Source organism: Chelonia mydas, chromosome 1 (assembly GCF_015237465.2).
Source record: "Chelonia mydas isolate rCheMyd1 chromosome 1, rCheMyd1.pri.v2, whole genome shotgun sequence".
NCBI lineage: Eukaryota > Metazoa > Chordata > Testudines > Cheloniidae > Chelonia > Chelonia mydas.
In genome coordinates, this window is record NC_057849.1 from 214,812,994 (window position 1) to 214,934,889 (window position 121,896).

Genomic DNA, 121,896 nt, shown 5'->3' on the forward strand with positions numbered 1-121,896 from the left:
CGTCTTGAATACTGTGTGTAGATGTGGTTGTCCCATCTCAAAAAAGATATATCGGAGCTGAAAAAGGTTCAGAAAAGGGCAACAAAAATTATTAGGGATATTGAACGGCTGCCATATGAGGAGATATTAAGAAGACTGGGACTTTTCAGCTTGGAAAAGAGATGACTAAGGGGGGATATGATAGAGGTCTATAAAATCATGACTGGTGTGGAGAAAGTAAATCAGAAACTGTTGTTTATTCCTTCTCATAACACAAGAACTAGGGGTCACCAAATGAAATTAATAGGCAGCAGGTTTAAACAAACAAAAGGAAGTATTTTTTTCATACAACGCACAGTCAACTAGTAGAACTCCTTGCCAGAGGATGTTGTGAAGGCCAAGACTATAACATGATTCAATAAATAACTAGCTAAGTTCATGGAGGATAGGTCCATCAATGGTTATTAGCCAGGATGGGCAGGGATGGTGTCTCCAACCTCTGTTTGCCAGAAGCTGGGAATAGGCGACAGGGGATGGATCACTTGATGATTACCTGTTCTGTTCATTCCCTCTGGGGCACCTAGCATTGATCACTGTCAGAAGACAGGATACTGGGCTAGTTAGACCTTTGATCTGACCCAGTATGGCCGTTCTTATGAAAGCTAATCACAGGTAGGGCCTTTCTCTCTTATAGAAACTATGCAGTGGCGATACCAGCTCAACTCTTCTACCCCTCCTCAGAGACAGTCTGCATCCAGGTCAGCAGAGGTCAAGGGGTCCCAGTCCAAGTGACTGTAACTCTACAAACCAAAACGGGAATCAGACACTGATCACACGATCTGTCTACCAGCCCAGCTTCTTTGACTGCACCAGCTTCCAGGTGAGCAACAGAGAGACCATGTACTGGAGCTGCAAACACAGTAACATGGGGTTGGGAGAACACCTACTAGGTTCTCCTATTGCTGGAGGAGGTAGGCAAGGATTGTGTATGCAGACACCTCAGCCTTCCCCATGCACTCCTGCTTTTCCTCTTGACAGCTGTACAAATGCACATCAGTCCTGCACTGCAGTCCCCTGCTATTACAGTCCTGAGCTCCCAACCCACCACTGCCAACACCCCTTGATCCTGCTCTGAAGAGCTCTAGTGGTGTAGCGGTCATCCCTCCTCCCCAGGTCGGAGGGAGGCCACACCGCCTCACGAGGTCGCTGGGATCACTGCCTCGTATAAGGGAAATTAGAACACCAGGTGTTAGTATCCCACCCCAACCATCCTAATGGGGTGAAACCCCAAACAGTCTATGGGCTCTGGCCCTCAGGCAGGGCAGAGTTAAGGAGCAGTCTAGGGGCTCTGGCCCTCAGGCAGGGCAGAGTTAAGGAGCAGGCTAGAGGCTCAGGCCCTCAGGCAGGGCAGAGCACCACATAGTCTGTCATCATAGCTTTGGTGGACAGCAGATCAAGGCAGGCCTTTGGCCTTTTGTGGGGAGGCTGCCACCCCAGGGGTGGGGTTGGCAGCAGCAGCAGCGTAGGGGGACCTGGGCCCCCCCGACTCCACCGGGTCCCAGCCCAGGGCCCTAACAGTGGAGGCGTGTTCTACCACTGGGTCAGCAGGGAATTTAGCCACAACATGCTAACTTGGATTCAGGCAGCAATGCAGCCAGACTAGAGTCAGCTGTCCCCGGGCTACTTCCTACTACCCCGGCATTTGGTACTCAGCTCCGTGGATGTCCTCGGCCGCCTCAGGGTAGGTAGGCAATGGCAGTCCTAGCAGCTCACCTGGGAATGCAGGCTCCTTTGGGGCAGGGTGTCCCTTGGCTCAGCAATGAAGTCAGCAGCAAGCAGGATGCATCTGTCTCCCTCACTGTCTCGGCCCCAACTGAGACGGAGACTTCACCTTTTATACTGTCAGTCCTCCCAGCCCACTTCCAGTAGAAGGGGCGAGTCTGGTCTGGCTCCGGCCATCTGTGCACAAGGGGCAGCCCCTCCTCCTCTGGGTTGGAGGGATGCTACCTACAAGCACTTCCTTATTTTTCTTCACTTCTTAATAAAAGACTTTGTAAATGTAAGTGGGGGAATAGTCCCACTCTTGTGGGGAACTTTCCTGGGTTCTGCACTACCCCGGTGAAGTGGGCTAGTGAAAGGATCTGAGTCCTCGCTCCCACTTCCTTTACCCAGTGGCCTCCCTGCCCTTGAGGACTCCCCTTCCACTCTCCTATCTGGCAGAGTCCTCGTAACACCAACAAGGCTGGGCCCAGGATTCCTGGGGGGCTCGACCCCCAACCCTGCTGTGGTCACCTAGGACAGGGGCTAGGGTGTCCCCACTCCGGGGTACTCTCTCTGCACTGGGCACTTCTCTGACCCACTGACCATTACATACATGTTAAAGCAAATGCAAGTTATTTAATCAACAATTAATTTTAAAAAGAATAAGGAAAAATGGGAAAGGTGAAAGGAAACACACCACCCCGCTCTGTGGCAGGGAACATCACAAACAGTGTCTCTGGAATGTCAGGGCAGTTCACAATCTGTTCCTTGTAAGTCCCAGGCCTTCTTCTCAGGCCCTGGCTGTGCTGCAGGGATGCTGTGGGTTGGACACTTGCTCTGGTGGTGGCCACACACTCTCAGGCTCTAAGTGGTAGGACCCTTCTTCCCAGTGTCGCCCCCGCCCTGTCGGGGTTACGATCCAAGCCTGGCCTGCAGAGCCCCTTGGCTGAGGCGTCTCCCTGTGCTGGGCCCACTGCCCAGGGTCCCCCTCGCTCTCCCCAGCTGCTCACTGCACCCAGCTCCGGACTGCTCCAGGCCCAGCTCCACCACTCTGTCTCTGCTGCTCTGCCTCCAGCTCCCTGGGCTGCTTCTTTGGCCCCTCTGCCTCTGCCTCCTGCAGCTCTGCTCCCAGGACAGGTCTGCTCTGCAGGCTGCTTCTGTGACTCTGCTCCCAGCACTGACCTGCTTCCTGGGCTGCTTTTCTGGCCCCTCTGGCTCTATGGTTGCTGCAGCTCTGCTCCCAGGGCAAGTCTGCTCTCTCTGGGCTGTGCCTCTGGCTTTGGGGCTGCAGATCTGCTCTCAGGACAGGGTCTGCTCTCTCTGGATCTGGCACAGCTCTGCTCCCCAGCTCAGCTTGGGCCCCTGCTTTCTCCTTAGCTCAGCCCCACTCTGTCAGACCCAGGCAAATCCAGCTCACAGGGAGGATGGGACCTCCCTGGCCTCCTGACTCCCTGATTAGCCTGCCCGCCCTGTCATTCAGGCTGACCTGGAGCATTGGCCTCTCCCCATTGTTCCTGGGGGCTGTCAGTCTCAGGGTCCTGATTTCCCTTTGACCCTTCCCCCTTTTTAGTATTGGGAGCTAGCAACTAAAACACCCCCACTGAATGTTAGTAAGGGGGCAACAGTCCCCTTACATAAAAAGTGTTGAGACCAGGATGAGACCAGCTGGAGCAAAAAAAGTCCTCCTCCTCATTATTATTATTATGTTTATTACCGAAACCCCTAGAGCTCTGCCCATTAGCTATGATTGGTTTGTGACTCTGTCTGCAGGTCCCTTCTCCTGTGGGTAGCTCAGAGGAAGTGGCCTTTGTTGAGGTCACAGGCTTCAGGGCTGGCTCAGAGTTTCAGGAGAGACAGAATGTCCTGATCAAGCCTGTGATGAAGAGGACCTTTGTACAGATGGACAAACCTGTGTACAAACCTGGACAGATAGGTAAGGACAGGTGTGGCCAGGGGCCTGGGAGAGAAAGCAGGAAATTCACCCTACCATCATGGCATATCCACCATCTCCCTTGACATGCAGCTAAGCAGGGCCTGGGTCACAGGCCAGGCTGATGTGCTGTCAGCACAGGCCACAACAGAGATGTCTCCCTCAGGTCCTCCAATGCCATATCTGCTTTGAGGATATTTGGGAACCCCCTCTGCTCCCCACCCCCCCTGTTGCTGTAGCACTTGTTCAGCTCCATCAGTGCTAGCAATGATAAGAGTGCTAGTGTGGACAGGGCTTGGGTGTCTCTACTGATGTGTCAGGACAGATGACATGGTGATAGCAATGTAAGTGGTCTGTCTATACTCGAGCTGCATAATTGCTAGCACTGGCAGAACTGCACCAGGGCTCGAGCCACAGCGCAAGGTTTCCCTAAGGCCCTCAGTGGAGGCAAGATCCAAATGACTCTCTCTTCAACAAAGAATTATGGCATTACAACCCCCACTATCGCAGCTCTCAGCACATCTCTAACCCATTCCGCAGTCCTACCCGCAACTGCTGTCAATGGGGCAAAGTCGGTCACCCCAATATTGGGATTGCCTTTTGTCATAAATATAAAGGGAAGGGTAAAACCCCTTTAAAATCCCTCCTGGCCAGAGGAAAAAATCCTCTCACCTGTAAAGCTTTAAGAAGTTAAAGGTAACCTTGCTGGCACCTGACCAAAATGACCAATGAGGAGACAAGATACTTTCAAAAGCTGGGAGGAGGGAAAAAAACAAAGGGTCTGTGTCTGTCTGTGTGATGCTTTTGCTGGAGACAGAACAGGAATGGAGTCTTAGAACTTAGTCAGTAATCTAGCTAGGTATGTGTTACATTATGATTTCTTTAAATGGCTGAGAAAATAGCTGTGCTGAATAGAATGAATGTTCCTGTCTGTGTGTCTTTTTTGTAACTTAAGGTTTTGCCTAGAGGGATTCTCTATGTTTTGAATCTAATTACCCTGTAAGGTATTCACCATCCTGATTTTACAGAGGTGATTCTTTTCTTTTTTTTACTTCCATTAAAAGTCTTCTTGTAAGGAAACTGAATGCTTTTTCATTGTTCTAAGATCCAAGGGTTTGGGCCTGTGGTCACCTATGCAAATTGGTGAGGATTTTTACCAAACCTTCCCCAGGAAGTGGGGTGCAAGGGGTGGGAGGATTTTGGGGGGAAAAACGTGTCCAAACTCCGTTTTTTCAGGAACCCAGATAAAGTTTGGTGGTGGCAGTGGAAATCCAAGGGCAAAGGGTAAAATAATTTGTACCTTGGGGAAGTTTTAACCTAAGCTGGTAAAAGTAAGCTTAGGAGGTTTTCATGCAGGTCCCCACATCTGTACCCTAGAGTTCAGCTTTGCTCTGAGCAAGCTAACTATTGTGTTACTCTGCACCATTGCAGTGCCAGCATGAACAGCAAGTGGTGGCCTAGCAGATGCAATTAGTCCTGCCAGAGCAGCTTGGACAGCTCAGAGCACTGGCTCTGTCACCTGTCAGGTTACCTGCATGCAGGCCGGAGAGCAGGTGAGGTGGGCCTTGGCTCTGCCACTCCCTCCTCGATAAGCCAGGCATGCATCTTGATGTTCAGGATCCTTCTTTATTAGTCATTAATAACTATTATTAATAATTTGCGTGATTAAATTTCACCCAGTCCCTCTTTTTTTCCTTTGATTTGCAGTCAAGGCGCGAATTGTAACCTTGGATCAGAACTTTATTGCCAGCAATGAATCGGTAAGACTGGGAGGAAAGAACCTTTAGAAGCATGAAACTGACCGGAGGCCAGGTCCAGGACCCCAGGGGTTAGTGTTCTGCACTGCCAGGAGAGCTCAGTAGCTCCAGTCCCTTGCTCGTAGTTCCAACCCCTCATCAGGCATGCCCAGCTCAGCCATGAAGCTGAGTCATTCAGAACCCGAAAGATTTCAAGGGAGACTTCTGGATGTTCAGTAGATCTGAAAATTTGGGGATGGGAATTTATTTCAGAAGCATCTAATCGATTGCTTTGTTGTTTCCTTTCCATAGCACCACCTGGTAGAGCTGCAGGTAAGCTGTGTTATTCTGAAAGATTTTAATGATCACGTTTTACCTTGAGGAAACAGGTGTTTTGGTGAGGAGGGAAGGAAGGAGCTACATGGGGACAGCCACATATGCCAAGATGCACAGTGACAGCCCCTGATTTCTTTCAGCTCCTCCCCTTGTCACCCACAACTTTGCAGGGAGGGTCTGGTATCCATTCAGGCATCTCTTCTTTGATCTCTGTCATTCAGGCATCTCTTCTTGAACCATGTCAATGACTGGTGAGTCTCACTGCACGCAGCCAATTGGTTGGCAAACATTTCAAGAGTACCATGTACATTTTATCCTTGAGTATGTTGTGAAGTGGGTAATCATGAACCCCTCCTGCACTTGAGTTTCCTTAAGAAAATGGTGAACTTTATTTAACACAGAAACAGTGAAAGAGTTTGAGAGACTAATACTTCAGTAAGACAAACAATAGAAGCTCCCTTTAGCAGCTCCCTTTAGCAGCTCCCAGCTCTTCTCCTTATATTATCTTTTTTTTTCATAGTATGGACAAAGTATGGGGCCTGACCACTTGAGCTAAAGAAGAATCGCTGTTAGCAACAAAAGGCTCATGATACCAGTTTAGAGCAGTTCTAACTCCAGTCAGTTGAGGGTCGTAGAGTGTGTGCATTTTGCATATTACACCCATATCAGCACCCACTAGACAGTTTATTACGCTACAGAAACAGTTTCTTCTGAAACCTGTTTGAACATTTTAGAGCAATTTCTACAGATGTGGAGTTGTAACTAACTTTGCCCTTTCAGTAAGCATGGGAATGTCCCAGCATCTGGAACACAGCTGCTTCCAGTTTAGTCCATGTGCTTCCAAACCAGAACCTGGTAGCCCCTTAGTTGCTGGACTACGTTATTGCACGAAGCATGTAATACAGAGAACAATGGTGTAATAAACTGGCTCTATGTATGTGTGTGGGAGTGAGCTGAAGAGAGAGAATCCTACCTTCTGTTGGATGGAACCAGAACTCATTTGTGTCATAGGCCCTGCACTGCTAGCAACTAATGGAGATTTTCCTTTAGCTTATATTGGAGCAGGAGAATATGATTTCTATCCCTGATGCTTCTGTGAAGTTCCAAGGGCCCTGGTGTACATCATAATGATGACTGTTATTGGCAATAACCATCCCTTATTCCCATCTCTGCAGGACCCCAAAGGAAATTGCATTGGTCAGTGGTTGAACGTGACCCCATATCGAGGCATTGTGGATCTATCCTTCCCATTGGCTGCAGAAGCACCTTTAGGAGAATACACCATCAATATGCCTGGCCTCAAGAACACCTTCAATGTAGAGGAATATGGTAAGGGCCATTGTGGCAGGTATTTGAAGGGAGTAGGGAATGAGTGTGTTTCTTACAGACTCCTCCACCCTCAGAGACTGGTACCCAATGTCTGGCTAGTGGCATCTCAGTGAACATGTAAGACATGAGCTAAGCATGTGGGATTGTGTTTCCCACTAGTGACTGGACCAGATAGAGCATGTGGACAAGGGGGATCCAGTGGAGATAGTGTATTTCAGAAAGCCTTTGACAATGTCCCTCACAAAAGGCTCTTAAGCAAAGTAAGCTGTCATGGGATAAGAGGGAAGGTCCTCTCACAGATAGGAAACACAGGGTAGGAATAAATGGTCAGTTTTCAGAATGGAGTGAGGCAAATAGTGGTGTCCCCCAGGGGTCTATACTGGGCCCAGTCCTATTCGACATATTCATAAATGATCTGGAAAAGGGGGTAAACAGTGTGGTGGCAAAATTTGCAGATGATACAAAACTGCTCAAGATAGTGTGATGGGGCAAGGCCAGATGGCTATAGAAAAGTAGTGGGAGATAAATATATTAGCTCCAGGCTAAACAAATCCCTGGTACCAGGTTAAGTGAAATGGAAGCTGCTCCAGGTCAATTAAGACACCTGGGGCCAATTAAGAACTTTCCAGAAGGCAGGGAGAATGCTAGGTTGATTGGGCCACCTGAAGCCAATCAGGGGCTGGCTGAAACTAGTTAAAAGCCTCCCAGCCAGTCAGGTGGGTGTGCATGTCAGGAGCTGTGGAAGGAAGTTGTGCTATTGGAGAGGCTGAGTAGTACACACCATATCAGGCACAAGGAAGGAGCCCCTGAGGTAAGGGTGAAGTGGAGCTTGAGGAAGTGAGGGCTGCTGTGGGGGAAGTAGCCCAGGGAATTGTACATGTCATGTTTCTAAAAGGTCAGCTATCATAGCTGATACAATTAGGGTCCCTGGGCTGGAGCCCGGAGTAGAGGGTGGGCCCGGGCTCCCCCCGCTCCTCCCCACCTTTGCCCCTGATTAATCACAGAGACTGGGAGACAACAGAGACTGTGCAAGGAAGGATAACTTCTCCTCACCTCCCTTGCTGGCTTATGATGAAAATGGCTCAGTAGACTGTGACCCTTGTCTCTAGGGAAAGAAGGGTTACATGGAGGGTCACAGTGAGCCTCTGAGGCTAGCGAAATCTGCCAGGAAATGCGGGACCCATGGAGGCAAGGACAGAGCTTTGTCACAATAGTTAAGTCCCAGGCAGACTGCAAAGAGCTATAAAAGGATCTCTCAAAACTGGGTGACTGGGCAACAAAATGGCACATGAAATTCAGTGTTGATAAATGCAAAGTAATGCACATTGGAAAACATAATCCCAACTGTACGTATAAAATGATGGGGTGTAAATTAGCCGTTATCACTCAAGAAAGAGATCTTGGAGTCATTGTGGATAGTTCTCTGAAAACATCCACTCAATATGCAGCGGCAGTCAAGAAAACGAACAGAATGTTGGGAATCATTAAGAAAGGGATAGATAATAAGACAGAAAATATCACGTTGCCTCTATTATAAATCCATGGTTCGCCCACATCTTGAATACTGTGAGAAGATGTGATCGCCCCATCTCAAAAAAGATATATTGGAAAAGGTTCAGAAAAGGGCAACAAAAATGATTAGGGGAATGGAGCATCTGCCATATTAGGAGATATTAAGAAGACTGGGACTTTTCAGCTAGGAAAAAAGATGACAAAGGGGGGGGGATATGATAGAGGTCTATAAAATCATGACTGGTGTGGAAGTGAAGTAAATAAGAAAGTGTTATTTACTTCTTCTCATAACACAGAACTAGGGGTCCCCCAATGAAATTAATAGGCAGCAGGTTTAGAACAAACAAAAGGAAGTATTTTTTCACACAATGCACAGTCAACTGGTGGAACTCCTTGCCAGAGGATGTTGTGAAGGCCAAGACTATAACAGGGTTAAAAAAAGAACTAGATACATTCATGGAGGATAGGCCCATCAATGGCTATTAGCCAGGATGGGCAGGGATAGTGTCACTAGCCTCTGTTTGCCAGAAGCTGGGAATGGGTGACTGGGTGGATCACTTGATGATTACCTGTTCTGTTCATTCCCTCTGGGGCACCTGGCATTGGCCGCTGTTGGAAGACAGGATACTGGGCTAGATGGACCTTTGGTCTGACCCAGTATGGCCATTTTTATTGTCTTATAAAAGTGTGTTAGTTTCAAAAAATGAAAGTGTCTCTGCAATAACTCAAGTGGTTGGGGCTAGGGCTTGGGCTTTTGGTACTCTAGCCCCTGGATTCAATCACAGCTGGTGAGCCATGCTGGGATTGTTGCACTCGTGGCTGGTTCATTAGGGCACTCTCCTGTCTCCCAGATGAACAGGGATGGCTGCCTCGCTGCAGTGGTGGACACTGAAGTCTATAACCTGACTCTTCAGAACAGTTACCAGTTCAGTCTAGATGCTGTGGCTTCCCTGGAAGAAAGTGGAACAGGTATGAGAAGGATTCCAGACTCGGAGGAAGGGCTCTGATTCTCCACTGATGGTCTCTTCACCTAATGTTTTTCCTTGCCCTGCATATTCTCCCACAAGGCTCCCCAGGGAACCAAGCTTGTTCCCATTAAAGCCAATGTGAGTTTTGCCATTGACTCCCTGGTGAGTCAGACTGGATCAAAGCCTGCAAAATGGAGAGGATGTTTCTGCTTGGACAGAGGTGTTGGTTCTTTTACTTTGGGTGCACTAGAAATGTGCAGGAAGCTAGGTCACACCTGGCTGGATTCTTTTGTTCTTTACTGTAATCTGGGAAAGGTCATTCGGCATGGGAGAGGGAGGGAATGGGTCAGGAGACCCATGATATTTTCAGCAGTCCCACAAACTCCTCAGGCATTGGCTGTGCGTTATTTGGGAGCTTGCATTTTGTCTATCCCTCCCTCCCCTCCCCCAACACAAACAATGCAGGATTGTTCCATACCGGCTGTTCTCCGGGGCTTTGTGTGCTAGTTCTACATGTCCCTAGCAATGCGGTGTCCACCCCTTCCCTTGGGGAGGCTCTTTTTCCACCTCATAGACTCCCTCACTGATCGAAAATGTTTCCTGATTATCCAGCCTAGAATCTTCCCTATTTGCTCAATTTCATCCCATTCCATCTAACTCCCCTGCTTTGAGCCCCACTGATGAACTCCCCCTCCTCCTCGAGGCTTACACCCTACAGATCCATGTCACTATCCCAGCTCTACATAGAGCAGGCTCTAGCTCTGCTGCCTTGTGAAAATGGCTCTCAGGTGTGAACGGAGAAGCCCACAGACCATCTCATAAACCATGAGACCGTGTGCATCTAATCTGACTGCCTTCTCTCAGTCACACGATGCACACCCCCACATTCTCTGTTCTCAGGGTTGGAGTTCAATGCCACTCAGAGCTGCAGGGTAACTTCATCCGTCACTACGCTCCAGTTTTTGGATAATAACATCTACTACCTGCCAGGAGTGCCATACCATGGGAGGGTAAGTGAGCTGGGAAGATACTAGGAAAGAAAGGGGAAAGTCCAACCTCAGGGGCTAAGGGAATGCAGTTGTCGTGAGGCCCTTAAAGGGGGTGACCTTGCTCTGAGCTGCCACAGCCGCCTTGTGTGTAGCTTCTCTCTTTATATCTTACTCTGTCCCTCTGTGAGGATGTTAAGGCTGGTCACGCTGTTCAGAACTGGTGGGGGTGGGTTAGGGGATTTGTTCATGGAGTAGCACATGGGGTTGTCAGCCTGGTGGGGGATATGGAGGGAAAGATCAGTTGTTGGGGAGGGTTATGGGGCTTGTTGCAGGGTGTTTTGTTAGCTGGGAGGGGATGGCTGGTCAAATCTATGCATTTATATGTCCTGCCTCCTTTCTCTCTTCTTGCAGCTGAAGCTCAGCAGTGCCACTGGGATGCCGTTGAAGAACGCAGAGGTTTTTCTCACTATATACCACAGGAGCAAAATGCAGACTGAGACCTACGTCACGGATGACACAGGGGTGGCCTCTTTCACCTTGGACACTTCACTGTGGAAAGACAGCGACAAGGTCTCACTACAGGTGAAGCCCAACTTTTGAAGAATAATGTTTTGCATTTATATTGGGCTGTGCAAGCATTAACCAGTGATCCCCACAGTGAGGCAGGCCAGTGTCATTAGCCCCTTTATAAAGAGGAGGAAACTGCGGGGCAGAGCGGTGAAGTGACTTGCTGGAGGCTACAGAGGCAGTCCATGACAGAGCCAGCATTAGCACTGAGTAATTCCTGGTCTCTAGTTCAATGTGCAGTGCCGTAGGCCAAGCTGTCTCTAAATGGGACGGCATCACTAAAACTAGGGTTTGGGGTAATGTGTCATGGGCGGGAGGGGAAGACACCACACCTCTCTCCTGCAAGTCAGTGATTTGGGGGCATCCAGGTGGTGACTTCTCCTGGGCTGGCATGGAAGGGCTCTGTGGGTTTGGCCAGCTAGCGAGATTAGAGGGAGCCGGACTATCTTGCATGGGACGGGGAGACAGGGTAGCTGATGACAGAACAAGGAGTAATGGTCTCAAGTTGCAGTGGTGGAGGTCTAGGTTGGATATTAGGAAAAACGTTTTCACTCGGAGGGTGGTGAAACACTGGAATGCGTTACCTAGGGAGGTGGTGGAATCTCCATCCTTAGATATTTTTAAGGTCAGGCTTGACAAAGCCCTGGCTGGGACGATTTAGTTAGGGATTGGTCCTGCTTTGAGCAGGGGGTGGGACTAGATGACCTCCTCAGGGCTCTTCCAAGCCTGATATTCTATGGTTCTATGATTCTAAGTGTGTGAAATGATGAACGGGGTAGAGGAGGCCCATGGGGCGGTACAGCCTATGCTGTCCTTGTAACAGCAGAACAAGGAGGCCCTTGGGATGTAAGAAGCAGAAGGTGTAGAACACAGCAGAGACAATGCTTTTCTTGGAATGTCTGGTCAGACTGGGGAACCTGCTGCTGCAGAGTAGACTTGAGGTAAAGAGCTCCGAAGCCATCAGTGAAGGAGAGGGAAGGTGGCCCTGTGGGTACAGTTCTGTTTCAGGATTCAGGAGACGGGTGCAGTTCCTGACTCTGCTGCAGACTCCTTCTGTGGCTTTGGGGAAGGCACTAAGGCATCTAAATACTTTCAAGGTTCTGAGCCTAAGTATCTTCAAGGCATCTGGTCCTTAACCACTCTGTGCCTTGCTTCCCCATCTGTAAAAGGTGGTAATAATACTTCCTTTCTCCAATCTTTTGGCTGTTTCGATGGTAGGCTCTCAAAGGCAGGGACTGTCTCTTATTCTCTGCATGCTCAGTGCCCAGCACAATGGGGCCCTAATCTTGGTTTGGGGCCCTGCTAGGTGCTATTGTAATACAAATATTTATAATCTCCAGCAGGTAAGAACATTGGAAGAGCTGCCACTAGGACAAAGGCTACCAGGGCTGTCACTCATAAGAACATAAGAGCAGCCATACGGGGTCAGACGAAAGGTCCACAAGCCCAGTATCTTGTCCTCTGACAGTGGCCAATGGCAGGTACCCCAAAGGGAATGAACAGACAAGTTATCATCAAGTGATCCATGCCCTCCAACCAATCAAAGCTTCTGGCAAACAGAGGCTAGGGACACCCTTCCTGCCCATCCTGGCTAATAACCATTGATGGACCTATCTTCCATGAATCTATCTAGCTCCCTTTTGAACCCCGTTATAGTACTGGCCTTCACAACACCCTCTGGCAAGTTCCAGAGGTTGACATGCCATTGCGTGAAAAATTACTTTCTTGTGTTTGTTTTAAACCTGCTACCTCCTCCCTGTTAAGGTAGGTAAGGTATTACCTACGCTCCTCATGCTTTAGTTTGTAAAGTGATCCCCAGCTGATTCTGCTGGAGTGATGAGGTCAGCGTTTGTCCAGGTGAAAGAGCATTGCACAGAGACATGCATTATGGGTGGCTTATACCTTCCCCATAAGCATCTAGCCTTGGCCTCTATACACAAGACAGGAGTAGAAGGACAAGAGGTCTTATCTAGTAACTCAGGAGGCAGGATACCAGTCCAGTGGTCTGATCTGTTCCAGTGGGAGGAGGGACACTGCCATGGTGCAACCCACTGTGGCAGTAGGCTAGATACCAGCCAGATGTGGATCAGCTCATGTCTTGTTGAACAGTGTTGTGTGGGAAATGCCAGCTCTATGCAGAAGGGCGGCGATAGACCCACAGCTCTCCTTCCAGCCTTGTCAGGTGGACATCTAGCCCCAATACTTGAGACAGTGCAGAGTCCACCCTGTGGACAGCATCAGGCCGGGCTGGGCAAGAACTGGGAGGTACCTTCAAAGCACACCGCTGCCCTTTCTCTGTCCCAGTCGAAGTCCACGCTGGAGATCCAAGGTACAGCTTTACGAAGGTGGTCCCATCTTATAGCACGGCCTTCTGCTCACTGAGGCCCTTCTAGTCGTCCAGCAACAGCGCAGTGAAGATCCACCCTGCACAGGGCATGCCGCCTTGCGGAGGCACGCAGCAGCTCACCGGTCACTATCCTGTCCTGGCAAAGGAGCTGGAAGAGGGGGCTGCCCTGGTGAAATTCTACCACCTGGTGAGCCCACAGAGAGTGGCAGTGAGCACAGGGGGCGACACATCCCTCCCCTGGGGATTTCCGAGTTACTGCCTCAGCAAAACATGGAGACGTGAAACCCTCAGCCCACTTCTGTGTATGTGTCTTCTCAGGTCTTGGCCAGAGGCTCCCTTGTTCTTCACGGCCAGAGTACAGTCCCTCTTGATGTCCAGTTAGGTAAGGTCCCAGCTACTTTCTGGGTAACAGAATAGGGAGCTTATAGAAAATAACTCTCCATCTGTGCCTTCTTAGTTATTTGTAAGGAGAGGGCAGAGATCAGAGAGCCTGAGAGGAACAGAAGAGAGCAGGGAGGGCATAGAAGTACAGGAGTGAACAGCAAGTTACAGGTGCATGCAGTGCCCCAGGGCAGCAGAAATATTCTGTCTTTCTTGTTTCCTTTTGTTCTCTTCTCCCCCCCGCCCCGACCAACTTGTGGGACTCTGATCCTGTTAGATTGCACATTCAAAGCAACCGTGGCCTGGGTCAGTTCTTGGTTGGTAGACCTCCAAGGGGAAAGCCAGGGTGATGTAGAAACTAGTGAGGGTGATTCCTTAGGGAGCACTCTCCTATCAAGTCTGTGCTGACCCCCGTGCCTCAGTGTGGCGCTAGGGGGCGCGGTGCTGCAGGCTGGGGGGACTCAATATGGGGAGCTCTCCCCTCTGAGTCAGTATTGACTCCAGTTCCTAAATGTGGTTTGCCATTGGGCATAGCGATAGCCCTTCAAGGAGCAGTGCACAGCCTTGTACAGGAGGAAACTGAATTAGGTTTGGCTGGATCATTAGCATGTGGAAAATGTGTATTATACATGCACAGCAGATGCTTTTGCTAACCTAGTTGGGTTCACACTTAAGGAAGACCCCAGTGTGCATTTGCATGCAGCAATCTGAGCTGCGTAGTGAACAGCCTACTCCCTGAATTGCCCCAACTTGGCAGGACAACAGGGATTCTCCTCCTGCGAGTTTCTCCATCTAAAGACACTCCCTTTGCCCTGGGGAAATGTGCCTGTAGCTGGTAGCTAGGAGGGCCAGCCCGTATGTTCCTAATCTCCTCAGGAGCAGAGTTCGTCTGCAGCTCCACAGCAGTTCGGTCAGTCAGGAGCACTGCATGTTAGGAGATCCCTACTGAGACCCTAAGCTCTGCAGGAGCAATGCTAACCTGCAACTTTGTGTGACGAAGTGGGAATTTTCTATAATATTTTTTATGAAGCTTATGTGTGCTTCAGTTTCCCCTATGTGCTGCAGTTACCTACTGGGTGAAAAGAGACTGTTTGTTCTCAAGACAGGCTAAGACCAGGTGTAAATGGTGCCTACGGTTCCATATCAGTGGAGCTCTTGAGAAGACAATGGCAAATCCAATTGCCTGGACATGGACACCTAACAAGCAACACCATGGAGGGATACGGATTCCCCACCTCTCTGCCAGGAGGCTGAGCCGCATCTCCCAGCTCAGGATCAAAGGACTGTGGGGGTATAAGGAGGAAGTTAAGTGTTGGCGGTGGGAAGCAGTCCTGGCACAACTGAACTGGGACAAAGAGAGGTCACAGGGACAGGGCTTTGGGCTCAGTGCTGACCAGGATGGACTGTGCTGTAACTTTCTTGCTTGCAGGGACATTCACTTGTGTTTTTTTTAATTAATTAGTTTCAGCTGTTCACATGCTCCATGTTCACGTCCCATGAATGTCCCAGCAAGCGAGTTTCAAAAGCAAATTTTAAACAAATTGAGCAAAATTTGTCATTTCAAGCATTTGCGCCCCAGCAGAGTTACACTCATGCAGTCAAGCGACAGAAACATACCATGTAACTTATGTGTCCAATCAAAATAGCTCCGATTTCGAATGTCTAACATTTCCAGTGGGTTGTCACAAATGCCCTGCAGGCCAATAGTTATTCCCAAGAAGCTATTTGGAGTAAAAATAAATTCAAGAAAATTTTTATCTCTCTGTGGACAGGAAAAGGTGACACTTGTTGAATAAATTATTATTTATGAATTCCTTGCTCAGCTCTAATTATGGCAAGTAAATCAGAGTAAGCATACATGAGCTAAAACAATTCATACAAGATTCTACATGTATCTATGTTTATAATAAAAATGGTGCGATGGTATATTGTATTGGAAATCATGCATGATTCTGTTAGTAAAGACTGCATTAACATATATGTGGAATGAGGCAGATCTCCAGCTTCAGCCAGTCACCTGGAGGGAGGGGGTCAGGAAGGGAACTTTTCAACCCCATGGATTCTGCGGGAGGGGGATTTTCCTTCCTCTGAAGAATCAGAAATGGCCTAGCTGGAGGTGGGACACTGGATGGGGTGGGCTGGTGCTTGGAGTGGCACTGAGCATTCTCTCTCATAGGTGCTTGGCTGGTTCTTGCTCACCTGCTGAGGGTCATACTGATGGCCATATGTGGGGTTGGGAAGGAATTGTCCCCCAGCTCAGATTGGCAGTCACCCTCAGGGTTTTTGCCTTCCTCTGCAGTGTGTGGGTACAGGTCACTCGCCAGGATCATCTGGGTATATTACTCTAAATCATTTCTCCACTATTTCTGGGGCCCTGGTGCACCTAGGCCCCTCGTATTCTCTGCCTGTCACACAATAGTTAGTCTCCTGAGGGCTGTGGTACTTTGGTTTAATTGCGGTTGTTGAGCTTGGTGTGTGGGTGCTGGCTGGCATTTAGTGGCCTGTGGTATACAGAAGGTCAGACTGGATGGTCTCATTGTCCCTTCTGGGACCTTGAACTCTCTGCATACAACTGTAGTGCTGGCATTTCCTGACTTTTGCACACTCGTGTCAACTTAATGGTCCCTCAACCTAGTTTTCTGCCTGTGTATTCAAGTAAGCAGCATATAAGGCTGAAGATTCCATGTGCAGCATCTGTGCCGTGGACCAGAGTGTCCTTCTGATGAGGCCAGAGGCAGAGCTGTCCAGGGCCAGTGTGAGTCACTCCAATGCTGGGAAGGCTGAACTGCGCCAATGTTAGAAATATTTCAGTGTCGCCTCTGGCTGCAGGCACTGGGGATTCTGGGGCAATATACGTTACTAGGGACGTGGTACCGCCTGATCAGACTGAAAAAAACGCTACCCCCAATCTTCAACCCAAATCCAACCCCCCAGCCTACTCCTGTGGAGAGCTCTTATAAAAGAACCATCCTATGGGATTTACTTAGCATTCTGCAGAGAGGCTGTCACCCTCTGTTACATTCTGTAGGTCTTTAGCAGAAGGACTGAACCCTATTTTGTTTCACCCTTATTAAATGCTGTAGGACCTGGCCATTAGAGCACAGTCAGAGTAGGACCCTAAAGGTGGAAAACTCTGTATCCTGTTCCATTCAGGTGCCCCCAGCCTGGGCTGGATTGGAAACAATGCCTTAAACAGAAAAGGCCTCATACACCAATCTCCAGCTCTCCTGAGCCTGGATTGCAACCAGGGCCCTGCCGAATTTGAGACTGGGTTGGATCTAGTGGTGACAGCTATGTATCCTATTCCCTGATCTCCCGGAGCCAGGCCATCCCCTGGCCTTGGCTTTGGGGATTCTGGATGAGTTGTCAGTTAAATTTGAATGCCTTCTATGGAGTCCGAGCTCGTGCATTGGCCATAGGAAAGATCAGCTTCTCTTGGTTTGCATTAGGGTCTTGGCTTTGACCTATGAACTCGATGTGATCATTGTTACCATAGCCTGGTCCCAGATGGACTCTCCCACCCTATTCTGCCTCTCCACCCTAATATTCTCTGTTTCCACCTGCCTGTGTGTGTGTCCATCCCTGTCTCCAGGTATACAGTATGTTCAGCTATCCCAAGGAGTTCCCCTACATCATCAGAGACACTTACAATGACCCCTGTGATGGCCACAGGCGTCGCAGGGGGAGTCTTGAGGCTTCTGCATCTCCAGGGACCTCTAGTTCTCCTTATCAGATGACTGAGACTCCTACAACTACTACTCCACCCTTCATGCATGAATATTATCACACCTATTCCTATGCTGTATCGCTACCTGATCTATATGAACTTTTGAAGGTAAAGTCTCTTCCCAACCCTCAACCGGTGTCCTAGGACCCCAGAATCTCAGACTCCAGACTCCCAGCTTGTGGCCCTTCCTGACCCCCAGACATCCAGTCTCAAATTCCTAGATCACTTGCCTCCCAAGTACTTAGAACTTCAGATTCCCAAATCTGTACCCTGGATCCCAAGCTTCTGGACTAAGATCGCTGGAGCCCCACACTCTCAGCTCCCTAATACCCCAGACCTCTTGAACCTTAGATCCCCAGTTCCCCTTTACCTCAGTCTCCTAGGCCACCAGAACTCAAAATGCCAGACCTTCAGACTTCTGGACAGGAGGGAGGGAAGCCTAGGGGAAAGAAGGATATGAGAGAGAGAGAGAGAAAGAAGAAGGTTGGGGAAAGGAGGGAGAGAAGCAGAGGAGAAGAAGAGAGGTGAGAGGTAGTAATGGAAAGAAGGGATGGAGGTAAGTGAAACAGATAAGGGAGAGTAATAACAATTGAAGGATTGGTCAAGTGAGAGACCACAAGTCTGTAAGGTCATATGAGAAACAGATTACAAAGGTCAGGCTAGTGCGATGAACATGTATGAGTTTGTGTGAGCCACTGCACTCTGTTGACTGCAATGAGAACTATTCATCTGTGTATCATAGGCACTATACAGCTGACAACTGATGGGGATTCTCCTTCATTTTGAATGGTCAGGGCCTGGGCTTTTGGTGCAGAAGGATCTGAGTTCTACCCTAGATGTTTCTGTAAAGCTCTGAGTGGCCCTGGGGTGCAGCAGAGGGCCAGCCATGACATCCTAAGAGGTCATTGTCACTGACTGGGATGTGGGCAGTCACATCTAGTGGTTAGAGCAGGAGTCAGTAGCCAGGACTCAGATCCCAGAGTCAAGGTCAGGGCCAAAATCAGAGATCAAGAATCAGAGCCAAGGGGTCAGACCCGGGTTACCTGGAGTGAGGCAGAGTAGGCGCAAGGCTGGGGAAAAGGCTAGAAACAAGCAGGCACCATCACAACCATGGGCAATTGGCTTGAGCTACTGCTGAGCAGCTGTTGCTGCTGGGCTCAAGAGCCGGTCTGCTGATTGCTGACCCTTCCCACCCATCGGGCAGCCTGCTCTGAGCCAGCTGTGCTTGTTTGGTTGCCTAGGCACTGGCTCTGATGCAGGCCCTGCTTCCAGACAGTCGTTACAACACAAACCAAGCAGGTTTGTGCCCCAGTGATACTGGCCACCCACCCCTACAGTTCCTTTCTCTTCCTTTACACCCAGAACGCAGGGCTGAAACTTTTAACCAACCTTAAAATCAAGTCTCCCATTGAGTGCCGCACTGGGACCACTTACCATGGAGTCTTCATGAGTACGTCTTGTTTTATCCCTATTGCTGTCAAGGTTCCTTCTCCACTCTGAACTCTAGGGTACAGATGTGGGGACCTGCATGAAAACCCCCTAAGCTTACTTTTACCAGCTTAGGTTAAAACTTCCCCAAGGCACAAACTATTTTACCCTTGGACTTCCACTGCCACCACCAAACTTTATCTGGGTTCCTGAGAAAACATAGTTTGGAAACATCTTTCCCCCCCAAAATCCTCCCAACCCTTGCACCCCACTTCCTGGGGAAGGTTTGGTAAAAATCCTCACCAATTTGCATAGGTGACCACAGACCCAAACCCTTGGATCTTAGAACAATGAAAAAGCATTCAGTTTCCTTACAAGAAGACTTTTAATAGAAGTAAAAAAAGAATCACCTCTGTAAAATCAGGATGGTGAATACCTTACAGGATAATTAGATTCAAAACATAGAGAATCCCTCTAGGCAAAACCTTAAGTTACAAAAAAGACACGCAGAGAGGAATATTCATTTTATTCAGCACAGCTATTTTCTCAGCCATTTAAAGAAATCATAATGTAACACATACCTAGCTAGATTACTTACTAAGTTCTAAGACTCCATTCCTGCTCTCTCCCCGGCAAAAGCATCACACAGACAGACCCAGACCCTTTGTTTTTCTCCCTCCTCCCAGCTTTTGAAAGTATCTTGTCTCCTCCTTGGTCATTTTGGTCAGGTGCCAGCGAGGTTACCTTTAGCTTCTTAACCCTTTACAGGTGATAGGATTTTTCCTCTGGCCAGGAGGGATTTTAAAGGGGTTTACCCTTCCCTTTATATTTATGACAGTTGTCTTTGATAATAATGAGCTGCTGGGTAGCCCAAGGAAAGGGAGAGTAGGAAAGAGGCTTAGGATGTTGGTCATGTGGGACCATGTCCAGGGTATTGGAGAGGGCTTCCAGAAATGGAGAGGTGGGATTCATGGGATGCATGCAGCTGGGGAGGGGCGGGGTAAGTTTCTGGTGATGTGGAAGTGGATGGCATGGGATACACATGTCTGGGGAACTGGGGCAGGGCTCCAGCAGCAGGGAGGAGGATCACCTGGTGAGTGCGTGGCCAAGGGAGGAGAGTCTGAGAGAAGTGGCAGAAGAGGGAAGGGTCTGGTTAAACGACTGGGAGGTGGGAGGGGTCAGGATCCTCTGTCTAGAAAAGAGAGAATAAGGAAAGATCAGCACTTGGTGGGAGTCTGGGGTCCTTTGGGGGAGGCAGAACACAAAGCAGCGGTAAGGAGGCTGGGTCCCTCAGAAGGGAGTATAGGCATGTGTTTGGGTGCTGTGAGAGGTCCCAGAAGCTGGGTTAGGGTCAGGTGTCTTGTTGAGGGAGACAAGGTTCGAGGGGGTGCGGAGTGCTTTCAGGGGTTTCTTGCTCAAGAGGGAAGGGCCTATGAAGAGATCAGAGTGGGAAGAGGGAGAGAGGGGGAGCTGACTACAGGTCACTAGCACCTCAAAGGTTAGGGTGTGGCATGCCCAGTGCATGTGATGTGGGACGTGGGACAGCACCATTGGCCCTAGAAAGAGCAGTGACTTTATTTTCCCCATCTGATGTGCCCTTGGCCCTAGTGATGCCTTCCAGCACTGACTAGTTTATGTACCTCACCTTAGCTATGGTGGTACTTGTGAGCCACGCTTTTGGCACTGAGGAGGATGTGGTTAAGAACAGTAACGAGCCAGAAGGCAACGAGGCCGTGCAGGCATGTGCCGGGTTCCCGGAGACCTTCCTGTGGAGTCTGGTCCCCATCAAGTAAGTAGCTGTACTTCCACAGACCTCTCAACCCCACCCCACCCCCACTGGGCGAGGGCTAATAGGGCTTGGATGGGAGCAGAGGCAGGGGAATGCTGCTGCTATGTCTCTTGAGAGGAAGGGTGGCCTTGTGGTTTAGGGAGTAGCTGGGGCTCAGGAGGTCTGGGCTCAGTTCCTGTCTGCACAAGGGGGCTAACAGCACTTCTCTGCTGGATCTGTTTAGATTGTGAGCACTTCAGGACAGGTGCTGTCTCCCGCTCTGTGTGCTCCAGTGCCCAGCACCGCAGGCCGGGCTGAGGTTGCACTTGTTGTCTGCACGTATCCCAGGGAGCGAGCCTGAGTGGGGAGACTGCTCCCAGCCAGGATTTTCAGCTGGGGCCTTGGCTGGAAGCAAATTTCTATTTGCAAAACGTTTGCATGCGTCTCCCATTCAATGTCCCTCCCAGTCCTTTCCCCTACCTCTGTGCCCCCCATGCACAGTCCCGGATTCCTAGCCCTCCGCGTTTCTCTCAGCCTCCTATCCCCCTCCTCCAGAGCTCCGCCTCTGCTCAGGCCAGCAGCCTGGGCTGAGCATCAGCTCAGTTTCTTTGTGTAACTGTTAAATATTGCTCTATGTACATGGGATAGCAGGTCTGCGGGCATAGAATCATAGAATCATAGAATATCAGGGTTGGAAGGGACCCCAGAAGGTCATCTAGTCCAACCCCCTGCTCAAAGCAGGACCAAGTCCCAGTTAAATCATCCCAGCCAGGGCTTTGTCAAGCCTGACCTTAAAAACCTCTAAGGAAGGAGATTCTACCACCTCCCTAGGTAACGCATTCCAGTGTTTCACCACCCTCTTAGTGAAAAAGTTTTTCCTAATATCCAATCTAAACCTCCCCCATTGCAACTTGAGACCATTACTCCTCGTTCTGTCATCTGCTACCACTGAGAACAGTCTAGAGCCATCCTCTTTGGAACCCCCTTTCAGGTAGTTGAAAGCAGCTATCAAATCCCCCCTCATTCTTCTCTTCTGCAGACTAAACAATCCCAGCTCCCTCAGCCTCTCCTCATAAGTCATGTGCTCTAGACCCCTAATCATTTTTGTTGCCCTTCGCTGGACTCTTTCCAATTTATCCACATCCTTCTTGTAGTGTGGGGCCCAAAACTGGACACAGTACTCCAGATGAGGCCTCACCAGTGTCGAATAGAGGGGAACGATCACGTCCCTCGATCTGCTCGCTATGCCCCTACTTATACATCCCAAAATGCCATTGGCCTTCTTGGCAACAAGGGCACACTGCTGACTCATATCCAGCTTCTCGTCCACTGTCACCCCTAGGTCCTTTTCCGCAGAACTGCTGCCTAGCCATTCGGTCCCTAGTCTGTAACGGTGCATTGGATTCTTCCATCCTAAGTGCAGGACCCTGCACTTATCCTTATTGAACCTCATCAGATTTCTTTTGGCCCAATCCTCCAATTTGTCTAGGTCCTTCTGTATCCTATCCCTCCCCTCCAGCGTATCTACCACTCCTCCCAGTTTAGTATCATCCGCAAATTTGCTGAGAGTGCAATCCACACCATCCTCCAGATCATTTATGAAGATATTGAACAAAACGGGCCCCAGGACCGACCCCTGGGGCACTCCACTTGACACCGGCTGCCAACTAGACATGGAGCCATTGATCACTACCCGTTGAGCCCGACAATCTAGCCAGCTTTCTACCCACCTTATAGTGCATTCATCCAGCCCATACTTCCTTAACTTGCTGACAAGAATACTGTGGGAGACCGTGTCAAAAGCTTTGCTAAAGTCAAGAAACAATACATCCACTGCTTTCCCTTCATCCACAGAACCAGTAATCTCATCATAAAAGGCGATTAGATTAGTCAGGCATGACCTTCCCTTGGTGAATCCATGCTGACTGTTCCTGATCACTTTCCTCTCCTCTAAGTGCTTCAGGATTGATTCTTTGAGGACCTGCTCCATGATTTTTCCAGGGACTGAGGTGAGGCTGACTGGCCTGTAGTTCCCAGGATCCTCCTTCTTCCCTTTTTTAAAGATGGGCACTACATTAGCCTTTTTCCAGTCATCCGGGACTTCCCCCGTTCGCCACGAGTTTTCAAAGATAATGGCCAAGGGCTCTGCAATCACAGCCGCCAATTCCTTCAGCACTCTCGGATGCAATTCGTCCGGCCCCATGGACTTGTGCACGTCCAGCTTTTCTAAATAGTCCCTAACCACCTCTATCTCTACAGAGGGCTGGCCATCTCTTCCCCATTTTGTGATGCCCAGCACAGCAGTCTGGGAGCTGACCTTGTTAGTGAAAACAGAGGCAAAAAAAGCATTGAGTACATTAGCTTTTTCCACATCCTCTGTCACTAGGTTGCCTCCCTCATTCAGTAAGGGGCCCACACTTTCCTTGGCTTTCTTCTTGTTGCCAACATACCTGAAGAAACCCTTCTTGTTACTCTTGACATCTCTTGCTAGCTGCAGCTCCAGGTGCGATTTGGCCCTCCTGATATCTTTCCTACATGCCCGAGCAATATTTTTATACTCTTCCCTGGTCATATGTCCAACCTTCCACTCCTTGTAAGCTTCTTTTTTATGTTTAAGATCCGCTAGGATTTCACCATTAAGCCAAGCTGGTCGCCTGCCATATTTACTATTCTTTCGACTCATCGGGATGGTTTGTCCCTGTAACCTCAACAGGGATTCCTTGAAATACAGCCAGCTCTCCTGGACTCCCTTCCCCTTCATGTTAGTCCCCCAGGGGATCCTGGCCATCTGTTCCCTGAGGGAGTCAAAGTCTGCTTTCCTGAAGTCCAGGGTCCGTATCCTGCTGCTTACCTTTCTTCCCTGCGTCAGGATCCTGAACTCAACCAACTCATGGTCACTGCCTCCCAGATTCCCATCCACTTTTGCTTCCCCCACTAATTCTACCTGGTTTGTGAGCAGCAGGTCAAGAAAAGCGCCCCCCCTAGTTGGCTCCCCTAGCACTTGCACCAGGAAATTGTCCCCTACGCTTTCCAAAAACTTCCTGGATTGTCTATGCACCGCTGTATTGCTCTCTCAGCAGATATCAGGAAAATTAAAGTCACCCATGAGAATCAGGGCATGCGATCTAGTAGCTTCCGTGAGTTGCCGGAAGAAAGCCTCATCCACCTCATCCCCCTGGTCCGGTGGTCTATAGCAGACTCCCACCACTACATCACTCTTGTTGCTCACACTTCTAAACTTAATCCAGAGACACTCAGGTTTTTCCACAGTTTCGTACCGGAGCTCTGAGCAGTCATACTGCTCCCTTACATACAGTGCTACTCCCCCACCTTTTCTGCCCTGCCTGTCCTTCCTGAACAGTTTATAACCATCCATGACTGTACTCCAGTCATGTGAGTTATCCCACCAAGTCTCTGTTATTCCAATCACGTCATAGTTCCTTGACATCACCAGGACCTCCAGTTCTCCCTGCTTGTTTCCAAGGCTTTGTGCATTTGTATATAAGCACTTGAGATAACCTGTTGATCGCCCCTCATTCCCAGTATGAGGCAGGAGCCCTCCCCTCACAGACATTCCTGCCTGTGCTTCCTCCCGGTATCCCGCTTTCCCACTTACCTCAGGGCTTTCGTCTCCTTCCCCCGGTGAACCTAGTTTAAAGCCCTCCTCACTAGGTTAGCCAGCCTGCTGGCAAAGATGCTCTTCCCTCTCTTCGTAAGATGGAGCCCGTCTCTCCCCAGCACTCCTCCTTCATGGAACACCATCCCATGGTCAAAGAATCCAAAGCCTTCTCTCCGACACCACCTGCGTAGCCATTCGTTGACTTCCACGATTCGACGGTCCCTACCCAGGCCTTTTCCTTCCACGGGGAGGATGGACGAGAACACCACTTGCGCCTCCAACTCCTTTATCCTTCTTCCCAGAGCCACGTAGTCCGCAGTGATCCGCTCAAGGTCATTCTTGGCAGTATCATTGGTGCCCACGTGGAGAAGCAGGAAGGGGTAGCGATCCGAGGGCTTGATGAGTCTCGGCAGTCTCTCCGTCACATCGCGAATCTTAGCCCCTGGCAAGCAGCAGACTTCTCGGTTTTCCCGGTCAGGGCGGCAGATAGATGACTCAGTCCCCCGGAGGAGAGAGTCCCCGACCACCACCACCCGCCTTCTCCTCTTGGGAGTGGTGGTCGTGGAACCCCCAGCCTCAGGACATCGCATCTCATGCCTTCCAACCAGCGGAGTCTCCTTCTGCTTTCTCCCCCCAGACATATCATCTGGTCCACTCTCCGCAATGGTACCTGTGGAGAGAACATGAAAGCGGTTAGTTACCTGTGTCTGTGTTACTGGAACCCGGACATCTGGCCCAGGCCACAGTCTCAGCGATACGGTCCTTGCTGTGTGGGCCCTCCTTGCTGAGAGCCTTCCCACTCCCAATCTGCCGGTGGGGATGCCTGCACTGGAGCTGGAGGTATAATTCCCCACTCGAGGAGACATACCCACGCTAGCTCTGATGGAGCTACTGTGATAAAATGGGCAGCACCAGAAGGGGCTAGCCGACATGAGTACATACCTAGGGCTCAAGGGGCTGGCTGCTCCTGCTGCTTGCTCTGTGACAGCCATGCTGTTTTAGTGCACTGGTTTGATCAGAGCTAGCATGGGTACGTCTCCTCAAGCTCCAACTCCAGTGTAGACAGACCCTCTGGCTTCTCTTTACACCCCTGCTCTGTGTTAGTGTGGAGTATGTACACTCCATCACAAGCTCCTTACTCTGTCATTTCCCCACTGAAAAAACAACGAGCCCAGAATACTTAAATGCACCTCTTCTCAGTGAGGCCAACAAAACAAACGTGGACTTTGTAGGCCAGGCCATTTTGGAGATATCATGAGCCAGTAAAAGTCAGGGATATTTTCCAAAAAGTCAACTCCAGGGGTGTGTTTTTTTTTGTTGTTTTTTTGTTTTTTGAAACACCATCACTTCCTTTCTGAGTCCCCTCCAGCCCCTATCAGATCACCCAGAAAACCCTAGGATGAGATATAGCATGTGAAATTTCAGGGTAGCTGGTTCTTTCGGGTGAAGTGAAGGAGGTGTTGAAAATCAAGCATATAATGGAGCACTAGCCTCAGTCTTAATTATCCAGTGGCAACTCATAACCTTACATTCCCCCCCTCCCCCACCGCCCACTGTAGTGTGTTGGCAACAGTGGGGTGCTGATGGGACCCAGGGTTGCACAGTCCCATTCTGAAACAGCACCTCTCCCTGTCTCCCCAGTGACTCAGGGGCTGCCGAGCTGCCACTCACAGTCCCTGACACAATCACCGACTGGAAGGCCATGACTTTCTATACCTCAGAGCACAGTGGTTTGGGAATCTCTGAGACTGTCAGCCTGCGGACCTTCAAGCCCTTCTTTGTGGAACCGGCCTTGCCCTACTCTGTGATTCGGGGGGAGTCATTCCCCCTAAAGGTCAAAGTCTTCAGCTACCTAACACAGTGCATGGGGGTAAGTGGCTTATCTGGGGAGAAGGGCCCTCTAATAGTCTTTCCCCATTAACAAAGATCCAGACAAGGTGTTACCTCAGTGAAGGGTAGACCTCATCAATCACCTTGGAACAGGATCTCTGGGGATCCAGCCAGCTCTTCACAACCCCATCCCCCACCCCAGTCTCCCACATTGCCCCATTCCAGCAGGGCTGAACCCCACAAGAATTTTGGTGTCAGCTGAGGATTGATTGCTCCCAGGTTATTTGCCATACTAGGTGCCAATGACCCCTGACCTGGGACTAGGGGCCTGACTAAAATCTGGATCAGAAGTTTGAGGGGAAGAGGCAGAAGCAAATCTCACCCCAGTTCCCCTTTTATCTTACCCCAGATCCAGCTTAGCCTAAAGGAAGCTGGGGATTTTGAGTTTGTGCAATCGAATGTCGAGTTCACTGCCTGCCTCTGCCCTGATTTGGCAAAAACCTTCTCCTGGGACGTGAAGGCTACAAAACTGGGTAAGGAGGGGTGAGTGACTGGAACTGCAGGGCAGGGCTGAGGGGCATTGGCAGAGCTGTGTGGGGAGCCCAGGGCTGGGATAGCAGGGGGGCTTCAGGGCACGACTGAGGGGCATTGGTAGAGCTGTGTGGGGAGCCCAGGGCTGGGATAGCAGGGGGGCTGCAGGGCAGGACTGAGGGGCCTGGGTGAACTGGAGGAAAGGATCCAGCTGACCAAATTCCAGGGCGGGTTTTCGATGGTCTAGTCAATATATTTACAATTGGTTTTACAGGGGAGGTGAATTTCACCATCACTGCTGGGGCAATTGAACGTGAGGACGTTTGCACAGAGAACATGACTGTTGTGCTAGAGACAGGAGGGAAAGATACAGTGAATAAACCCCTGCTGGTCAAGGTCAGGTCCTGCTGTGGGGCCCTCTGAGGATGGGGTTTGAAAAACTTTGTGTCAGTCACAGCCTTACACTGAGCCATTGACTTATGTGGGGGAGTGGAGATAACCCCTGGTTAGCCCCTGCAGGGGCAGTCCAGGCCTGCCCAATGCCTCGTGGTGAGGCTGACTAGGGTTTCTTGATGAGCACAGATTGGTCTAAAACAGATACCTGGCCACTCTGAGAGGCATTTTGGGGGTCCCAGGAGGGTTACTGGGTAAGGCGCTCCAGGGACCTGGTGGTGCTTATGTTGCCTTATGATCTGTCAATGTTTCCCCTTCTGAGCCTGTTTGCACTCTCCCGCCAGGCAGAGGGACTGCCAGAGGAGAACACCCACACCTCCCTCCTGTGCCTGAAAGGTAGGAGGGGCGCTCCTGGGCACTGGGGAATATGGGGGAGGTGGCTGATGTTCTACTGGACACCTATGTGTGCATGGAGGTGGGAGGTGAAACAGAAATAATGTCATCTACCAGCAACCCCCATGATATCGGGCTGGGCAAGAGGAGCCCTGGTGAGAGGGGACAGATAGGAGCTGTGGGACCTTTGCAGGAAGGGGGCTGCTGTCAGACAAGAAGGTCTTTCATGGCAGCACAAGCTCCTGGTACCACTGAACAATTGAATAACCATGTCACAGAGCCACTATGCCACCCTGACACTGACAGCTTGGGCTACCCTGCCTCAAAGGGTATGTCCACACTGCAGGGTAAGCCCAGGATTAGTTGAACTCGAGTTAGCAGACCCTGGGTTCGTTAACCTAGGGCTTGAGCATCTACACTCTCTTGTAATCCCAGGTTAGGAATTGTTGAATCCTGGGTCCCAACCTGGGGCTCCAGCATCTACACTGTATTATGAGGGCCCAAGTCCAACCATCCCTATCCCGGACTTCCTAGCACCATCCCAAAATATGCCCTCTCTAGCCTCTTGTTCTTGAGCAGAGTGGGAAAAGTTGATTGTCCAGAACACAAAGAAAGTCAGCCTATAGGACTGTGCAATACTTTTGGCAGACTCCCAGAGCATGATTCCAATGGGGCCGTCTCTACACTGCAAAGCCGCAGGGCTTGAACCCTGAGTCCCAGCTTGACGCAGGCTTGGACCCTCCACCTTGGGGCGGGGGTGGGGGGTCCTGGGACCCTGGATCCAAGCCCTGGGTTAATGCGATTTGTGTGTAGATGGAGGGTGGTTAGGCTTGAGCCTCAGTTCAGACCTTGGACTTACATTGCAGTGTAGACATGTCTGGCCATATCATTCTGCCAGTAAGCCCCAGCACAACCGTATCCACTCTATCAGGCCATCATGATACCATGTTACGAGGCCCCAGCAACACTATGCAGCTCTGCTATTGATCCACTGCACTTACCCACATGAGCATAACAGACAAACCCCCACCCCCCATTCCATGGCCTGGAAGAAGACAAACCCTCCACCTTCGTCCCCCCATCAATATGGCTTCAGGGAAGGTGCGAGGAGTTCCCATGCGGGCCTGTCAGTGTAACTTGCTGTAATGTTCACCGTTCCTTTCATGTCCCAGGAGATCATCGGTGTCCAGGGAATCTTTTGAATCCTGATGTCAATTATTGGCACATTCAGATCCAGAGGATCCCACATCTCATTCGCCCCTTGAGGAGGCTGGTCTCATGGGGATGCTTAGTGCAGGCTGGGCTTCCATGTCACTCCACCATGCTCACAGGCTAGTGCTTTTGTCGTTTGCAGGGAACACCACTTCAGAGACCATCACTCTGGCTGTGCCGGGGGATGTGGTGCCAGGGTCAGAGAGAGCGCACATTTCCACTCTAGGTGAGGAGCGTCTGTCTATCTGTCTGTCTGTCTCAGCCAGGGCTTCCTTGGAAAACAGGATTCTCCATGTAGGAGACTTTCTCCTTCGAATGCCCTCTTCTCACAGAAGATCAAATTCACCCCTGGTGGAACTCCACTTACTGTGATGATCAGTTTGTATAGAATTGTATGAGCTAAAGGTGGAAGATTTCTGTTACCACAGCCCCCTTCTTGTCTATCCGCCTGCCCTGAATCCCCTTAGCCAATGCAAGATTGTTCCCTGCAGGATCACTGCCCAGTCAGTGCGCCTCTTTCTCACACACTCTTTGTATATTTAAAATATACACATGTCCTTTGGAGGCATCTGAATGGGAGAAGCCCCATTATGAAGCTACTCCTAAAAGAGCAGGATAAAATGGACAACACGCTGCTCAAATACTTTTTTCATACAAAGCATAATTAACCTGTGCAACTCCCTGCTGCAGGATTTAGAGGAAAATGGCTTTGGGGGGTTAAAAAGGAGACCTATGAATGAGAACGACCTCTGCAGTGCCATTAGCTAGCATAATAATGACCAGGGCTCTGAAACCTCATGCTCTAGTGAATAAAGTGATCTCCACCTGGGAATCAATTGAAAATTCCCCCCAACCAGTCCCTCCAAGAGGAAGTATTGCACACTGATATGCATTATGGGGAATTTTTGCCTTCCTGTGACTCATCCTGCACTGGCCCCTCTGTTACAGAACTAGTAGGATTTGTGGTCTGGTTCAGCACAGTAGGAGGTAGGGTGACCAGACAGCAAGTGTGAAAAATCAGGATGGGAGTGGGGAGGTAATAGGAGCCTATATAAGAAAAAGACCCTAAAATTGGGACTGTCCCTGTAAAATCGGGACATCTGGTCACCCTAGTAGGAGGTGTGACATTGGACTTCTGGATGGGTCCTTAATCTGGACCAGTAATGATACCTCCTATGTCCCGGGTTCGCCTGTCACACCAACTTTACCCTGCCGTAACTCCATTGGCTTGACTCCTGATTCACACCAGAGTAGGGGAGAGGTGAATCAGGCCCTTTGTTTCTAGGTTATTTCACAGGCTATGTCAGCAAAAAGGATTTTTATGTACATCAATCTATAAAGCCCTCTATGGCGTGGTTTGGTCCCACAGGAGACATCATGGGAACAGCACTGCAGAACATCGACGGCCTCCCGCAGATGTCTGCTGGATTCAGAGAGCAGAACATATGGTGCGTTTCGCCCCCAATGTCTTCATCACACGGTACCTGGAGGAGACAGGCCAGAGATCAAACAGAAAGCTGCTGGCTTCCTGGAAAGCGGATCTGAATTTAGGTTGTGCTGCTAGCTGTGAGAGGTCACTGCGGGCTTGTCTACACCAGAAATTCTGCAGCGGTGCGGCTGTAGTGCTTCAGTGTAGATGCTACCTATGCTGCTGGGAGAGGCTCTCCCATTGGCAGAGGTAATCCACCTCCCCGAAAGGCGGCAGCTAGGCCAATGGACGAATTCTTCTGTCGACCTAGTGCTGTCTACACAGGGGCCTTAGATCGGCTTAACTACGTTGATCTTTTACACTGACTTTTCACACCTCAGAGCAACATAAACTGGGTCAAGCTACTAAGCTGATCACATGATGAAGCTGTAAGGAGAGTTCTGCTCCTGGATTCCTAGCTGGGTGAATCCAGCATAACTCTACTGATGTCACGAGTTACTCCAGATTGACGTTGGTGTAAATGAGTGCAGAATCCTCTTTTATCCCATATCTGTACAAGGGGGACAATAATGCTTACATACCTCTGCCAATCCCTTTGGTGGAGCTGCTCAGGTGCAAAACTCTGAACATTGTTATTATAAAGACGAACTGGGAGGGAGATCTGTGGGACCCCAGCTTGCGGACTTGGTGTTTTCAAACTAAGTGTCCGTGCTGCATTGCACACCTGGGTTTGCAGATAGGTCCCTCAGTCATGCTGACACATCCTTACTGCACTACATAGAGCTTCTGACTCAGGTCTGTAGCTGGGATTTCAGCCCTGCTGGCCCCACCCGCACTTGGGGAATGAGGTGAGAATAGCAGGGACCAGAGGGGAGAAACAACACTGAATTATCAGAAGCTCCAAAATGCGCTGGTGGGAGGGGGTGAGTCTGAGCTCAGGGCTGAAAGCTTCAGATCTTTTTTATTTGGTGTGTTGCTTCTGTTTGCTCCCTCCTACTCTCCTAATACTACATCGGGAGGCAGCCCGTTTGTTTCACCCCACGCGCAAAATACAATGGGAGATACCATGATGTTTGTGTCCTTTTAGAAACCGTTCTTCTGGGACTAGCAACCCTCGCGTTCTCTGTCCCCCGACCCATCTCTTCCCTGGCCGCAGGCTGACCGCTCTTGTCCTCAAGACATTTTGCCAAGCCCAGCACTCCATCCACATATGTAAGCAGTGTCAGGATGAACTCCACCCTGATATCTGGTGGTCAGGTGTGGCAAGTTGTGGAAAAGAACTTCAGGGGCTGATCTCATTTGCATAGGCACACCCACCCCGCCTAGCATGAGGCCATAGCTGCCCAAATGGTCACTTTGGCTGCTGTGGGATCCCCAGTGTCTCTGTTATTGGGGCAGGAAGAATAAATTGTTATTACCCTGATTATGGGAACTGTGCTTGGAACTGTACTTGGTCTTTTGTTATGATGGAGGGACTCACCATCAACTAAGTAGCACTCGCTAGGCAAGGGTCATGGGTTCCAAAACTCTGTGAATTGACAGAGGCTGGGGACAAGTATTAATACTTGGTGGCATGGGCCCCTGGGTGAGGGCCTTACATGCTAATTGCACTTCCTCCTCTCTCCACTGTGGAATATCAGAGCTAATTTTGATTCCATTAGGAGTCTAGTTACAGGCTGCTGAGCTCACTTTGGGGCTAATAGTGCACCAGCACTGAGGCTCCCCTACTACAAGCTGAATTCATCAAAGAGCTGACCTGACTAAGAGCTGAAATCACTGAGCGTTGTGTTAAGTAGTGGGGGAGCCTGAAGATATATTGTGGAGCAGTTTGTGGGATGGCTGGAGTGCCTTGTGGACAGGTTGGTGGAGCAGTTCATAGGATGGTGGGAGCTGCTTGTGGGACGTGGAGCGGAGCCAAGCAAAGCAGCTTGTGGGGCGGCTGGCGGAGCGAAGGCCTATGGAGCTGTGGGACGGTCAGCTTCAGATCATGTAAGGTGCCCCTTACCTCTCTCTCTCTACCTCCCAACCTGGGTGGAGATGGGGGTGGGGGAAGCTCTGCAGATAAACTTTCGAACTCTGGGGCTGCCCTGACCAGGGACAGAGACTTTTGGGTCATTGGACTTTTGGGACTTTGGGTGATTTGGGGTTGCTGGACTCAAGAACCAAAGGGAAAGGACACACCCCAATTTGCTTGGGGTGGTTTTTTTTTTGCTCATGGGTTGTGTTACGAATCCTGTTGGTGGTGTTTCCCCAACATAATGCCACATTGTTTCTCTCCGTTATTAAAAGGCTTTTGCTACACTCAGACTCCGTGCTTGCTAGAGGGGAAGTACTGCCTCTTGGAGGCGCCCAGCGGGGGTTGTATATATTTGTCCCAGGTCACTGGGTGGGGGCTCGAGCCGGTTTTGCATTGTTATTGGAACGGAACCACTAGATACTGAACCTGGCCCTTGTTGCTGCCGACTCTGACGGGCAGAAGGGTTACACTTATATCTGTACCAATTCCATTTCCATTTCCAGCCCACCTTGATTTTCATACACATTGTAGGGAGAGTGGTCACTTTGGATAAGCTATTACCAGCAGGAGAGTGAGTTTGTGTGTGTGGTTTTTGGAAAAAAAAAAAAGGGGGGGGGTGAGAAAACCTGGATTTGTGCTGGAAATGGCCCAACTTGATTATCATACACACTGTAAGGAGAGTGATCACTTTAGATAAGCTATTACCAGCAGGAGAGTGGGGTGGGAGGAGGTATTGTTTCATGGTCTCTGTGTATATAATGTCTTCTGCAGTTTCCACAGTATGCATCCGATGAAGTGAGCTGTAGCTCACGAAAGCTTATGCTCAAATAAATTGGTTAGTCTCTAAGGTGCCACAAGTACTCCTTTTCTTTTTGTGAATACAGACTAACACGGCTGTTACTCTGAAACCTTTCTGGACTTGGGTGCGCTGGTTGTCCGGTTAGCCTGGACAGATGGTTAATGGAGGGTCAGATAAACGGGGTTCAACTGTAGTTAAGGGGAATGCTTCTGCCAGTATTTAAATTGGGGTGATGAGAGAATCTGTATTGCTGATCCCCCTGAACTATCCAGTTACGCAGCTTGGGGCTGGCTGGAAATGGGGCTGGAATGACAAAAGGCTGCAGAGCTGTCCTCCAGGGTCCCTGAGTGCTCAAGCCCTGCGGCGTCTGTTAGTCAGGCCAGTAGGAGTCATACACCTCCTGTTGTCATAACAGTGGCTCTACTCTGTGGCTGAACAGAACTCAGTAGCAAGTTAACTTACTGGTTAGGGGCCCATGTCATTATTGCAAGGATTTTACTGAGCCCCAGAATGGATCCTGATCACTCTGTATTTAGACAGAGATCAACGTCTGTTTCAATAGAGCTACGGGATCCTCCTCGTGAGGCAGGGCTGTGTATGAGCAGAGCACTAGACTTGGATTTTGGACATCTAGACTCTGTTCTTGGCTCCACTGGATGACCCTGGACAAATAATTTGATCTGTGCACTTTCCTTTCCCCTTATCTGTACAAGGGGTATGGGAGGGGGAAGATACCTGTCTCCAAAGGGTGCGGTGATGCTCAGCTTATTCATGTGTGCAAAGCGCTTTAACATTCCCAGAAATGTTATTGTAATGAACAGGCTGGTGTGCATCTGCAATACTGCCTTCTGCTGGATGGAATCAGCACTACCCGAAACTTGCTGTCACAGACCCTACACTGTCAGTGGAGTGAGATTCTCCTCTGGCTTTAGCTCAAGTGGCTGCAGCCTGGGATGTTGAAGCAGCAGGCGGGGATTGCTATCCTTGCTGTTGCTGTGAAGTTCCATGTGGCCAAAGTGTCCTAAATCTCCATCGGCTGCTTGTATTGTTTTTTCTCAGGGTTGTGTGTGTCTTTCTTTTCCCCTCCTCTCCTCAGTCAGGGACACTTTAAGTCCTTTTCTTTCCTTTTCACAGGATTGGGACAGTCAGCTGCTGACAGCTTTCCAACAGGCCTTTGTCAATCGTGCCCCGCTGATGTCCGATACCATAGTGAGAGATTACGGGTGACGGGACTAATCAATTGCCAGAACCAGGGAACTCACATCTGCTGGTGATGCACCAACATCATCCCTGCGGGATCCCATCATTCTGCAATGACCATCAAACCAACCTTGCATGCAATTGTTTTAATTCTTTTCCTTGGGCAGTTCCCCAGATTAAATTGACTTGAAGCCAAAGACACCCTCCCACTGGAAAGGAAAGTCAGACAGGAACTGCGAGCAGGGAAGGAAGCCATAATCCAGTCTCCCCAGCCAGAAGCTCCTCCGTGAATCCCTCACAGGTTCCCCACACTGTAGCACAGCCATTGCCTTCCCCACTTCCCAGCAGGAGGCTGCAGGAATCTCATTGAGGTGTGGTGGGAGTCACTGCTGGATGCCTCGCTTCCATCCAGCCTCCTCCCCCTGCGCTGAAAGACAGGGCAGAGCCATTACCCAGCGGACAGGGGGCAGCAGTTGGCGATTCTGTCCCCCCTGGTATCATCTGGGAAAGCAGCTGGGCTGCTGTGTTAGAGCCAGGAGAGACAGGCAGGATGGGTGTGATCCAGCCTGACCACTCCCCTTGGCCTCAGTGGGCTTTGGGGCAGGCCCTGCCTTGGCCAGCCGTAAGTGGGCTCCTGAGCTCCTTGGTCAGAGTTCTGTCTTAGATCCAGCCCCAGTGAAGTGCTTCCTGGAGTGAGGCTCCATTTTATTCCTTCAGAGGCAGCTTGCACAGAGCCAGCTACAGCTGCCTGGCGTGGGCACTGCTTGCAGGAACCACCAGGAGGCAGGGACAAATACCTCAGCCCCACTCTAAAGGCCCGATCCCTCCTTCTCCCCCTAGACAAGGTGGCACCATCCCAGCTGCTGCTCCCTATTTGCCCCATGACAAGCAGGGCTCCTGCCTCCCCACAACTCCTCCCTCCCACCACAAGGGTTTCAACTCCAAGCACAACAGAGAGGTGCTTCCAACCCTCACTTGGCCCCTCTTCCCCAGTCCCCTGCAGTGGCTTCCTCACTGTGTCCTGACCAGTGCTCCCCACTACCTAGCAGCTACCCCACTGTCTCCTGGGGCACCTCCTGCCCTCTGGATTCCCATCATACCCCACCCCAGACATCCACTCTCACCCACCCTGCCCCAGCTGTCAGCTCCCGAGCCGCTGGTTAGCCTCACTGTGGGCCGGAGCTCACACCTACCTCAGCTGCAGACAGCATTATAGTCAGCCAGGGCTTGCTCCTCTGCAATGGGAAACAAGAAAGCCAGAATTACACCCAGGGGAGAGGGTGCAGAGTCTCACACCAGCTCCCTTCAGCCACAGCCTGGAGGCCAGGAAGAGCCTCAGCTCCCTGCCTGTATACACCGCAGCCACCACCACCCACCTGGCTGGTAGTAGTCATAGACTTTGATGTTGGCTGGTTTCAGGCCCTTCACCTCGATCTCTTGTTCCAATTGCAGGACGAAGGTCTGTGACTCATCGCTCAGCTTGTGGAGGTAGGAGGGAGACCAGCAGGGAAAGGGAGGGATAGAGAGAAAGAAGTTACACAGATGCTTTGGTCAGGGCTTGATGTGACTTTCTCCACTTGCAGCGCTCCAGGCTGTTAGAGGGTCAGGACTTTAGAAAAGGAGCAACTACTAGGATTGGCAAACACCAGACAGAGTGACAGGGCTATACAAGCTTCCCCACTGCACAGCTCTCCCAATGCCCCTCAGTCCTGCCCTGCAGCCCCCCTGCCATTCCAGTGCTGGGCTCCCCACACCGCTCTGCCAGTGCCCCTCAGTCCTGCCCTGCGGCTCAGCCACCCCCACTTCTTGTCCAAACCAAAAGCTCTTGCTCAAATTTACCTTCTCTAGATAAATGAAGATTGCATCAATTTTCACCTCCGTTTTCCTAACGAGGGGTCTCTGCTGCAGCTGAGACAGGAGATAAGAGAATTTCTGAGCTCCTCGTCCTCACCCCAGGGAAGAGAGTGTGACCGGGTCTATAGGTTCGGAGGAATGGTGTGAGAAGTGCCCCGCCCCTGCCCTTATGTCAGGTTTCATTTCCTCAGGCGTCCCCTCATGGAGAGTTTATTCATAGATTCTGAGGCCGGAAGGTACCACTGTGACCTCAACACAGACCATAGAACATGCCCAAAATAATTCCTAGAGCAGATTTTGATTTAAACATTGTCAGTGATGGAGACCCCATCATGACTGCCGGTAACTTGTTCCAGTGGTTCATTATTGTCACTGTTAAAAACGTGTGCTTTACTCATGATAATTCTTGCAGGCCTAGGGAAGAGCAGGGTCCTGTCTCCAAATGTCTCCAAATGAGCTGGGACAATCTCCCCATCCCAGCAGCGAAGGGCATGGATATGCTGTACGTGACTGACCCCGTCTTGGGTGTCCGTCTGTAAATCCTCTCAGCAGCAGCTGGAGCAGTTCTGGGTCTGCCTGCTGGACTTGAGCTCTGATTCACAATCAGACCAGCTACTGTTTGGTCTGACTCCTCGCCCAGCTCATGAATGCTAGTACTGCTCCAGACACAGGGGAGGGGAGGCTCTAGATTCCCGGGAGTAGTGTGTAGAGAGAGATCAGTGGTGGCCCAAGGTGGTTCAAAGGCTCCAAGTCTTACAGGGGGTTGCAGGGGCAGCTGAGTGAGGGTCCTCACAGCTGTCTAAGAGCCTCTGTCTGTGGAAGCTCCCTCCCCTCTCAGCAAGGACAGATCCCACCAGTGATTCACCACCTCACCCTTTGCCATGGCCCGCATTCTGATGCCAAGATTCCTTACCGATGTGTGGGAGCCTGAAGCCAGACTGAATCCAGACAGCAGGGAGACCTCCAGAATCACCATGTTGGAAGTGACTCTGCTCCCGATGTAGCTGGGAGTGGGGAGATGGTCAGACTGTGAGCCGGGGCTAAATGAGGCTGTAACATTTCCTCCCCATCAGTCCTCACCAGCACTAGCCCTCCTGTGGACAGGGACTGGTGCCCAGCGTCCTGGCAGGGAGATGAGGCCTTGGCATTCGAAGATCTGGGGGCTAATGGGATCACCCTGCTCTGAGCTGCCCCAGCCTCTTGGGTATCCCTCAGAGATTCCCTTTTCTGTACCTATCAGGCTCCTCCCCCAGCTGGATAAAGCTACATGACCCTCCCACTGTCCCACCCCATTGCCAGGCACCTGGTCCTGACCTTCCTCCCCATCCCTCCCTGCTGTCCTTTCCCCACACGGATGAGCACCCCAGCCCTTTGGCTTGCCTTGTTCCCAGCTGCCAAAGCTCTCTGTATCCCCCCCGCCCCCCCAGGTGGCCTGAACCCCTGCCCAGCTCTGACATTCCCTGCTCTGCTCCAGGCAGGGGCTGCATCCCAGGTGAGTGATGTATACATGGGGACAATCGCAGGGCCACCTGACGTGGATGCGGACGGTGAGGAAGCGCGCATTGCCCTGGGCGCAGTCCATCAGCTGCGTGGTGACGCGCAGAGAGAAGGTCACGGAAACCCGTGGAGGAGGCTCGTTGTATCTCAGCACCGTCTGCAGAGGAGCGAGAGAAGGGGAAGTGACAGATCCGAAATTCCATGCAGAGGGAAGCGGCAGAATTCCCACACCCCACCAGTAACACTTCCCCCTTGTCTCAGACACACTTCCCTGTGACTCACCTGGGCGTAGACGCAGCCGCTGCCCTGGGCCTGCACTGAGAACTCCCCGGGGATTTCCGTCAGCACCGCATGCTGCAGTAGCAGCCGGTTCTTGTGGGTGACCTGGAACTTCCTCTCAAAGCTCCTCTGAGACTTCACCGTCACCGTCACCTGTGCCAATGTGCTGAACGTCCGGGCTGCGTACTTAGCCAGGGCCTGCAGCGCGACCACCGTGTCCTGGCGAGGGAGAGACAGCTACCTCACTGTTTGTGTCAAACCCTGCGGGCACAGGGAGGGATCTGTGCACCTGGGGAATCCCCCCTCCAGCCCCCAAGTGCAGTGGGATCTGCACCCCTGGGTACGAGCGCTAGGCTTCTCCTCCCTCTGCCTGAGTACAGGAGCGCTCCCCAAAGGATTCTCTGTTCCTGAGTGCAGCAGGGGCCACAGCCTGCCCAATGCCCGGGAGGGAGGGGGGCTCTGTCTCTGATGGGAGCCAGTCATCACCTGTGTGGAAGCAAACCCTCCGCGGGCGTTCTGCTTCCGGGCCAGCCAGGCCACGATGCCGGCAGCAGTGGCCATGTCCCTCGCGTTTATGCGTGGTTTGGAGAGGTAAGCCAGGAGCACGTAGGCTGTCAGCTCAACATCCACTGACTGAGTCCTAGGCCAGAAATCTGTGGCAGCCGGGGAGCTGGGCTTGGGGCTCCAGTGGATTTGGCCTCCTAGGGAAGGAAAAAATAACACACGAGTTACGTGGGGGAAAACACATCTCCAGAGATGGGGAAAGCCGTAAAGGAATCATCCCAGTCGTCCGCAGGGGCCCAACCCAGGATTGCTCCCTACAGTCTTTGCTCTGGGGATTTGTCCAGTCCTAGATCTCAGTGTTCCACCCCTTCCCTTGAAGAAAGTTGCTCATTCTCACAGACTCCTCTGTGTTAGGAAGTGTTTCCTGAATGTCCAACCTGGAATGCCCCCCGTTGCTCTATGGCAGCCCGTGAGATCCACCCCCACAATCCACTTCCTCTTCCTTCTCCGTGATCACACCCTTCACGTACGGTAGCCTGTTACCATATTCACTGTGACTGTATAGCCAGCCAGCAGGAGACCAGCTCCTGGAAGTGCTCCAATGGCCCTAAATATCCTACTAAATCAAAGCGTTTGTAATCAGGGGGGTTCAAAAGCACTCGGCCCTGGCTTACCTCTGCTCCCATGGAAGTCGGTGAGAGTTTTGCCATTTGCGTGTGCATGTTAGGTTTTAGTGCTGAGTATGTCTGACCCGGTCTAACTCCTTGATCCTGCAGTGCAGTTACTGCCCCTGTATAAAGGCCATGAAAGCAGCCTTCTAAGCCCCTGTTCAGTCCCTCACAAAGCAGCCTGCCCGGCTTTACAGACTTCAAACCCCACAGAGCTTGACCAGAGCTGCTGCTGCCGAATGACCACACCGTGCTGGGCAGGTGTATGCGGCTTTTGCTCCCAGCAAATCAGACAACAATCCCTGCCCTAAAGAGCTGCCAGTTGAACCCAGTACCTGATTTGATGGCCTGTTCATCCAGCTTGTACAGCAGCTCCTGGGTCACCTCATAGTCCCCAGCCAGGGCGAAGGCGTAGGCCAACACAGCTTCCGTGTAAACGTTGGTGACATTGTGAACGGCGTGAATGAGGCAACGTAAGGCGGCCTGCACCATGCTGCCCTGTGCGTGAGAAGTTGCCCACACAGAGGTCACATCTCAGACAGCTGGTATGCCTTTATCTACAGGCTAGCTAGGACCATGTACGAATGTGGGGACAATTGCACCAACTTCAGTGGGCTTACACCGGGGATGAATGAGACCCCTTGAGACTGCACTGACGCAGTAACACTATGAGCCAGACTCTGAGCCCTGGGAAACGGGTGTAACTCCACGAATGCCAGTAGAGTTACTCCAGATACACTTGTGTAACAGAGCAGAATCTGCCCCACTGACCAGACTTTAACTCTACACTGCAACAGCTCTACAATGCGCCTGCCCTGGAGATGCACCAGGACGCCTGTGTTACTAGCCCCCACTGCTCTGTCATGCCATGCCAATTATGCTGCGTGTGAGCTTCCTCCAGGCCGTGCCTTATCAACACCTGGCCTGGCAGATGCCAGCAGGGGAACACCCTCAGAGCCCTGCCCTCTTGGTGCCCAGCCACGGAAACGGTTGCAGCAGTGCGAGCTTCTCGAAAGCAGTGCCCCGCCAGTGCCTGCCCAGTGGGATTCCAGCCTGCTCAGCTTTCTCACAGCAGCGCCCAGCTGGGGCCCTAGAGGAGGAAAGTGAGAGATGGGGGATGAGGCTGACGGGCTCACCTTCAATGGCTGCCCCAGCTCCAGCAATGCTGCAGTGATGTAGGCCCCCAGAGAGATCTCATCATTCACTCCGCCCTGCGGGAAGTACCAGCACACAGAGAGATGGGAGAGTGGACACACAGCACAGTTAGCAATCAAATGTCATTCTAATGGCGTGCCCAGGGGCTTAGCCAAAACCCATTTTCCTCTTTAAAGGGATTTCTAGGGTTGGGGAGGTGACTCCTTGGGGTGTGTTCCCTGTAAGAATCCTAAGGGATCTACCCCAGACTCTGTTCACTATAGTGCTGGTGAGAGGAATCCCAGGGCTGATCTCCCAGGATTCTCCTTGGCCCCCACACTCCTTTGCTATCACAGCGTCTGCCCATGTGTGCTCAGTTCCCCAGCTCTCCTGTCTGGCTTGGCTGCTATTTACCTTCATGGAAGAGTGGAAGAACCTCCCTTTGTTGGTAAAGCAGCCGCTGGGGAGCTGGTGAAGCTCCAGCCATTTCAGGGCATCTTGAATGTTCTTGTCATCTATGAAGATGGATTTTTTGGCTTGTCCAAAACTCTTAACCACAAATGCCGTCAGCCTAGGAAGGTGAGGAGGGGGGGGCATGGGGAGAGACAGACAGACACAGACGCAAATGCTTAAATTCCTCCCCAGCAGAATTTAACTCAGCACCATTATACCAAGAATGACTTTGGCCCATATGATTCATACAGTATTGAAAGTGAGAGGTAGAAGTTCCCCATTTGGGCCTATCCAGCCCTTCTCTGTAGGACCAACTCAGCATGGCCTCCCTATAGCACATGTTCTAGGGCTTTGTCCAGTCTAGTTTGAAAAGTCCGATGTGATGGGACCTTGCTTTCCTCTCCTGGGAATCAGTTCCCCCCTCTCACTACCAGGAAGAGTTCCTAATCTTCAATCTATATTCCCCCTTTCTTAATTCCATCCCATGATCCCCAGGTAGCCTGTCATGCCTCCAACCACTAATCCCTCTCTCTCCTTCTTGTTTATGTCTTGCAGATACCTGTGGGCAGTTGTCTAAGGGGGCTGGGGCCGGGGGGTGATTATGGCATCACAGAGCCAAGCCAGGCAGATTCAGCAATTTCCATTTCTCCTCCACCCACCTGATCATTCTGGTTTCTCTTCTCTGAGCTCTCTCAAGTCCGTCAATGGCTTCCAGCCCCTGGGATGCCCAGAGCTATAGAGAGGGGCACTAGCTTTCCCTACGCCCGCCCTGCTCCATGGGGTGATGCCTCTGTTGTGCCACCCAAAACCACACTGGCCATCTAGCAGCCATATCACATTGCCAACTCCTATCTAATCTGCTCTCACTAGGTCTTTCTCAGCGTCACTGCTCCCAGTGAAGGCATGTGTGTATCAGAGGATTTTTCCCCAGCGGTAGTAGCTCGCATCTGTTCAGGCTGAGCATCGGAAGCAAGGGAAGGCACCAGCTCTTACCACGTGTTCCCCTCTCTATCGCGCTCCCCGAAGGCGCTGTATGCACCATGGCTGTGCTTGTACAGGAGCTGCCTCTGGTACCCTGGGGAGAGGGGAAAGAAAACTCATATACTGCACAGCTGTGCCAGGGTGAAGGCCGGTAGTTCCAGGGGAGGTGCAGGAGAGGGGCTATTGGCGTGGCCGGTGCCAGATTGGACACTAGTGGAGCTGGGCTCAGGATACTTGCCACTGTGCAGGAATCCCGTCGCCCTCTCCCTGATCTCTGGGGTCAGCTGCCCCGTCTTCTCCAGATACTGCAGCACGTAGATGATGGGGGCGAACAGCACCATGTTCTGCTCCCCGCAGCCACTGGGCATCTGCACCAGCCGGTCCAGGTTCTGCAGCGCTGTCCCCATGATGTCCCCTGCCGGGGGGGAGGCAAAAAAAGAGCCTTCAGTGCAATCTTAAATGCTTTCTTGCAGCTGATCATTCAAAACAACCTGGGGTGCCCAGTCCAGATCTGACAGCTCAATCTTTAATTACCAGGATGAGCGCTATGGCTGCGGAGATGCATGAGGGGGACTCAGTCACGGGACGTTATGGGTGTTTGGCAAATGCCTAACCTGGGGAGAACAACACAGGTTGGATAGAGTGCGAACCGACTAGAAACCTTTGCCTCAATCCTCCAGTTAAAAAAGCTGAGCTGAACTCTAATTACAATGAGCCCTGCTTGTAAAAAGGACACCAGTGGGGCTGTTTCTCTGGCTGTGCTGACAAGTGACCATGTTACACAGGGAGAGTAACCCAGAAGCATTCTTGCAGGGCCTGAGATTTTCCTGGCCTTTGAGGCAAGCAGATAGTGTTAGTAGGTCAGTGGCAGCTCGGGTGTCATTCTGTTTCATCACTGCAGTTGCCTCAATCTTATCTGGCCAGATCAGAAGACTGAAATCCAAATAGGACGGTAGCTGTTCTCACCTCACTGGAAGTGGAAAATGCTGTAAATATGAGGCGGAAAAGCCTTGTTTTCTGTTATATCTCAGGGGCTTTCTTAAGTTAAGTCTCTTCTAGTGCAGTCAGGAGCCTGGGCCATGACTGCCTTGTCCAGGCGAGGCCCTGTAGTAGTCCTACTACGCTAGGCAGCATAGTCTATGAATGAATCCACAAGTCAGAGCCAGAGAGAACCTCAGGGTCTGGCTGTGTCCAGCAGCCTCAGTAAAGAATCCCCTTTTTCTTCATTCCAGCCGAGGCCAGTCTGTTCTCCACCGCAAGGCTGCACTGTAGCTGTGAAAGTCAGCAGTGTGCTACACGGCTGTGAGCATTATTGAATATATCCCAGCCAGGCTCCCAAAGTTCTGTTCCAGCCGGCACTGGGCTAAGTGTAGGCCTTGGCCTGGATTCTCTAGGGGCAGCCTCTTTGTTCCAAAGTCCTGCTCAGGAAGGTGCAGGGGATCTTCCCCCAGGACACTCCCTTCCCCTTTAAAGCTGGGGTGCCAATCTAGAACTTCTGAAACAAGATGGTTGGAAAATCTTGCAGAGATTCACTAATGAACAAGCATCAAATCTTTTGAGGCTTCCCCTGTCACTAATGGGACATGGCTGCCCAGCTCAGCACCTGTTTGTCTGTAACAGGAGTCAGTGAGCTCACACCCTGGGGCAACTTACCCAGGACAGAGATGGTAGCCCTGGCTGATCCTTTCACGACATTAGCAGGGAGGGTGAGGGACACAGGGTCTTTGACTGTATTTCCTGATGATCACACATTAAAGAAACAGTGTTAGAAATCAAGCTGTATGACTCCAACCAAGGAGACAAGGTGGTAAGCAATACATCGATCTCCCCCATCATGCTGGCCAGTGCAGTCCACTCTCCAGGGCTCTGGCTAGTCCCAGTTTTAAAAATTCCCCAGTGATGGAGCTCCCAACATTCCTCTAAGGGAGACTCTCCCAGCTTTGTTATCACCCTGTCTATCTTAGAATCATAGAATATCAGGGTTGGAAGGGACCTCAGGATTGCATCTAGTCCAACCCCCTGCTCACAGCAGGACCAATCCCCAACTAAATCACCCCAGCCAGGGCTTTGTCAAGACTGACCTTAAAAACCTCTAAAAACTTACCTCCCTTTGCTCATTTTCACCTGGCTAGCCCCACCTATTCCATCAGATCCCTCACCAACAGCCCTTAGTTACTTGTGATCCCCTTTACAGCAGTAGATCCTGTACTAACTCTTCACAAGGCACTGGCAGAGTGACTACGGAGATAAAATGGCATCCGACTACGAAAGCCATTACCCCAAACTCCAAGCATATAGATTCAAGTTTGGTCACCACTTGGCTGGGCATCTTCCTGGGAAAAACCTAGAATGCTGCAGGGAGGGATGTGGGGGACTCGAGGGGTGGGGGGTTCTTCCCTCTGAGTCCGTGTGGTGCTAGAGGGTGCTGTGCTAGAGGGAACCGGGTGGGTGGCTCAGCAGAGGGTGCTCTCTCCCAGGCTGCGTGGTAGACACAGTGGGATGCCAATGAGAGGGATTATTTTTTGTCTTTTCCTGTCCTGATACATCACGCCGAATAAGAAATACATTTTTACATATTCCTTTATCTGCCATCTCTGCACTCCAGTCCCATTCCCTGCCACCAATCAAAGCAGGGACAAGGCTCCTGAGACCCCTCCGGTGCAGCTCTCCTACCTCCTCTAGGGCACAGCCGGCAGCTGTGAGCCTTCTCCACGAGCACTCCCTCTGGCTGTTGGAGCAGAGACAGGGGCATTGGAGGGGACAAACAGGGTTACAAACAAGATTTCCAAACAGCTGCAAAATCCATGTGATTTCAGGTCTCAAGGGGTTGTGCCCGAGCTGTCAGGAGCTTTACCCCCATTAGCCTCGGGCTGGGGTCTCTCTCCTTTTATCCCCATAGGGCTGGGCTGGAGCCCCCCTCCACAAGGAGCCCAGTGTTCCAGTCACAGTCCGGTCAAGGGAGCAGGAGGAACAAATCTAGAAGGAGGCACCACCCTGGTCTGTGATCACATGCCGGAGCTGGCGTCTGATGGAGAATGGCACAGATGGGAGTGTGGGTATGGCGTGCAGGGTGGCATGGGAAATGGTGCAGCAGGGAGGGTATAAGCAGGAGCGTTAGAGGAGCACGGGCGACAGCAGTGACTGGTGCAAAGGCTTTGGGATGCTGGCTCCAGCTAATGGCACAGAATGAGAACTTTGTTCCCCAAACTCTCCCCCCTCCCTTCAACGAGGGAGATGGGGTGACCCACGATCCTAAATCGTAAGGGACAGAGGGAAGCCTGGCCTCATACTGACCTGGACTAACAGAGGCTTGATCAGTGTATCCTTCCGTGGCATTGCTGGGGGGAAGGTTCTCCTGCCTCCACACTGTGGCGTGTTGTCCATCACTACTGTGCTGACCTTAATATTTGCCGTCCCTGTCAATCAAATTGAACAGTGTGTTTCTTACAACCAGTGCCAGGCTGAGGCCATGTGCTCCAGCTGACATTTTGCTGACGCTGATCAGGCGGGGGCTAGAAGGTCTTACTCTAGCTGGTCCTGATAGTCTGAATGGTCCCTTTGGCCTGGATCGGCCAGCTGGTCTAGCTGACTAGTCAGCGTCACTGACCCCTGGTGTAAGTGACTCAGTGATGTTACACCAGGAGTGATTTTGGCCCATTAAGAATATCACTATAAAGGGTAAGTGCACTTTAATGCAGGTGGAGAGGGAAGACTCAGCAGATCCTTGGAAACTGGAGACCCTCTTTATTGACAGGCTTTGTCCAGAATGGCAGCAACAATGCGAGCTTGCCCTGCATGTACCTGTGCGCCTCTCCCTACCCCAGACCAATAAGAGTCTGCCTCGCCTTCGAGGGGCATGAGAGGGACTCCAAACCCCATCCATCCTGTCAACAGATGGAAGAGGCAATTAGTGTCAAGGTGGTTTTGTGTCTTGTCCCACTAGGGACTGGACTGAGAGCCAAGTGGGGACCTATATAAAGGCTCCATATAACACTCCCCAATCTCCTTGTGCCACCCAGGCCCTCTTCGTCACAGTCCAGTGGTCATGGACTTACCCGCCCCTCCACCACTGTCCCTGCCTTACCCAGTGTTGTGGCTGTCACGCTCCATGAGAAGGTTCTGGATTCTTCTACACACAGGCAGTGGACATACCTGCAGCTCCTGCACAAGTCCACCCGGAAGTCTGGGGATTTAGCCAGGGACACTTGGATCTGAGCGAGTGACAGAGGTAGGCAAGTGATTAGCGCAGCCTTGGAAAGCCCGGCTTCTGGATGCAGAGTTCCCGGGCACGGCACGGACTGCTACATCGGGCATGCTGCCACGTGGCGTGGCGGGGCACTCACCTGGATGCACTGCCTCAGGTAGTTGAAGACGGTGGCCTTTAGGGTGAAGGTCTCTCCCCAGACCACAGAGTATGGCAGCGTCACATCCACGAAGAAGGGCTGGAATGTCACAAGGCTTGTGGTTGAGGCGAGTCCAAAGCCCAGCCTGGCCATGCAGAACATCCCGGCTTTCCACTCAGTGATGGTGTCAGGCACCGTGACTGGGATGTCCCTGTTTCCAGTGGGACTGAGAGGGGGAGAGCCATCACATAAAGCAATTTAACCCACCACCCTACAATGGGGGCAAAGCAGGGTCCCAGGCTCAGTGTGTGCAGTTGCAATCCTGATGTTATGAAGCAGCCAGTGACCCTAATCTCTAGTCCATTGGCTCTAGTCCATTGATATTAGCCCTCCCTAGGAATGAAAAAGAGATGGAAAGAGACTTCGTACTGGGCCATATTTGGGCCATCCCCCAGGCCAGGATGGTTCCCTACAGTCTGTTCTCCAAGACTTTGTCCAGGGCTCGTTTTAAATGTCCTCAGTGACGGAGCTTCCATCACCTCCCTTGGGGAGACTCTGCTATAGTCCAGCAGACCCTCATTGTTAGAAAGGTTTCCTGGCACACTCCAGATTTGTGGGTTCCAACCCAAAGATACTGGGAGTGGGAGCCACACTTTGAATTCAGCTGGGAGTGTCTACCGAGTTGAGAACTTGGTGTTGAACCAAGTAGAGGATGCGCACTGAGTGGGGATGCTTGGTCTTGAACCAAAAGCAGTGTTTTTCTGTGCTAAGCGCGGTAAGAGCTGAACCCTGCTCCCCAAGTTCTGAGCTGGATTTTGGTTTGGCACATTGCAAATATAGGGTTCAGCTACAAAATTCAGACCCAAGTGGGGGGAATTCAGGCCCCTCTCCACAAAGATCTTTGGGGAATCTTTGGATTTGGGCTTTTGCTTCCTCTGCAGTGAGTCTAATCATGTGATCCATGCTCAGCAAACCCTTCTGTTTCAAAGAGAAAGACCAAAGGAGACAACCCCTTGCTCTGGTACAAAAATAGGTGTTTCGTATCAGTATAAATACATTTGATCTACTCTCAAGAGTCAACAGTGACTCCTTTGCTACATCTATTATATGGATAGAAGGGACCTGCCATGAGAGTTATGAGCAAAGATAAATGAATTCAATGTGTCTTGCTTGACTAAGGACAACAAAGGGGTGATAACTGTCTGTGATCATGGAGGTGTGTAAAGACCAGATAGGTTCAGGAGGCTACAGAGAGATTATGTAGGAGGAAATGTGATAGAAACTGAGCAAAGCAAGAGATTCTGGATGTAGATCAGGAAATATTCCCTAACACTTAGGATCTACTGACTAGGAGAAAACTTCCCCAAATGGAGCAGTGGAAACTCCATTGCTTGAATCACCATCAACCAGGACTAGACAATGCCCTGGAGAATGTGTTGTGAGAACTAACCTGTACTGCCTCGGACAATGGAGGGGCTGGTAAATCTTTTCCATTTGGGGTTTTTAGAATTCTTAGGTCTGGCTTTTAATACAAACACTAGGGAGAAATCACCCAGACTCAACAAGAAAGGGCACAGTTTCCCTTCAGCCCCCATGACATTCATCCAGCTGCCAATACCTACCCGACAGAGATCAAATCCCAGAGCCAAGTTTCAGGGAAATACTGGCGAACTCTCCCTGGGATAGTGGATTCTGGAGGAGCCTCTGAAACAAAGAATACAGATTCCCCGTCAGGATTTGGGCAGGTTAGCCCCCTCAGCTACAGACTGTCCAGCACTGGGACGGCCGGTTCAGCTGGCTGAGGGAGGGTGCCAGAGCTGATAGTCTGTGAGTGAGGGGTTAGACTGACACTGGAAATGGAAGATTCAGGACAAAGCCACACTTGGTCCTGGGGACTGGCCCTCCATTAGTCTCTACGCAATGCCCCCAAAAGGATTATATGGCCTGTTACTGGGAGCTGCTTCTGACTCTTTAAGTGCCAAAGCTGAGAAGGAGCCCTGCCCCTCACTGACAAGTGGGTGGGTGCTGCACCCATTAGGGGCAGTGGGTGTTGCCAGCATGGGGCACATGGTGAGAGATAGCTGGCAGCTAGACTGTGCCAGGGACCTGGAAAGAAGAGCCTGGCAGAGGGATGCACTTGGGATTGGGCTGGGGTGATGGAAACTCCTATGGGAAAGGAGGGGAAATGGGGAAAGGAAAGCAGCATTGTCCTAGGGAGGCTAGGGCCTTGGGGAAAGGGGAGAAGGGGAGGCCTCCGTAGGGTGGCCTTAGCGGTGGTTGCTTATGCTGTGCCTACCCAACAGCACCAGGGCACTGTCGGTGCGGCTAGGCTTTCCTCCCTTCATGCTGGGGGAACTGCAAGTGCCACGGTGATCCTCTGGTGGGCCCCGCTGCCTCAATGCACAGCCGGTCACATCACTGCTCTCCTGCCATTGGCAGCCTACTGTGTTTGAACTGTGGGCCTGATCCAAAGGCCACTGAAGTGTCACCGTGGCCTTAACGCAGTGTCCCAGATGCACTAGGGAGGGAACATGGAGACAAATCCACCCGACCCTAATCTCCACCTCTTGGCATCACGCTTCTCCACAGTGCTCCCCCCACAATGGATCTGTGGTTTAAGTTTGTCCCAGGTCAACGGGATCTGTACTCAATCTGTCTTGGTTCTGGATGGCTCTTTTGCTGGGAGTTGACTGCTGGGATGTCCCCCCCCCCCTCCATCCCAGACTGCTGAAGGAGCAGAAAGAAAAAAAAGCAAAAGAGAAAGGAAAAAGGGAGAGTGAAGGATCTGTTCAGCAGCTTGGGGAAGAGGAAGGAAATACTGAAAAGAAAGAGCAGAGACAGACAGTCATGAAATATTTGAAGAAGCCAGAAGATTTAGAGAGTGCAAAGTGAATAGCTACAAAGGAAATCACTGTTACCTTGGCCAGAGGGGGCAAAGTTTTGAGAATAGTTCGATAGCAACTCAGAAGATCAGGTAAACTTAATTATAATTATAAATTATAACACTTTGTATTGCTCAGCACCAAGGGGCTCAAAGCACTTTGCAACAATAATGATTTAAGCCTCTGTGAGGCAGCGCAGTATCATTATCCCCTTTTTACAGATGGGGAAACTGAGGCACACAGAGGGAGTGACTTGCTCAGGGCAACACAGCAGGCCAGTGGCACAGATGCGAAGAGAACCCAGGTCTCAGAACTCCCTGTGCTGAGGACTAAGCACTGGGCAACTCCCCCTTCTGGATTTTGGCCTCAGCCCTGGTTTTCTCTCAGTATCCATTGGCCAGGCAGAGGCAGGGATACCCATCCAGCAGCTGGAGGGAGGGAATAAATAAAGCTTACCCAGGATGCTAATGGGCCTTAGTGGGGGTGCTGTTGGCCTGTTGTCCACTGGATAATAGCACTGAGTCCGTTTCTTTATCATGAGGTTGGAAAAGATTTTCAGGCCTATGCTCTGTTACGAAGAAAAAGAGAGCAGCAGCTGTGAGATGGCAAGGCTAGATTAATTAATAACAGTGATCTAATCTGAGCTGATGGGATCAGCCCTGCGTCCAGGGACGTACGGGGCTGCTCTGCCCCAGGAGGGGATATGCCTCAGACTCCTGTTCCCTCCTTGCGCTGGGAGGGCGGCACATCACTGCATCTCTTTTTGGGGTGCAGTTTACTTCCCCGTAGGTCCTTTGGGGCTGTTCAGAGGTCTGAGCCTCATTGCCCGTGACTCCCCTGCATGGCCTCGTAGGATCACGGCACAGCCCTGCCCGCTGTGACAAATCTATGAGCACCAGGGGCTGCATTGCACATAGTGGGAGAGTGCCCAGTCTTGAGTCACCCAGACAATCCCCTGAAGGTCCCATTTGATTCTCAACCCCAAGCACTGACTGACGCCTCCAGCCCTCTCCCCTCATCAAAAGGGGAGTCTCAGAGACTCGGATGGGCCATTTAATGTCCAGTGACCCCAGTCACCTGCCCAAGGTGGTGGCACTGCCAAGGAGTGCTGTATTCTACTGCCACCACTCAGAGGTGCCCACCTCGCCTGCCCTGCCCCAGCCAGCGAGCGTTACTGCCTCGCTATTGGTTGGGAAGGAGTAAAGGGGATAACACTCATCCCTGGAGGAAAATGATCTAGAAATCGGGAGAGTCTTGTAATGATGAATTCTAGGAGCTTGTGGCACAGTCTCCCCAAGGGATGAGGTGGAAGCCACACACCGCTTGGGACACTAAAGCTAAGGCTGGGCAAAGCACAGGGGAATAAACTGCAGAGAGTCAACCTGTTGGGGGAGGGCACTTTCCCACTGGCTTGTGTTTTCCCGGGTGCCATTTCCATGCAGATTCCAGGAAAGGATCAGAGACAATTACCCTGAAGAGGTTAAAGACATCCGGCTGATAGGGATACCAAGGCCTCCGTGACACCACTGGTAATAAAGGTGGAAGTCGCACACATAGATCTGGGTATTCCTCAACTTGGTAGGGGTACCCATGGCGGTGTATGAAAGGGAATAACTCATAGACCTAGGGAAACCAACAGAATGGAAAGAACCAGGCAGGGAGGATCAGGTATCTATCACCCTCACACCATCCCAGAGACAAATGTCCCACACTTGCCCCTCCCTAGCACAGAAACCCCCTTCACCCCACAGCCCCAGCTTTCACCTCCAGCCCCTTCCCCTGCAGACCTGCTGGTTCACAAGTCACTCCCCCTTTGTGTCTCCTCAATCCATCCCTGGTCCTTGGTGAGCATGACTCTGAGGGACAGACAGTCACTCACTGTGTGGTTGGTGAGCTCTTTCTCTGGCCTCATGAGGAGCACGCTCTTGTCCACTGCCCGGACTGCACACACCGAGCCGGAAGCTGCCTGAAGCTGGAGCTGGACTGTCGATCCTGGGAGAGTTTCTTTAGCTGAGAAGCCCATCTTCACCTTGATCAGCACATGGGGAAAGCAAGCAACAGTGGAAGAGAAAAAGAGATGTTACCTTTATGGGCCTTCCCACCCCTCCATCTCCACCCCTCCTTTTTCTCATCCCCACTTGCCGACGGCAAACACCCTCTCCAGCTCTTTCCTCTGTTCACTCACTCTCTGTGCCTCTGCCCTGTCTGGCAGTGGGGCCAGTGGATCTTTCCTTTCAGCCCTACCCAGTGTTCTGGTTGGGAAGACATGGTGGCTGGGTCTTTTTAGTGGAGCTCACCCAGACCTTTGGTCTTCTAACTCTGCCCCAAGGCTAGGCACAGCTAGCAGAGCACTGCTCAGTGCGTGGAGACAGCAGCTGATCCCCACTTCACACTCTGAACTGTCCCACAGAGGCCTCCTCCTGCCAGGATTCACTGACTCCCTTCGACGCAGATTCTGTGGGCCCCAAAGGCCATCTCTGACAGCAAGAGATCGCTGGGACTGGCAAAGCAGTGATAAGTCCAGGGGTAAATGGCATTACAGCACTGCACAACTGACCACATGCATCCTGGTGCCTCACTTTCCTCTGTGACAGCAGGTAGTGGCCATAGCTGGATGAAGGAAACCAGACTTGATGATCCAGCGCAGTGGAAGGTGGGATACTGCATTAGGCAGACTTATGGTCTGATCTGGTATAGGAAAAGGATTGAGCCCAGACTAGATGAAGCTGGTGCCTTGCCCACTCTGGATACTCTCATGCAGACTAGTCACTGTGGAAGCTCTGTGCCCCTGGGACCTGCACTTTCACACAATGCTTGCACCCATTTTCTCCTCTCTGAAGACTCTGGGGCTCCGGTTTACCCAAGGTGCACCAATCCCTCCCGGCTCTTCCTCCTCAGCACCACCCCCAGTTTTCCCCTCAGTTGCGAGCCTCACCTGGTTTTTGAAGCACATGGCAACATCAAACTGGATGCTGTCGGCTGCCACTCCTTTGCTGGGGAAGATGGCGTACACCACTAATGAAGGGGTGGGCGTGAAGTCGGCGGTGAAGGTCAGAGGGATGGAGAAGGAGCCTTTCAGTGCTTGATGGAAAGAGAAAAAGTGTTTCCATCACAACTTCACCAAGATCTCCTCCTATCCCCTCTGCCTCCCTGAATGTCTAATGCACCCATCACTGTGGTATTGAAGCATGTCCCACTATCCTTCCACTTTCTTTTCCATGTCCTCCTCTCTGCTCTATCCTTCCCTCAATCCTTTTCAGTCTCTCCTCCCTTCTCTCCCTCCCCACTCCATCATTCCATCCTCAGTTTCCTTTGTCCCAGCGGCTATGATTTCTTCCCACAAGCCTCTCATCTATTGCCCATGTGTTATAACTCAGCCATGGAACCAGGTCACTCAGAACCAAGGGAGATTTCAAGGGAAACCTATGACCATTGGCCCCCAGGAGCGCTTTAGGAACTCCACCCTCTAAATCAGCCCTGGGACCAGGTGTCAGAACTCACTGCTCAGTTTCCCAATCCGTATGTTCTTCTGGCCCCTGACGACAATCCCGACTTTCCCAGTGACCTGAGAGAGGAGAAAAACTAGATGAACCTGCATGCTGTTATCCTCAGAATGCAATCAACCCCACCCCATGCACCCAAGTAGAGCACACAGGTTGTACCCTTGATGGAACTGAGGCTCTAAGATAAGGGTCTTTTCACCTCTAGGATACTGGCTGATTCAGGGAGACCAGGGAATGGGATGAGGAGTCTTCCCCCCAAAGGGAATCAGTTATGAGTTGACCCCAGGTCAGGGGCAACGGATGGATAGTGAGTGCGTCAAGGGATCAGGGTGCGGGAGATGGGGTCTTTCACCTCCAGAGAACAGACTCTAATCAAGCCTGGATGAACAGTGACCAGAAGTCATTCCCACTGGGTGGCTTTTTGGCAGCCTGTCTAAAAGGAATGAGGGGTTCTCAGTCCAGTTCCTAGTGAGAGAAGCGTGTGCATCAGAAAAACCCACCATCCCTATTGATGCTGAGTGGCCTGCTCTCAGCAGCCTCAGCAGAGGCCAAGGATGGAATAAGCCACACAGACTGAACTCCTCTCTCACCCATGGAGATGTCCCTAGGGCCCAGCTGAGGGTCATGTTGTGGAGAAGTTTGAACTGCCACTCCACATACAGCACCCAGAGGTCTCTGAGTGCCTGCCCATCTGGCACTTTCCCTCAGTGTGAAATTAAGCGACAGCTACAGTGTTTCTCTGTAGGCTTCAGCTCAGCATCCCACCCCAATGTGGGCTGCTCTCCCCTTCCCCATTCATGATTATCCCTCCACTGTGACTCACATAGTAGGCGAAATCCATGTGGCTGGCTCCTTCTCCCAGGTCCTTCCGGCTGAGGGCAAATGTAACCTGGACATTCTGCTTCAGCCCGCAGGGCAGCATTCCCGGCAGTGGGTGTATCTTCAGGAAGCTCTTGGTTGTGACATGGAACGGCTGCAGGTACTGGTAAGCATTCACATAACCAACGTTGATCTTCCCAGGTTCCTGCACCAGATCCTCCAGTTTGAATCTTCCCTAGGATAAGGTCACAGACACACAGAAATTAGGGACGAAGACCTGTACAGTCACATTTTATCTCCTCCTTCTCCCCAACCCACACCAAGGCAGTCTATGCTCTAGGCCATTGTTCATGACCAGCTATAAATATCTCAAGAGATAGGGCTTCCACCACTTCCCTTGGGAAAGGCTATTCCTAATAAGCGCACTGCCAGAGCCATGTAGGGAGCCCAGGACTGGAACAGCAGAGGGGCTGCAGGGGCAAGACTTGGGCATGTTGGTTGGGCTGTTTGGTTCCAGGTCTTCATGTTCACGAATCATAGAATCATAGAATATCAGGGTTGGAAGGGACCTCAGGAGGTCATCTAGTCCAACCCCCTGCTCAACGCAGGACCAATCCCCAATTAAATCATCCCAGCCAGGGCTTTGTCAAGCCTGACCTTAAAAACTTCGAAGGAAGGAGATTCTACCACCTCCCTAGGTAACGCATTCCAGGGGTTTCACCACCCTCCTAGTGAAAAAGTTTTTCCTAATATCCAACCTAAACCTCCCCCACTGCAACTTGAGACCATTACTCCTTGTCCTGTCATCTTCTACCACTGAGAATAGTCTAGAACCATCCTCTTTGGAACCACCCCTCAGGTAGTTGAAAGCAGCTATCAAATCCCCCCTCATTCTTCTCTTCTGCAGACTAAACAATCCCAGTTCCCTCAGCCTCTCCTCATAAGTCATATGTTCCAGACCCCTAATCATTTTTGTTGCCCTTCGCTGGACTCTCTCCAATTTTTCCACATCCTTCTTGTAGTGTGGGGCCCAAAACTGGATACGGCACTCCAGATGAGGCCTCACCAATGTTGAATAGAGGGGAACGATCACGTCCCTCGATCTGCTGGCTATGCCCCTACTTATACATCCCAAAATGCCATTGGCCTTCTTGGCAACAAGGGCACACTGTTGACTCATATCCAGCTTCTCGTCCACTGTCACCCCAGGTCCTTTTCCACAGAACTGCTGCCTAGCCATTTGGTCCCTAGTCTGTAGCGGTGCATTGGATTCTTCCGTCCTAAGTGCAGGACCCTGCACTTATCCTTGTTGAACCTCATCAGATTTCTTTTGGCCCAATCCTCCAATTTGTCTAGGTCCCTCTGTATCCTATCCCTACCTGCCACCGTATCTATCACTCCTCCTAGTTTAGTATCATCCGCAAATTTGCTGAGAGTGCAATCCACACCATCCTCCAGATCATTTATGAAGATACTGAACAAAACCGGCCCCAGAACCGACCCTTGGGGCACTCCACTTGATACCGGCTGCCATCTAGACATGGAGCCATTGATCACTACCCATTGAGCCCGACATTCTAGCCAACTTTCTACCCACCTTATAGTGCATTCATCCAGCCCATACTTCTTTAACTTGCTGACAAGAATACTGTGGGAGACCGTGTCAAAAGCTTTGCTAAAGTCAAGAAACAATACATCCACTGCTTTCCCTTCATCCACAGAACCAGTAATCTCATCATAGAAGGCGATTAGATTAGTCAGGCATGACCTTCCCTTGGTGAATCCATGCTGACTGTTCCTGATCACTTTCCTCTCATGTAAGCGCTTCAGGATTGATTCCTTGAGGACCTACTCCATGATTTTTCCAGGGACTGAGGTGAGCTGACTGGCCTGTAGTTCCCAGGATCCTCCTTCTTCCCTTTTTTAAAGATGGGCACTACATTAGCCTTTTTCCAGTCATCCGGGACTTCCCCCGATCGCCATGAGTTTTCAAAGATAATGGCCAATGGCTCTGCAATCACAGCCGCCAACTCTCTTAGCACTCTCGGATGCAGTGCATCCGGCCCCATGGACTTGTGCACGTCCAGCTTTTCTAAATAGTCCTGAACCACTTCTTTCTCCACAGAGGGCTGGTCACCTCCTCTCCATGCTGTGTTGCCCAGCGCAGCAGTCTGGGAGCTGACCTTGTTCATGAAGACAGAGGCAAAAAAAGCATTGAGTACATTAGCTTTTTCCACATCCTCTGTCACTAGGTTGCCTCCCTCATTCAGTAAGGGGCCCACACTTTCCTTGGCTTTCTTCTTGTTGCCAACATACCTGAAGAAACCCTTCTTGTTACTCTTAACATCTCTTGCTAGCTGCAGCTCCAGGTGTGATTTGGCCCTCCTGATTTCATTCCTACATGCCCGAGCAACATTTTTATATTCTTCCCTGGTCATTTGTCCAATCTTCCACTTCTTGTAAGCTTCTTTTTTATGTTTAAGATCCGCAAGGATTTCACTGTTAAGCCAAGCTGGTCGCCTGCCATATTTACTATTCTTTCGACACATCGGGATGGTTTGTCCCTGTAACCTCAATAGGGATTCTTTGAAATACAGCCAGCTCTCCTGGACTCCTTTCCCCCTCATGTTATTCCCCCAGGGGATCCTGCCCATCAGTTCCCTGAGGGAGTCGAAGTCTGCTTTCCTGAAGTCCAGGGTCCATATTCTGCTGCTTACCTTTCTTCCCTGTGTCAGGATCCTGAACTCGACCAACTCATGGTCACTGCCTCCCAAATTCCCATCCACTTTTGCTTCCCCTACTAATTCTTCCTGGTTTGTGAGCAGCAGGTCAAGAAAAGCTCTCCCCCTAGTTGGCTCCTCCAGCACTTGCACCAGGAAATTGTCCCCTACATTTTCCAAAAACTTCCTGGATTGTCTGTGCAATAGTGTGTAGAGAGTGTAGTGCTCTCCCAGCAGATATCAGGATGATTAAAGTCGCCCATGAGAACCAGGGCGTGCGATCTAGTAGCTTCTGCGAGTTGCCGGAAGAAAGCCTCATCCACCTCATCCCCCTGGTCTGGTGGTCTATAGCAGACTCCCACCACTACATCACTCTTGTTGCTCACACTTCTAAACTTAATCCAGAGACACTCAGGTTTTTCTGCAGTTTCGTACCGGAGCTCTGAGCAGTCATACTGCTCCCTTACATAACAATGCTACTCCCCCACCACAAGTGTTGAATCTTCTGGACTTACCTCCAAAGAGACCGACGAGCTATTCCAGGCAGTTGTGTCCATGTTGAATGAAGCTCTCCCAGTGCCATCTGTGATGTATGTTTTGTTAAACCGTCGCCCCATGTAGCTTATCACGAGGTAAACTTTTGTGCTTTTCATAATATCCCCAAGATGATCCTGTAGTTTAATCTGGTTGCACCACAGAGGGACATAAAAACTAAGATCACTTTTCTCCTTTAGTGTCCTACTCATCCGGCCCATGATTAATGCACCTCCAGAGCACTGATTGCAAACTAGCCCTAGAGCAGGGGCACTGGCTGTCTCAGGGGAATTGGAGCTGGCTCTTTTCACCTCTAGGGCACTGGTTCCAGTCTGGAGCCACATCAGGCAAAAGGGATATTAAGCTTTCCTACCTCTAAAGCCAAGTATTCAGTATCAGCCAAGTTGAGAGTGGTTGAAAATTGTCCACCCTCAGCTATATGGTGTCCTGTGTGAAAAGAGTTGGTGGGGGTCAGTCCAGTTCCTATTGGACAGGGGTCCAATTACATCCGCTAATGGCATTAATTAACCCCTTTGTTTGACTCTCAGCAGACATCAGAGGTGAAACTACCTAAGAAAACTGGGGAAGGAGGGTGGATGTAGTGTGAAAATGCCCAACTCTTGCAGAGTGCAGAGAGCAAAGAGAGCACAGGAAAACCTTGGGGTGAGGGGACATGTCCCCCACAGGTGGCTGTACCTCTGGAACAGATGCTGAATGAACTTCTCTGCCAGCCTAGTGGGAGTACATCTAAAGCAAGACTAAGGCCCATTGACATGGGGGAGAGGGAGGGAAGCTGTATACATAGTGGGGACAAAGATCTTGTCAGCTCTCCACCAGGTGTTGGTTCAGCACAATTTATCAGCCACTAAATTCACTTGCTAACTAGGAGAAGGAAAGAGATGGGGAGAATCACCTTCCCTCTGTAGGGGACTCCAGGGATGTAGTAATCATCCAGCTTCTCAAATGTGGCAGTCACAGCTGTCCTGGAGATGAGGAATTGGCCAGAGGCATTGATTTGCACCCCTAAGTGAAAGGGAGAGAGGGTGGGGTGAGGGATGTAAGCTAGTGAAGCTGGCACCAGGGAATGACTCCACCTAGAGAATGGCCCCTGGTTATCCAGCCTTTGTTTGATTTCATTTCATTATTCCTGTAACCCCCAGTGGGAACCTGCTAAACAGTTCCTGCTTGGCATCTGTACCCTTCAGAGACACGGAGACTGTTAGCATGGCGTGTTTCCCCAGAGTTGTCAAACGCACCTCTGTAAAATCACTCCCTACATTCACAGCTACTCCCAACCCCATTGTGAAGCAACACTGCCTCAGAGCAGAGATCTCTGCAGGACACACGCAGCCCAGAAAGCTCTCTGGCTCTCCTGATGCCCTGACGCAGCGCTCTGAAAGGAATGGACAAAAAGAGGGATGAAGAGCTCCTGATCCCCTCCCACGCCATTGGTGTGACCAGTCTGGAAATACCTTCCATCTCGGCACCTTCCCTGTACCATGTGGTTCCACGCGTCTCATGCATCTGTGCTCACCTGTGCCATGTTCCACCAGAGAGGCGTCTGCACTGAGCCTGCTGCCATACTCGTAGGAGGTGAGGTTAAAGACTGCCATGCTCACAGAAGTGGAGAAGCAGCCCCTGCTGCTGGTCTGGAAGTGGAAAGGGCGCATGCATTAGCTGTGCCTGGGTGGAGGGACAGTGGAGACAGGAAGGAGTTACTGGGCCACACAGGCTTTGTGCAACTATTTCCCATGCTACCGAATGGGCAGTGCTGCTGCCCTCTCCTGTCCCTCCCTTTCCCTGACACCTCTGCCTCCATAGTGCTCCCTTCCTACCCTCCTACCCTCTCCGGTCTGGCTAACCAGCTCACCTGGCCACTGTACTCCTCACAGATATCTGTGCCAAAGTGTCTTGGGGGCCGCTTGGATCGCCAAGCTTTCTGACACAGGGTCACCCGCACGGTGCCCTGCACTGCTCTCCCATAGGTGTACCTGTGAGGGGCAGGGCAGAGGAGAAAGAAAACCAGGAGAGAAACACTAGGGAAAGAGAAATATCGTAGAGTGTGTGGTGGCATGCGCACTGTGCTCCTCTATGGGTGCCTCCCTCCTGAGGATCTCAAACACTCACAAATGAAACCTCCACTGTGAGGGAGGTCAGTACCAGTATCCCCATGTGACAGTCTCTTCTTCAGAGCTTTGCCCAGTTTGATTTCAAATAACCTAAGCTGGGGCTTCCACACTTCTGAGTGAGGGGATGATGTCACAGTCTAGCAAATCAGTGATAGGAATGTTTCCTCATAGCGCAGCCTGAAATGTATCCCTTCGCTCCTGGCTCTCCCCATTCAGTGCCTTCTTGAACATTTTCTCCCGCTCTGTGGAGTTTACACCATCCAAGTAGCAGTAGAGCATTCGCTCATCCTCCTTCCCCACCCTCCCCCACCCCCGCATTAGCCACTGCTAACAGTTATGGCTCCAATGAAATCCACCCACTCCACCTATGAAGCAAATACGGTCAGCAGAGTTTAAGCAATGAGAAGCGGTGTGTTCTTCCCAAAAGTGATGGTGCGTGTTCCTTCGCGTCAGGAAGGGTCTCTCCAGCCTGGTATGTGTACCTCACCCTACCCCAGCTCTTTTCAGGTGGGCATGTGTTTCTTCTGAGGAGACAGTCTCTCCAGCCTAGCACAGGGCTCCCCTCTCTGAGCGAGAGCCACTCTCTAGCTGGATTCATGTAGATCTTCCGCAGGGAAAGACAATGGCTTGCATCTTGCATTACCCAGTGAATCTCTTGGTATCTGAAGAGGAACCCAATGTTTGCCGCTTCTCCTTTCCCATTTCTTTCCTTTGATGGATTCAGGGGAAGGGCGGGGGCTTGAGGAAGGGGTGTGTGACCACTGATTAGCAGCTCCCTCCCCGCAAAGCAGCCTCCTCACCTGCCACACACGTGGAGCGGGAAGGTTTTATCCAATGCGTAAATCTGAGTTGGCCCCTCAAAGAAAACCTCAAATTTTGGCAGCACTAGAAGGAAAAGCCAGAGAGAGCAGGTGAAGAGCAGGCTGCCAGGACATAGGCTCAGGGAGGGGTCTCACAAGAGGACAGGGTGTGTGGGTGTATAGGGGGTGTAGGCCAGGAGTGAATGAACAAGGGGAGGAGTGTATCCTATAGGTCACTGCTGGGATCCCTCAATGAAATGGTGTTGGAGGAATTTCCAGCACTGCTGTCATACTATTCCAGCCCAAGTATTAACTAGGCATCTTGGTGAAGTGACATTTCAACTTGTCCTGACTGTGATTCCCGCATCACCCCATCAGGTGCGATCCTCCCCAGGTGTGACTCCTCCACTGGCATGTGATTAATCTTGGCTCTCAGATGGTATATGATCATTAACCCACTACTCAGACGAAAATGTTTTGCTGTCACATTTTTTTGGACCATTAGAAACCCAATCGATCGATAGGAGTTTCCTCTCCTCAGATCTCTCCCCTCCACGTTTCATCATACCATACTCCTCAACACTAAAGGTACTGGAAGCTTTTGTGCTGGCCACGTTGATGGTGTAAGTCCCCAGGGAAGGTTCATCAGCTAACTGGAAGGAGAGATCCACAATGCCCTGCCTCGGTCGCACATCCAGCCATTGACCAATCCGGTTACGGTTGGGGTCCTGCTCTCAGAGAGAAAAAAAGGCAGCCACCATTAGCACTGGCCCTACTTGCTTATTTAGAAAGGCTGCGGCCAGAACCGTCTAACAATTCTAGCTGCTTTTGCTCCTTAAGTTCTAAAATGGTCCGAGTTGTCAAACTCATAAAGTTTTAAGTCTACTAGCTTCTCTTTCTCGTCAAGGGCTATCCAACCGCAGGTCATAACCCAAAAATCTCTTCAGATTCCACGTTTCTAGATCCCAGAACCCACAAAGTTATAAAGGTTTTAGTTTCTTTGCCCATTAAGCCCTAAAGAGGCCGAAAATAAAGTTCTACCTTATTGTTGCCCTCAAATTTTAAAGAGCCTGGACCTTATAGTATATGAAGTTTTAAATGCTGGAGTCTTCAAAGTTTCAGAACTCTGTTCCATAGTATAGCTTAAAAGGAGACTATAAAGGGTCCTGATTTCTAGAACCTCCCCCTTTATCTAGGAATGAAATTCAAGAATCAACATAGGTTGCTTGAAGCTCTAGAACCTGCCCATTCATAAAAGATTGATCATGAGGTTTTGGGATGTCTGCTGTGAAAAGTGACTGGACAAAACACACACACACAACCCTGTCCAAAGGGAATATCTTTAACATAATGCTCAAATTATCTCTGTATGTATCCTGGAGCATCCATCACCATAGCATCTAGGTGTAATGAGATACCCACCTGGAGTTCTATCACAGAGTACTGAAAAATAAACAGACAGCAGTATTAGAAAATGTAATGACCCAGCAGACAGATATGTAAAAAATGCCATTGTCACCTAGCTAGTTACACATGCTGCAGCAGCACTGCCACCCCCAAAAGTTAAAAAATTAGGCCAGCCCTCCCCCCCAAAAATCACGAGATCAACTTTAAAATTCATGAGATATTAAAAAATAATAATAAATGTTGGGTTCTTTTTCTTTGGCTTCTGGTTTCTGAGCCTTTGGTGTGCACATGCTTCACATTTTCAAGCTTTTCCCTGCAACGAGGAGGGCTAGAAACTTACTTTTTTAAAACAAAATGAAAGCTGATGTTCTCCTACAATATCATTCCAGCAACTGAGGCTTTGAGAGAAGCACTCAGAGACCACGAGACTCACAATAAAATCATGAGTGTTGGCAACACAGCATCAGTAACGGGAGAGAACACCTGGCTCTGAAATCACTGGCTTCACAGGGAAGGGTTATAGTGCGTCTTTACTCTTCCAGCCACTAGTGAAGGGAAGCAGTTACAGGATTAAAAACACAGGAGCAGGTGCGAATTACTGGTTTTGGATCCGATTTCTCACTGCCTTGCGCCATCATTTACACCTGTGAAAAATGCGTATTCATGTGGAAATGACTACAAAGGATGCAAAGGACTACACAATGTGCAAGGCACAGGAGATTCAGGCTCTATCTGTATGTATGAGTGAGCATGTGATAGCAGCCTTGTGCGGGTGGCTCAAAAAGGAAATTTACTCCTCTTCGGATCTGTATTTGTACAGAACCTAGCACAATGGGCTCCTGCCCCATGACAATAGTACAAATAAATATTAGTAATGTCGTTAGCAGAAACAGAAGGAACTCTCCTTGAGTTCAGGTAATAGAAGCCAGAGCTGCAAGGCAAGAGTTCTAGTCCCAGCTTGCTGTGCATGTGATTTGTGGCTGTAGTCTGCAGATGCTTACACAGGCTGGCATGTCCTCTTTGGTAGGGGATTGCGGTGCAGATCTCTGGACTATCCCTCAACCAGCCAGAAAAGGAAGCTGGGATATACTTAATAGAGAATTGGTATTTCTGAGCCACTTGCTGGGGAGTGGCCATGTGGTGATTCAGACAGCATTAGGCCTCAGCATTAGCAATAGGATACCAGCTCCCATCCAATTTTAATAACAGTTTAGCAACTGTTACCTTGAGGGGTAGGGCCTCTTAGACCTTGTCTACATTCATGGGGAAAGAGACAGACATGACTTGGAATTGCCAGGGACCAGGTGACTGGAGGGGGGTGAGGGATGTGGAGTCAGGAAACTTCCCTTTGTCCACTTGAATATGCCTTACCTTGCTGTTAAGGGGAACAAACTTCTCATTCAGAGTCAAAATCCGAAACTTCACTGAGGGGAGAAAAGAATATTGAAAGAAAAGTTATGAAGGTGGAACACATTCAGAAATGGACTTCAGTCCTGCCCTGCAGCCCCCCTGCTATTCCAGTGCTGGGCTCCACACCCAGCCCTGCCAATGCCCCTCAGTCCTGCCCTGCAGCCCCCTGCTATTCCAGCCCTGGGCTCCCCACCCAGCCCTGCCAGACCCCGGAAATTCTACCGTTTGAACCCCACACCCAACATTTTTGTCCCACTTCCTCTGACAGGTTGTGAGGCTTATGGGTCGCAGGCTGTTTCTGTTATATTTTCTCCTCAGCGAAGCCTATAAACAGCTATGAACTAAGCTCATGTGGAGGCCTCCAAGCTCCGCCGTTTGAGAGGTGAATAAGACTGGGTTTTCCCCAATCCTTAGGCCCTTTCATGTCCTCATCTCCCAGTTAATTCCTGCCTAGACCCTAGTGTTCCCCATCGCTCACTGTATGTATCTCCAGACTTTGTTCCCTCACCCCCAGGCACCAGTGTGTTCCCTGGTGGTCCTGAGGCCCTGCACTGTGTCCTCCATCCTTGTGTGCCTGTCTCCCCACACTGTATGTCCTCCAGTGTGGTCTGTCCTCCCTCCCACCCATGTGCTCCTATCACATGCATGAGCCCCCAAAAAATCCCCCGGCCCCCACTGCCAATCACAGGGTTTGACCACACAGCTCATGCTTTGTGGCCAGAGTCCCCAGCAGAGGGTGGAGCAGCTCAGGCATGGATTGAGGGAGGACCAGCAAGCTCAAGCCTCCTGCCCACCTGCTCCCCACCTTTGCTTCTTCCAGCAAGCAATACATACAGCAGCTGCCTCAGGCCTGTTGGGACAAATGCGGGGCAGCCCTGACCAAGCCTGGAGAGCTGGCAGGTGAGATACGCTCACAGCTCTCACCTTTCTGCCCTGGCGTGTAAATGGGTTTGTCCGTCTGGACGAAGGTGCTGCTGTCACCCCTGCGGATCAGGACCTTCTTCTCCTCCTTCACATTGAAGTAGCGGCCGTTGGAGATGGTCAGCTGGACGGTGCAAACCTCCTCCCGGCCCCCAGCTGGAGATGGGACCTGCACACGGAGAGAGGGAGCCATCGTTTGCTCGCTGGGGAGAACTTGGGGATGGGAAAGGAGCGCAGCGCATTCTCCCCTGTCCCAATGGCATCAAAGCAGACACTCTTCTCCCCTGCTCCCTGGCATCTTGAGTCCAACTAATTCCCTCCCTGCCGGGAAGGACACCTGCCACCGATGCAATCTGTTCTCTCAGCGGCCAGGCAGCTCCGTCTGCTGGAACAATGAATGGTGCCTTTGTTCTGCTCTTGGGTTTGGGCTGTGGAGCCCTGGCAGGTATGTGAACAGCAGAGATGTTAGCAAGAGGGGGGAAGGTGTTTGCCCTAGTGCAGGAGCAGCTTGTATGGTGGCCTGTGCACTGCCTGGTCTCACCAGTGTAATGAGTTGGGCAGGGCTCACTCCAATCCTTAGCAGGGCATTACAAATCAGCACTAACTGGTGCCCCTCACTGGCCATCTCTGTGTGGAGGTCAGTGACTGAGTGGCTCATGGGGGCTGAAATCCCCCCTCACTCATAGAGATGGTTTAGGACAGAGGCACATGGGTGGTGTACATGATATGTAGGAAGCACCATGCTGTGCCTACTCGGGGTAACCAGAGGACACCACTCCTCAGGGCTGCCGATTCAGCACCTTTTAAGGCCAATAAATTCCATCAAGGGAGAAATCAGGGAGAGACAAGAACATAAGGCAAGACATTTGGAGAGGGAAATGAAGAAACACAGTGGGGAAAAGCCAAGATGGCCAGAGCTTCCCTAACAGGCAGCATGCCAGGGGAATGCTGCTGTTTCCAGGTCATGTATCTGGTACTTAGGGCAGCATGTCAGACACATTTTACCTCACCAGACAGGAGCTTTACGATGAAGCCACGCAGATAAATGCGGAAAAAGAGAAGAGACTATGCAGGCTGCCATTTACCTGGCTTTTTTCTGTCTCACTTTCCCTCCTCCTCCTTTCTCACCCTCCCGAATCAGTCTCATTTTTCTCATTCTCTATATCTTTTCCTTTCTCTCTCTCTGGTGAGTGAACCTACGATGTGACACAGCAGCCTGGGAGCCGTCAGCAATGGGAGCCTGGCTCGTCCCCGGGAGAGCTGCTCACCCAAAACTTGGAGCATTCCAAGATCCTGTTGTTCCGGATGACCCTTCGGAAGAGGACAAGGCTCCTGGACGCATGCACAAGAGTCAAGGCCACTCGAATGGGCTTCTCCACCCCTCTCAGGTCCAAGCACACCCTCTGGACAGATGGGAAGGTCAGTTCGGCTGGGATGACAATCAGGTATCTCCTGCAGGGGGCACAAAGAACAGAAGAACAATGCAGTTCACATTGGGAGGCTCACCCTCATGGGAACAAATGGGACTAATGCTATAGAATCCATGTGACAACTTTTATAGGGATGGGGGAATAGGGGTGACAACATCTATCAGATTGGCTGGGAGAGAGTGTAACAATGTCTATAGGATCAGGGAGTGGATTTGACAAATTCTGTAGGATCGTGAGGGGAACATGTGATAAATTCAATAATTTCAATGGGGAGCAAAAGCTGCCAATGGAAAGGAAACAGGATCTCGCCCTGATCGCTGCACCCACAGGTGCCGTTTTTATGAATTTCCGGGGGGTACTCAACCCCTATTCTGCCCCAGGCCCTACTCCCACTCCACCCCTTCCCCTAAGCTCCCAACCCCGCCCCGTCTCTTCCCACCCGCCCCTGCTCTGATCCACCCCCAAGTGTGCCCCACCCTCACTCCTCCCCCTCCCCCCAGTGCTTCCTGAATGCGGATGAACAGCTGATCCACAGCAGGCAGGAGCGCTGGGAGGGAGGGGGAGGTGCTGATCACCAGCTCGCTCCAGACTCCCAGGCTATGTGTTAACCACAAACCCACAGGCTGAAGTCCTGTGTTTATCCCTCAGGAAAGGCAGCTCCACCACCCTGGGACTTGATTCTGCCCTGGGGGCAGAGGGGAGTCTCCAGGCCCCATGCAGTCCAGGGCCTCTCTGCTGAGGCTGCCACCCAGGGCACCAATCAGTGCCAGCGGTATTGCAGGGTTTACAATGTAGATATCTCCCCTGCTCAGAGCAAGACTGAGAGCCACCAGCGCATGTCACACAGGGCTACTGCTGTATCCCTTTGGGGCACAGTACAGTAGCACAGGTGAGGGGCCTGCATAGCTCTCCTGGCATAGAGAAAAATCACCTCCACCTGGGACAAGGGAACCATCGCCAGTGGGGCCCCCTCCCTGGTGGACTCCTAGAAATCAGAGCTGGGGACAGCCCTGCTGGGCTTGACTGCAATGTTCAGGTCTACATCTAGATCCAAACCAGCCAAAGTTCAGGGGACACTTAGACCTGGGGCCTTGGCTCTGCCCTAATAGAGATAAGGACCAGCTGTGTACTTCCAATCCAAACCAGTCCCAGAGCTCTGGGTCATTCCAATGTCAGGTCTGATTAGGACCCATCTCTAACATCTGGACCATTCTCCCAGGAGCCAGCTTGGGATTGTTCGGTCTATTCTGCAGGGCTTTGTCCAGTCCTAGTTTCCAATGTCCCAAGTTGCAATGAAGCTCCCATCCCTTCCCTGGAGAGATTCTTTCACAGTCTCACAGGCCCTGCTGTTGGGAAGTATCTTCTGGTCATCCAGACCCAAATCCTCCATCCCCCTTCCTTTGTTCAATCCCCCTTTACTCCTTGGTCCTCCCCCCTCAAGCTGCCAACCCCTCACTCCTTGGTGTTGCAACTTACCATATACCCAGATGATCATCACATTTCTCAGATATATTTTAGTGGGACTTTCTCAGGTTGGTAGGATTTGGTCCTATAAGATGGGGCTTGTAGGATTTTGCAAACCACCCCCAAGTCTGACAGGCATAGTTGCTGCCTCCCTCCTGTGATATCCTGGTCCCATTGAACCCCTCAATGTTACCTCTACTGATCAAGTATTTCAACATCTCTTACGGTTGTGCCACTGTCATCATGGTGTAGAACACGCAGCTAAGGATGATGGGAGCCCACATCTTCATGGGAGACCCGCGGGGAGCACAGGGAGGTGGAGTGTCTCAGGATGGAGGCCAGGAGAGAAGGGAGGCTGGTGATGAAGCTTGTTCTCTCACTCGGAGAACTCCAACCCTCCCGTGTTCTGCTGTTTCTCCCTGGGGACGGGCAAGCGGAACAAGAGTCCAAGGGATCACCTGTCTCTCACTCGCTCCAGTGTTTATAGTCCCCCAGATCCAGGGGTGTATCATACAGGATGCTCCCCAGCCAATCCAAGCCTTCCTGGACTCTATCCATTAGTCACTGGCCCCATCTGCTTCCCATGCCCTCCCCCACATCAATTAGTGTCAGTCAGACAAATTGGCTTTTCACCCCATTGAGCAGCTGCAGACTTCACGTTTGCTAAGCTGACCCCACTCGCTGTTCCGCTTGCAACTTCTGTCCCATTGTTTTGCCTTGAGATGGATCATCATGAGTCCCCTCTTGCATGCACACTTGGCTGGATTTCATAGTGAATGCTTCTGACCATATCACCCTCAAATCCTGTGATCCCATCAGCTCTCACGTGCCTGCTCAGGATTTGTATGGGCGACAAGGTGTTGCAGAAAATGGGCAGCCAAGTCCCTAGGTGCTCCCTGAGTCCTGGAGCAGGGAGTTACCCGTTTTCCCAATTTTGCACCAGTCTGGGGGATGAGACTGGAAGACAGAGCAGAGCCCTCCCTTGCAGATCACCCTATTTTCTAAGGGCACAGTGCAGAGTCCATGAGCTCACCTTTCACCTTGTCTACTGAGCGCTTCTAACACTTCTGCACACATCAGACTTGATTATTGAGCAAGGCTCCATCTCTCTCCCAAGAAACAGGCCTTCAATGGATAAAGTAACTCCTAGCAGAGTTGGGTACAGAATCCTGGGCTCTAATACAACAAAGCTCAGCCATGCTGCCTTTTCCAAAGAAACAGCCAAATCCACCACTTGTGCTTTTCTAGTCTGTCTAGCATCACTACTCAACACTCCCCTCTGAGAGCTACGAACAGAACCCAAGAACCCTGATCCCTAACATTCCCCTGCTGTGTAACAAGGCATCTAACCCACTGGCAAAATGGGTCACCCTCTTCTCTAGTGGCTGGTTACCATAGAGGCATCTATTTGGGGACTGAAGCCCAAGTCCTCAAAGGTATTTAGACACCTAACTTCCATTCCATAGATGCCTAAATACGCATGGGGCCTGAATGTTTCAGGACGTCACTAATGGCCTTTCAGCTATAAGTCACCAGTTTGAATCCAGCCCAACAACTGACGGGTGTTCCCATGGATGTTTAATGGCCACTTGATGAGATGAGTTTGGTGGGTCTCAGTTCCAGTTCCCACACTGCACACTCAGCACCACGTGGCACTGATTGTCTGACTCAGCAGAGAGACTGACCTACCTGTTACCCGTTGGGCAGACTCTGGCTGTCAGGACTGAGGAGAGCTGGCAGGGTGGTGTGCGTGGGAAGCTTGCCTTGTAGACACTCAGAGGGCTTTCTTCGCCAAGGCTGCCCATTTGCTGCCTCCGTCGGTATTTAACCTACATAATTTTTAAATGGAGATTACTACGTGCAATTTATGTCCCTGTATGCAAATTAGCTTATTACATACTTTTTCACTCAATAACAGCATCCTGAATTTTTTCCCCATAAGGTGGCAACACTGTTTGGTATCCTTCAGCATGAAAATTTGGTGATAGAGCTGGACCAGGTCCAAATTCCCAGCCCAACCACTCCCAAATTTTCAGATGCCAGAAATTCCAACCCCAGCAGTAGGATTTGGGGCCATCTCTGCTTTATGTGTCTGACTTGCCTTCTGAGCAGCTTTCAAAATACTCTTGTTATATAAATTCCTAAGCATCAGGCAAAACTCTTACAGTGTGCAGGGATTAGAATACCTAAGGGTCACAAAATCTTCATCCATAAACTTCTCCACTGGGCAGCTATTGAATCTAATCTTGTATATTAGCCTAACATGTTTGAAATGTATCACAAAACTATCCCAAGCCACCAACTGAGCTCTTGAGTGAATTAGCCACTGGGAACATTTTTTTTTCTTTTAAATATAGGATAGGGGAGACTGCCACATGACACAGGAAATTGGCACATTTTTGTCCTGCTGCCTAATTTGGTCATAAAAGCAAGATAGACAGGAGTCAAGTCCTGTCTAGCTGCATATCACTTTGCCCAGCTGAAACTCTGGCTCTGATAACTGAGGAAAAGGAGGGAAAATGCACCTGGATAAACAAAAAATCAGAAACAGGAGCAGGAACAGAATCTTTCTCCCTGGCACTGACCCAAACTTAAGGTACTATACATGGTCCTCACCCAGCACCGGCAGTTCCTGCCGAGCATCCCCAGCTGGCATTTGGGGTGGTTTTTTTGCAACAGATCCACACCAACAGTTTCCATGGGAAAAGCCTGAATCGCTCACAAAGATACTAGCTACAATGATACTAGATGCCCTAGAAATATTGTGGAGAGAGAGAGATGTTCTCAAGAGCCGACCAGATAACGTGCATTCTGAGATCACTACCCACCATGCTGACCAATATTGTCTCATTGTTTCCTTGTGCTCCCCATTGGCCTGTCAGCCTGTACCCATCTGTTGGCAGCACAGAGCATATATTTGAGCAGCTCTGGTTTCATCCATTTGAGGCCAGGGAGAATATATAAATTACAATACTGCATTGTCACAGACAGAAGCAATGTTAGCTGAGTGGTTTTGCAGGAAAAGCTGTGAAATATTTTTTAAGTGTAAGCAAAAAGCAGAAGAAGAAAATCCCAGAGTGCTGGATTTGCCTCTGCATTGCTCAGAGACTGGCTCTGGGGCTGAGTCAAGAAGGGAGAACACACCTGGGTAAACAAAGAAGCAGGAACAGGATCAGGAAGAGAGCTCCCTCTGGACCTGAGCCAACCTTCTACCTTTCCCTTCCTGGGCTTTATGGGGCACTTACCCAAGGACTAGCAGCCCCTAGCTGTTGTTTATTTGCATGCAGGGTGGAATCCTGGGCTTAGTGGCTTGTGTCTGAAAGAATAGGAAGATTTTCAATAGTTGCTCCAACAGCATATCCTGCCAATGGATCTCTCCACTACATTACAAACAGCAAAGCTAAAACTTACCTCTGACTACAGGATTTAGCAATCCCTCTTCATTCGCTTCATGATGGGGAAAGTAGGAACTGGAATTTGACTCTGAAACTTTCCACCCAAAACTGGATTTTAACGCAGAACTGGAATCCTAACCCAAAACTCCAGCCCAGGACCATTAGCTCAAAACTAGACCTTGGAGCCCCAGATTTTTAATTCAAGACTGGACCCCAGAACTTTCAACACAAAATTCAAATCCCAACTCTGAGCCTTTGAACCAACCCTCCAATCCAAAGCCTGATCCCGGACTTCACACCCTTTCAACCAGCACTCATGTTTGGGGGCAGGTGGTTGGGGAAAGGGAAACAGAGAAGCTCTGAGGTGCAGGGACTGTGTCTTCACAGCCAGCACAGTGGGCCCCCAATCCTGACTGGGTCTGTGGATGTTACTGCAATACACATAATTGGCTGAGAGAAGGGAAGCCCAACACTCAACTCAGTGGCATTTCTCAGTCTGTCTGTAACCTGATTTCCACTAAAATCACCCTTTAGCCACTCTGGATACAGGGGTGAGCAGTGACTGCAGGGTTAGGATTCTGGAAGAGGGTTAGGCTAGTGTTAGTAGGCTGCTGCATGGCTTGTTAGTTCTGTCATAAAAAACAGAGTGTCCCTTCCACCCCACCGCCCCATGTGCAAGTGCCCCAGCCAGCCCGTGTCACCGTTCCTGACAGATCAGTCATCCCTTATTCCACCCCTCCAATCTACCCCACCCACCCAAATAACAAAATTTAAAAAGGAAGTGAAAAGAGACGGTTACTGCCCTGGACTGTAGCTGTTGTTCTTTGAGATGTGGGTACAGACATGTGTATCACTCAGGTGTGTGCATGCCCACTACACCAAAGCAAGAAAATTTTGGTGGGCAGTACTTTGCTCGTGCCCTGTGGCCCTTAGCCCCTCTCCGGGCTATTGAAAGGCAGCGCCGCTGTGACTGAACATCAAGAGTAGAGACTCTGATGCAGAGGGTGGGTCGTGGAATGCACATCTGCACCCACGTCTTAAAGGACAACAGTTACAATACAGGGAAGTGTGACCCTAAGAGCAACCCAGTGCCAGATGGCAAGGGACTCCCTGGGTAGGTACCAGTGAGTTTCAGCTGGCCTGACAAGCCCAGTGTACCCCCACTCACTCTTGTCATAATCTGTGTCTAAAATGAGTTATGTAAGGTGCCATATGTGAACTGGTGACACACTGGTGATTATCATTGTGAAATGTCTTTATTAACACTATATGTCACATTATGGATACTCAGTGTTACGCGTTAAAGTCAGTGAACAAACAAAAGGAGAGAAATCGGTTTTCTCCCAGACTAGAGGGAAGGCAGCTATCTACCTGCCTCCCATGTAAATTAAGCATGGTGGAATCAAAACAACGGAAGCCTCATTTGCATAGAAATCAGCAGTGGGATGGAAAGGCCACAGGAGGGGAAGCACATCATGACGTCACCCTGCCTCTTGCAAGAGCTACAGTGAACTTTGAGAGATAAAAGCAGAGACAGAAAGCCATCTTGGCATCTTTCACCTAAGATGACAAAGGAATTGAGCACCCAAAGGGGTGGTCAGCCATTTTGCTGGGAGGAAGTGTGATAAGAATCTAGTCTTGAAGCAAAACTGTAATTCTGTTAAGTCTTAGTCCCAATGCACAGGGGTCCACTCATCACTAGGGCACCACCTCCTGGCTGTACAGGGGATTAGCTCTGCCCAGTTCTGACCCCACCCCTTCCATTGTTTGCTCTTCTGGGATTTAGTGTTGCTAACTGTCCAATCACACAAACCCAAACACCATTGCCCCGCCCCTTCCCCAAGGCCCCACCCCTTCTCTGAGGCCCCGCCCTGCTCAGTCAATCCCCCCTCCCTCCATCACTCGCTCTCCCCCACCCTCACTCACTTTCCTCAGGCTGGGGCTGGGGGTAGGGGTGGGGAGGTGACAGATGCGGGCTCTGGCCAAGCGGCACTTATCTCAGGTGGCTCCCGGTCAGCAGTGCAGTGGTGCTAAGGCAGGCTCGCTGCCTGCCCTGACCCTGCGCCTCTCCTGGAAGTGACCAGCACATCCCTTTAGCCTCTGGGGAGGGGGCCCAGATGTCTCTGCACGCTGCCCGCACCCCGAGAGCTGACTCTGCAGCTCCAATTGGCCGGGAATTGTGGCCAGTGGGAGCTACAGGGGCGGAGCCTGCCTTCGACCTGCTGCACCACAGACTGGGAGCTTCCCGAGGTACACGATGCAAGGGGGATCCGTACGCTGCCCCCTCCACACACCGCTCCCAGAAGCGGCTAGCACGTCTCTGCGGCCCAGGGGGGGGGCAGGTGGCTCCGCGTGCTGCCCCTGCCTGCAGGAACCACCCCCTGCATTTCCCATTGGCTGCAGTTCCTGGACAATGGGAGTTGCGGAGTCAGCAAGGTGGAGTGGCCTCCCTCTGATGCTGACATGGAGAATCCACCCCCTAACCCCTGGTGGGCAGTGCCAAGCTGGGCCTGCCCCTCACCCCAGAAGCAGAGGGGCAGAACAGGAAGTATAAGAGGCAGGGCCTCCAGCTCAGTTGAGAGGGAATCAGGGAAGAAGTTGGATGCTGCTGACCCCTGAACAAGTGACCGAGCTGTATCAAACCCTACCGCTGGAGGAATACTCTGAGATGCTGCTGGAACTTCCGGCTGCCGAGTACCCTGGGGGCCCGTGAGTGACAAAGCCCTATGAACAGGTAGGGGTAGAAAGCAGCAGAAGGAAACCAGACATTAGTCTGGTTGTGGTTGCTGAAGCTATGGTCAGCGTGTTTCGGCAGGATCCATGATGACCCAATGGTAGCATTCTCTGCCATTGGGACTTGGTGGAGTAATGTGGGCCAGGTCCCCCTACCCCCTGTTGCCAACCCCACCCCTGGGGTGGCAGCCTCCCCACCTTACGCTGGATGGCCTGCATTTTCCTGCTTCTGCTCTGCTCCACCCAGAGGGCTTTAACCTGTCTGTTTGTTGTCTGCCCAGCCAGGGACCTGGGCCACAGCCTGCTTTTGCTCTGCTCCACCCTGAGGGCTGAGCCTGACCATGCTAATTCCTTGTTGATCGGCTCCCAGCTGTTAGGTGGCATAGCAAGATGGAGTGGCTCCCTTCTGATGCTGACAGGAAGGAACGACTCCAAGCCACTACTGTCACTATATGTGTTTCCCCTTCCAGGCATATCCAGGTCTCTCCGGATTGACTGTCCAGTTGCCTTTCCAGGCCATTCTCTAATTCAAGACTATGCCACTTTCCTCAGTGGTGGCTAGGAGAACCCAGGCCCGCCCACTACTCCGAGTTCCAGCACAGGGACCCTCTGTTGAGCAACCACAATCTGCTTACTCCTAGACCCCGTTGCTCTTTCCCTATGCTCCAGCCTACTTTTCTCCTCTACGTCCCTCCCCAGGTTACCAGTCAGGCACCCTCTGCTCCCTGTGGCTATTTCACCCTTTTTTTCAGGTTCTTGCCAGAGTCTTTATTGCAAATACACCTCCTGTCTCCCAGGCAGTGATTGCAGATTACTTCCTCTGCAGCCCTTTTCTGCTGCCAACTTCCTGGCTTTATACCAACCCTGCCTGTTCCTTCTCAGGTGAGCTCCGTTTTCAATCAACCATTCAATCCCTAGCTCTCCAGTAGGTGAGCCTATCCAGTTAATTAACCTAATTTAACCTGCTCTGCGTTGTGTGGGGCGAACACCCCACCACACACTAGAAACGTTTTTCACTTTTATTTGCTTGTAACTGTTTGTCTTTATCCCTTATACATGAACTCTCTTAAAACCTCCCTTTTTGGTTAAACTTGTTTTACTTTTATTTTAAATCCACCTAGTGCTGTGTTTGACTTGAAGTAATTATTAACACTAGTTAAAGCAACAAACTGCTCTGCTTTTGTCTCTTTATAGGAGCAACGGACCTTATTACTCCTCTGAATGTTCCAGACATTTCAGGGCAGATGGCGTTGGGAACGTTTGGGACTGGGAGCGTGCTGGGATCACTTGGCTAGTAGTAACGAAGGCTGGTGGATACCAGAGTGTGACTTTGGTGTAAAAAGTAGGCTGTGGGAGTCAGAGTTGCTGAATCAGAGCTGTGCAACAAAGAGACACCCCGTGCATGCTTGTCTGCTAGCGGCGAGTGTCCATACAAGGAGCTACAACAGCAGAACATTTTAAAGCACTCAGGGTTACAGGACAAGCAGGGACACAACCTCTCACTGGTCTGAATTGCATCCCAGAATATGACAGTAAGTAACCATCTTTTCTTCTTCGAATGGTTACAGATCTGTTTTCCATTCAGATGACTGACAAACGGTATCAGAAGGAGGTGGGACTAGAGCAACTGCAAGACTGCCTTCCCAAAATTCGCATCTGAGCTGGACACAGACGTAATAGCAGAGTTTTGGGTAAAAGTATGTGGGGAAAACCAAGCAGCAGCCTTGCAAATGTCCACTGTCGTACTCTATTAAGGGCTTGATCCTGTGGGGGACTAAGGGCTTTGCTGTTGGGTGCAAGAGACAGGCAAAGTCACCACAGGCAATGGGCCTCGGACTCCAGGAAATACCATCACGTCATCAGGATCATCACTGAGCCCAGCTGGGTGGTCTCATTCTACTATTTTATAGCTTCTCAATACCTGAGCTCTGATTGACTCAGTTCTCAAATTACGACCATTTATGGCTCCGCTTACAATGGAAACTTACCCTCCAGCTCATGGAAGAACACAGATCTGCCCAGTAACTACCAGCACTTGCTTCTGGATGGTTCTGGGCACTTCAGGTAAATGGCTTTGCCTAGTCTCCTTGCATGAGAGATACAAACAGAAATCCAATACCTTCTCATGTCTCTCTCTCTCTCTAAAAAAATCAAATACTGCAGTGCAAAAGCATGTGGGTTACATGAGCAGAAGTCTTGGATTGTTAGTTCTTTTGTTTTTCTGGGGGTAGGCATCGGGGGTTATGGAACGAGGGAGAAGGAGCAGAGTGTGCAACCAGAAAGGAATAACCCTGGTGTCAAAGCAGGCCCCTGTGGGCAGAAGAGCCAACATCCTTCAAAGAGCAGCCACTAGTGTTGCTTTTAACACCTGGGAACTGGAGGGAAAAAACTGTGATGGCTGCAGGTCATAAAAAAGAACCTATTTGGGAACACTTTCAGGAAATTCCTGTACCTCTGAGCAAACAAGGAACATGTGCCAAATGTAAACAGTTCGACAAAGAGATGCAAGGCCTGGGTGTCAGCATGAAACATCATGAAAAATGCTTCTCAGAAGGCAATGACTTTGAAGATGATGATGTGGACATGTCTGAGCAATCTGGATCAACTGATTAGCAAACTTGTTTCTGCACCGTTCTTGTGGATGGTCTGCAATGTCTTACTATGTTAGTAAATAATAGATTTGTTTTGGGTGGATTACTTATGAATTTGAAATGTTTGTGTTCAAAATATAATGGGTATGTGTAACATTACGCAGGGTGTCCCCTCAGTTCTCCAACCTGGGGTGCCTTTTACACTGCTTTGCTGTGAGAGCAACCACGCCTCACCAGTTCACACACAGCCTCGAGCATGTAAATAACCCCAAGTTATACTGCAAGAGTGCTCCAGCCAGCCACCCTTGAATTACACTGTAGAGCAACTCCAGCAAACTCCCAGTCCCAGACTTTCCCCCAGAAACGTGTATCTTGTACGGTCCAGCCCCTCCTGGATAACACAAGCTCATATAAAGTCTGGCATTTTATTAATAGAAAATGATATGCACAAATCCCGTTATCCCAAATGGAGTATCCCAAACACTTCAATCCAAACACACACTGGTTAAGATAAAAAAATAAAACAAGTTTATTAACTACTAAAGATAGATTTGAAGTGATTACAAGTAATGAGGCATAAATGTCAGAACTGGTTACAAAGAAATAGGTAAAATAGGGAAGAATAGCAGCCTTCCCTCTCCACTATGTCCAGGCCAAGGGCTCAAGAGGGAAGAGGTGAGGAGAGTCACAGTCCCTTCTAGCTGGTACAACAGACCAGCCTCCCCTGGGCCACTTCCTACCTTCCCTGTTCTCGCCTCAGTTTGGGGCATGGTCATGGCACTCTGCCTCCCTTCCCATGGAGGGTTGCTCAAGCAGTCTCAACTATTCAGATAATCAGTCGGGACTTCCCTGCTCCCTTCTCACTGTCCAGTGATTTCTCCTTGTCAGGGAGAAGGGGAAAGAAAAAGAGGTCAAACCCCTGGCAGCCCAGTCAGGCCTTGCCCACAGTCCAGGCCTTTCCTCTGTGGATTTCTCTGTCTCAGATTATACTAACTGGCTTCCTTTCTGCAGAGAGCCTCTCCTTCACTCTCCCACTGCTTGATTGCCAATGTCCCATTTTAAGCAGGCCCTCCATTGGAGCATGCTCTGCAGCTCCTGAGGGATGCAGCCTTCTTGGCCCAAGTTTGCTCCATCCTCCGACCCCTTTAGTCTTAATGAGGAGATCAGTTAACCCCAGCACCTAGTATTTATCAGCTACATTTTTACTGTTACTGCTGGACTTCTGAAATGACTTTTTATTGCTCAATATAACCAAACATCCCAGGTGAAGATTTTCAGTTTTGTTTTATAAGCCATTTATGAATGTTAACATTTAATAAAATGTCAGGCTATCTGGTATGTTGCTAGAGATAAGGGTTTAATTACATTTAGGCAATCTTTATGATTTATTAATTATTTCCCCATAAAACAGGGGCTAGAATAAATTATATCATTTGAATAGTGGTACAAACAGCAGCAGCAGGAGGAATCTTTCAGTTACAATCTCTCTTTTTTTTTTAAAGCAGTGCACTGAGTAATAAGCAGTGAAAGAGAGTGACTTTTTTACCATTTTGTTTCAGGGTCCATCTTAGACATAAGGGATTATGAATGTCCCTCATCAGCAATGCCTACAACTTCAGAGCCACCTGCTGGTACCAACAGGAGTGCTGCAACTTAATATATGTCAAACAGTAAATTACCTGTATCAAAATAAAAAGATTTTCTTCATCATCTAGTAAAACCGTAGACGAGTTCATAGTCAGGACCAGCAAATTCCAGCAAGACTCCATAAATGAAGAGATTGCTCAGATCATTTATGCAACAAATTCTCTCTTTCATCTCATCCAGAACAAATATTACATTGACATGGTTCAACCATTGTGACCTGACTACACTCCATCTGGCACAGCAGACATTGCTGGGAGGTTGCTGGATACAGTGTACGAGAATGAAATTGAACAGTGTGCAAAACACATTGATGGGAAATTTGTTAATCTGAGTCTTGCGTGGTGGAGCAATATACACAATGATCCAGTAATATATGCTTGTGTGATAACAAAAGATGGGGAAACAACTGATACATCAGGAAATGCCCATACTGCAGAATACCTAAAAGTAATAGTAGCAAAAGCTATAACAAACTGTCAACAAAAATTCAAGTGTCAAGTGCTTAGCTTTGTCACAGACAATGCTGCAAATGTAGCAAAGATGAGAAGAAATGTAGAAACAGCAGTCTGACGTGTTCCAGCTCCGTGTCCAACCTGGGAGATCCCAGCACTATACAAATGGGGCAGGGCCAGTGTTACTAAACCCACTTCACTGGGGGGAAAACCAAAGCCGCACAGTGAGTCAGCAAGAGAGCGAGCAGAACCAGTACCGCCAACCTCAAGGGTACTGATACAAAAAATCATGAGCCAGATCCCCCCAGAATCGTGAGATTGGCCCAAAAATGAATGGGATTTTTAAAAAAATCTATACTGTGCTTTCTGGTCTGTCTCTTGATTTGCTGAACTCCTCCTCCCAGTGTGTGTGTGACAATTAGTGTTACCCACTACACTAAATGCATCAGATGAAGTGCTTTTGGCTCCTGCTGCAGGTGCTCTCACCCCCACATCTGCCCAGCAATTAATTATCCCACCCATCCACCCCTCAGTTCACGCCCCCAGCCCCCAACCCATTAGTTCGGCCCTCACCCCCACAACGCAGTCCCCCCAGCCCCACCTCAGCTCCTCCTAGGGTTCTTTAGTCCGCTGTCCTTAGCCTGGGGGCTGCAGCAGGATTCCATCTCCCCCGTCCAGGCTGTGGGAGTCAATAGCTCTTCACCCTCCCTCTGCCCCTTTCTAGGCTGGTGCTGCAGAGAGGGGAGGTGCAAATGCACCATCCTGTCCGCATTGTTCACAGGAGGGAGGGGAAGGAGGGAGTGGGGCTTTCCTGAGTTGCTAGGCTCTTTAGCTCCCTCCCGTGAGAGGGTGTGGCCACACGGGGTCTTAGTGCCTGGGCCAGCCAGAGCGTGTGAACATACACTGGGCTAGTCTGCCGCACACTAACCTGTGTTTCAGACAGCAGCAGGTCAGAGCCCACTCCGGAACTTTTAGAGTGTGGTAGCAGGGTCCATGCGGCAACAGTAGGCAGCAGGCGAGTGTGCTGTTGATTCACGCCCTGGCTTGCCACTCAGTAAGTCTCCGTGTAGGCAAACCCAGAATGGCTTCTCTTTGCTGTATTGGGGGCGGAGGGGAGCTCCGCCTGCAGCAGCTTTCACTGGTTGTTCTGCCCCATGAGGTGGGCAAATGAGGCAGGCAGCCAATCAGAGGGCTCAAATTAGCTAACGGACTGAAGCTTCTGCATCATTGCCAGACTGGCTCCAGCCCAGCCAAAATCCTGCCAGTCATGAAAAAATCGCAAGACTTGGCAATACTGCAGTAGAACCCAGGAGTCCTGTTTCCCAGCCGCTGCTCGAACCTTCAGATAGGCCTGCGCCCCTTATTGGGCTCGCAAAGCACAGCGCCCACAGCATTTCTGTTTGGAACACAATAACTTCTGAAGGCCGCCTCCGTCAATCCCAATATTTCAGGGAATGTTCTAGGTATCAGTGGGCAAAACCCTGTTGATTTTGGTGAAGATCAGAAGTCCAGAAAACCCGAATTGCCACTAAACTCACCATTTGGTCACTATGGATCCAGGAGTGAAGCAGTGACCCCAGGGTTCGGATGTGGGTTAGTTTGGCGTTAGGTCAGCTTCCTCTTCTTGCAGCCATAGGTGCCGACTTCTACTGGTGCCGATGGGTGCTCGACCCCACTCTGCCCCTGGCCCCACCCCAACTCCACCCCTGCTGCCCCCATTCCAACCCCTTCCCCAAAGTTTCTGGCACAACTCTACCCCCTCCCTGCCCCTATTCTGACTCCTTCCCCAAATTCCCACCCTGGCCCCTCCTCTTCCCTGCCTCCTCCCCTGAGTGTGCCACGTTCCCGCTCCTCCCCCCTCCCTCCTGGAGTTGGCTACAGCTGTTTGGGGGCAGCAAGCACTGGGAGGTAGGCAGAGGAGTGGGATCGCCCGGTGCACTCAGGGGAGGAGGAGGTGAGGTGGGGTGGGGCGCTTGGCTGCTGGTGGGTGCAGAGCACCCACTAATTTTTCCCCATGGGTGCTCCAGCCCCAGAGCACCCACGGAGTCGGCGCCTATGCTTGCAGCAGCAAATGGGCACTCTGAGGGCCTAATTTTAGTGGAAATCAGGCAGCTGAAAGCTGCTCCAGCCAGCCCACTCCTTCAACCATGTCCTCACCCACCCACTCCAGCTCCCCCCCATGTAGGCCCTTCACTCCCAGTCTGGCCAGGTCCCCACACCTGGCCCTCCCCCCTGCCAGGCAACCACCTCAGCCAGGCCCCTCTCCCCTTAACTCCAGCCACACCCCCAGCCAGGTTTTTTGCCCCCAATCAATCCAGGTACTCCCCCAGTCAAGCCCCTGGTCCCCCCACTCTGGTCAAAGCTCTACGGATTTTGGTTTGACCCATCTCTTCCCTTAGCCTCATGCTGGGGCCAGAGCACTGACTCAGAGAGGAGCGCACCTTTTCTGAATAACTCATGTTACTCCCTGCAGCACTGTGGCTTTTCCGCTCATGTTTTTTACCTGAACTCTGCTTATCTTGTGAAGTGATGAGACCTCAGCCATCTGAGGATGGCACAGTGACAGACATTTACTCCAAGGGATGGCCAAAAGGTGTCCCATTCAGGTAAAGGATATGACACATAGACACCGACTCTGTGGGTGCTCCGGGGCTCAAACACCCATGGAAGAAAAATAGGGAGTGCTCCGCACCCACGAGCCATAGTGATTCCTCCCCTGATTTTCATACCTGAGTTCTGCTCACAGCACACGCCCTCGCCCCAGACGGAGCTTGAGTGGGGAATGTGATAAGTTCTGTGCTGCTCCCAGCTTCTGCCCTTGGGCAGGGAGTTTGTTTGTAAACAGAGGCAGAGTGATTCTGCTAACAAAAGACTTGTCATTAAATTAGAAAAGGATTGTTAGATGACCTTGAAAGCATTGCCAGGCACTCCAGTTAAAAGATAAGAAACAAAGAGGTTTAGCCCACAGTCCAAACTCTGGGATCCATATCCTGCAAAAGCCTGCCATACCCAGAAATGCCCTGAGCCACTTACGATTACTTGGGGTAGGAACTTGACAGATAGCTTCCTTTCTTTTTTTTTTTTTCCGCTTGAAAGCTGACGCTCCCCTTGCCTTAGCTGTAACCTGATTCTGCTCCACCTCAGACAACAGGGTTCTCAGGAGGATATTACAGTCATCTCAGTCTGGCTTGTGACTACTGAGGCACCCCTCAAAGACTGAAATAAACCTGCTTGGGTTCTTTGAGAATTCCCCAGCCTGTGTTTTAAAAGCTGCTAGGTCTATTGGATTGAATGGCACATGGGTGTAAACTTGCATAGTGGTAGCCTGACGTCCGTCTGCCCCTGGGCAAGCCACAACAGTCTCGGTAATCAAAGGATAGAGTCCCACCGAGGGGGCAATCTCTGTAACCTGAGGCATCCTACCTTTATAAGGTGGGGGTATGGGGGCCGAAGGGGACACCGGCTCTGCCATTACAGTGGGGGTGGGGGTCTGGGGACTAACATTAGCTACTACCGAACCAGTCGGAGTCAAATTACAGCTCTGCAGAATTACAGCTCTGTTCTATTTTTTAAAGCCATAAACGCTTGTGCATACAAATGTTTATTTCATTTACGCATTTACTGACAAAACAAAACTAAATGGAGGATCATGTTGTAATTAATTGACCCTCCTGGTGGCCACCACTCCTGGTCCTCTAGTTGATATTGAGGCCAGTCAACTGTACAGAATCGTTTTAACTGACTTTTAGTTATTGGATTCGCACCAAATACCTTCCAGTTTGCTAGAATGCATTCTAGGGGCATACACTGTGCCCTAACCCCCGAGCTCTGTCCCTGTCCCATACCTACAGGGTAACTCTGGGTGTGCCCAGGTTCCAACAGAGCATACAATCCGGATTTCAAAAGGTTTCTACCTTATTCAAGGGACCGGTTCCTCACTGTCGTCCACAGCTGCTCCTCCCCTATGTCCAAAAGACCGGTTCCTCACCGTCATCCACAGCTGCTTCTCCACTATATGAGTGCGTTGCACCGTTGTGCCTTCTGGGGTCGATCAAATCGCTTCTCCTCCAAGGCCCCCGATGAACTCACCGGTGCGCGCTGGGCGTCGGTTCTCGCCACAATCCTCAACCTCCAGGAGGGGTCCGGGCAAGGCTAAATAGCAGCCTCGTCGCCCACCCAGGGACACCATAAGCTGTTGCCGACACCCAGTGCCGAGAGGCAAAACAACAGCAGGGGTTGGTTCGCTACCCGGTGTGCTTCACCCAATAATTACAACGGGGTGGAGAAGCAGACAAGTTTATTTGAAGCTTCAAAAAGGTACAGGGAGAATAGAATTTCAAATCCTGCACACAGAGCAGGAAGTTACACAGGCTTTTATACATTTTTTTTAGCATACTTATTTAATAGCAAGCTGCCCTGAGTATCCATATAGCCAGCCAATCCAGTTACCAGCTAGTTCCCTTGTTTTTTGTATTATTTGTTAAACTATACATAAAGCTGCTTTATTTAGCATTTTTTTTTATATTTGCTCTGTTTGGCCTTGTTTAGTTTTAGGCAGTCTGACTCTGCAACATATTGTTGCAGATCCTCAGCATAACTGCTGTGTGTGCCTCCAGGCGGGGGGGCCAAGGACACTTGGGCCTAGTACGCAGAGCTGCTGCGAGTGCCTCCAGGCGGGAAAAAGGGGGGGCCAAGGACACTTGGGCCTAGTGCAAGGGGGCTTCATCGACACTCGTGGTCTTCCATCCCCTCGAGTTACCTAGTGGCCATGCCCCAGTGTCCCCAACAAAAGGGTAGGAATAAATGCTCCATTTTCAGGATGGAGAGAAGTAAATAGTGGTGTCCCCCAGGGGTCTGTACTGGGACCGGTGCTGTTCAACATATTCATCAATGATCTGGAAAAAGGGGTAAACAGTGAGGTGGCAAAATTTGCAGATGCTACAAAACTCCTCAAGATAGTTAAGTCCAAAGCTGACTGCAAAGAGTTACAAAGGGATCTCACAAAACTGGGTGACTGGGCAACACAATGGCAGATGAAATTCAATGTTAAATGCAAAGAAATGCACATGGCAAAATATAATCCCAACTATACATACAAAATGATGGTGCTTGAATTAGCTGTTACCCCTCAAGAAAGAGATCGTGGAGTCATTTGCAGTACTCTGGAAGCACTATTCTTCAAATTTATAAGAATCCTTCTCACGGTGCCTGTATCATCCTGAACTGCGGAACACTCATTCTCCAGCTCCTGAAGATTTAAAAATTATCTCCAGTCATCAATGGGACAGACCCAAGTGAATAACGTAGCTGTGCTTAACGTGCATCAAGACTCTACCAGGGAGCTAGACATAAATAACATTGCTGACAGTTCATCCAGGAAGCTACAGTGAGATGTAATGTCTGTAAACTGGGATGTTCGTGAAGACAGCTTGTAAGTGGATTGCAATGATTTTACTATACTGTAATTCATGATAATGTAATTATGTAGTTCATAACAATTTCATCATTATTAAAATGGTAAAGATACCACTATAGACACCATATTCAATAACTAGAATATGAAAGAAGTGTATAAATATGCTGAAAATAGCCTCCCCCCAAAACTGTCAGAGCTGCCTCCCCACAATACACACACCTCTTCAAAAGTCAGCGCCTATGATATGGAGTGTGAAACAAGGAAGGACAGACGGCAAGCTCCCCCCCACACTGAGCTCTCATCTCTGTGCTCATGCAGCCTATGGGAGTTTTGGAAACCAGAATGATGCCCCTCTTATACTCACCTACCCCCTGAAACATTCCCCGTCACTCTAGCTTTCTGTGTTATGCTGGAATGAGAGCAGCTGGACCATAGGAGACACCACAGGTCAGATTCAGCTTTGCACTGATGCAGGAATGCAAAATCAGCAGGGCACTATAGCTCAGCTGGAGGATCTAACTGGATAAAAGGTTTTAACAGTCGTTTGAGGTAGATGATATTTTTATGGGATTTGCCTCAGAGCAGGGTTGGGGATCTCAGAATAACAGAAACAGGGGACTGGGCACCCAGAAGCTATATACAGTAGAACCTCAGAGTTACGGACACCTCAGGAATGGAGGTTGTCCGTAACTCTCAAATGTTCATCTCTCCAAACAAAGCACAGTTCGGGCTTCAGATGCAACAGCTGACACTCCAGGCCAGGTTTCAGCAGCAGCTGAAATCCCTACTCAACACCAGCATGCTTGCAAGCTTATCCCCTTCCCGGTGGGTGGGTGTGAAAATGAAGTGTCCCCCTGGCGGGCGGGAGGGGTGAAAGCAGCACACACCCCAGCGCTGCTCCTGCTCTTCTGGCTCCGGCTGCCTTGGGCTGGCAGCCCCGGCGTCTTGCTGTAAGTGGCTGCCCAGTGCGTGAGGGTTGTGGGGGGAATAGGCAGGACAGATGTGCCTATCTTTAAGATGCAGTACAGGCACAGTACAGTGTTTGCTCTTTTTTTTTTTTTTTTAATGTTTTTTGGTCTCTGCTTGTGCCTGATTGGTTACTTCCGGTTTCACATGGTGTCCGGTTGACTGGTCAGTCCGTAACTCTGGTGTTCGTATCTTTGAGATTCTACTGTACTCCCAATTGCAATCTATACTGAGCAGGATCCTGAGGGCATAGATACAAATGATCATGACTTGATCACACTTATGCTGTGCAAACAGAATAAAGTCCAGACCAGTAATAAATATACTTGATGCTTTAATGGGGCCAATTTCATAAAGCTGAAAACAATTATTAGGCAAATCAGTTGGGAGGAAGAATTTAATTAGAAAAATGTGAATGATAATTGCGAATCATTTAAGAACACTTTATTAGATGCCCAAAAACCTGCAATCCCACAATTGAGGAAGAAGGCCATGCTGGTTAAAAACCCACCTGGTTTAGAGAGGAAGTGAAGGCAACTATTAAAAAAAAAAAGTAATATTTAACAAATGAAAGAAAGGGAAGCTGATCATAATGAATATAAATCAGAAACTAAGAATTGTAGAAAATTGATAAATGAAGCAAAGGGACACAAGGAGAAATCTATGGGCAGTAGAGTTAATGACAGTAAGGCGTTTTTAAAATATATTAGGAACAAAAAGAATTCTGAAAATGGTATTAGTCCATTACTAGATGGAAATGGTAGAATTAATTATTCATAATAAATCAGAAAAGGCACAAGTATTCAGTAAATATTCTATTCTGTATTTGGGGAAAAACAGATGATATAGTCTTATCATAAAGTGATAACACTCTTTCCATTCCACTAGCATCTCTGAAAGATATTAAACAGAAGTTACAAGAGTTAGACATTTTAAATTAGCAGGTCTAGATCACTTGTAGCCAAGAGTTTTAAAAGAGCTGGCCAAGGAGCTTCCTGGACCATTCATGTTCATTTTAAATAAGTCTTGGAGCACTGGGGAAGTTACAGAGGACTGGAAAAAATCTAATGTTGTGCTAATTTTTAAAAAGGGTAAATGGGATGACCCGGGTAATTACAGGCCTGACAGCCTGACATCAATCGCTGGCAAGATAATGAAGCAACTTATATAGGACTCAATGAATAAACAATTAAAGGAGGGTAATATAATTAATGCAAATCAACATGGGTTTATGGAAAATAAATCCTGTCCTACTAACTTGATATCTTTTTTTTGTTGAGGTTACAAGTGTGTCAGATACATGTAATAGTGTTGACATAATATATTTTGACTTCTATAAGGCATTTGACTTGGTACTGCATGATATTTTGATTAAAATACTAGAACAATATAAAATTAACATGGCAAACGTTAAATGGATTAAAAACTGGCTAACGGATAGTCTCAAAATGTGATTGTAAACAGGAAATAATCATCAAGCAGGTGTGTTTCTAGTGGGGTCCTGCATGGACTGGTTCTTGGCCCTATGCTATTTAGCCTTTTTTTATCAATGATCTGGAAAAAAACAAAATCATCACTGATAAAGTTGGCAGATGACATAAATTGGGGGAGTGGTTAATAATGAGAAGGCAAGGTCACTGGCTCAGAGCTGTCTGGATTGCTTGGTAAACTGGATGCAAGCAAATAATATGTGTTTTAGCACAGCTAAATGTAAATGTGTACATATAGGAACAAAGAATGTAGGCCCTATTTACAGGATGGGGGACTCCATCCTGGGAAACAGCGACTGAAAAAGATCTGGGGGTTGTGATGGATAATCAACTGAACATGCACTCCAAGTGTGATGGCAAAAAAAGCTCACGTGATCCTGGAATGCATAAACAGGGGAATCTCGAGTAGGAGTAAAAAGGTTATTTTACCTCCATATTTGGGGCTGGTGAGATCGCTGCTGGAATACTGTGTCCAGTTCTGGTGCCCAAAATTCAAGATGGTTGTTGATAAATTGAAGGGGGTTCAGAGAAGAGCTATAAGAATGACTAAAGGATCAGAAAATAGACTCAAAAAGCTCAATCTATTAAAACTTAAAGAGAAAATTAAGGGATAACTCAATTACAGCCTATAAATATCGACACGGGGAACAAATATTTAATAATGGACTCTTCAGCCTAGCACAGAAAGGTATAACATGCTCCAATGGCTATAAATTGAAGCTAGACAAATTCAAACTGGAAATAAGGCGTACATTTTTAACAGTGCGATTAATGAACCATTGGAACAATTTACCGAGGATTGTGGTGGATTCTCCATCACTGACAATTGTTAAATCAAGATTGAATGTTTTTTCTAAAAGATCTGCTCTAGGAATTATTTCTGGGAAGTTCTATGGCTTGAGTTATACACTAGGTCAGACTAGATGATCACAATGGTTCCCTTCTGGCCTATGAATCTATGAAATTATCACTGGGAGAACAGAAGTGAATGTCAGGGACACACCAGTAGTGTCAGCCTCACAAATTACCCACAAATTTCTTCTGGGATGACTGTTGTTATGGAGTCCAATCAAATACCGCAGTGTCTGGGGTATGTGATTTCCATTTTATTTTTATTCTTTTCAGACTCAAGAAAATTCCCAAATTCAAATGATCAAAAATAATCAGACACATAAAAAAATTCACCAGGAAATGGCTACTGGGGCGAGGAACGTTAGCCTGAGCCTAGTCCTGCAATCCAATATGAAGCCCATGGAGATCCCCCACCCATCCAGTGCCAATGTCCCAGCCCCTTGCAGGTGGGGCTGTCAGGGCATCCCTTGTCCCCTCGACCCAGCAAGGACAGCTCAGGAATCCTGCTGAACGGGGGCAGGGCCTGCTGCTGGGAGCCCGACTTCCATCTGACATCTTCCTCCCTGTGTGCTGGAACAGAGAGGGGGAGATCACCCAGGAGACAATTAGGAAGGGGAGTGGATCAGAGATAAAATGAGAGTAAAGGAGACTGAGATGGTGAGACCGAAGAGATGATACTGAGCATAGAGAGAGAGACAGAGAGCAAGGAATTATAATACCACCCAAATCACCATCCACTCTCTTCCATCTCCATGTAGGAACCCTCTATGAGCTGGTACGAAAAAGGGGCCTGGGCTTTGCAGTGTGTCTGGAAGGTGAACTTAGCTGTTCAGACTCGGGGGTGGGAAGTGAATTCCAGAGCTGTGGGCTCGCAATGAGAATACCCCTCTCATTTAATCGGAAGGAGTTCCAGCTCCAATGACTCTGCTCTCTCAGCTGCAGCAGAATGGCCCAGAAAATGAAATGGGGCTCTCTGGGAGCCAGGTACCAAACCATTTAGTGCTTTCTTCACCATGATCTAGCACAGGGGTGGGCAAACTTTTTGGCCTGAGGGCCACATCAGGTTTCGGAAATTGTATGGAGGGCCAGTTAGGGGAGGCTGTGCCAGGCTGTGCCCCCGCCCCCATCCACCCCCCCTTACTTCTTGCCCCCCGACGGCCCCCCCCGGGACTCCTGCCCCATCCAACCCCCCTGTTCCCTGACAGCCCCCCCAGGATCCCTGCCCCCATCCACCCCCACCCCCCACCCCCGCTCCCTGTCCCCTGACTGCCCCCGGAATGCCTTCCCCTGACTGCCCCCTACCACCTCATATAACCCCCCCTCCTTCCTGACTGCCCCCCAGGACCTCTGCCCCCATTCAGCCCCCCCATTCCCCGCCCTAACCCCATCGACCCCCCCCCCGACCACCACCCTGACTCCCCTGCTCTCTATTCAACCCCCCCCCCCCGCTCTCTGCCCCCTTACCATGCAGCACAGAGCACCGGTGGCTGGCAGCGCTACAGCTGCGCCACCCAGAGTGTTGCCCGGCCACCCAGAGCGTTGCACTGGCGCAGAGTAGTAAATTGCTCTCCGTAACTGCGACCGGTAGCACATTCCTACGCGGAGCAGTTTAATACACTACACTGGTAGCATGGCGCGCTGAGGCTGCGGGGGAGGGGCCGAGGGCTAGCCTCCCGGGCCAGGAGCTCAGGGGCTGGGCTGGCGGGTACCGCGGGCCGGATGTGGCCCGCAGGCCATAGTTTGCCCACCTCTGATCTAGCACCATGAACTCCACATGGGCACACTACTTGGAGCCAGGGTGATCATGGAGTATTGATGTCAGACATGACACACCACGCAACGCATGGGCAGCCATGCTCCGCACCAGCTGAAGCTCCCAGACGTCCCCCATGCACAGCCCCATGAGGAGCACATTACAAAGGTCTAACGTTTGGTAGCAAGGTCCCACTGCTGTCATTGGTGTGGTGCCTGCCCCAGGAACATGCCCTGTCGCGTGGGGAGTATACTAAAGACTCCACTGCAAAGCTCAGTACGACAGGGGAGAGGGAGCCCCTGAGAGCTGGGAAGGCAGACATTTCCAGCGCAGAGACACTGGGGGCTGTTCCTGGCAGCAGGAGGGGCCATCGTGCCAACCTGGGGGGGGGGGCGCATTGTGTGAGGGGCACAGAGGCTAGTGCCAGATGCACAGAGGGGGAAGGGAGGGGAGCAGAGAGTCACGTCCATGGACTTCACACCTACCTCAGCTGCAGATGGCACTGTAATTAGCCAGGGCCTGCTCCTCTGCACAGGGAGACAAGGAATCCAAGTTATACCTGCACAGAGACACCCCCTCCTCGCCAGCCCAGATGCCCCAGAGGCTCAGCAACCCACCTGGCTGGTAGTAGTCGTAGACTCTGATGTGTCCTGGCTTCAGGTTGATCACCTCGATCTCCTGTTCCAGTTGCAGGGCATATGTCTGAGTCGTATTGCTCAGCTGGGGGTGGGGGGTTGGAGGGAGAGGAGATGCTTCACTGGTGAGCTGTTTATTTCATTACTTCCCTAAATTTGGCTCCAGAGACTGACTGTGCTAGTTCTGCTGGAGTCTGGGCAGGAATTTAATGAGAATCAGGAACTCAGGTGCTGTGATAGGGCTACCCATGGAAAGCCTTGTCTAATGCCCATCAGCCCTGCCCTGCAGCCCCCCTGCTATTCCATTCCAGGGCTCCCCACACAGCTCTGCCAATACCTCCCAGCCCTGCCCTGCAGCCCCCCTGCTATTCCATTCCAGGGCTCCCCACACCGCTCTGCCAATGCCCCCCAGCCCTGCCCTGCAGCCCCCCTGCTATTCCATTCCAGGGCTCCCCACACAGCTCTGCCAGTCCCCCTCAGTCCTGCCCTGCAGCTCCCCTGCTATTCCAGTCCTGATCTCAATCAGACCTACCTGGTCCAAGTAGATGGATACACCGCCCTGGCTCACCTCCGTTTTCCTCACCAGGGGACTGCTCTGCAACTGGAACAGGAGAGAAGAGGAAAGGTAATGGTTGAGTGGGGTCTCTCAGGGGGCGAGGGTGAGAATTCCTTTTGAAATGTCCCCCCCACTAGGCCATGAGCAGCCTCCCTGTTGGCAACCCCTATAGCCAGAAAGTAGATGGACTCTTATTACCCCTCCCCTAGCCGGGCCCTCATCAGAGCTCTCACCCCTCATTAGGGCTGATCTCTCCACATGGTCGCTCAGCTCCTGTGAGATGAGGGACAGGGATCTGCTTGGGTCATTGGGACTGGGCTCCTTCTCAAGGCATGTGTCTGGGGTTCTACACCCAGCTTTGGGGTTTAAATGTCCGAGGGAGTCAGGGGGTGACATCATCCTGCCTCCTCCCCCTGGCTAAGCATAGATCCCACCAGCACTGACCGGATGGGACCCTTTCGCCATGCCCCCATTCTGCTCCCCAGGTGCCTTACTGATGTGCGGGAGCCTGAAGCAAGGCTGAATCCGGACAATAGGGAAACCTCCACGATCACCATGTTGGAAGTGACTCTGCTCCCGATGTAGCTGGGGCAGGGGGAAGAGAGGAAGGATGCAGATGGTCAAAGACCCCGTGAGCAGGGGCTAAATGAGGCTATAAATCTTCCTCCACCGCCTCCATACCCCATCTTTCCTCCTCATGCAGGCACCAGGCCCTGGATGGTCCCTTGGCATACACTGCTTGCTGTAGGAGGATGTTTAAGATGATTTCCCTGCTTTGAACAGACACAGGTCCCGTCCCCCCCCTCCCCGTTTCTCCCCCAGCAACTCCCCTCTCTGTATCTCCCCACAGCTTTCTCTCTCTAGGAGGATGTTAAAGGGGCACCTTTCCTTCCTCCTCCCACCACCAACAAGCAAGTCAACTCTAACCACAATTCATGGTTACAGCCTCTCCCAGAAGCACCTGGTCCCTTCCTTCCCCTTCCCTCACAGCTGCCAAATTCGTCCTCCACCCCTTCCTCTTCAAAACACGCAGTCCCTCCCTCCCAGCCACTAAACCCAACCAGCTCTCTGACACTCCCTCATCTGCTCGAGACAGGGGCTGCGTCCCAGGGCAGCGGTGCATACACAGGGGAAATCTTGGGGTCACCTGACATGGATGCGGACGGTGACGACGCGCATGTCACCCTTGGCGCAGTCGATCAGCTGCGTGGTGACGCGCAGAGAGAAGGTCACAGAGACCTGTGGGGGAGGCTCGTTGTACCTCAGCACGGTCTGCAGAGGAGAGAGACAGGCTGCTACAGAGAATTTTAGTTGGATCATCATTTGGCGATAAAGATTTAGTAGTTTCCTAGATTTTAGGGCCAGAAAGGGCCACTATGACCATCTCATCTTACATCCTGCATGACACAGGCCATAGAACCTCACCCAGTAATTGCTACAGCAAGCCCATGACTGCTGTTTGAGCTACAGCATGTCTCTGAGAAAGATAGCCAGTCTGGATTGAAAGACTGCCAGTGATGGAGAATCCATCCCATCCCTTCATAAATTGTTCCAATGTTTAATCACCCTCACTGGTAAAAATTTGCACCTGGTTTCTAAAGTGAATTTGACTAGCTTCAGCTTCTAGCCATTGCATCTTGTTATACCTTTGTCTGCTAGATAGAAGAGCCCTCTACTATCAGAAGTCTGCTGCCCACATGGGTACTTGTGGACTGTGATCAAGTCACCTCTTAGCCTCCTCTTGGATAAACTAAATAGATTGAGCTTCTTTAGTCTTTCATGGCAAAGGAAGGCTTTCTAGGCCACAGGTCATTCTTGTAGCTCTTTTTTGAACCTGCTCCAATTTGTCAACATCCTTTTTAAAACTGACAAGATTTGGACCATTTTTACTAAGACCTGCCCATATCCTCACCAGTAAGTCCTCATGGATCAGAGTGAACCCAACTCATCGCTTGGGTTCCCTGATCACATTTCATGCTCTTCCACTGGCTCTAGTTACTGCTCAGATCCTTAAACCCCAGACACAACAACTACATAAACCACACATGGGGAGCTGGGCTAAACCCTGATGTTTCAGTCCCAGGAACACAGGCCTCTAGCACAAGAGCTATAGGAGATCTCACCTCGTACAGCTGGGACTTGGGTTCTTCTCCTTTAGGGGCAAACATCACACCTACACACAATCTCCAGTTCCCCTAGCACCCTGGGAGCAGTGTGAGACCAGCCATCCTCATGTTTACCCACATTTTGTCACAGGATCACCCTTGGGGTGCAGGGGTACAGCAGTGGGGATGGGGATGGTAAGGAAAGCTGCTGTTAGTCAGCCCTCCATGTGCCTGAGCATCCCCCGGGACCTGGCTGCTGAGTAAGCAAGGGAAATGGCTCTCTTTGACCATGACAATGTGTTTTGTGGATCAGGCCCTGCAAGAGGGGCACCCATGGGGGCTACATCCCTCCCCATGGAAGGGGCGTCTCACCTGGGCATAGACGCAGCCGCTGCCCTGGGCCTGCACTGAGAACTCCCCGGGGATTTCTGTTAGCAGCGCTTGCTGCAGGAGCAGCCGGTTCTTGTGGGTGACCTGGAACTTCCTCTCAAAGCTCCCCCTGGACTTCACTATCACCTCCAAGTCTCCCTTCTCGCTGTACGTCAGGGCCGCGTATTTGGCCAAAGCCTGCAGGGCAACCACCGTGTCCTGGGGAGAGAGAGACAGTCATCTCACTGTTTGTATGTGAGACAGAAAGGGGTGCTCTTTGGAGCCAGAAGTGTGAAACACTCAGAACAGTGGGATCTCAGCAATTGAGGGCACTGAAATCAGGATTCACCACTTCAGTGTACCCCTACACTCCAGGGCACTAGCTCCAGGATTCATCTTCCCAGTCCCTGCACCCAGAGGTATGCACACCCCAGAGCACTGATAACTGTCATATTCCCACAGCCGCAACGCAGAGACTCCATCTCCAGTGGGATCACGGCTCATCACCTCCCTCAGCCGTCAGGCCTGTGTTACCTGCGTGGAGGCGAAGCCACCATAGGCGTTCTGCTGCTTGGTGAGCCAGGCCACAATGCCCGAGGCTGTGCCAACGTCAGCCCCAGTGACGTTCAGCTTGGAGAGCAGGGCCAGGAGCACGTAGGACGTCAGCTCCACGTCCACCGACTGGGGCTGGGACCACACACCAGCACTAGGTGGCAGGGAGGGGGCCTGGCTCCAGTGAATCTGCCCTCCTGGGAAAGGGGGAATAAAACAGGAGGCTGTTGAGAGAGAAATCCTCAGGCCTTGGATGAGGTAAGAGTTGCTATGGGGTAAATGTGACCCAATCAGCCAAACCCTTCACTCTAGTTCCCATAGAGGGGGAGGGTCCCACTGCCTGGGGTGGCACAGAACACTGGGAAAATACCTCTCAACTACCTGGGTTGCTGTGTGACAAACCCATCACTGCATATTACACCAGAAGGACCCAAGTTCCTAGGTAAATACCTTGCACATCAAATACCTGCAGTTACACACATTGCTAGGTAAATACACCAAAACTACCTACACAAGAGGCTACCCAGATTGCTGGGGAAATGGCCACTACCCAGAGTGCAAGGTGGACAGCCACCCAGGCCGCCAGATAAATGCCCCCCACGCAGCCACACAGATGAGTAACGAATATGATTCTTGTAGCTTGTTCCCTACCCAGTTCCTCTGCCTGGCATATCACAGCCCCGCACACGCTGGACCAGATTTTCAAAGAACTCAACTTCCATTTAGGCACCTAAATAAGGGTTTACTCCCAAAAGAGCCCAGCACTTCACTCTGATAAATTGGGAATATGTCTGTACAACTTACGAATTCTGCTTGATATTGTGAAGTTGTATTATGAAATACTGCTGCATCATGAACACCTATACGTATGTGGATCTACCACTGCTGACAGGACCTGTTCAGGTATGCAGCAGACAGGGACAGTGGGGAATACTTAGATCGCACACAGGTTAAGCTTAAAAGCAGCTGCATCCTTAGAAAACCAGTTTTAGCTTTCCCTTCTGAATGCAGGTAGGAAGGCAGGAGCAGTAGAAAGTTACCCAAAAGACAGAACAAAGGGTGGGATTTACATAGTGGGACACACAGGAACAGAGGGAGCCAGACTGGAAGTGTGTGGCAAGAGAGGGCAAGGTCACCCAGAAGCTGACTCCATGAGGGAGAGAGGTCACCCACCATGTAACAGCCTGCCTGACTCAGGTGACAGCCTGCCTTCCTCCCTGGCCACTGATGGTCCCTAAGGACAGCGAAGGGAAGGGTGAGACATTACAGAAAGCGATGGCCATTATTACAGTTCCAGATGTTTATTGTTTTTTATGATCTGTACTTTACTGTTCAGGCTCTGTAAGCTTAAAATGCCCTGGGGACCCAGGAAACCCGAGGCTTGGATTCCCCTCACAGCAGTTCGGTAGGTGGCTCAGAAGGGCACATCCAGCCAGATCCATGAGGCTCCCATTGTGATGCTTGCGGCCAGATTTTCAAAGAGCTCAGCTCCCAACAGACTAGATGCTTTTGAAAATTTGGTCAAATGCTTTGTTGCATAAATGGAAGCTGGGCTCTTTCAAAAGATCTGAACAATAATGTCCAGTCACCGCCCAGGTTGGGGGGCCCAGACACAGGCCAGGGGTGGGAGGAGTTGGGGTGCAAGACACATGCTCTGATCTGTCGCATTATCCCTGGCATGCCCCATCTCTGTGTGTCAGTCAATGCTGTGCAGTCCTGGTACCTGTTCTGATGGCTTTTTGGTCTAGTTTAGTGAGCAGCTCTTGTGTGCGCTGGTTGTCCTGGGCCAGAGCAAAGGCGTAGGCCAGCAGTGCCTGCGTGTAGGTGCTAGTAACGTTGGGGAGGGCACTAATGAGGCAGCTCAAGGCCTTGTTCACCACGGTGCTCTGTGGGGGGAGAAAGTACACACTGGCAATGGCTGCACAGTCATACAATCATGCACACGTGTGGGAGTACGTACACACAGGCAGGCTGACACACAGAGGTACAAGTGCACACGGGTTGATATGCAAAGGCATATGCTGGCACCTGGGACAATCCTCACGCTGCTTTACCTGGGTACACATTGGTACCCCTCCACAAATAGCCACCAAATTCCAGGTCAATGCCTTGTACCTCCGCTGGGACTCTACTGGGATGTTAGTGTGATTAAAAGCAACAGGACTCCATCCACATGAGCTCCCTCCCAGTGATGTGCTCCCCATAGGGCACTGCGAGCTTTTCCCAGCAGTGCCCTCCCTGTGGAGTGGTTGGACTTCTCTCCCTACCCCAGCAGTGCCCTCCTCTTGACTGCAGGTGCTAACTCCTCCCCCGAGGAGTGCCTTGCCCATGCCCACCCCAGCAAGGCATGCAGGTGAGTGAAGTGCCAGCACTGAGCTCTCAGCTCTGCAGGACTCAGGGTGTCCAGAGAGCAGGAGTGGCACATGGAAGGGCCCTAATACTCACATTCAGTGCCTCCCCTATCTCCAGATGTGCTGCAGTGATGTAGGCAGCCAGCGGCACCTCCCCATCCACGCCGCCCTGCAAGAAGCACAAACACCCAGAGCTAGGAGAGGGGCTCAAGCAGGATGGGGACCAGTGTCCTCCCCTCCAGCCCTATAAAGGCCCCTGAATCCCCTCCCTCCCCTGAACTGAAAACCCCCCAAGGCAGAGAGGGACGAAGTGTCAAGGAAGCCCAGCTGAGTCAAGCCCCATGACTGCCAGTGGAGTTCTGCGCGGGGCCGGCAGGCGCCACATCATTACCTTCATGGCTGTGTGGAAGAGCTTCCCCACGCTCCTGAAGCAGCCACTGGGCAACTGGTAAATCTGCAGCCAGCTCAGTGCATCCCGGATGTTCCTGTCATCTAAGAAGATGTATGGCCTGGCCTGGCCAAAGCACTTGGCCACAAACGCTGTCAGCCTAGGGGTGGGGGGAGAGAGCGTGGAAGAGGGGGACGAGGAGAGGGAGAGGACGGAGACAGAGTGAATGAGAAATGTGGATAAAAGAGAGGGAGAGAGGAAGGAAGAAAGAGAATGCAAGAGGCAAAGGAGTGAGTGAGGAAGAGGGAGCAGCAGGAGGAGGAGGTCAGTCCTTGGTCAGAGCACCCCTCCCCCATTGTTGTGTCATGTGCTCAGTCCCATTTCTCTGCCCAGTTACTGTCCTCTATCACAGAGGCGGCTGCATTCCCATGGCTTGTCTGAGGCACTATGGGCCTATCATGAAGTAGGGGGGCATGTACAATTCACAGCATGACATATAATCTTATATAATCTTCCCCATGCAGCGCTGGGAAGAATCCTGAGGGGTCAGTGACTACCCAATTCCCCCAGTTCATAGGCTCCCGGCTCCCAGACTTCAGGGAATGAGAGAGCTACCCCAGAACTTACCAGGTGTTACCTTCCTGGTCTATGGTACCAAATGCGCTGTAGGAGCCATCATGGTGTTTATAGAGCAGCTGCCTCTGGTACCCTGGAGAGCAGTGCAGAAAATTATACTGTCACCCACCAGTGCCAGGGAGAGGACATTTACAGAGTGGTCACTGAGTGGGGGTAATGAAGTGTTTATAAGATCATTGTTACAGGTATTTACATGGGTGCCAGACAGAGGAATGGATTTGAACAGGGTAGGTGCAGGAGAGGGGCTATGGGCATGGCCGGTGCCAGATTGGACACTAGTGGAGCTGGGCTCAGGATACTTGCCACTGCGCAGGAATCCCGTCGCCCTCTCCCTGATCTCCGGGGTCAGCTGCCCCGTCTTCTCCAGATACTGCAGCACGTAGATGATGGGGGCGAACAGCACCATGTTCTGCTCCCCGCAGCCACTGGGCATCTGCACCAGCCGGTCCAGGTTCTGCAGCGCCGTCCCCATGATGTCACCTGCCGGGGTGGGACAAAGCAGAGAGAAACCCAGATGGTGCTACAGGGATAAATCCTGATTGGCTGAGAGGCAGGGAGGTTAGTTCTCCTGTTGGAATGTTCCATTATAGCATGGAAGGGTGACTGGACAGCAAGTGTGAAAAGTCAGGACAGGGGGTGGGGGTGGAGGGTAATAGGAGCTTAAATAAGAAAAAGACCCCAAAATTGGGACTGTCCCTATAAAATCGGGACATCTGGTCACCCTACCCTATAGCATGGTGATGGTAGCCCCATCCCCTGGTGGAGTTGCAGCCTGAAGTATGGGGGTGGAGATGTTGTTCTGACCCTGGTGAAACCTTCCGTTAAGGGGTATTTTCCTTTCCTTGGGAGGACTCCATTGCTGCACGGGGTCTTTCCACCCCATAGAATATTCTATTACAGTGAAGGTTTATTTTTACCCTGGGAAAGGGAATGCTCCATTGCACTGGGGGTTATTTTCTCCTCCCACTGCAAATACTCTCAGAGGGCGGGTTGTTTCACATTCCTGATAGAACATTCCATTGTGTGCATGCGTGCGGGGGGTTATTTTACCATTAAAGCAATTTAGGGGCGGGGCGGTATTTTCCCTCTCAGGTAGAGCATTCTTTTATAAGGAGGGTCTTTTCCCACCTCCCTGTTGGACTATTCCATTATAACAAGAGGTGGGTCCTCTCACTGGTGGAATGGTCCATTAGATGGGGGGAGGGCAAGGTTCCCTTCCCAGCATTCAGCGCCTGGGGTGGGATCAGAACGCGGAAGCTCAGTGTCTGTAATTCGGACTTTACTGGAACCTGTCAGGGCTGACACACCAGGGAGAGGAGATGGGGGGGGAGGGGGGATCCAGGCCTTTCCTCCTGCAATCCTCTGCGGGCAGCGGCTGCTGTTTTTGGTCACTGCCAGAGGCTCCCACAAGCAGAACAGCCTCTCTCCTGCTGGGTATTTTGGTGCATCCAGTCCCAGCTGGAACCTGGAAACGCCGCCATGGAAATGGGAGGAAAATGGCCTGGACTTTGTCAAACATCAGTGGAAGTTTTGGTGGTTCACGGTTTGGGCTTCCCCAGGGCCATACTCAGAGACGTAGGGTTTGGATCAGAGTCAGTTCAGAGTCCCCTGCCCACGGCGCCCAGGGCCAAATTCCTTACCCATGACAGAGATGGTGGCTCTCGCTGAACCTTCGACCACGTCCGGGGGCAGCTCCAGGGACACAGAATCCTGCGCTGGAGTTACTGAGACCCAGGTGTCAAACAGGAAGAGAATCAGAAAAATTGGCCTCCAGAATCCCCAGAAAACTCTCCCACTAGAGGCAGCTGTGCTCCCGCATCTCACGTACCCCGTCTCGGAACTTCCAGCCGACCCCACAGACCCCCTCTCTGCTCTCCTCCCTGCCCCTTCCACTCACCTAGCCCTCACTTCTCTCTTCCTCCACTTTATTTCCCCCACTGTGGGTGCAAGAGCCTTCTCCCCTGCCGCCCACACTGTCCAGAGCAACCTCCCTGATTCTTCCTGCTTCAGTTACTCCATCACAGTTCAAACCTCAGAGGTAAAGGCATGTTTAGTCTATTTACCTGGACCTCTAGATCTCTCTAACTCTGCTAATGGCCTTGTCATAAACCATGGAAAACATGGAGATGGGAACCGAGCTCTGAAATCCCCTCCTGTCCATCCTCTAGGGGCCAATGCAGGACTGTTCCCTATAGACTGGATCAGTCCAGAGCTGTATCTATGCTATATTTAGTTGCCTAAGGGAAGGAGCTTTCTCCCTTACGCTAGCAGAAAGGACATTTATATTATAGGCTCAGTCCTGCTGTACTTATTCAGAGGGAGCTCCCATTGCCTTTCAAATTGGAATCAACTTATATAGCTTGGCCAAGATGACAAAGCAGCAGACATGATCTCTGTCTATGAAAACCCAGGAATTGGTTAGCAAGGGGCCTCAGAAGGGGTAAGTCTGGTGAAAGGGAGACATTTGAGTCTGGATATGAGGAAGCATTCCTTGCAGTGAGACAGTGGAAATGTGACCCCCATGGGTGACTGCCCCATTACTTCAATCATTTAAAGCTACGACTGTACAAAACCCTGAAGAACAAGGAACAATCCTGCACTGGGCCCTGCACAGACAAGGTGTGATCTTACCTACCTCCTTCAGATAAAACACAAAGGCTGCTCCTGAGCCAACTTTCCCAGGGCAACAGAGCCCCCCTACCCACCTGCACCTGCTTATGTCCCTTTTTCCCATCTGAGCAGCCCACCTACCTCCTTTAGGGCAAAGCAAGGAGCTGTGAGCCTTCTCCACAAGAACTCCCTCTGGCTATTGGGGAGGAGACAGCAGCATTGGGGACCAGAGAGGAGGTGGAAGGAGGAGAGACATAGGGTTACAAATAGGTTATGAACCACATGTGTTTTCATGGCAGGCTTATGTGAGAAGCCCTCCTTTTCAGACATCTGTCTGGTTTCTTGCTCCATGCAATTCAAGGACCTCAGAGCTCCTGACAAGGCTGATTCCCAGGCGAGGGGCCTCTGCAGTAGGGCCTACGTGAGGGGCTGCATTCCGTTATCCCAGCATCTCAGATGGGGCATAGAGGAGGCAGAATCAATGGACACAAGGCAAGCCCTGATGCCAGGGCATGAGGGGGATAAGGTTGCCCGCAGAAGTGGGCACAAAGGGATCGAGGTTGGCATAAAGTAGAGGTAACCTCCTTCAGAAGCATGAAGCATGTCCTTTGATCCTTATTGGAGGGACCCAGCTAGACCCCGGCTCAGGCCTACAGATGCCAGTTAGTTCCCCTAAATAAGAGGGGGCAATTTCAGACCCCAAACTTCACCCCACTGAGTATGGGGGCTGAGCAAAACATGATTTCAGATGTCCTCCCCTTTAGCTCTGAGAAAAGAGCTTAGTCCAGTCCCAAACTGACCTGGACTAGAAGGGGTTTGATCAGTGTATCTGTCCGTCCTCTCTCTGGTACAACTGGTACCTCCCCTCCACAGAGATCTTTGGTGGCCAGGGCCTCTGTGCTAAGGGTGATGTTCACCGACCCTAAAAACAATAGAAGACAGATTGTCCAGCAGCCATCCCCTGTGGAAAACACCCTCCATTACTTCTATAGATGTCACCTACCAGAGACAATGAATGGAACCAGTGGCCTAGAGATGAATGGCGCTTTGTCCCATTCCTGATCTTGCCAGTGCCCCTGACCTGAGGCTAGGTGGCAACTGATGCCCTAAAGCGAAAGGCTACATACTCCATTCTTCTATCCAGTGCAATCTGCACTGAAGTCCAGTAATTGGCACAATTGCCCCCTCATCCCGCCATGCTCCTCACCTAGTTGTTTAGCTGTGACTCTCCAATGAAATGTCCTGGCTTCATTGGCACACAAGCAGCTGGTGTAGACGCAACCCTCACATGGCTCCAACTGGAAGTTTGGGGACTCAGCCAGGGCCACTTTGATCTAAGGGACAGCAGTGGGTGCAAACAGTCCAGGAGATGATGAGCAACATGCTATCCCCACCTGCTCCCAGAGTGAGTCAGGGACCAAGGTGACTTCTCACCCACCCTGACCCCTCACTCCTTACAGAGCCACCAGCAGGACTCACCTTGATGCACTGCAGCAGGTAGTTGTAGACAGTAGCTTTCAGGGTGAAAGTCTCTCCCCGGATCACAGAGTATGGCAGTGTGGGCTCTACAAAGAAAGGCTTGAAAGCCAGGAGGCTCGTGGTTGGGGCAAGTCCAAAGCCCACCTCTGATGTGCAGAATGCCCCCGCTTTCCACTCAGTGATGGTGTCAGGCACCGTGACTGGGACATCCCTGTTTCCAGTGGGACTGAGAGAAAAACCATGCAGAAATAAAATCCTTTACTAGAAGGCACCAGCTGGTCATGTCTCAAGAAGGCATAGAGACCTTATTCCCAAAGCACCCAATCCAATGACTGCAATCAGAACAACCTGAACTATTGGGCCTTTGAAATCTGGATCCAAACCCACATCCCCAGTTTTGTGGCTTGAGCCCATCTCTGTTCTTCACTCATACCATAGACAGAATTTTCAAAAACTCACTGTTCAATTGTGTTAGACACATCAGTAAATAATCCAATCCTGCAAAATACTAAATACCCTCAACTTCCATTGAAGTCAACTTGGAGTCAATTGTAGATGACCTTTGAATCTCTAAATTCCCCACCTAGCCTTGTAGAGCTCCGAGCTGGAACTTTCACTGTTAAAATTTCTGACAGGAATAATTCTGGCCCCTGATTATTAATGAGTCAGACTGGCTTTAGTTAGGGCGAGGGTACCCTGCCTCAGGTGCTCACAGCAACAGAACAAGATTCTGCCACTAGCCAGAGAGATTTCATTAATAATGATGCCTGGCACTTTTCACAGACAGCATTCACCACCTGTGGATCTAAAAGCCTTTTTACAAACATAGGTGAATATTATTACTCCTACTTCACAGGTGAGGAAACCGAGGAACAGAGAGGTGAAGTGACTTGCCCAAGGGCAGGGAGAGTTAGTGGAAGAGCCAAGCAATAGAATCAAAGTCTCGTGACTCCCACTCCTGTGTGCTAGGAAGACAGTTAAAATGTGAGGGCACGTTAGAGGCCTATCCTGTCCTGTCCTGTCGAGTTTATGTAGGGTTACCAGGTGTCCGGTTTTTGACCCAAATGCCCTGTTGAAAAGGGACCCTGGCGGCTCCTGTCAGCACTGCAGCGGGGCTAAGGCAGGCTCCCTGCCTGCCATGGCTCCGCGCAGCTCCCGGAAGCGGCCAGCAAGTCCAGCTCCTAGGTGGCTTGCCACCCAGTCACTCATCCTCCAGCTGAACCGCCACTTATGGCTTCTAGCCCCAGCCAGGCCACTACTTCTGGCTGTGAAGAATGAAGGGCGAGCACCGCGTCCAAGAGGAACTCGGAGGGAGGCAGCCAGTGCTGCACAGCCCCCCTTGTGGCCAGTCCACCCTGGCAGTGAGGATCCTGCGGAGACCCAGCACTGCAAGCCACAGTGACACCGCCCATGAGCAGCACTAGGCATGGGGTGGGGAGGCAAAGCATTTGTGCCCTCCCAGCTGGATATTTACCAGCCTGAGCCTTCCTGCGCTGGAGGCTGGTGTTGGACTCCCCTCAGGCCATGCACAGGAATCCCTGCTCTGGCTGAGCCTCTCCATGCAGCCAGCCGGAGCACACCACAGCACTGGAGCAGTGCGCCAGCATTTGTGTCAGCAGACTGCAAGTCAGAACTCAGAGTCGGTGCTAGCCCATTGGGGGCCCACCGGAGCCGCCTGAGATAAGCACCATCCGGCCAGAGCCCACACCCACTACCCCAGCCCTGAGCCCCCTCCCAGAGCCCGCACCTCCTCCTACACACCAACCCCCTGCCCCAGCCCTGAGCCCCTCCTCCCCACACTCCAAACCCCTCAACTCCAGCCCAGAGCCCCCTCCTTCACCTCAAACCCCTCATCTCTGACCCCACACCAGAGCCCGCACCCCCAGCCAAAGACCTCACCCTCTCCCGCACCCCAGCCCCCTGCCCCAGCCCAGTGAAAGTGAATAAGGGTGGGGGAGAGCGAGCCATGGAGGAAGGGGGAATTGAGTGAGCAGGGGTGGGACCTCAGAGAAGGGACGGGGCAGTGGGTGGGGTCCTGGAGAAGGAACAGGGCTGAGGTGTTCAGTTTTGTGCTATTAGAAAGTTGGCAGCCCTAAATCTATGCCAAGTTTACAACACATAGTAGTAGTGATTCTGCACTGAATGAGTGTAGCTGAGTTAGTGGATGACATCACAGTGACTATTAAGACAATAACCCTATGCTTCATCACAGAAGAGAAAATCACCTGCCAATAGATAACTAGATTTACATCTCCAGCAGTAGGAAATGAGAAGCAAGAGAAAGACCAAGAATCATGCCAAATCAACCTGATCTCCTTCTTTGAGAAAGTAACAGATTTTTTAGACAAAGGAAATGCAGTGGATCTAATTTACCTAGATTTTAGTAAGGCTTTTGATACCGTGCCACATGGGGAATTATTAGTTAAATTGGATAAGATGGGGATCAATAGGAAAATTGAAAGGTGGATAAGGAATTGGTTAAAGGGGAGACTACAACGGATCCTACTGAAAGGTGAACTGTCAGGCTGGAGGGAGGTTACCAGTGGAGTTCCTCAAGGATCGGTTTTGGGACCAATCTTATTTAATCTTTTTATTACTGACCTTGGCACAAAAAGTGGGAGTCTGCTAATAAAGTTTGCGGATGATACAAAGCTGGGAGGTATTGCCAATTTAGAGAAGGACAGGGATATCCTACAGGAGGATCTGGATGACCTAGTAAACTGGAGTAATAGTAATAGGATGAAATTTAATAGTGAGAAGTGTAAGGTCATGCATTTAGGGATTAATAACAAGAATTTTAGTTATAAGCTAGGGACGCATCAATTAGAAGTAACGGAGGAGGAAAAGGACCTTGGAGTATTGGTTGATCATAGGATGACTATGAGCTGCCAATGTGATATGGCCGTGAAAAAAGCTAATGCGGTCTTGGGATTCATCAGGAGAGGTATTTCCAGTAGGGATAAGGAGGTTTTAGTACCGTTATACAAGGCACTGGTGAGACCTCACCTGGAATACTGTGTGCAGTTCTGGTTTCCCATGTTTAAGAAGGATGAATTCAAACTGGAACAGGTACAGAGAAGGGCTACTAGGATGATCCGAGGAATGGAAAACCTGTCTTATGAAAGGAGACTCAAGGAGCTTGGCTTGTTTAGCCTAACTAAAAGAAGGTTGAGGGGAGATATGATTGCTCCATATAAATATATCAGAGGGATAAATATCGGAGAGGGAGAGGAATTATTTAAGCTCAGTACCAATGTGGACACAAGAACAAATGAATATAAACTGGCCACCAGGAAATTTAGACTAGAAATTAGACGAAGGTTTCTAACCATCAGAGGAGTGAAGTTTTGGAATAGCCTTCCAAGGGAAGCAGTGGGGGCAAAAGATCTATCTGGCTTTAAGATTAAACTCGATAAGTTTATGGAGGAGATGGTATGATGGGATAACATGGTTTTGGTAATTAAATATTCATGGTAAATAGGCCCAATGGCCTGTGATGGGATATTAGATGGGGTGGGATCCGAGTTACCCAGGAAAGAATTTTCTGTAGTATCTGGCTGATGAATCTTGCCCATATGCTCAGGGTTTAGCTGATCGCCATATTTGGGGTCGGGAAGGAATTTTCCTCCAGGGCAGATTGGAAGAGGCCCTGGAGGTTTTTCGCCTTCCTCTGTAGCATGGGGCACGGGTCACTTGCTGGAGGATTCTCTGCTCCTTGAAGTCTTTAAACTATGATTTGAGGACTTCAATAGCACAGATATAGGTGTGAGGTTTTTTGCAGGAGTGGTGGGTGAAATTCTGTGGCCTGCGTTGTGCAGGAGGTCAGACTAGACGATCATAATGGTCCCTTCTGACCTAAATATCTATGAATCTATGACAGGGTAGACCCGTTGAGTTGACCCTAGAGAATCAATTTTTGCCAGAGATGTGTATAATGAGAATGTTATATGGACTAAGTAAATAACAGGGATGTCTTCTATGAGGACAATGGGTGGACAGGATGGATTTAGAGGCAGCTGCCCCAGAGCAGGCAGGGTAAGCAGAACCTGGGCCCTATTTCTCAGTGATCTGAACAGAACCCAGACTGAGACACAAAGGAAAACAAAAAAGAATTGTACAAGTTATACAGAATAGCTCTGTTAGCTCATCCTGTCCATCTGTGGGGGCTAATGCAGGACAGATCCTAGAGGGCTAAAACAGGCTGCTCTCAGCAGTGGGATAGTATAATATTGTACTCTTATACCAAACAAACATCATAATGCTACAACAGGTTTGTTTCTCTGCATTCATACATCACTAGCCTCCAGTGAATGGATTCAAGCTCTTATGATCATTGACATCTAACAAAAGAAAACTGACTGAAATTTCAGCCACCAAACCCTATTTCTGTCAGTCTGGTAGTTAAAGGACCTACAGCATATTCATCTGAACATTTTCTTAGGTGTGCGACTCAGCAATTTCCCCCACTTTTGTAAAACACTAGAATCCGACTGGATCTTTGGTTATCCAGGATCATGCTAACATGATCAAATTTGGCACTGCTCTACTTACCCAACCGAAAACAAATCCCACATCCAGGTTTCTGGGAAATACTTGCGAACTTTCTCCTCAACTGGAGGTGCAGGTGGAGAAATGATGGTCCTAGGTGCTGTTGTTGTGAGACTCACAAGGAACGCTAGAGGTTACAAAAGAGAGGTTACTTACTCTGTGTAGTAACTAGTTCTTTAATAGGTGCGGCCTTAGGACTCAACTTTGGGTTGTGCGTTCGCCTCATGTTCCTTCGACTGGAGATTTTCGTTAGCAGTGTTTGTTCACTACCTCGTGCCCCATACCAAGGCTATATAGAGCTGCGCAGGTGAACCATCCTCACTTCCTTCTCTACCAAAAAGTCTCAAAGAGGAAACTCCAAAGCAGAGGGGCAGGAGGGCAGGTATTGGAGCACCCACAGGGACACATGTTTCAAAGAACTAAATTTATTGCACAGGGTGAGTCATCTCTCCTCTTTCTTTGAGTAGTGCCTCAATCAGTGCTCCCCTTCAGGTGACTCCTGAGTCGTATCCCCACAGGGAGAAGGAAGCCACGGAATGGAGCCCAGAACTGAAGAGAGAACCGCTTTTCCATCTGCAGCATCGGATCTAGAGACAAGTAATTTTAACTTGTTCTTTCCCTATTTTAGCCTCAGATCTTACCTCATTTTCACTGGTGATCACTGTGTTAGATGTCCAATTTCTACTCACCTTTTTGGTGAAAACTGAAACAAAAAAGGCATTTAGCACTTCCACCACCCCCACATTTTCTGTTGTTATTTTTCCCCCCTCGTTGAGTAACGGGTCTACCCTGTCCTTGGTCTTTTTCTTGCTTCTAATGTATTTGTAGAGTGTTTTCTTGTTATCCTTTATGTCTCTAGCTAGTTTAATCTCATTTTATGCTTTGGTTTTTATTTTGTCCCCACATGCTTGTGTTGTTTTTTATATTCATCCTTCATAATTTGATGTAGTTTCCACTTTTTGTAGGACTCTTTTTTGAGCTTCAGATCATTGAAGATCTCCTGGTTAAGCCAGGGTGGTCTCTTGCCTTACTTTCTATCTATCCTACACAGTGGGATAGTTTACTCTTGTGCTCTAATAATGACTCTTTGAAAAACTGCCAACCGTCTCAAACTGTTTTCCCCTTAGACTTGCTTACCATGGGTCTTACCTACCAACTCCCTGAGTTTCCTAAGTCTGCTCTCTCAAAATACGTTATCTATTCTGCTGCTTTCCCTCCTAGCATTCCTTAGAATCATGAATTCTACCATTTCTTGATCACTTTTACCTAAGCTGCCTTCCACTTTCAAATTCTCAACCAGTTCCTCCCTACTTCTCAGAATCAAATCTAGAACAGCCTCTTCCCTAGTTGCTTTCTCCACCTCTGAAATAAAAAATTGTCTCTAATACATTCCAAGAACTTGTTGGATAATCTATGCCCTGCTATATTATTTTCCCAACAGATATCTTGGTAGTTGAAGTCCCCCATCACCACCAAGTCCTGTGCTTTGGATGATTTTGTTAGTTGTTTAAAAAAACCTTCATCCACATCTTCTTCCTGGTTAGAGGTCTATAGTTGACTTCTATTATGACATCACCCTTCTTTTTTACACTTTTATCCTTACCCAGAGACTTTCAACAAGTTTGTCTCTTATTGGAGACAAGCCACTCCTATGGTGGCTTGAAACTGTTCCCTTTGGTCTGAGGGAAAGTGCTGAAGTAAAGATATTAATTTTGTATAGTTCATGTAATTATATTTCACCATGAGTGCCTGGTAATTCACAATACGGAATTTTAGGGTTGCAGATAAATAGGAATTTCTCCCTAAAAGGTCCAAAGCACTTCTGGTCTTTGTCAAACGCGGCTGACTTATTATGATATTTATCCTGCTCATTCACTGGTCCATCACCAGAGAATTAGGAGGGCAGTGGGAGAATAGGAATTCAGAGCCCTTATTGAGCACATAATATTTTTTATCATCCCTTTGCATGTTGGTGGTATGGTCACTTGAGTATGCCAAATCATTTTTGTAGGATTGAGAAGGGCTTCATTGACAGGGCTGTCAACTCTGGTTGGAGTTGCTGAACAAAGAATGTTGAGCAACTTGTGCTGCAATTCTTTGACCTCCTTGAGAGAGATCTGTAGGGAGCCTGACACCCTTTTTATGAACTTCTGGAATTGCGAAAAATTATCAGCCATTGACGGAGGAGGAGACATTACCACCTCATCAAGTGAAGAAGATGAGATGGTAGTTTGGGGGATAGCCTCTTTGTCTGCCCTAGCCTCCTGTTCCTCAAATGTCTCCTTCTGTTGAGATATGTTCTGGGGAGGGGAAGATGGTATCTCCCTATCATCTGGTGGGTGGCCTCAGGGTCCTGGAGAATTGTTGGCAGTAAGCACCCCAGGGATCTCAATATGGCCACAGGGGCCTATGCAGGAGAGGGGGTGGAATCCAAGGTTGTTCCCAACAGCCACAATGTCTTCCCTAAAATTCATCTCTCTGTGTCTCTTCAGGTATCAGAGAAGGGGTTCTCGTGTGGATAAGTAGGAGAGCCCTGGACTGATATCAAAGATACTGAAGGAAGGTCCCCATCATCATCTTCTTTATCCAGTGGAGGACTTCCCACGGAAAAGCGTGGTGAGTCAGATAGTACTGAGGATGTATGTGGGTTCAGAGACCACAGAAGTCTCAGTACTGAGAAGCGCTCAGTGCCCATAAGCTCTGTAGACTCCAGTTCATCTGCCATAGATAAGTCCTTTGAGTACCTAAATTCTTGCAGTACTGAATGGTGTGGCAGTACCAATGCAGCACTCTGACTGTCTCTAGCTCTAGACAGTACCAAGGATTTTGTGCACTCCAAGGTGGGCACCAACAAAGACAGAGGCTGAGCTTTGTGAGGTACCGATGAACCCATCAGGGTAAAGCTATGTCCGATGGTACCATTCTTCTTTGTATGGAATACCTGTCTTCTCCGGATGGTACCAAAGCTCTCTTGGAGCCATGTTTGCTCTCAGATAAGCTATAGGGTTTCCTGGCCCTGCGAGTACAGGAGGAACTCTTCGCTTCTACGGTACTGGGTTGCGACATCAAACTTCTGATGTGGTCGAGCTACTGGGAGAGTGAGGTCTTTTGGAAGCAGACTCCTCAAGAAGGGAGTCAGAGCTCATTTTTCTGGGACTTCTAGAGGTCTCTAGAGATATTCCCTTCCTAGGAGAGTGTTGAGCCAATGCTGAAGACATGCTAGATCTGCCTGGAGAATGTTGTACAGTGGGGTTCTCCTGACTGGGCTCTGAAGTGGGGCAGAGGGAACGCTTCATCACAAGAACCTGCAACTTGATTTGCTGTTTTTTTCTTGCCCTGGATTTGGGGGCTAAACAGGTGTTATAGTTCTGTGGTACGTGCGACTCTTCAAGGCAGCAGATGCACTTCAAGGAGCCATCACAAACTGGGATGGTCTCCCAGCAAGTGGGGCAGCATTTAAACCCCCATAAACCAGGCATGCCCTAGTGAGGAAGGCAAGCCTCCCGTAAGAGAGGGGAGAGGAGAAACAATCCTCAAAATAACAAGCTAAGCTAAACTTGCTAACTAATAAACTAGACTAAACTAAAAACTAGGTACAACATCTAGCCAAGTCATGCTCCGGGTGGACACACTAAAGCTCCATCTCAGGCCGAGGCGGTTGAGAAGGAACTGAGGGCAGTTTGCCTGCTCAGCACTATATAGCTTCAGGGCAGGGCACGAGGTAATAATGAAAGGTGCCTGCACGGATCAAACAGACCCCGTTATCAAAATCTCTGATTGAAGGCGTGTGGGGCACACACATACCTGAAGTGGAGCAGCCATAGGGACACTATTTAAAAAAGATTCAATTACTATAGGAACCTCAGAACCACATTCAGAGTAGATGAGTCTTCTATTTGGCTCAGACACACAAAGTGTGGATGTCAGCTAATCAGATGACAGACATGTCTTAAACAACAGTCAGTTCACTGACATTTCAGGGGGATCAACCCCTCAGTCACAGAGAGCCCAGAAAGCAAGTTCAGGGCAAAGCAACATTTTGTCTCTCTGTTTTCCGCTATCACTTGCAATCACAGCATGGACTGCTTACCTTGAACTCTGTGCTGGTTTCAGCTATAAGACTGAGCCCTCCAGTGAGAAGTAAGAGGAGACAGAAAGAATAGCTAGCAAGCGCTCACTTGTGAGAAATGTAGGTCTGATTAGCACGGAGACCGTGCTCTCCAACTCAGTCACCACTGTTGTTGTCATAGCCACAGTAGTTGTGCACTCTCTCGGCTTCTTGATATAGGTGTTGGACATGATTTTCAAGCCCATTTCCTGAAGAAAGAAAGAAAGAAAGAAAGAAAGAAAGAAAGAAAGAAAGAAAGAAAGAAAGAAAGAAAGAAAGAAAGAAAGAAAGAAAGAAAGAAAGAAAGAAAGAAAGAAAGAAAGAAAAAGAAAGAAAAAGAAAGAAAGAAAGAAAGAAAGAAAGAAAGAAAGAAAGAAAATGCTGAGAATTTAGATATCAGAAACCCATCCTTCCCTTTCCCTCTATCAGCTGCCCTTTGTCCCTCAGGCTGCTCATCTCCCTTATAAAGCAAGGACCCAGTTTTCCCTCTGCTATATGATATGAATCTCTCACTTTGATTCAAGTGGGAATTACTCATATCCCACAGCAGTGAGACAATGAAGCCTCTTGAGTTGATTTATCAGGCCTGACTCACTCAGTGCAAGTTTATTTTTCTTCAAAATCTATAGGGCCTATGTGGAAACAGCAGTGTTCCTATTGGACATCTTTCCCATATACATCTCTTATAAGTGGGTTCCTCAATGCACAACAAGACTGTTTCCTGTTGACCACTAATGTCAGATGCCCTCAGCAAACTGCCCAGTGAGGCATCAGTGCTGAATTGGCCATCTAATTGTAGGCATTCTAAACCACTAACCCACAGAGAATGAAGACCTTAAGTAAAACTCTTTCCTACTGACTGATTATGTTTGGAGCCCTGAACCATCCCAACAATGGGATATCAATGTACAATAACTAAATTTCCTATTGGTCACTAATATCAGGTGACTCATCCAGCTAATCAATGGAATATCAATGATTACTAGAGCTGTTTCCTAATAATCTATAATGTCAGAGACCCTGCTCCACCTAGCCAATGAGGAAGAAACAAAGATCATTACTCTGAACACCATAAACACGTCAGGCTGGGGAGGTTCTCGAGACCAGCATAAGAAGTCATCTTCAGACACTTGGTAAGGGTATCCACCACGAAAAATATGGGGGAACAGCCCATAGATCTGGGAAAATCAAGAAAGAGAAAAAAATACCAGTCAGTGGAAAGATGAACCAACATACACCTTTCCTAACACACCAGAGATCTGTCTGAATGGTTGTTCCATGCTATCAAGTATGGAAAGCTTAGACCCAACCTATGAGATAGACTCTCCAAACAGGCTCTCAGTCACGCTTCTCCATTTCTCCTATTTTCTTCTTGGAGAGGCAACATAGTCTGGTGTACTGAGCATGAGGCTGGGAGACAGGAACTAATCCTGGATTTAGTAATGTGCACTGTGTGCAGACCAATGAATTATGAAGTTTGTTTACCAAAGAATGCTGCTACATGGCTGGCGATCATGTAATCGTCAAAAGCATCGGTGGCTTATTAAGATCAACAACTGAATATCCAGACAGACCACCTTAAGGGCCTAGCAAAAAATGGATCCCGGTGGCCTTCCGTCTGTCCCTTTGGGATTGATGATGACTCTGTGACCTTGAGAAAGTCACTTCCCCTGCCTGTGCTGCACATTCCCTGTCTGCACAACAGGGATAATGCTACTATCTCCCTTCATGGAGCACTCTGAGTGCCTTGGAAGGACAGCACTGTATAGATGCAATGTAGTCGTCTTATTCTCTCTCGCTCGCTTGCTCTTCCTTTCACACAGACAGACTGACAGAGTAATTTACCATGGAGTTGCTCAGTTCTCTCTCTGGCCTCATCAGTAGGACACTCTGATCCACGGCTCGGACAGCGCACAGGGATCTGGGAGCTGCCTGCAGCCGGAGACTGACCTCAGATCCAGGGAGGGCCTCATCCTCTGAGAACCCTATCTTCACCTTGAAGGGCACAAGGGGAAAGAACATAAGAGGGGAGGGGAGAAAGGCAGAGAGAGAGTCCCCTCTGCTGATCAGCCTGCAAAGTCACTAGAGCACAGAGGAGCCCCACATAATCCAGGTGAAGGTAGTCCCCTACGATTCACCTCAGGGAAGCCAGTTGCTTCAGGAGAGAATGAAGCAGCTATGGGAGCAGATGACCCATGAGATGGGACTCTGAAGGGAAGGACAACTGAGGAGTAAGGACAATTGGAGAGTAGGGGAAACATGCAACTAGAGACACCTAAAGAGCAGAACACAGCAGCACAGTCTTCTGAGAGAACATCAATCCAGTGCTCTTCTCAACACACAATCTCATCTCTAAATACCAGGTCAGATTCAAAGGACTCAGTCCTTCTCTTCAAACCCTCCATGAGACTATCCCAGGTTTCCTAAAGCAGTGGCTCTCAACCTTTCCAGACTACTGTACCCCTTTCAGGAGTCTGATTTGTCTTGCGTACCGCTAAGTTTCACCTTATTTAAAAACTACTTGCTTACAAAATCAGACATAAAAATACGGAAGTGTCACAGCACACTAATACTGAAAAAATGCTTACTTTATAATTTTTATCATATAATTATAAATTAAATCAATTGGAATACAAATATTGTACTTACATTGCAGTGTATAGCATATAGAGCAGTATGAAGAAGTCATTGTCTGTATGAAATTTTAGTTTGTACTGACTTCGCTAGTGCTTTTCATAGATTCATATATATTTAGGTCAGAAGGGACCATTATGATCATCTAGTCTGACCTCCTGCACAACGCAGGCCACAGAATCTCACCCACCCACTCCTGCAAAAAACCTCTCACCTATGTCTGAGCTATTGAAGTCCTCAAATCGTGGTTTAAAGACTTCAAGACAGACTTTTCATGTAGCCTGTTGTAAAACTAGGCAAATATCTAGATGAGTTGATGTAACCCCTGGAAGACCTCTGCATGCCCCCGGTGGGTACATGTACCCCTGGTTGAGAATCACTGTCCTAAAGCACTTGCTCACCTTGCCTGATCATAGTTCCCCATGACAGCTAGGCTCCTGTGGAATAATGAAGCTGTCAGTCCTCAGGAGTGAGACTTGTGTGTGCAGGACACAGGGCTCTCTCAACTTGTGGTTGAGGAACTTGATTCCAGAAGTCACTAGAATGTTCATAGATCTCAGACTTTTCCGAGCAGAGGGTAAAACCCTCTTCTTCAGCTACCCTTCCCCTAAGTGCCTCACCCAAAACCATACATTGAAATACAGGTCCCTATATTCCCAGTGAATCATTACTCCAGCCACTCAGTTACACCCAGCCACCCATATTTATCTACTCCTCACACCCTCATAACCTTCTGGCATTCCTTTCCCAGATGTACACACCCATGAACCCAGAGCTCTCAGCCATGAGTCCTACCTCATTTTTGAAGCACATGGAGACCCTGAAGGGGGCACTATCAGCTATGATTCCTCCAGTGGGGAAGATGACATAAACTACAATGGTAGGAGCTGGGGCGTAGTCGGAGGTGAAGACCAGAGGGATGAAGAAAGTGCCCGTCATCACTGGATGGGGGAGGAGGGGTTGGAGAGAAAGAAAGAGGAAAAGAAGGGTATGTTTCCACTACCAAATGTACCAAGATCTTCCCTTTTTGCCATCACTCTTCCTCTGCCATTTTGCTCCCTTTCTCCCTGCTTTTGTCGCATGGAATCGGGTCACTCAGAACCAAGGAGATTTCCAGAGAAGCCCATGAAACAATCAGTGTCCTCATGGACTCCTCAAGCTCTGACCTGCCATTATAGATCAGCCAGAGGATCTCCCTGTCTCTATCCATCACCTGAGGGGGCTGAGAGCTTCAGCTCGTTGGATGTTAGCAGATGTCAGCCTTGCAAGGAGTGAGATTCCTAAAGTTACCCTACATGGCTTACATCATGGAGCAGAGCTTGTGGGGACACAGCACAGCACAGAATGATCACTGTGTAGAAGAGTTGCCTGCACTTACTCTTTGATGACCCAACCAAGAAAGTCTTCTGACCTGAAAGGACAATCCCCACTTTCCCAATGACCTAAAGGAGAAGAGAGAAAGAGTCATAAGAGAAGGGCTAGGAAATGCCAGAAATACGGTCAATAGCTTGACATCATTACGCAGACCAGACTCTCCATGGATGGCAACTTAGGGAGAATGAGACATAGAGCCTTTCACCCTCCATGGGACCAGCTACAATTGAGCCACTGGGTGCAGAGGGCTTAGGGGGATAAAGAGACTGGAATATGAAAACTTTTACCTGTCAGGCACCAGTTCTGATCTAGTCCAGGGTCAGTAGTGAGTGAAAGTCCTGCCCATTTGACAGCTGATCAATGGACTTCATTATTGAAATTACTTAAGTGGCCCTGTTCCTAATGGCACAGTTGCCACATTGAATAGAGGGAAACAATAAATAAATGGCCACTACACTGGACATCTTAGTTTAGAGACCAAGGACTGTTTGGGCCATGGATGTTGAACTTCCCTCTCCCCTCCGTAAAGGTGGTTTCTCAAATGCAGAGCTGAGGAACACTAGCAGGGAGGCAGAGTGTGTGTGTGTGCGCACATTCTCTGTTCTGTGCAACCAGGGCTTGAGTCTCTCGAGGTTTCTGATCCAGCATTTTTAACCCATCACCATCACCCCCTTACATTTCCCTAGCGACTCACATAATAGGAAAAATCCACACTCTTGGGACCATAACTCAAGTCTTTCTGGTAAATTCTGAAGTCCACCTGCACCCTCTCATTTTTGCCACAGGGCAGTGTTCCTGGCACACGTATGATCCTGAGGAAGCTCTTGGTGGTGGTGTACAATGGCTGTATGAAGTGGTAGGCATTCTGGTAATACACATTGACTGTCCCTGGCACATATACTGGGTCCTGAAGCAGGAATCTCCCCTGTTAGAAAATAAACAGTGAACTCTCTGGCTGAGTACATCAGATGAGAGAGATTCTGGAACTAGGGGGGGTCAAGATCCTAGACATGACTTAGAGATCCTAGGCTAAATTCATCCCCGGTGTAAATCCACTGGATTGAAAGGAGCTACACGACATACTAACTTGCTTGCACATACCTAGGCCAGTATGAGAAGCTCATGATTGGAACGGCAGCAGGTCATTGAGGAATGCCAGCAGTTATGTGAGGAGCCCAGGGCTAGCATAACTTGGATCCACAGTTTAGGAATAACGTACATGAAAGGAGCTGTTTGGTGGGAAGCCAAGAACTGGAATATCCAGAGGTGATGCAAGTCTGAAATACGGTTCTTCATTAGAACTGGTGGGGGTGGGGGGGAGATGCCTGCAGATGCCTGGTTCTGGAAAGTGGTATCTGACTTTCACAAATCATGAGATGGAGTCTTCCTCACTTACCTCCAAAGAGACCGAGACACCATTCCAAGCATTCGTGTTTAGCTCAAAGGAAGCGCTTCCAGAGTCATCTGTGATGTATGTCTTGTTAAACCGCAGCCTGGTGTAGCTTAGTATAAGGTAAACTGGTGTGTTATTCACTGCTTTGCCTTGGTGATCAACGATTTTAATCTGAGAATCACATGGGGAAGAGAGGAACACAAAGCAGTTTCATCAACGTATGGAATCTCCAGCTCCATCTCACCCAACTCGCCGTCAGTATCTCCCCGGGCAGAGAGAACACCCCAGTCGCCATCAGCGTTACCAGCACTGCTCTTAAGAGTCATCGTCTCCTTTATTGCCATATGAAGAGGCAGCACGCAGACTCATTAGAGGGTTACTTGGGAGCCTGGCCTACAGAATTCTATACTTTCAAATGTTTGGGGTGTCCTTGAGGTCTAACTCTGAATCCCCTGGATTTTTAGTCCTTGGGGCTTTTTTTTTTTTTTTTTTTAAGCAATTGACATTCTTGTACGGGGTTTGTATTTTTTACCGAATCCCTGATTTGTACCTCAGTTTTAACCCCACCTGAACCAAGTGTTTTGGCTGGGAATTAGTCTCTATGGCATCCGAGAGCTTGTGCTGGGGACAAAGCAGGGCAAGGAGACACAGCTGAGGATACAGTTGGGAGCACATTATTTCTGCTGTACTCTCTGGAGGGTTTAGCTAAGAGTTACCTTCCCTGTGTAGATCTCGCCAGTGTAGTAATAAGGATTAACCTCCTCAAACGTGGCCGTCCCAGCTGTCCTGGAGATGAAGAAGTTGCGGGAGGCATTGACCTGCACCTCTGAGTGAAAGGGACAGGAGAAGAGATGGGAGGGAGAGAGGCAGGGAACAAAGAACCGTCCCATTGGGCAATTTAACTAGAGAGCAGGCCATTTGGTGAGACAAACATGTATTAGGCTGCACACACTTGATACCCCCAGGGAGATGGTGCTCACAGGACCCTGGCTGTCTGGTCTCCCCTCCTAATTACAGATGTCTACAGGAGAACTGTCAGTGACCCACCATGAGACCAGACCAGACCACAACACCCCTATGGACCCACAGAGCAACATGCCTTATGTTATACCCATAACGGGTTAGCTCCGGTGCCTAACCAGTGAGCACTGGACCACAGAACCCCCTATGGGCTCAAAGAAGGGCCAGTTCCAGAACCTCCTGTGAGCCTGTATCTCAATGCTCCCAATGGACTAAGAACAGGGCTGACAGTCTCTGATGTCCCAGATAATACTGGTGCATGTTTATTCAAGTGCCTTTCCTATACCCTCAGAGAGACTTCTGAGGTTACCTGTGCCATCCTCTACCAATGTGACCACTGCATCTATGTTGCTGCGGTAATCAGAGGAGATCTGGTTGAAGACAGAAAGATACACAGATGTGGAGAAGCAACCCATCTTATCAGTCTGAAAACAAGAGAGAGCAAGGTGATTGGTGTTGGGACAGCACAGCACTGCAGGAGGGACAGATGTCATGGAATGAGCTACCTCTCTGTCAGAACAGAACCCCTGCTCCCAGGGAGCTCAACCTGCTCTGTGCTGCAAGGCACTTGAAAGGAGTGTCCATGATGCAGCTGGAGAGTGCTTCCGAGCATGGGGAGACAGAGGTGCTAGCTCCGCTCGAGCTAGTGCGCTAACCATAGCCGCATGGCTGCAGCCACACTGCTACTTTTAGGGACCTAGATCAGCAGAACTAGCCTGTGTCAGTCTAGCCACACTGCGAAGCACCCCCCACCCCCACCCCGAGGCTGTGTAGATATGCTTCAAGAGTCAATGAGGTAAGTCTCACTAAACACCATTGTATGCACAAAGTGCTGAGCCTTTGGCTTCTGTCTGCACCACCACACAACACGACATGGTGTCAGCAGTGGGTGGATCTCAGCACCAAAGAGAGCAAGACAATGAGGGGGAGAGAGAGAGAGTGGTGGTTGGTTGGTGGTTTTGGGGAGGAAAGGGGCGTCAATGCTGAGGTTGTCATTTTTGTGGTGGAAAGGCCTCTCTGAAGAGGAGTCTACTCTGTTGCCCCTGTTAAAAGGCTTCTCGGGCTTTCTGACTTTAATATGTGTTACATTAAATCTGAAATGGTTCAGTGGGAAAAATCATATAAAACAGGCAAGGTTAAAAAAGAGACCAGGCAAGGGACGAACTACCAAATAAGGGACAACTGCCAAGATTATTAACAAGAACAATAGAGCCAATGGCAGCTGGTTATGGGGCCAGGGAACAAAAACAGGTTTTAGACATGGGGTGAAATCAATTAAAATAACATGTCTTGCATTGTGTCTCCTTCCCCTTGGCCCACCTCGGCTGGCATTGCAGCTCCTGCTTCACAGGAGCGTCACCCTGTGGGGCTCAGCTCTTGTTAAGTGGCTCACCTGGTTGTTATAGTGTTGACAGAGAGGAGGTCGCTGGGTACTGTAGAAATACCACCAACTCTTCTGGCACAGGCTCACCTGGATCTTCCCCTGCACGCCTTTCCCATAGGTGTATCTATGTGAGAAAGTGCCAGGGGTGGGGGAACACATGGAAAGGGGTATTCACACACACACAAAGAAAACAGAGGAATCTGGGTGGGCGTGTTTTAGTGTACCTCCAGATCTGATTTATTTCATGGATATTCACAGCGTATGAAGTGTACCAAGGTAGATGCAGCTGTACAAGCAACGAGAACCATGATCTTGTCCAATCTCAGCCACTAAGCAGGGCTGGCCTGGTCAGTTCTTGGATGGAAGACCTCCAAGCCAAACCTAGGGGCTGCTGGTTTTGTTATGTCTTCTCAGACTCTTCCATCTGAGTCAATGCCCCAGCTCCTCTCTCTTTATCTATCTGTGTAAGCTCTTACCCTGTACCCATCACTGTGGAATCTGAGCACATTGTGCTCAGGGAGCCTGTGCTGCAAGGAGTGAAGGGGTATAGGTGATGTTCAGCGGCGACGCGCTACCCTTTGAGTCTGTACTAACTCCAGTGCCCTGAGAGATAGTAGAGGTGTGATACTGCAGGCTCTGATGAGGCTGACTCAGTGAGGGGCTGCTGTTCTTCGTCAATATGAAATCCCCATGTCCTGGCCAAATTCCATCTGGAGCCATCCCATTCTGCCTCTCTAGAATTTCCCCTCCAGTATCATCTGGTGAAATTTTTCTTCCTTTCCCCTCTCATTGTCTTGTTCTGTAGTGTGACTAGCACAGAATATCTGCTGTGCTCCACCCCAGAAATGACTATATTTCAGTGGTTGGGTGGTCTCTGCATATGCACTCTGTCAAGAGCTCTGAGATCCTTTAGGATGAAAGGAGCTAGAGCAATGAGAGACAATTAATAATTAGGGTGATTTTTCTAGCTATTTAAAGATGTCAAAGGGCTGCCAGGAATGAACTTGGCCTAATATAACAGAGACACAGTCACTCAGTTACATTCTCCCTTTGAGGTTCCCCTAATAGATGGGGGGGATTGCTCATCCCAGGCTGGAGTTTACTAGCAGCTCCCTCCCCCCCGATCAGCCACCTCACCTGCCACACACACGGAGCAGGAAGGTTTTATCCAAAGCATAAATCTGAGTTGGCTCCTCAAAAACCACTTCAAATTTTGGCAGCACTGGAAGGAAAGAACCAGAGAGAATGGAGGGAAGTTACACCCTGGCGAGGAGCCGGCCATGAAGAGAATGAACATGGGCTGAACTGTGGTAGCATTGGGGGTCCCATTTTTTTCTTTTATGAAATGTAGGTATAGTTCCACTCCTGCCTAATTCTCCCCCTTGGTGTTGGACCTGTGGCTCTGTAGGGGCCCAAACAACAGTGAATTTGTCTGTTAATGTCCCTCACCTTATGACAGCTGTTTGTAATGAGTGGAGAGGGAAAGAGGCTGCCATAGCTATCAATGTGCTCCTGTTGCCCCTCTGTAGAGAAATCAGACAGAAAACACTGAGCTATGAACCCTTTCTCCAGGAGTTTTCGGAAGGGGAGTATACAAATTCAGCTTTGTCCTTAGAAATAACCAGTGCACTCACATGAGTTAGGAGCATATGTCCTATTGAAAGTCACCGTTCTCTTGTGTCACTTGGGCTCTTTTGAAAATCGACCCCTAACATCATTGGTACAGTCAGCTTTGGGGATCAGCCAGCTGTGACAGAAAGCTCAGTGCTGCTATTGTCCTGTCATAGCCTCTGCAGTTTGTACCTAACCAGACTGGTGTGTACACACAGCTCTCTTTGTCCACACTAAACGCGGGGGGAGGGGGAGGGTGTTCAGAGAATCATCTCCTTCCTTAGCAATATCCAGGGACATCTTCTCAGATCAGACCAGATTTGATTCCCTTCCTTGTCAGAGGTGACTACCTTCCCTCCTAGGAAGCACTCCCCCATCCATCCACAGGAGATTTCTCATACCAAGATGCCGTGCCTCTCCCCAGGTGGGATCTGTCTCCCGCAGATAAAATTCCCCCTGCCCTATAGCTGTCTTTCTCCCCAGGCGTACCGTACTCCTCCACGGAGAAGCTGCTGTGTGCTTTCTTGTTGACCACGCTGATGATGTACATCCCCAGTGGGGGCTCAGCAGCTAACTGGAAATACAGATCTGCAATGCCTTCCTGTGGAGCCACATCCAGCCATTGGCCAATCCGGTTATTGTTAGGGTCCTGCACCCACAGCAGAGAGGCATAATTAATTGCTCCAGCATCTAAATGATCCAGAATCCACAACATCCAGCTATTTCAAGGGTTCTAGATTATATTACCTAACAGGTTCTAAACTGGCCTGAGCTCTAGAACCCAAGTTCTAAAGCTTCTAAAATCATTTGTCTCTTGAGCTTCATATGGCCTAGATATTCTAGAAATCCTGAAGACTACATAGTTGTAGCTTCTAAGACCAGTGATGCTCTGATCTAGAGAAAAGATCTCTTAAAATTCTAAACTGTAATTATAAAGGTCCAAAGTGAATTCCCATTCATAGTGGTGTAAATCTCAAGTAACTCAGATTTGCACTGATGTAACAGAGCAGAACTTGGTTCAAAGTCTCTAGAATACAGAGGGAAACCCTGAATACATCTAATTTCTAGAACCATTAACTTCTAAAATTCAAAACATAGACCTGTGGCATCTACACAGTCAAGAATGTAAACAAATTATTGCAACCTGCACCAAAAAATACCATTTTTTGTGTGTGTGACACTCACCTGAAGAAACACCAATGGATACTGCGGAAAAAAGAGGCAGCAACATTAGAAGAGAGAAGAGCACTCTCATCAGTGTAAACAATGCATTAGAAACACAAAGCTTCTCAAGGACAGCAGTTTGATCAATGACCTGGGAGCTCAGATCCCTGACAAACAATACTAATTGCATAAATGGTGGCACAGCCCATTACACTGAGGCCTGGCGAGAGGAAGACTGTAAAAGCCAGGTTGGTAATCACCCCACATTTGCAAATAGATTATTCTCCAATAGTCCCCACCTAAGGGAAACCCCTTCCTGTCTGACACTAGCTCAGACTCTGCTATGGAATGGCCATCCCTTAGAAGAGTCCCAGGTAAGTTCTTGCCTGAGGGAGCCCTCACTACAAACAATCCAATCCCCACTGTACATCCAAGAGGAGGAAGTGGTGCACTCCTAACAAACCGGTTTTCCTGCGCCATCCCTAGAGTGGAGGCTGTACATGAACAGCAGAAGGAGCTGATAGACTCTCAATAAGGAATGGGCATTTACAAAATTTCTGTGTTGGGTGCCCATTTTGCTGACACGAGCAGGGCTCCATGCTCAGCAATTGGACACCATTCCCATCTGCCTTCAACACTGAGTTACCAGTTATTATTCTGGGTGTTACTCTTCTTCAGACACTTGACAAACAAAGCCCATGTATGTATTTGGGAGCTAAAGACAGAACTTGGACAAGAATGGGGGGAGACTAAGACAAAAGGGATCTGAAACAGGAGACTCCTTCACATCCTCTCATACGTGTCTCACCATGTCATTGAGTGGAATGAAATCCTCATTCAGGGTCACGATTCTAAATTTCACTGAGAGGGGAAAAGAAAATGGAGACAATTTAGAAAATGGAGACCTATCAGCTATTTACCTCAGACCTGTCCTGCAGCCCCCCTGCTATTCCTGTCCTGGGCTCCCCACGCAGCTCTGCCAGTGCTCATCAATCCTGCCCTGCAGCCCCCGTGCTGTGCCAGTCCTTATTCACCTATGTCCCTACCTTGTACACACACAGGGTATACATTTGTGAGTAGTATTGATTATGTCACCAGCACACACACAAACATTCACATGTACATTCCCAGCACGTTCACCTACAGATACTTGATGTGTGGCCTCCTGGAGTTTCACACTCATCACAATGCTACACACTGTGGCCATTCAGAACTTCACAGCAGCAGCAGGGATATAACTCAGATCCTCCTGCTCCAAGAGCCCTGGATCAGTCCACTTGAGCTAAAGGAGAATCTCCACTGACTGCTACCAGTATAGGGCCTATGACATACTGCTGAGCAGTTTGCACTCCATCCAATAGAGGGCAATGAGGCTCACACATAAACTAGGCTGTACATAGGGCAACTATGGTAGGGGAATCCATGGGTCGGGTAAAGTTGCTGTGACTGGTGGTGTAGTGGCACATTGGGAATAGGCTGAGGCTGGAAAAAGGCCTAGAGCACATTGTGCTCTGGTGTTCCTAGACTAGTGGAATGGCCCTTTGTGATGGAATGCACCACTGTATTTACACCCTATGCACCATTGTAATAACCTTTGTACAAGATATGCCTTGGGAGGTATCATCTGAAAACTAACAACTTGTTTGTTGAGAGCTACAGAAGCAAAGCAGGACATAGGACACAGTCCCTCTCTGCTCTGGATTGCACTCTGGGCTTCCTGGGGTGTTCAAGTCAGCAAGAGTTAAAACAACCTAGAGGCAATTTGAACTTATGCCAAAGGCTGAAATGGCCACCAGGTTAGAGGAAAGGGTGGAACAGTGTTGGAAAACCACCCAAACCCCGCTTCCCAAGAGGATCTGCCCCAGGCTGTGTACAGGGGAAAGTTTATGTGAGTGGACACCCACACATATGGGCACTACCCGCTCCTAGCAGGAGCTCTCACCTGTCTGTCCTGGTTTGTAAATGGGCTTGTCTGTCTGAATGAAGGTGCCGCTGTTGGCTCTGCGGATCAGAACCTTCTTCTCCTCATGAAGATCGATCCTGCGGCCAGTGATGAACAGTTTGATGCTGGCAACCTCCTCGGTGCTGTTAGCTGGAAGCACAACCTGGATAGGAAGAGAGAGGGTGAGCAGCCCCAGCTTAACTCCCTGGGGTCCTGGCCAGGAGCAGGGGAGGGGAAAGGAGAACAGCAGAACCCCCCCACCCAGTGGCATGTACTGAAAAGTCTCAGCTCCTCAGATCCAGATTCAGCTAGGAACCACCAGGCATGGGCTTCATCCATTTCTTTTCTGGCCAGGAGACTGCAATAGCAGAGAAAAGGAGGCAAGTGATGCCTCTGAGCCCTGGCACATAGGGGTGAGGGTGGGCAAAGGCCCTGAGAAGACAAAGGTGGGAGAAGTTAGCAAGGAAGCATAGGGGAGAGAGAGGGCTGCAGTGTAATCAGCAGCCACTTCCATGAAGCTAGGTCTTTAGTGTGGTGCCAGCAGGCAGCCCAGGCCATGTCAGTCAGTGGGAGAACCAGAGAGACAGAGGGTCTGCCTGTGTCCAGCAGCCTCAATAAAGAAACCACAGTTAAATCCTAGCTCTTTTGTACTGGAAAGGTCACTACCTGGGCAAATCCCCCTCACTCTAGAGCTCAGTGAAGTTTCTCTCCTCCTGGGAATCAGCTGTGACAATGCAGCTTATAAATAACATGCACACACATTCTCCTCTGACTGCTGTCAGTGGCCTGTGTGTGAACTGGACAGCTGGGTCTCAGTCCCCACATCACACAAAGCACCATCGCCCTTGGCACGAACTGGCCTCCTCATTAGTTCTCTCAGGAAAGAGGCCAGGGATGGAGTAGGAGCCTGGAGACAGACCTCTCCTGCTTCTGCTGCAGTGGGTCCTTCCAGGGCAAGTTGGAGGAACTGTAGTGGCCGTGGTGAGTGTGGGAAACGTAGCCACCTTGTATCTGATCTGGGGATAACTACAGGGTACAGCCACAAGGGGCTGCCAAACCAACACCTTTCCCTGTGCTAAGGTCTTTGAAGAGAGGGAAATGGAGGAGGAGTAAAAGCATTAGCAGAGGGAGTCTCACCTGAAACTTGCCACACTCAAAGGTCTTCTCCTTCGTGATCTCTTTTCGCAACAAGACATCCTGTCCCCCAGAGCGCTCCAGCAGCAGGGTCACATAGAGCTTCCCCGCATTATAGTTGATATGCACACAGGCAGCCTGGGATGACGGGTAGTGGAGGTCTGCAGGGATCACCACCATGTAATGTCTGCAGCAGGGAGGAAATAGCACAGCAGTGAATTAGAGTGAGGACTCAGTGAGAGGAGCGGGCACCCCTAGACACACACCCCTAGACACACAGGCTGCCCAGCAGCCCCAGGCAGGATAGTCCCTTTCAAGGCTGTGCTTTGACATAGGGTAAATGTCAAAAGCAATGGGGATCCCACAGTGGGGATTAGTTGACCCCTCACTCATAGGAAATGTCTCTTGCTGATTCAGGTTGGAGATATCTCCATGTTCAGATTTTTATCTTTACTCCTCTCTTCCTTTTCTTGGGCTCCCCTAAACAACTCCTCTCCCTCCTTGGAGTTTACACCCTCCAGATACCTGTAGCCTCCGATGGCTGCAGTCTAACTGGCCCAATGATGTGCCCTAGTGTGACAAGGGCAGGATGGCAGACTCCATGGGCCAGTGGTCTGCTCTTGGAGTGCAGGAGGCAGGATGTGTGACCTGAAGGACGAATGATCTGATCTAGTCTGGAAAGTGGGATCCCAGAC

General features: G+C 50.0%; 4 protein-coding genes across 6 annotated transcripts; 1 reads left to right on the forward strand and 3 right to left on the reverse strand.

Moving 5' to 3' along the window:
* Positions 1–5,133: 5,133 nt before the first annotated feature.
* On the forward strand, positions 5,134–15,744 carry LOC122461703 (alpha-2-macroglobulin-like protein 1). 3 transcript variants are annotated; one of them, XR_006283847.1, is made up of 8 exons: positions 5,134–5,430; positions 5,719–5,739; positions 6,918–7,071; positions 9,435–9,552; positions 10,452–10,561; positions 10,952–11,122; positions 13,281–13,836; positions 14,901–15,744. XR_006283847.1 is itself a non-coding variant. In XM_043522599.1 (8 exons), the coding sequence occupies exons 3-8, from the start codon at positions 7,069–7,071 to the stop codon at positions 15,287–15,289; spliced, it is 855 nt and encodes a 284-aa protein (XP_043378534.1). In that variant the 5' UTR covers positions 5,134–5,430; positions 5,719–5,739; positions 6,918–7,068; the 3' UTR covers positions 15,290–15,744. The 3 variants fall into 3 exon arrangements, 2 of the variants coding, with proteins under 2 accessions (XP_043378534.1, XP_043378562.1); XM_043522599.1 differs by having other exon boundaries at positions 13,773–13,836; XM_043522627.1 differs by lacking the exon at positions 14,901–15,744 and having other exon boundaries at positions 13,281–13,763.
* Positions 15,745–35,085: 19,341 nt separating this feature from the next.
* LOC119565785 (alpha-2-macroglobulin-like protein 1) lies at positions 35,086–60,222 on the reverse strand. The gene is given in 30 exon segments (XM_037894805.2): positions 35,086–35,416; positions 35,558–35,660; positions 36,021–36,089; positions 36,949–37,039; positions 37,565–37,689; positions 37,815–38,030; positions 38,298–38,512; positions 39,319–39,481; positions 40,120–40,194; positions 40,532–40,688; positions 41,564–41,645; positions 41,790–41,966; positions 43,205–43,288; positions 44,225–44,279; positions 44,846–44,967; positions 45,636–45,762; positions 45,895–46,120; positions 47,517–47,598; positions 49,233–49,344; positions 50,247–50,399; positions 50,656–50,805; positions 51,712–51,857; positions 52,278–52,341; positions 53,103–53,333; positions 56,334–56,501; positions 57,266–57,375; positions 57,887–58,001; positions 58,223–58,343; positions 59,282–59,366; positions 59,850–60,222. Coding segments are annotated over 30 exon segments (3,858 nt in total). The 5' UTR covers positions 60,043–60,222; the 3' UTR covers positions 35,086–35,375.
* Positions 60,223–61,930: 1,708 nt separating this feature from the next.
* On the reverse strand, positions 61,931–66,197 carry LOC122465831 (alpha-2-macroglobulin-like protein 1). The gene is made up of 4 exons (XM_043546748.1): positions 66,139–66,197; positions 64,288–64,471; positions 63,023–63,188; positions 61,931–62,112 (listed from the first exon to the last, which is right to left on the reverse strand). Exons 1-4 carry the CDS (start codon positions 66,195–66,197, stop codon positions 61,931–61,933), a joined length of 591 nt encoding a protein of 196 aa, XP_043402683.1.
* A 19,281-nt stretch (positions 66,198–85,478) lies between these two features.
* LOC102942807 (alpha-2-macroglobulin-like protein 1) lies at positions 85,479–121,501 on the reverse strand. Its single transcript, XM_037912712.2, has 35 exons — positions 121,205–121,501; positions 120,068–120,230; positions 118,934–118,986; positions 118,147–118,167; positions 117,451–117,610; positions 116,488–116,572; positions 115,360–115,474; positions 114,277–114,391; positions 113,663–113,772; positions 112,950–113,117; positions 112,248–112,478; positions 111,558–111,621; positions 110,975–111,120; positions 109,391–109,540; positions 108,607–108,723; positions 107,616–107,754; positions 103,441–103,564; positions 98,890–99,115; positions 98,618–98,744; positions 98,211–98,332; positions 97,552–97,606; positions 96,441–96,524; positions 95,104–95,280; positions 94,792–94,873; positions 94,168–94,324; positions 93,871–93,945; positions 93,149–93,311; positions 91,408–91,622; positions 90,877–91,092; positions 89,547–89,671; positions 88,894–88,984; positions 88,376–88,444; positions 87,826–87,928; positions 87,694–87,735; positions 85,479–86,025 (listed from the first exon to the last, which is right to left on the reverse strand). The coding sequence occupies exons 1-34, from the start codon at positions 121,379–121,381 to the stop codon at positions 87,695–87,697; spliced, it is 4,266 nt and encodes a 1,421-aa protein (XP_037768640.2). The 5' UTR covers positions 121,382–121,501; the 3' UTR covers positions 85,479–86,025; position 87,694.
* Positions 121,502–121,896: the final 395 nt, after the last annotated feature.

Bases quoted from the DNA above. Each gene is read 5' to 3' on its own strand.
- LOC122465831 (XM_043546748.1), bottom strand. From the start codon at position 66,197: ATGTGGGCTCCCATCATCCTTAGCTGCGTGTTCTACACCATGATGACA. The intron at 64,472-66,138 runs GTAAGAGATGTT...TGCCCCCTGCAG, and splicing joins ATGATGACAGTGGCACAACC to GAGATACCTGATTGTCATCC. The intron at 62,113-63,022 runs GTGAGAGCTGTG...TTCTCCCCTCAG, and splicing joins TTACACGCCAGGGCAGAAAG to TGAAGTTTCGGATTTTGACT.
- LOC122461703 (XM_043522599.1), top strand. The intron at 9,553-10,451 runs GTATGAGAAGGA...CTCTGTTCTCAG, and splicing joins CCTGGAAGAAAGTGGAACAG to GGTTGGAGTTCAATGCCACT. The intron at 13,837-14,900 runs GTAAGGTCCCAG...TATGTGCTGCAG, and splicing joins CCCTCTTGATGTCCAGTTAG to TTACCTACTGGGTGAAAAGA.
- LOC102942807 (XM_037912712.2), bottom strand. From the start codon at position 121,381: ATGGTGGTGATCCCTGCAGACCTCCACTACCCGTCATCCCAGGCTGCC. The intron at 118,987-120,067 runs GTGAGAGCTCCT...TTCCCCTCTCAG, and splicing joins TTACAAACCAGGACAGACAG to TGAAATTTAGAATCGTGACC. The intron at 98,745-98,889 runs GTGAGTCCTGCT...GCTGTCCCTTAG, and splicing joins ACCTGCTGCAGTGCATCAAG to ATCAAAGTGGCCCTGGCTGA.